Below are 144,179 nucleotides of genomic sequence, written 5' to 3'. Positions count from 1 at the left end.
AAGCGAAAGGACACCGATCCGAAGCTGGCGTCGAAGGCATCGGCCGAACCGTCCGAGGTTAGCGGCTGAGCGATAATATTTACTCCGTTATTATTACATGCGTTGAGGTTTATAACAGTTGCGTGTACCATCTGCTCGAGGAAACGACATTTCAGAAGTGAGGCTTTGGAATCAATTTGGTAGGAGTTTTATGATATTTTGTTCTTTTTTTAGGACGATGCAAAGTAAAATGGTTCGAGAGGATGACAGCCACAACATGTTTGTGCACGATGTTACGGAGCTTGACCGTTCAGGACCGGGCGAGCATCACCATCAATCAGCTGTCGCTGGTAGATTTAGCGGGCAGTGAGCGTACTAACAAGACCGGTCAACGGCTGCGCGAGGCTAGGAATTTCAATAACAGCCAGATGACGCTGAGGACTCCCTTAGAAATACTGCGTGAAAATAGATCGGAAGCTCTAAGAAGATTCCCTATCGTGATTCGAAAATCACACACCTGTTCAAGAATTATTTTGATAGCGAAGGCCAGGTACGGATGGTCGTTTGCATCAATCCGAGTGCCGTAGATTACGATGAAGCCGCGCAGGTGAAGGTTCGCGTCGGTTTGACGCCGAGACGACGCAAGGCGAACCCGCTCTATAAAAAGAACTTACGGAACTGGAAAAGCGCTGTCAAGATACCGCAGGTAAAGTAGATATTAACTTGGAATTAGTTTACAGTCTGGGTTCGAACTTCCCAGACGTGAGGATGGATGAGCCGGAATTGCAGCAACTTATCAAGGCCAAATGCGCCTTTTTTAAGCGAAAATTACTGTGCGATGAATTTGATGCGCGGCAGGACCAGTTCCGAATGAATCAGCTTAAAATGAAGCGGGAAAATGGGGAAGTAAAGGAGGAAAATAGTTTCCTCAAGGCTGCCTTGAACCACAAACAAAAAAAGCTGGAAAAGCGGATCTTCCATTACGAGGGTGTGGTCAGCGAATATAATAAGCGTAACTGTGCTTCAGAGCTGGCAGTTAGGATTGGGCAAAATTCTCGAAAGTATCGATAATTGAATATCAATATCAAATCCGCCGCTTTATCGATACCGTCGATATATCATTCGCGAAGCATCGATATTAGATTTATCGATACTATTTAAGGCGGCATTCTGGGATTAGGAAATGCTGCACAAAAACAGGGATTCATAAAAATTAATCAATAATAAAACATGTTGAACAAAGAGAGTGCCCCCAAAACACGCACGTAACACATCACTCGCTCCATGGCAGCTCTATTTCGGACACGTCGCTTTGTACGGAAAACCGCACCACCTGCCAGAGCTGTTCGCATCCGACTGAATTGTATGTTGCCTCAGAATCCACAAAAATATGATGGGTTGTACTTTCGACACATCTGGATGACCTGCCGAAGAGTAAAAATTTAATCCGTAGTAGCACGGGCCTCCATAAAGCCCACATGGTACTACCCTACGAACTTTCCTGCCACTGGGGACAGACGACGCAACAAAATCTGATGATGGCTTTGACCAGCGTTATGCTACGGTAATTACAGCAATCTATTCGATCGCCTTTTCCGTAGATAGGACAAACTACACCCTCAATCCACTCGTCCGGCAGCCCTCTCCCAAACCCCTGAAACCATCCAGTGATGTGTCGTTGCTGGCGGTTCTTGGCTATTCCTGCAGAGTTCCGCTGGGGGTTGCTTCTTTCCAGTTCTAGTTCTTCTCGATCTCTGTCCGACCTCTGCCACTTTCACTACTATTATGGCGCGTAAAAAGCTGGAAAGTCTTTGTTAATGCCGCCAACGCCCAATACTACTCTCTGTGCTCTCTGGTCAGTTCTAAATTGCTGAAAATCGCGTATCGTACACTGAAACAAGGATCATGGTAATTGTTACCATATTAGAGGGTAAAATTAAGAGGACACACCAGTGAATTTTTGCAGAAAAGAATTCTGTTTAGCTTAAGCAGTGTTCTGGTCAAAATTACTATGTGTTACCTTCGGCGTTACCCCGAACACAAAAAATAACAGAATCGTAGTCAAAATTACTAGACATTACCAGGAAATGTGGTAAAATTATCTGAGAACATGTTACTTGTACAAGAATCATGGTAAATTTCAATACTTTTTCATGGTACTTACAAAAAGCAAGCGTTTTCTGCAAAATGGTGCGAAATACCATGATTCTTGTTTCAGTGTATGCACTTACCGTTCAATAAGCGTGTAGTATCCATGCGGGCATCTATACTTTTTTAATCTGTCCCCTATGAAACTACTCCAAAAACTGAATGCTAAACGTTGGTGTGTCAATTGTCTCCTTCGAATTTTCAGCTCTCGAGTGTGCGTGAGCATTATTTGCCAATCATCAGATTCTCTCCTTTCTTTTCATCCGTTGCATGCTAGAAGCGATGTCTCAATTTTTTACATATCGTATTTTATTCTGTCCCTGCAGGGAACAACTGAAAGTTTTATTTCGCGTTTACACTGAAGTAATTAATTTCGATTTTTTTGGTTCATTTATTTTATTCCTCATCGTATCTCCTACAATCTCCCTCTCCACTATTCTTTCCAAATTAAAGTTTCATATAATAGGAGACTTATTTAACGTTAATTATTCGCTAGATATTTCCGACAGTTCAAATGAATTATGATTGCAGACAATGTGTAATCATATCTCTATTTCTAAAAGGATTTCAAATATTTCTATTCATCGCATTACGCGGTGCGTACGTCAATCTTCCATCAGTCAGATTTCAGATTTCAGCCAACTGAATCTTCTATCTAAACGCTTGAGCCTATATTGGGTATGGACATCTCAGCTATACACATAACCATTTACGAAGTGATATCGAACCGCAAAATCGTGATCATTACCAACATAATCTTACCATCAGCATGATCTTTGTCTTCATCACCATGATCATTACCTTATTCATGATCATTAGCATCATCGTGATCACGCATTAGCATCCACATGGACATCACCATTAAAATCATGATCGTAACCGTCATCATGATCATTAGCATCACCCTTATCATTGCCAAATTGAAGATTAGAATCATCATGAACGTTACTATCATGATCATTACCCTCATGATGATCATTGCCTTTATCATAATTAGTACCATATCATTACCAACATCATTATGATCGTTACCATCACAATTATCATTATCATCTTCATGATCATAAACGTCATGATAATCACCATCATCATTATCATTAGCATCAACATAATCGTTATCATCAATCGTGATCATTACCATCATCATGATTATTTATATCATGCTCTTTACCATTAAGATCACGATCATTTCCATCATCATGATGATCATTGCTATCATGATCATTACCATCATGATCATTGCCATTATGATCATTACCATCATCATTATCATTAGCATCAACACAATCGTTATCATCAAAATCGTGATCATTACCATCATCATGTTCATTTGTATCATCATTATCGTTACCATAAGATCATGAACATTACCATCATGATCATTGCTTTGCTATCATGATCATTGTTATCATCATGATTATTGCTATCATGATCATTACCATCATGATGATCATTGTCATCGCCATGATCATTGCCATATTCATAATTATTAGCATCATCGTGATCGCTATCAGTTTCATGATCATTGTCGATATTATGATCACTACCATCATGATCATTTCCAATACTATAATTAGTACCATCATAATCAATACCAACATGCTCATTATCATGATCGTTACCATCATCATGATCGTTACCATCATCATGATCACTATCAGCATGATGATCACAACCACCAACATCATTAACATCAACATGATCATTACTATCAAGATCATGATCATATCCAACAGCATCATGATCGTAACCATCATCATGATCATCGCCGTTATCATCATGATCATCCCTATTATCACCATAATTAGTACTATCAATCACAAACAGTACCAACGTGATCATTGCATCATTACCATCATCGTGATCATTGCTATCATTATTACCATCATTATCGTATTAACATCAATACAATCGTTACCATCAAGATCATGATCATTATCATCATCATGATCATTGCCATTATCATCATGATCATTTCCAATATCATAATTAGTACCAACATAATCAATTCCAACATGAGTATTATGATCGTTAGCGTCATTATCGCAACCAGCATGATGATCATTACCATCAACATCATTAACATCAACATTACCATTACCATCACCATCAAGATCATGATCATATCCAACAAGATCATGATCACAACCATCATCATTGCCGTTATCATGATCATTCTATTATCACCATAATTAGTACTATCAATCGCAAACAGTACCAACATGATCATTGCATCATTACCATCATTATCATTAACATCAATATGATCGTTACCATTAAATCAGGATCATTATCTATCATGATCATTGCCATTATCATCATGATCATTTCCAATGCCATGATCATTACCATCATGATCTTTACCATCATCACTACCATTATAATTAGTACCATCACAAATAATGGCAACATGTTAATGATCATCATGATCGTCATTATCAAACGTTATCATGATCATTAACATAATCGTGATCGCTACCAGCAACATGATCATTCGCATCATGATCATTACCATCATTATCATTGACATCAATATGATCGTTACCATCAAGATCATGAACATTGCCGTTACCATCATGATCATTCCCATTATTATCATAATTAGTACTATCAATCACAAACAGCACCAGCATGATCATTGCATCATGATTGTGACCAACACTATGATCAATACCATCATGATCATTGCAAGCTGCAAGTAATGTTGTTTTCTGTCTTCCCGTTCGAGGGATCCTATTTACAACATTCCCGCACGAATTAAGTTTTTTTTACAACCTATCTCACCCAGGAGAACGAGGTTTCTATAAACAACGTGGATTCAAAACATTCCCGCTCGAGGGAAGTTCGTTTCAACCTATCTCACCCAAGAGAACGAGGTTACGATAAACACACGCACTCGAGCGTGGCTCTAGAACATTTCCGCCCGAGGAAAGTTCATTACCTTTCTCGCCCAAGAGAACAAGGTTTCAAATAAACACACGCACACGAACGTGTTTCATATATCATCTATTAAAACATAAATCAAATACGCTTTTACTACCACTAACGTTTGGTAACATCAAACTTACTTATAGGGGAACCATTTTCGCACATCGAAATCTTTTTTTTTTTTGCGTCACTGCTGGGTGATGTAGTGGGTGCGGTTTATCGACAGCGGTTTTATCGATCGCATTTATTGCTTAAACAATCACAGCGGTCATCACAGAGATTATACCATCCGCAGGCACAGGCAACACAACAAAAAATCACCGCAAAATCCAAAACCAAGTCTCCCGCAGTCACAACCAAAGCGTCTAAAACTGTTCTTCCTCTTCCGATGTCAGCCAAACCCCGCCGTCATGGCCACGATTTTCGCAACGTACTTACTTTCAGGAGCGTGTCCCTATTTTTTTTTGCGCCATTGTAGTATCCATGCGGGCATCTATACTTTTTTAATCTGTCCTCTATGAAACTACTCCAAAAACTGAATGCTAAACGTTGGTGTGTCAATTGTCTCCTTCGAATTTTCAGCTCTCGAGTGTGCGTGAGCATTATTTGCCAATCATCAGATTCTCCCTTTCTTTTCATCCGTTGCATGCTAGAAGCGATGTCTCAATTTTTTATTGCGACATTTGCCCCTATTTAGACTACCCCGATTTACACGATTATCACAGTCGAATCTCGCACACGATTTCGCACTAGGAAAATGAAGTGAAAAAGAAGGGAAGGAAGGAAAAAGAAGTCCGACTTATAAGTTGATTAAACTAAACGCTACTCTAGTGGCAGATTAACAGTGCGAAATGCGGTATGTTTCATTAGATGATTATCACAGTAGTCTAAATAAACATAAGAAGGGCAATACATATCGTATTTTATTCTGTCCCTGCAGGGAACAACTGAAAGTTTTATTTCGCGTTTACACTGAAGTAATTAATTTCGATTTTTTTTGGTTCATTTATTTTATTCCTCATCGTATCTCCTACAAAGCGTTAAACATGTAGGTGACATTGTTCAAGGTTTTGCATAAGAGTCAATTCCAATAAAGTAAATTTGAGAATTAAGCTTAGTAGATACCTGAAAAGAAAACAGCGCGAGAAAAAATGCTTAAATTATTGCTTTCTTGAGCATTTCCTGGCCTAGTTTTAGTCTATATTTTTTCAGCATGCATATCCCGCTTTATCAAAACAGTATCGGGATTAAATTATCGATTTAGCATAATATCGACGCCGTAAGTATCGATGAAATTTATGGAAATATCGGCCTTCGAGTATCGATATCGCGGGTATCGATACGGTATCGCCCAATCCTACTCTCGGTTGGTTGGCTTGGTTGGCAGTTGGATTTTGGTAAATCTCTGCTCACCTGCCGATTTGACAAAATACTATAGCTTTCTCTTAGCACCTTCCAGAAAACTTCCAGAAAACTTTGGATTTGTTCATTGATATCCCGGAGCTGGCAATCGTTTTATTCACGGCATTTTGTCGGTCTTCTGTACACCAATGGCTCTAACTCCGAATTCGCAACCACAATCACCCTTGGCGCAGACAAACGGCTATAGAATTTACCGGTCTAAGAACCAGTTTTAAATTCGACTCATTGGCGAGAATCGTCTGCAAGCAATTTCGCTTCCTACATCTACTACACTTGTTTTCCGAAATTGCAGAAAACTGTTTCTTCACAGAAACAGTTTGTCGAATGAGTTAAATTCATTATTCAATTATTCAATCATTCGGCGATCAACAATAGTGATAAATGTTGTTTACTTTTATTTCAGGTTTGATAGATTGAGTAAACAACATGCTAGTTACTGTAGCAACGGTTAAATGCTTCATAGAAAATGTGACGAATGCTTTGATCAGCATTGACTTTCAGTGATGTGAGCGCCACACAATGGAAGCATTACCACCTACTTTCAAAATGGCGGCCGGTCTTTACACACCCGGCGATATCAAGATGAATGTCTGTTCTCTGTGTGCAAACTAACGGGGTTCGTTTTTAATTTGAACAACTAGCTGAACAACTATGCTAAAACTTGTATGAACTGGCCGCCCTGCTCTTTGTTATTGTTTTGGTGGTTTGATTTAGTCTCGTATAGTTGTTAGTTGCAAGCAGCGAATATGTTATTCTCCGATCGGATTTCTATCGTAATCGTTGGGAAACGAAATGTGACACTGATTAAACTAGGATTAAACACGCTAGATCAGCACAAACAAATCGTGTCTATGTGCATTGTCTGCGAAGGCAAATGATGCCATGTTGAGAATGACATTTGAACCATTTTTAATTTGCACATCGTGCAAACCAGCGGGGTTCAAATTAAAAAGTGTTCAGATTAAAAACGGTCAAACGAACGGGGGTCCACGGTAGTCACTCTAGTAATGATGGGAAATGCCGATCAAAATCTATAACGATTATGGATCAAGTTTTCTTATCGTTAATAATTAATAACGATAATATGACAGTATAAGCAAAAATACGTAAGAAATAGAACAAAAATGTTAAAATAATAACAAGCCAAGAAGAAGATTTCACTTTAAACCCTCCAATTTTCGATACTCTTCCGTGACGATAAAGTTTGATGGTATTATCGATATAAGATTACTAGCGATATTATCAGTAGCACACTTTTCATCACAGTTTTGAAGGTTGCACTTTATAACAAACCTTTGCACGGTGCCTAACCTCAACTCTGGTTTGACGTTTTTGTGTGTTTTGTTTTGATTCCCTTTGCAACCTAATTTTATTGCTAGGTGGTTTATTACTTGTAATTCGTACCACTTGTTTGCGGAAACCGGAAATACCCGGCTTTTCCGAAGCAGAAAAATGATAACAGTTCTGTACAACATATATTTTTGTCCTTTTTGCAGTTTTTTGGCTTCTGGGTCTTGCGAATAAGTAATCAAAACAAACCCCACAACAGTGTCAAATATGGGAGGAAAAAAACGCACTGATATCTGCGTGCAATACTTTACTGTGCAGAGTGCGAAGCACAGAGAACAGACAATTATATTCGTATAAAATATTTCGCAAAAGGTGTGTAAAGCTTTTGAACAAGACACTAGCGACATCTCTCTTAGAGTGCACCAGTTGCCCAACATCCTCGTTGCCAAATTTATTATATATGCTTGTCATAATCTACATATTCGAAACACTGGCAACTCCAATGTCAGTTACTGTAGCAACGGGAAAAATTTGTTTGTTATTTGCCGAACACGGCTAATCATTGAAAACAGAAACCAAAGCGCATTTTAAATTTTTCTTTTATTTTGGATTAGTATGGCCAAACAGGTATCGTATTTAAAGTTTTTCCACATTGAATCGTGCCATTTCATCGTTACACCAGCATGATCCCACCGCAGCGGTACTAGCTATGGACTTTTCATCTTTGAGCACCGGGAAATCCGTAGTACTACTTCACGGAATTCCACCGTAGGAGAAGCGTTTGGCTGTAATTCATTGACCTCAGAGGTGGCGACCGCTAAAATCATGGTATATTCTCGACCTATATGCCAATGACTCGTAACACCGAATTCATAATCAAAATCACCCTTATCGCCATGAAGTTCGTTTTAATTTCAATTGGCGAAAGTTATCTGCAAGCAATTCCGTTACCCCCATCTGGTACGTTCGCAATCCGGTACAGATACAAGTTTCTCCGAAGAATTAAAAACGAATTATTCAAAAATTACTACTTTTGATGAATGATGTTTACCTTTATTTTGAGTTCGGTAGTTTGGGTAAACAATACGTTAGTTGCTGTAGCAACTTTTAAAAGCTTTGGTGAAAATATGACAAAAGCTCAAATCAAATCGTTGACAGACATTAACAACCAAAGCCTATTATGTTAGTGATGTGAGCGCCACGTAACGGGAGCATTACCACTTACTTTCAAAATGGTGGCTAAGCTTTTATACACGTTACGAGCTCAAGATGAATGTCTGTTCTCTGTGTGCGAAGAGCGCAATAACAGTCAGCAATCTCAATGGTTATATTTTCGCGCATGCAAAATCCCGGATGCACATTTTTGCAGACTTCAACTAAACTGGCAGCTCTGGTCTAGAGTGACTACATACAGAGTGGCTAGAGTGACTATATACAGAGTGGCGCCAAGTCATCCCAAATGTATGCAATGCGGTTTATCCTAGGGTTTTCTTTCTCTTTTCTGCATACGCGTTGGATAGGTTGTCTGCTCGATTGGAATGACACTGACAGATAATTATCAATCCAATTTTGACATTGTCGCCACTCTGTATATAGTCACTCTAAGAGTGGCGACAAGTCATCCCAAATGTATGCAATGCGGTTTTTTCAAGGCTTTTCTTTCTCTTTCCTGCATACGCGTTGGATAGGTCGTCTGCTCGATTGGAATGACACTGACAGATAATTATCATTCCAATTTTGACATTGTCGCCACTCTGCCCCATAAAAAATCCCTCCTACTTTTCCCCCTATTTAGTAGGTTCGCGTAGGGTGAATCGCTCTATTTTGCTTCCTACACTCTTAAATGATTCTACCTGTAAATTGGTCGGATTTAGTTAAAGCTAGGTTGAAACTACTCAAAATGCCCTTAAAGTGTACAAACTCAGATTTTGAGTAGTTTTTTAACCAAAAAATTGGTAGTACAGTGGACCCCCGTTCGTTTGAACGATTCCTCATGCAAACTAACGGGGTTACTTTTTAATTTGAACAACTGGTAACCCGAAATATGCTGAAACCTGTGTGAACTGGCCGCCCTAATCTTTGTTATTGTTTTGGTGGTTTGTTTTAGTTGGCAGTTGCAAGTGCGAATATTGCATTTTCCGATCGGATTTCTCTCTTAATCGTTAGGAAAACGAAATGTGAAACCGATTAAGCACGCTAGGTCAGTACAAACGAATCGAACAAATGATGTCATGTTGAGAATGACATTTGAACCATTTTTAATTTGCACGTCGTGCAAACCAACGGGGTTCAAATTAACAAGTGTTCAGATTAAAAATGGTCAAACGAACGGGGGTCCACGGTAGTAACTTACAAGTGCGTTATTTGTCATAGAGAATAATTCAATTATCGGTAGCAAGTAGCCAAAATTGGTTGAAATTTTTACCCAAAGTTTGAGTTTGTACACTTTAAGGGCATTTTGAGTAGTTTCAACCTAGCTTTAACTAAATCTGACCTATTTACAGGTAGAATCATTTAAGAGTGTACGGATCGGCCGATTTTTGCAACATTTACCAGCCTACGCTTATTGGAGTTTTACAAGGGAATATACCGATTCTCAGGTATACAAAATCGATCGACTAGAACCGACTAAGTTGGTTGTTTAGTAGGGTGATGAATTAGAGCCGACCTACGGAACCATACGAAATCGGCTGGTTAATCGGGAGATAAAATTTATCCATACAGACGAAATACGTGGATTGATTGGTGCATGCAATTGGGCTCCCTACTACCCAGGTAACCAATAAGCATTAATATAAGCAGTAAATCAATCGTTTATTAGCATCCCTGGCGTTTTATACTGCAGGTTGCTGTTTATCAGCCTTTTGACTGCATAACTGTTGTAAATTGGCATCCACCATTCTATTTAAATTCTTCTTGTCGGTAACTAGCTGCAAATAAGCATTGTCAGCACTATAAGAGGGCTAGCAGTAAAGTAGCCGCATATTTTGCCAAAATAGCATTTAAGTAGCATTTAAGGCAACTTAAATGCTTATTGGCTTGCATTTAAATTGCATTGGAAATGCTTATTGGTTACCTGGGTAATACCGACCAAATCGGGGGAGGAATTGGAAGACGAAATAAGTAAATCAAACTAAATAGGCGAATGAATCGAGGCAGAAAGTTATGCAACCTACGGATCTAGACGAAATAGGTGGATTAATAGATGTATTCAATTGGGCTCCATACTAAAATCGATCAAATCGGAGGAGGAATCGGATGACGAAGTAAGTAAATCAAACTAAATAGGCGGATGAATTGAGGCACAATGTTATGCAACCTACGCAACCCGACGAAATAGGTGGAATAATAGGTGTATGCAATTGAGGTCCCTACCAAATCGGAGGAGGAATCGGATGACGAAATAAGTAAATCAAACTTGATAGGCGGATTAATCGATGCAAAAAATTTTGCAATCTACGGAATTAAACGAAATAGGTTGATTAATCGAGATATAAAATTGATCAACACAGACGAAATAGGCGGATTAACAGGTGCATAATATTGTGCATCCAGCACTAAATTGGACTTCCGAAAAAACGGCAAACGATTTTTCTTTCATACCGTACATTAATCCTATAGTGTATTAGGAAGTAGTGCGCTGTATAGCGCGTCTCATTTGCTATACAGCGCACTACTTCCGACATTAGGTTTAATGTGCGGTAAGGAAGAAAAATCGTTTGTCGTTTTTTCGGAAGTCCAATTTAGTGCTGATGGATACACAATATTATGCACCTATTAATCCACCTATTTCGTCTGTGTTGATCAATTTTATATCCCGATTAATCAACCCATTTCGTTCAGAACTAGTCGATCGGAAATCACACTCTCGTTGTTCTTTTATCTTTTATTTAAAAAATTATTACAGAAGTCTCTGCTCTCTCAGTCCCTGCTTTCTTGCCACTGCGATTCCGTTCAAGCCGTATCTCCTCGTGCAATGGCTTTAGCAGGTAGATTTTTCTTTATCCTGAAACTCAGATCTTTATTATTGCTTCACTGTTAAAATTTGTAATTGTAATACCTTATGGCTCCTCGGCCGCTTCAGTAGCAACAAAACTTTTACCAGTTCGGGCGCCATATGAAGAACGCCCACAGGATAATTTTCAATATCCAAATGAAAGTCATCGACTTGATTGGTTTTCACTGAAATCAATGAACTATGTTATATATAATTCTAGAATTTATTGCACATCCGAAACATACTTCCCAAAATTTCCGCTGCATCTCTGCTCACAAGAACTTCCTTTTCTAAGTAGACTGTAAGCGCAACTAGGAAAATTACCCGCTGGGTAAGAAAGTGCCAGTGATCGTTGTATCGGTAATACTGCCCTGCCGGAATCAGAGCAGCTAAACCTGGGTTAGACCCAGGTTCGGCAGCTGCTTCCTTGATAAGTTTGCAATCTGTGTTTTATCCTTTGCTATGCAATGGCCTCCGATGGCACCGTCACTGTCAACTGCAAATAAAGCACAATTCAAACCGCTCGTACCTACGAAAACACTTTGTTAAAATTGTTGACTAAATAATTACACTCGAACATTGTAAAATTACCAACTATTGATGCAAACTCCACAAACATCATCCCGTAGCGCCATTTTCTCGATACTCAGATTTGTCAACAGGTATATACAGGTATTTCTATACAGGCTCAATCGATTTTTCGACCGATTTAATAGAGACCCTACGATAACAGATTAAATTCGCCAATAAATCGGGTTACGGGTTGGGTGACGAAAACCGATCCCGTTTGATGATTGATCGGTGCACTTAATTGACAAACTAATCCTTGCAATCTAAACCGACTCTTTCACCGATTTAATCGATACCCTATGAAAACAGATTAAATTCATCAATAAATTGGGTGGCGGGTCGGGCGACGAAAACTGACCCCGTTTGATGATTGATCGATGCACTTAATTGACAAACTAATCCTTGCAAACTAAACCGACCGATTTAATTGATACCCTACGAAAACAGATTAAATTCGCCAATAAGTCGGGTGACGAAATGAACCTATCTACGAAACCCAACGATGTAGGTTGATTAGTACACTCAAAATATTCTGCACATAACTAATGGTAAATTTCCATATGAAATTCTAGATGATTATCATGTGCCGCATATAAACACAATCCGCCAAGAAATACACATAGAAATTATACGGATATGAATAGTGTGTGCAATTATACACATAAAAAATATACGCATATGAATAGTATGTGCAAAAGTTTCGCGTTCCCATAAATTATAACTGTGTGGCATATAAAGTTCATTGACTAGGCACATTGCAAAAATCTATGTGTGGGACACATAAACTATACGAAAAGTTTTCTCAGTGTAGGTTGATGTCTTAGGCACCCTATTTTGTCGGTAGACGCGTAAAATGCCATCTGTCAAACTTTTTATGGGGTAGTCACTCTACTCTGGTCTACCAAGCGAGTTGTCGTTTTTGTTTCGGGATCGAACGAACTGTCAAAGTGTCAAGCAGCAGCAACCAGCAAGACGAAAACAATAATTCCGGAAAATCTTAAATCAGTAAATACTGAAAATACAGGTAAATATATAATAAAAAACGAATAGAACTGTGGTAAATCGGTCATTATTTTTCTTAGAAAAGTGTTATCTGTATTAATTGCTTTAATATTTGGGATGGTAAGCACGAACGATGCAACAAGAACCGACTGTCTAGGATAGTTTTCGACGAGAAGCTTGCTAAACAAAATTGTCGAACAACGATGGAAGTTATGGATATGAGTACCGAGTACGATCTGGCAAAAATTTGCCGTTCCTGCCGGAAGGATAATCCAGAGATGAATTCTATATTCCATTCGTTCGGATGTGGAGGGGAAATAACGCTGCATGAAATGCTTACGAGTTGCACCCAAATTCAGGTGAGTGTTCTCTGATTTGATTTCGTCCAAGAAGGATGTTTAAGGTTTATAAACAATCATTATAGATCCACTATAACGATGGCATGCCGCACAATCTGTGTGGTGTCTGCGTGGCAGAACTTAACAGTGCTTATAATTTTCGAAAGCGCTACGAACAGAGCGATCTAATGCTCCGGGAGTACATTTCCCGACGGAAGATGGAAATCAGCGATGAAGCAGACGATAACGCCAGCGTAATCAAAGTGGAAATATTTGATATTAAGCCGGATATTACCTTCATAGATGCCGATCCGTTGATCGGCGAAAAAGGCTGTATAGCTACGATAAAAAAAGTAGTTGCAGCGGAAAGGTCGGATTTGAAAGACCAGAAGCACATTGATGATTTGATTGAAGAAATTAACGACGAAGATGATTACGGTGAATCCGATGCAATGGTTGCCGAAATCGTAGACAATAGTGACGGATGTGAGGCGGACAGCGACTACGACGAGGATAGTTTGGATGATCTGATTGAGGAACTGGAAGATCCGCATCCGGAACGAAGACAAACTCGGTCCACACCGGGCAAAGGTTACTCGCGGATTAAGGGAGCAAAATTTGCATGCGACTCCTGTGAGCGAGTGTTTACCGATAAGCGCGGTATTACGAATCATGTGAAGCAGCACGTTCCGAAAGAGCTGCGGCAGTGTACCGTTTGTGACCGTGGATTTTCGACTAGCTATCACCTGGGACGACACATGAAGAGCCACGAAAATGATGTGCAGTGTCAATTCTGCGAGCGAAAGTTTCCCTCCATCGCTTACCAGGATTATAAGGAACATATGGCGGCCGAACATCCGGGGAAGGAAATTCTTCCGCCAAAGTTAGTTTAGAAAAAGTTAAGGTAAAAAAGCGTGTGATTCATTGGTTTAATTTTTTTGTAGAAAAAGTGAAAAACTGGAGCGTGAACGTGGGCTAAAGCTGACTGTAGAAATGTTTGAGGAGAAGGAAAAAATGGAAGCCATTTGTCGGATCTGCGATATCACTTTTGATCGGATAGTGGAGTTAAGAAATCATTTGAAGATTCACGCTGACCCGAAATCATTTTCTGATGTTAACATTCAAACAAAACCGTATCTGTTTGAGGAGGGCTATGTTCTAGAGAACTACATTGACTATCTCGTGCAGCAGGTCTGCAAATGGGACGTGCTCCGATTCTACCAGATCGTTCAGCCAGATGGTGAAGAACTAGAGTTGAGTGATTCCGATTCGGAACCGGAAGAAGGCACCACTGCGACGCTTGATGGTGTTGTACGCAGAACGCACATATGTGCCCTGTGCAATCAAAGTTTTCCACGAATAAGCTCTATAATGGAACATGCCAGGGATCGGCATTCGACAGAGGAACTGCTAGCATGTCGGCATTGTACTCGTGGTTTCCCAAACACTGCGCTGTTGTTGCGTCATTTGAAGCAGCAATGCGAAAATCACCATAAAAAGTTTTTCTGCACCTTTTGCAATGAAAAATTCATGTGGCAAACCAGTCTGAACAAGCACGCTCAACGGAAGCACAAACCCACGAAACCGTTACGGGAAGTTGCGGAAGATCCAAACGACTTGGAGGGCAACAAAGACAAACAGCATGTCTGTCAAGTGTGCAACAAGGGCTTCCAGCGGCTGGAACACCTGGATCGTCACATAAAGATCCACATTCCGTCGGAGAAAAAGTTCGAATGTACTCAGTGCCATAAGAAGTTCAACCGTAAGGACAATCTGCGATCTCACATGAAAATCCACAGGAAGGATCCGCAGCTGGATAACAAGCAGAACCATCTGTGCGTGTACTGCGGCCGGGGTTTCTCCAATTCTTCGAACTTGATAGTGCACATGCGAAGGCACACCGGCGAGCGGCCGTACAAGTGTGATATTTGCGATAAGGTTAGTGTCTGCATAGTTTTCCAATGTTTCCTTAACTTTAATTACTGGTTTTCCTCAGGGTTTTCCGCGATCATCTGACTTGCAGTGCCATCGCAGGACACATACTGGAGAAAAACCTTGCCTTTGCACCATTTGCGGAAAAGGTAGGTAGTATTATCTTTCTTGTAAAAGTGGGTCTGAAATACATCTCTTCAACAGGATTCTCCCGATCTAACAAACTGGTTCGTCACATGAGAATTCACACTGGGGCAAGGTAAGCATTGAAAGTTCAAATCGCCTGCGGTTAATTTCAAACCTACCGACTCTTTCCCTAGGCCCTACATGTGCACGTACTGCGATCGTGCATTTACTCAATCGAACGATCTTACTCTGCACATCCGCCGCCACACCGGCGAAAAACCGTACGTTTGCGGTGTATGCAACGAACGTTTCATACAGGGTACCGCTCTGAAGGCTCATCAACGGGTAACCGGGCACTTCGACGACGGTAGCAACCAGCCGGAGCGCTTCGCCAGCATCAGCGTAAACAATCCCAATCGACTTGGCGTTAACGGACCGAATGCTGTGCGACAAAGTGCTTCCTCCACGACGGATGGTTCCCCAAAGCCGGTTAAGGTCGTCAAGTCACGGAAGAAGGCTAATCCCCGGTCGGCCCAAACGCAGCAAGTGGCCGCGATTTCCACGGCTGAAACTCCTCCTCCACCGGCGCCGCTGTTGGCCACTACACCGGCTGCTGGGTCAGCTTCCACGTCACCGCTCGGAGGTGACGGCAGTCGATCACATTTGCAGAATCTCGCAACCACCGCTCCACCACATAATTACGTTCCGGTGCCCTACCTTATGCAGAGCTATGACCTCGGGACGTCCGGATTGTTTTCGCACAATTTCCCTCAGCAGTAGTAGGTAAGATGCTTGACACAGGATCCCCCCCCCCCACACACACACACACACATTCAATGTTCGCGTGAAAGTTTTTTTTGTGTACTATGTAGACTCCAAGGAGTTGTGAAATTATATAGTGAATAAAAATATTTGCTACTGTAGTATAGCATTGTAGAAGTCAGTATATCTTTAATGCTTTCATTTGAACTGGTTCGTAAGGGTAGGAAACCTTATGCACCGCAGAGAGGTGCAAAAGTGGTTGCGGTTTAACAAGCGTGGTTTTGTTTAACGGAAAAATTTCTAAGCTTCTAAATACAAATATTTCTTTGTTTTCTCACAACTGCCTTTATTGTTTTTTGATGTTCACTTCTATCATAAGGTGCGTTTAGATGGAGACAACATGTGGTATGAAACTTATTCCAAACTGTTGCCCTATTACCACCCTAGACTAAGCATGCCTTGAATTATAGTCACCATCGCAAAGCAAGAAGATTTTTATTAAAATTTAGGTTCTTTCGAATAAAGACTTAAGTATAAGGTATATTTCATAATTGAAAAGAGTTACCTTCAACCGCTGATTTTCAAAGTATAAAGAACTCCTTAAGAAGGACGATCAAACAAAAGTGTGGTTTATGCTGCTCAGTCCAAGCGTTCCAGTCCACGAGAAATTACCGGTACTCCTACGCAATTCCGATCCAGGGGCGGACTGGGAGCCAAAGGGCCCACCGGACCTTTGATATTAGGGGCCCCAGTTTGCAATATTCTCATGATAGTAAATTAACACAAAAAAAAGACATCTACTCTAAAGACAAGGCGCGTTACAAGGACAGTAAATCGAATGAATATGGGCTCTATTTTGTAAGTCATGTCGTGCTACTCGACTCGACTCAGGCATTGTCGAGTGTCGAGTATCGGGAGAACGGGCAGCATAGCGGCTCGATGCTCGAAACAAAACAAACTCAGTCGTTATTAGAACCGAGTTACCAGCTTTTAGCATGTGCGTCATATTATCGGTTCACGGTACTTTAGTTTTGACGCATTTTTCTTCAACCCAATCTTCGCTGCTTTGAGTTTTAGTTTGTTCAGCCACCACCCCAGATTCTGTTCTATCGACAATATACATTTTATTGGGAAAACAGACGAACTAACTAGATTTGCTGAAGATTGTGCCTGTGTGTTGCTCCTTTGATTACATCCTGTAACGGCATGTTGAACAGCCCACATAAGGAACCATTACGTTGATAAAGTCCCCTGCGAGGTTAGAATGGCCATGATTTTACGGTCGAAGGTATCATACGCAACTTTGAAATCAATGAAATAATTGTCCGTTGAATTCTCTATTCATGGACTTTTTGGAGGATCTGCCGCAGCGTGAACATTTGATTTGATTTGCGTGATAAATGATATAATGTCAATAGTTCAATATATATGAGTAGCTTACTGCGTCTACACGTCAGAACAGAACAGTTCATAGTGCAGGCGATTCCCGTGCCGAGTTATAGCTATCCCTGGGATTCAACTCTTGGATTCTCCTATAAGAATCAAGCTTCTATAAGCAAGGTATTCTGTGCGAATCCTAGAATTTCTTCACACGATTTCAATGTGCGGAATGCCCGAGACTCTGCGCGAATCTTTTTGGTTCATCCTGGTAGAGCTGCGGAAAAAAGAACCCACCGTATAAAAACGCCAGTACGAAGAGCACGTGCTCGCCAGTCCAGAGGAGAGGTTCGTCAGCAACGACACACGGAGTTTCCACAAAACGGTCAGGTGCAAGAATTTTGCCATGCCTGTGATGTGCAATGATAGTGCTGGCAACCTGCTTACTGACCAAACGACGGTAGCAGCCAGGTGGAAGAGTATTTTCAGACGCTGTTGAATAGAGAAGTAAACACGAAGATCAGCAGCTACAGGATAAGAATTTTGAGCGAAGGCCAAGCTGTGGAACCGCCAACACAGGAGGAGGCCAAAAGAGCAATCAGTGAGCTGAAAAACGGTAAGGTTGCTGTAAAGGATGGTATCCTGGCTGAACTTCTAAAAACGGGGAGCGAGCGCCACCTCATTGTCAGGAACAGAATATGGAAGGAAAATAAATATCGGAAGAGTGGTTGATTGGCCTCATTTCCCATAATTTTAAAAACGGACAACGACATGAGAGTAAAAACTACCGAGGCATTACGTTACTCAATTTTGCCTATAAGGTGCTCTCCCTATTCTGTGTTTTAGACTGAGTCCGTTAGCTGAGTTCTTCGTTGGCGAGTATCAAGCTGGTTTTCATGAGGGTCGCTTCACGATGGATCAGATATTTACCATGCGTCTAGTAACTAACGAGTTCCGCGAGTACAACTTGCAGACTCATAATATTTTTATGGATTTCAAGGCGGCATACGATTCAGTCAAACGAAATGAGCTGTAACAGTTAACGCTAGGACATGGTTTTCCCACAGGACTAGTTACGTTGATTCGTGTGACGCTGGATAAGTAAAAATTATGAGTCAGAATAGCAGATGAGACCTCACGTGCTTTTTGATTTTGCGGATAACGTCGATATACCAAAATCAAAAGTAGATCAGCGAAAGAAGCCTTTAGGTCATTTATTGAGAAATTGGGACTTACCATTAACACCGCCAAAACGAAGTACCGTGAAAGCACCTAATTCCGATCACCTAAGGCATGATTCAACTTTAAAACCTCACCGCAAAATAAAGCTTTGACATTTATTTACATGGTATGTGTCTTTAGCAATCATTTACCGAAAGTTACAAAAAATGCATCAAAGTATGATATATCAGTGCACCTAATTCCGATCATCAATTTTAAGGGGTGGTTCTAATTCCGATCACAGATGTATCTAATTCCGATCACGACATGATGAGCTGTTAAAGTATAAAACGATTGTCAACTTATACCAAATGGGTCTGAAATGTTTTGCGTTTATAAAGTCTAACGACAATCTCCCTACCAGACATCTTCTACTTGCGTTAATGATCATTATTATCATTAGATTAATATTCATAAAATTTGTGTACTCGAGGGCGAAATATGAAACATTTCCCTTCTATCTTCGTTCAACTGTTACAATTACAGTAAAATTAGGCCACATTTGACGTTTTCATGTTTTGTTCATTAATAATAGTAAAAATCAAACCAGAAAGATTGTGTTCCAGACATGATCGCGAAGTTGGCGTAGAACTACGTTAGGCTGGTTTTCGTGAAGAAACCTCGAATATTAAAGAAAACGTTTTACACCATTTTGATATAGGTGTAGCGTAAAATTGCGTAATGTGAGATAAAACAAGCAGCATAATAGTAATATTATCACGCTTAATAAATTGTATCGTATTTTTGGTAGGTGAGTTATTTTTGATATTAAAAACGAATATTTTTACCAGTGCCAGTATTTCAGTATAGAAATTTGCCTCACGCATCCAGCTATTAACAAAGTTCTAGGAGAAAATTTAATTGAGGACTTAAGTTTTCTCCTAGAACTTTGTTAATAATATATTTTGTTATAATAAGAGAACAGGCATAATGAGATAGTCCATAACTGCATTGTTGCTATCGCTTGTTTGCAGCGTTAGAGTCTGAGTCTTTCAGTAGGCCTTCAGTGGTCTGAACCTTTCAGCTGGCTTCATGGTACGGCACTGGTCTAATAAGCTACACGTCGCATGTTCGAATCTCTACTGAAAAAGGTGGTAAGAGTCAAAGGATTTGTGGCACCAGTCCTACAATTGTCTTGTACTCTTTCAGGTGGCTGCGAAGTCTGTCGTATAAAAACAGAAGGTCAAAATTCCAAATTGGAAAGTAGCACCTACGCTTTACTGTGCTTTGAAGTAAGCATAAAAACATCCAAGTTTATTTCACTTCTCTGTCTTGAAGCAGCAGCAGCCACAGCTGTCTTGTCTGGGAAGCAGGACTATCCTTCGGAAAATATATGGAAAAATTTGAGCTATAGTTTTCGTTTCGTTTAGCTTTAGTTTTCGATAATTTTAACCATTTATCGATTGGAAAACAATCTTTTCAAGAAAGCCATACATCTTTCATTCTGTCGTGACGTTGGTTTGACTCCAAATTTTGGAGTGACACCCTGCTGTAAAACGTAGTTCTACGTCAAAAAATTTCAATAATCCTACCATGTTATCATGTTGCGAATAATCCTAAAATCCAAATAGCAGCTACGTTAGCATGCATTTTGCGAATTTATAGCTATTGTATAGTGATCGGAATTAAAAGCAGAAAAAAAAAGTTATGTTCATGATTCCGATCAATCACTTTAATGGAATAAATTCCGCATATTTTCAGCCAAATTTGATATAGAACGGTTATATATGCCTGTATCTACTTGGTATTATAGAATACCGAAGAAGGTAATACGTTTCCACACTGCTATGATCTTACCAAATTTGATCGTGCGCTTAGCACTTCGGCTAAGAAAATATATTTTGATGGTGGTTTTTGCTACTGCCTGTCGAATTTAATTTATTTTGAAGTCACCATGCCCCAAAGGCAGTCATTTTTCAACAACTGACACATAAACACATAGCACAATGACTGAGCATGCTCATTTACTGCAGATTTGTGCTCAATTTTCTAAAACTTGGCTATTTAAGTTGAGTGATCGGAATTAGGAGCTGATCGTAATTATGTGCGGTCACGGTACATGGCGTGGAAATCCAAATGGTGTTGGTGTCGAAGAGGAACTGAATACATTTTGGTATGCTCGTGATATGTGACAACAATGTAAGTCGCAAAATAAAACGACTAATTACAGTTGCGAATTGACCTTTACGCAGGCATTACATTTTGTAGCTGAAGTCCCGTAGCTTGCAAATTCGCGTAAAACAGACGCTCTAGAGAACACTAATCCTCTCGGTGGCCCTTTACGGACATGAATCATGGACGCTAAAAGAAGCTGATCGACGAATGCTTGGGGTTTTAGCGTAAAATTTGGCAAAATCCAAAATGGAGTGTATCGCAGACGCATGAACCACGAGCTATCTTAAGAATGCAAATATGCTGTTACAATGAAGATAGCACAGTGTGGCAGTCTGCGCTGGATTGGTCCCGTGTCTAGAAGGCCCGTCGAAAGAGGAGCCAAAATTATTGTAAGTAGAGAATCAAGAAGAGGCCGTAGACTTCGGAGTAGACATCGCACTTATAGATGTGTGCTATCGAGGATGATGCACGTTCAGCTGGTGTTCGAGAGGTTTGAAGAAAGGTAGGATCATAATTCATTCGGCGCAGGATCGATAACGGACCGTCGCCACTGAAGTAAACTGAGTATGGAGCTTAAGCCGACAGTTGAATATTTATAAGTAGTCAAATAACTGCGGATGAAATACTAATTCTAATTTTAAATACTCAGAATTGAAGCTGGTAATATTTTCGGAGCTTGGACCCCAACAGCTCAACTTATATGATTTCATGAATCATGGGGCCCCAGCAATCGAACATTCGTGAGTCATAGAATATTTTAATTGAAATAGAAATTTTGGCTAAACGTTCGGGCCCCAACAGTCCCATTTGAAGCTGAATTTTCAATCATCAAATCGGTTGATTTCATGAATCATGGGGCCCAGCAATCGAATATTCGTGAGTCATAGAAAAAGTTTAATTGAAAGAAAAATTTTGGTTTAAAGCTCGGGGCCCCAACAATCCTATTTGAGGCTGAATTTTCAATCATCAAATCGGTTGATTTCATAAATCATGGGGCCCCAGCAATCGAACTTTCGTGAGTCGTAGAAAAAGTTTACTTGAAATAGAAATTTTGGAAAGTTCAGGGCCCCAACAATCCTATTTGAAGCTGAATTTTCAATCATCAAATCGGTTGATTTCATAAATCATGGGGCCCCAGCAATCGAATATTCGTGAGTCATGGAAAAAGTTTAATTGAAAGAGAAATTTTGGTTTAAAGTTCGGGGCCCTAATAGTCCCATTTGAAGCTGAATTTTCAATCATCAAATCGGTTGATTTCATAAATCATGGGGCCCCAGCAATCGAACTTTCGTGAGTCATAGAAAAAGTTTAATTGAAAGAGAAATTTTGGTTTGAAGTTCGGGGCCCCAACAGTCCTATTTGAAGCTGAATTTTCAATCATCAAATCGGTTGATTTCATAAATCATGGGGCCCCAGCAATCGAATATTCGTGAGTCATGGAAAAAGTTTAATTGAAAGAGAAATTTTGGTTTAAAGTTCGGGGCCCTAATAGCCCCATTTGAAGCTGAATTTTCAATCATCAAATCGGTTGATTTCATAAATCATGGGGCCCCAGCAATCGAACTTTCGTGAGTCATAGAAAAAGTTTAATTGAAAGAGAAATTTTGGTTTAAAGCTCGGGGCCCCAACAATCCTATTTGAGGCTGAATTTTCAATCATCAAATCGGTTGATTTCATAAATCATGGGGCCCCAGCAATCGAACTTTCGTAAGTCGTAGAAAAAGTTTACTTGAAATAGAAATTTTGGAAAGTTCAGGGCCCCAACAGTCCTATTTGAAGCTGAATTTTCAATCATCAAATCGGTTGATTTCATAAATCATGGGGCCCTAGCAATCGAACTTTCGTGAGTCATAGAAAAAGTTTAATTGAAAGAGAAATTTTGGTTTAAACTTCGGGGCTCCAACAGTCCCACTTGAAGCTGAATTTTCAATCATCAAATCGGCTGATTTCATAAATCATGGGGCCCCAGCAATCGAACATTCGTGAGTCATGGAAAAAGTTTACTTGAAATAGAAATTTTGGAAAGTTCGGGGCCCCAACAGTCCCATTCGAAGCTGAATTTTTAATCTTCAATCATCAAATCGGTTGATTTCATGAATCATGGGGCCCTAACAATCGAACATTCATGAGTCATAGAAAAAGTTTAATTGAAAGCGAAATTTTGGTTTAAACTTCGGGGCTCCAACAGTTCCATTTGAAGCTGAATTTTCAATCATCAAATCGGCTGATTTCATAAATCATGGGGCCCCAGCAATCGAACATTCGTGAGTCATAGAAAAAGTTTACTTGAAATAGAAATTTTGGAAAGTTCGGGGCCCCAACAGTCCCATTCGAAGCTGAATTTTTAATCTTCAATCATCAAATCGGTTGATTTCATGAATCATGGGGCCCTAACAATCGAACATTCGTGAGTCATGGAAAAAGTTTAATTGAAAGAGAAATTTTGTTTTAAAGTTCGGGGCCCTAATAGTCCCATTTGAAGCTGAATTTTCAATCATCAAATCGGTTGATTTCATGAATCATGGGGCCCCAACAATCGAACATTCGTGAGTCGTAGAAAGAGTTTAGCTGAAATAAAAATTTTGGAAAATCTCATTTTGTGTAACAACGAAAATTTTACTGGGGCCCACCGGGCATTTGCCCGGTTGCCCGGTGGGCCAGTCCGCCCCTGTTCCGATCAAATCGTTAACAAACTCACATCGATTTTTGAACAGCATAAACCATTGTCCGGGAATCAGTTCAAACGATTGGCATTACGTGGAACTAGGCGTGGAACCGACTGCAGAGACCGAATCTGCTATTTGGGTCGCTGGACATACCAAGGCCAGAACGACTATATGCCGATCAAACCGCGGAAGAAGTCTAGAGCTCCAGGACGTGAAAAATCTCGTTGAAGCGGATCTACGACAAACGATATTCGGAAAGAGAGGACATAGCGTAGTACGTTTTCGCCATTGAAGAACTGTTCAGCAGCCTTGCGAATGCCGGACAAAAGCTGGAGTAAAATCACATGTTAGCGATGATCTTGAAGAGTCTTCCATAACTCGTTCGACATCCTTATCGGGGTTTGGAGACCCCGGCTCCAGAGTCCAGTGTCGTAATCCTGGAACTTATCAAACGAAAACTCCTGGATAAAGTGAAGCAAATCGGACTGCTGCAAGAAAGCGGTCCACACACAGAGGGATTGGCAATAAACCAAAAGTGGTATGCTTTCCGGTCAAGGTCGCACAGCTCAGAAAAACAGGACGGACTACGACGAGGCCTTCGCTCTCGTTGCCCGTCAATTTACGCGTCAAACCATCCTGACCAATGCCGGTCGGGACAACATGCTAGTGCAACACATGGTCATAAGGCTGCATATTACGCCGAATTAGAGCAGAAGATGTACATGCGGCCACCACCTGGATTCAAAGTAGAAGGCGACAATGTTTGTCGGTTTAATCGCAGCCTCTATGGGCTGAAACAATTGGCATGGCTACGTAATTATCTACTTGAACGACATGGTCGTATGCTATTGAACACAAGAAGAAGTCGAGAATATCACGAGGACGAGAACGGCTTTCCCGGAAAGCTGACAAGACTGATTAAGGCCACGATGGATGTTCGGTGCTGTGTGAGGATTTCGGGCGCGTTATGAAGTTCGTTTGAAACATGCAGGGGACTTCGACAAGGCGATGGTATTTCCTGTCTTCTGGCCAACATCGCCCAGGAAGGTGTTATGAAACGTGCGGATTTTAACATGCGGGGCACGATCTTCAACAAATCTAGCCAATTTATCTGTTTTGCTGACGACGTGGATATTGTCGGAAGGACGTTCCAGGCGGTTGCTGGGCAGTATACCAAACTGAAACGTGATACGTGCAAAACCAAGTGTCTGTAAGCAGGAGGAAACGAGCGCGATCGAGCTCGCATAGGCAATAGTGCGGTAGTCAACGAGGACGAGGACCAGAGAAATACGCAGACGTATTTTTGTCAGAAGCCGTGCTTACTGCGGACGCCACAAGACCCTTATTATTATTATTAATCAACGGGCTCGAGTTGGCCCCAATGATTGTCAGGTTAACATAAAAATAGGCAAGTCGAATTAAGTGGGTAAAATTCTATCATACGTATATAAACAGATCTTAAAATATCTGTATCTTCTTCGAGGTTTACCTCTCCCGAAAAAGTAGTTAGTGCGACGAGGTGGCAATCTCAACATTACATTGTTCCGCAACGCTCGTGATTGAACATTTATGTTAATCTGTTCCAGCAGCGCGGGGCAGTTAATTCTTCCTTGTAAGCTATCCGCGATAAACATTGCTCTGGAGCTAGCCCGACGAACACGGAGACGTGCTAGATGGGAAGACGGAACGGCGGACGGAATTTCTCCATGGCAATTTTCGCAACGCGAATCTAAGAAATCGACGCTGAACGGACTCGATTCTTTCAGTGCCGTTGTTGTAGTTAGAAATCCAAACAGATGAACAGTATTCCAGAACTGACCGCACCAGCGAACAGTATAGCGATTTAAGGCAGTATATGTAAGAAAAATTTTTCGCGATCCTAAAGATAAAGCCTAAGGACCTTGAGGCTTTAGCGACAATATACGAGATATGATGCTTGTACGTTAACTGCGAATCTAAGATAACGCCCAAGTCTTTAATATGCGAAACACGTTCAATTACTGTGCCCTCGAGCGTATAACGAAACAGGATCGGATCTTTCTTACGGGAAAATGTGATTGATGAGCACTTTTCCGGGTTCACTATCATACAGTTCACGTCGCACCAGGTGGAAAAGGCCTCGAGTTGATTTTGAAGAAAGTGACAGTCGTCAGTCGAGCGGATCCGGATGTACATTTTAAGATCATCTGCATACGAGAGTCGTGGGCCCTTAACGACCAAATTAACGTCGTTGAAATAAAGCAGAAAAATCAGAGGACCTAGATGGCTTTCTTGAGGTACCTGATGAGGCTGGATAGCTATCGGATCGGCAATCTCCAACGGCAACCACCAGCTGTCAATCGGTGAGATACGAGTGAAACCATTGCAAAAGGTTACCGCTAACACCTAGTCTTCGTAGTTTTGCAATTGTGATGGTGTGGTTTATCTTGTCAAAGGCTGCCGACAGGTCGGTGTACAAAACATTTGTTTGAGCTCGTTGTGCCATACCCTCCGTTATGTATGATGTAAGACACAGCAGATTAGTAGTGGTAGAACGCTGGAACGTGAAGCCGTTGATCAGCACTTAGATATTGCTTACAGTGGGAAAGCAGAGGTTCCATGACCACCAGCTCGAATAGTTTCGAAACTGCGCTTAACGATGTGATGCCTCGATAGTTGTCTACATCTCGTTTACTTCCTTTTTTGTGTACAGGGAACATATGTTCAAATTTTCAACATGACGGGAAAATCCCACTGGAAATGGACATTTGAAATAAACGAAACAACGGTTTCAGCAAGCAGTCTATGTGTCTCTTCAGGAATACGGAAGGTACTCCATCGGGTCCAGGATTGAAGGACAACTTGAGCATGGTCGATAGCATATATCAGGACATGAGTGAAGGTCCGCGCAGCGACTCCGACATCGTCGGGATCTAGTGTGTTTGCCTAGTCAATACTAGACAACAAATCATTGGTGCTTTGTTGAGCAGCTTTACGGAAATTATATGAGATAGCAGCTGGACATTCATCGAAGTCCTGAAGGAGTTTATCTTCTATACAGACGATCAGAGGAGGATGGTGTGGAACTCTCTTGATTAACAGATATGGAGCTGAGACCAATGGGGCCTTCCTGTGAGCTCACGAAGCAGAGGTCTAACAAACGGTTGTTCTCGTTGACGACATGATTAACTTGATGAAGCATTGCAGCACTATAGTTGTCAAGAAGAGTAATTGCACCGGCATGGATCGTAGAGTTTTCAGAATCAGGGTAGAGGAATCCGCTATGGGCAGGTTTCCACGAGATAGCTGGCAAATTGAAGTCGCCCAAAGCCAAAATAACTATCTCATCGAGCGGCGGCGTAGCGTCCCTCATAACTAAGTAAACTGACTGGCAGTGAGCGTCAATTAGATCGTTGTCCCGGACACGATCAGCTGGGATGTATAAAGCACACAAAGAGGAAGCGATCACTCAGTTTGACTGCCAGTGGATTTGCAACTGTTGTTAGGGTTACGATCACAACGGAAAACTTCGTAATCGGATCCAAAGACTTGCCTGGAAATCGTCTGAGAGTTAAGCCACGTTAAGGTTAGATCTGGTGAGCTTAACCCCCGTACCAAATGTACCATATACAAAACACTAATAAGACGGGTAGTTCTCTACGGGCACGAAACGTTAACAATGCTCGATGGGGACTTGAAAGCACTGGCCGTTTTTGAACGTCGGGTGCTTAGGACCATCTTTGGCGGTGTATGTGAGAACGGTGTATGGAGGAAAAGGATGAACCATGAGCTGGCGCAGCTCTTCGACGAACCCAGTTTTCAGAAAGTTGCTAAAGCTGGAAAGGTACAATGGGCGGGATATGTTGTGAGAATGCCGGACAATCCCGCAAAAACGGTTTTCGCTTCGAATTCGGTTGGTACGAGACGCAGATATGCGCAACGTGCTCAATGGTTAGACCAAGAATGACCTGGAAAGTGTGGGACAGTCAAGAAATTGGAGACGCACAGCCATGAACCGAGTTAGTTGGCGGAACATTATATTGCACGTCAAATTTTCAAGCCTCTGGGATAGATAGGACCGTTGCTCGGGATTCAAATCGAAAACTAAGACTGGCATTACATGTTGAATCAAGCCGAATACATCGACAAGATCGTCGTGGAGCAGTTCCGACACGAGAATGCCAAACCGTCCAAGATTCCAATCGAACCTTTCTACGTCAATCGAAAGCAGGAGGAAGAACTGACTACCAGACAGTCGTACCGAAGCTTGGTGGGTAGTTTTCTGTACGTTGGAGTCAATACCCGGCTAGATATCTGCCTTAGCACATCACTGCTGACGAAGCTATAGATTGCTTTGTGGACGCAGATTGGGCTGGAGAAACATCGACATGCGATCGGCATCCGAGAAGCTCTGGAGGGCGATCGTTGTCTTCATTGAGGATGTGTTGTGAAATTCGCGAAAGTTCCATACGACCTACTTTACATTAATTTAATGGCGACGGTCCGTTATCGATCTTGCGCCGAACGAATTATGGTCCTCCAGTACTGTCGGTCCTGGGCTGCCGTTCTCTAAACCCTTCGAACACCAGCTGAACGTGCTTCGTCTTCGACAGCGTACATCCATCGTGTGGGGGGTTTTGCCCCGAGGCCTACGGTTTCTTCCTGGTTCTCTGCTAAAAATGGTTTTGGCTACTCTTGCGTCGAACATTTTGGCCACTTGCCCAATCCAACGCAGCCTGCCATATTGTACTACCTTCACTATATCAGCTATATCCCGCTATATCGCAATATCAGCTATATTCACTATATCCCGGTTGTCCAGTGCTGCTATAGAGTTAGTAGGATTGGTACACTAGCCCCGTAACTGTCTTGAACTCTAATAACCAGCGGCGAAGTCTGTCGATATAGAAGGGTCAAGTCTTAGAGACGTTTATAATCCAAGGCTGCGTTTTTTTTTCATGTCGAGTCCCAGCCAGCTGCACATCGGAACCAACAGCATTTGGACTCCCACAGGGGCTGAGGTCTCACTCGCTATTCTGACGCATGATGCCCATCCAGCGTCGCACGAATCACCGTAATTAGTTTCGTTGAAAACCATGCAACTAGCAGTATTTGCCAAAGCTTATCTCGTTTTACTGAATCGTACGCCGCCTTAAAGTCCACAAATAGATGGTGAGTCTGTAAGTTGTACTCCTGGAACTTGTCTAGTAACTGGCGCAAGGTAAACATTTGATTCGTCGTGAAGCGACTCTCACAAAGATTAGCATGATACTCGTCGTCGAAAGACATCTACAGAATAGGATACGAGAAATAACCTGTGCTTACAGGCAGAATCACGCTTTTAGAAGTTCAACCGGGATACAATCCTTTCCAGAAGCTTTACCGTTTTTCACCGTGTTGATTGTCTTGCTAACATTCTCCTGTGTTGTCTTGTTAACCTCTTCCTGTGCTGTTGATATCCGTGTTAACCTCTATTCAACACGTGTGGATGTTCTTCTTTCCCCTTGCTGCTATCTCCTTTTGTCAGTAAGCAGTCTGTCAGCACTATCATTGCACATCACAGGGAGAGATGCTCCCATAGAAGATATCAAGTATGCCTTAGGTTCCATTGAATAAAGACATATTATATTTTTCTCGTCAGTTTATGTTAATTTCAAAGGTAACACCGATGTTCCCAAGTAAGGTGGCAACAGAAACAATATAGAGCAATATGTCAACATGTCGCATTCCACAAGTTGTTAAAAAATTGCCCAGTCTAAACGCACCTATACTGTGTGAACAGTCTACTATTTTATGAGTTTGGCATTTGTATGAAAACTATAATAGGTAAATGCCTAAAGTTTAACTATTCCATAATGAATTACCGTAGTAGCCTCAGCCTGGGAAAAATGAAGGCTGACATTATATCAAGGTATGTTCCGTATTTCCAATTTCTCAAGTCAAGTAGATTTGAAATATTTCATTTTAGAGTTTATTCAAAAGATTTTAAGGGTTATTTGCTTTTTAAGTGTTGCCTAATGACGCTTAAACCAACTCTAGATGGTACCTGCTTCACCTTCTGATCCCTTATTACGTTCCTTTCGCTTTGTACTGAGCGAGAAATAACTGTCGCTTCCCGTGATACGAATGATTGATCTACGCTAAAAATGTGTAAAATCCTATAAACATGTATTATGTAACAAAATTTAAGCAGAAACAGCAACGATTATTTTAGGTCGCCAGCGATACAGTTCCAATATCGCCCTAGCTGAACGTACAGATGATGCTGTGCTAAGTTGTGTTTTAATTGTATTATTTTGGTTTAAGATTGTAAATTGCTATTTATTATCCATTAAATGCAGATTTAGCTTGCAATTCCATTACAATATTCTGATTGTAAGTATGTGTGTGTGAGTTTGTGTCTATCTACAAATAACGTGACAATGTAACTTTCGTCTAGTGGCTAGGCCTGCTGCGTTAATCTGGTAAAGCGACGTGAATATTTAACGTTGTGTAATCTGACGATATGCTTCGGTAATATTTAAACCTGTTCATGCATTTTAAATCTTAGTTTTTATATATTATTCAGAAATGTAATTTCTTCTGTTGTTTTCCTATCAAGAAAAACCTTTTCCATCGTAAATTCATTATAGATAGTAGCATAAATTTCCGTACCAACATTGGAAGCATGATAATTCCTGTCTTGATTAGAGCAAGTAACAACTAAGGTTTCATTACTTTTTGTATCAAAAATACATTATTTTCCGAAGGATGAAACGTTATGTGTACAAAAATTTAGATTGTTAAAAAATTAAAGCTTTCCGGTTGTGATTCGTTTTTTTGCTAAAAATGTTTTTCTACTACGCAATTTTGTATTGTTTTTTTTCGTCTAAATTACTACTTCAACCTATTCCGAAATAGAAAAGTTAGAGCCTATCATGGTAGCAATAGTTTTGGCCAGGGAGCCGTACCAAAACTGATTGTCTCTAGGGTATTTTTCTGCTTTGCTCAGCACTACTAAGATTGGTCGATTGTTGAGAAAAACGTTTGGAAGAAAATACTGGGCTATTGGTACTAGGGCTAGTTTAAAGCATTTTTACAGGAAAACTAATTCCGTCAAGGCAGTTGGATTGGTTTGCCTGTTTTATGTTTTGCTTGTCACAACTTTACTCTAAACTCACAACCACCATCATCAAACAAGTTTTTAGTTTTACTCGATAAAATTTGAAATCTTTGCGTCAATCTTCATATTGTGGTTCTGTGGCCACTTAAAGCTTATGGTTGCTTAGTTCTTCTATTTCGATTAGTTCAGCAGAATGAGTATCCCAATCTGCTAGTTTAGTGTGTACTTGTGCACCTTATCCAAGTACTCGATTGTGATAAATAGCGATCGGGCGTCTTTAGGATCACGTCTACATATAAACTTACCTTTAATTACCTGTCCTTCCTCCACTGGAATTGGCTCTTCAACATAGAAGATGGTCTGCTTCCAGTGCGTTGGTTTTGTATACGGTGAGGTGGAGAATTCCACATGCTCCGGCAATTCAAAGAACGTATCAAAATAACCAACAAGCGCCGTAAGTTTGCACTTTCTTTTAACGGTCAGTTCGAAGTTATAACTAAAGTTCGGACAATCAACATCCACCTCCATCAGATCGAAATTTGCAATTATGTTAGCGTTCGTTATAACATGTTCTGGTTTGCAAACTTCTACGGTTGCCTCTCGCAGTACCTCCTTCTTCATGCAGGACATATCAAAACCATAAACGTCCTGCCAGAAACCGATAAACTCATCGTGCCGTTCGGTATCCCCATAACCAACCAGACTAATATTGCATCTGTTCGGTAGAATAATCCCTCCTTCCTTTAGATATTGCTTCCTGGCATAGATAACACTATCCATCATTCCTTCGAACAGCAGAAAATATCCCATCCATTCGGACACAATCAGATCCACCTTTTCAACCGGTAGCTCGCAATCCTCCAGTCGACCCTTAACAAACTTAATGTTATTTATTTTGTTCCGTCGAACAATATCCATCGCCTGGTAGATAATGTCGGACTGATCAACGGAGATTACTTCTTTCGCTCCTGCTTTGGCAGCAAACATCGAAAGAATGGCCGTTCCACAGCCCAAATCTAACACCGTTTTGTCCTTAAAGAGAGCATCATTGTTCAAAATTGCATCTCTATAGCTTGCAGTACGGACGTAATCCTAAAATTAGAACTCATTATTTCAGACCAGACTCAACCTATTAACCAAATACTCACGCTCAGCATATCATGATGAATCCCAAAATGAGAATAGGTATTAAAATAGCTCTGATCATCCTCGGCGGCAACCACGCTGACACAGTGCTTCAGCTCTTCCCTAATAATTGCGATTTTCTCCTCCGAACATCGCTTCTTACAGGCAGCTGTTTGCTCGTTCTGCTGTTCCAGCAAATTTCGGAAGCTTTCCTTCATCTTTTCAATGTCACTAGCGGCATGCTGCAACAGATTTTCCTTTTCCCTCAGCTGAGCAGTCAATTCATTAATGATTCCATGCAACTTCCTGTACTGATCGGTAGTCAGTGTCATTGTTTCCCCAATTTCGTTACCATTGTCCCTCGTCCCAATGCCACCATTTCCGTTCAGCATAATCTCATCCAGCTCATCCAGATCGAACATCAACCAGGTTTCGTTCTCCACCGGTTTTAGATACTTATCGTCGGACCAAAAGATACTCCCACCAGTTTTAAACACCGCCGGGTCCGGTTTCTCCAACCGAATGTAGTTGATCATTTTAATGTAGGAATACTCGTCCAGATGATACCGGCGGCGCACTTCGGCCAAATCAAACTCGTGTCTGTCGCGGGAATGCCGAATAGCCGTCGTCATAGTCGGGGAAATTTGCTCGCAAAACAAGCACCGCACCGGATCGTTCTGTTCCTCTGCGACTTCCCATTCGTCTGCTTCCTCTTCCTCGCCGTTGGAATCGCCACCCGTTTCCATCTCGCAAAGCGGGGGACAATCTAATACGAATTCCGTGTGATTTTATTTGAAGTACGAAATTGAAATACATGTGTAATTCACCACTTTACTTACCATCGTCGGACATTCTGCAGAATAAACAGACGTCGGGAACGAACTAATGCTGCAAATTCAACGTGAATGATTACAGATTACAAAGAGAAAAGGTTTGCTCTAGGAAAAGGAAAATATCCACTGGAATAGAGGAAAATCACAACACAAACGACACCGTCGAAAAACTTTTCCTGCAGAGAACAGATCGACGTCAGAGTAGGTGGTGTGGTGAGAATGAAAACGTGTAAAGCAGGAAAAACAAAACACATGCGCTGAACGGACAACCGAAGGAAGCGAGAAACAGTTTGATTTGACAGCTAAGCGATGTTTTCCATCAAAATAATGTCGAAGGCTTCAAAGTAAACGTTTTGCTATATAGGGTAAGTGCAGGTCACGGTACCGCCAAAGTGCAACATCTTGGCAACACGACACGATTTTTCTTGCTGGCATTTAAATGAATGCGCACCCTTTTTTCGCCTAAGGGTACCGCCCACGGGAATGACACTTCCAATACCAACCTGTACAAAAAAAAAACGTAGCCAACATAGAGCGGGCCCAAGCTGACAGCTTCATAGATGGGCTCAAGCTGACAACCGAGTCGGATGTATAAATTGTTAAATTTTGTTAGTTTTAGTTCGATTTTAGCCACCCCATCGGCAGGCAACCATGTTTTCGCTGCCAACATCTCGTGTGTGCGAAAATGAGATAGCATGTCAGCACTGCGTTTCACTCAACTGCCAGTAGTCTGATTTGGGCCCGCTGTCAAATTTTGAGCCCAGGACATGCTGTCGCTGACGTTCACTGCAGCTCGTTATAGAGATGTCAATGGGGTGATTTTAGCCAAGGTTTTAGTATCACATAGCCAATGTCAGGCAGACAATTGATGCGAAATGCATGAAACTGTGAAAATGGTTAGTTAAATTCGTTTTGTGAAATCGCTTTGCGTTTGCCACCTTTTTCATGTGAGCAACGAAAATGTGACGTCATATCAGCCCCCTGGTATCGCCAGAGTAAACGTGACAGCGACGCGACCCGACTTCGCTCCCATTCGTTTAAATACGCAGCACTTTTTCGCCGGAAGCAGGGCTGCGTGTTTTACAAGTTATAAATTGTAGTTTTACAAGTTATAAATTGTAAATCTTAACAATTATCGACAATTTAATATTTTTAGTGATAGCGTATTCATAAATTAACCTGGCTGGGGCCCTCGTTTATGCACGAATACGCAAAACGCGAATATGATTTTAGAAATTTGCGTTTACGAACGTAAGCTGCTGCCACCTCCAAAAGTTTACTGTAGGGGGGAAGCTGTATAGAAATTTGTTAAATAGCGCAAGAGATCGAAACATTTTGGCAGATTTTCACCCACTCTCATATACGGGTATTTCTATGAGTGTGCAAGAGATCGTTTAATGCCGTCAACGCGAATATCATCTTGTTTTGTAAAGTAGCCTTAATTTTGAACTCTGAAAATAACTTACGTTCTAGGTCGACGCCAAAGTCACGGCATACAATGCTGAATCCTCAGCTGAATCCACCCCATCGACATCTCTTTATCAAATTGCAGTAAACGTCAGCGACAGCATGTCCGGGGCTCAAAATTTGACAGCGTTTCCGATTGCTTGCAGTTGAGTGAAACGCAGTGCTGACATGCTATCTCATTTTCGCACACACGAGATGTTGGCGGCGAAAACATGGTTGTCTGCCGATGGGGTGGCTGAACCTTATCTTCTGCCGAATCTCAGCAAAATGGCTGTCACTGTGTCACCTTCGCGAAAATATTGGAGCTTGGGGGCCATCCGGTTTCCATTCGAGTTTATACCAGCAGAAAGAATATAAAATTCAGGAGCTACAACAGGCGAATGCAATAGAGGTTTTCCGTCAGATCATACCCCTCCTTTTCTTATTTTTTCTCAAAAGTACTCCCAATACGAGTGACAATGGTGCAAAAATATATTTTTTTCGTTGACTCTAGAATTTACTACGATTTTTTAAACAATGCAAATTGCAAGAATGTTGAGTTTCTTTTCACCAAATCACGAATGTTGAGTTTTAAAAAAATCGTTTCGGCTGCACTGTTTATCAAAATTTTCAGATTTTCTGGCAGCATTGCATAACAGTTTTTGACATATGTGTATCAGCGGTAGAGTGAAAAGGATAAAACGAATGAAAAGCTTACCTTCTTTTTCATTTCGTTTGTTGCTTGCCACAAGAGTAAAGAGTGGCACAAATGGTTTCGAAGTGGTGAAAATAGAGGACACTGGTACAAAAAAGCATGTAAGACATCCGAGAAGTGACCGCACTCAAAAAAATATAAACGTATATGCTATTGAGATACACTAATAAAACGGTGCAATAGATTATACCCGTTACAATTTATTATGCTACACATACAAAGTATTATTTTCTATGCATCAAATTGACATGACGTTTAACCATGATCCTTATGTGTTCCACACATAACGCAAATATGCTTTACATTTATTACGGATTACAATCCATCTCATCACCTATTACATAAATATTTACCTTTCAATGGGTATCAAAATTAAATTACGTTTCCGTGCATATAAATACAAACAGAATTTAATATTATAAATTATGAATTGCAACGTAATATTCAATGATTAAAACGATAAAATGTAAGTTGATAATTCATTTGCTGTATGTAATATTACATTGGATGTGATATTAAATTATATTAAAGAATAAAAATATAATTTAATAAAATATAATTATTAAATATTATTTTTTTCTTTATTTTTGAGATATTATCAATAAATTAATATATAATTTAATAAAATATAATTAAAAACATAATTTATAACAAGGCCACTCCAATGGTCCATATTGGTGGGCCGCAATCTTTTAATCAAAGCACTTCGATCAAGCTGGCCACTTTAGCTTTGATGTCCTGTTATCGCAGGGACCTGCTGAAGATTGTGCGGAGAACGTAGCGGGCAACTTTATACGAGATGTGCAGGATGTCTTTGGCGGAAATGATACCATTGCCTACGATTTTCCCGAAGTATCACCACATAGTTGTGAAGATGTAGCATACATTCCACCATTAAAGTTGTATTGACTGTGTGAGAAAAAAGAGATCAAAATCATATATTTTCCTTCAGGAGATAAATTTACTTACTTGATGATGAAACTTGTGATAGGATTTGCTGCTAAAGTCATTAAACGACGGTTGATTCTTAATTTGCGATGCTACCGTGTTGGATTGGTATACATTCTCCCATTTTCATCATGTACGTGTACTTTTTGGTCCTCTAGGATGTTTTTCTGTACGTTCGTCAAAGGTGCATTTTTGGTGCGCACACAATCAATTTTGCTGGCAAATATTAAATTTGTTTGGTTGGCACCTGTTAGCACAACGAATTGGTAATTCTATTATCTGCGTTAACGTTCCGGGAGTCCTCCAAATTTCCATGCCAGTATTACATTACTCATCCAGAGCACTAGCACTGAAGAATTGCCTCCAAGAAACATCACTTGAATCCAGAAAATGACAAAAGAATCAACAGCCATTATACTGAAAGCAGCAAGAACAACAAACCGGAAAGTCGCAGAGCACCACGGACCAAAAATTAATTTTGATTAGTTATTTTTAAATTATAATTACCTAAATCAACCTATCAGCCCGAATGAGGTTGCTGATTGATACAAGAGATGTTTTACGGACAATCCGAAACCGAAATATTGACGAGGATGTATTTTCTTTACAACGCGGGGAAAAACGGAAAAGCACTGACTGTACTCGCGCTGCGCGGTCTGACTTGACAATGACGTTTTCGGTAACCCTTTAAAAAATGTGGCAACCAAATTCAGTAGAAATGGTACCGAATGAATTGGATTGGATTGGCGATAATACATTCCATAGATGCCACACATAAGATCAATATGTTTTAAACCATTGCACAGATTTGTAATGATTTGCTAATAATAGTTATAAGTTTAGTCAATTAAACTATATGCCTTCATGTAAAATGCTGTTTAATACCATAGGCATTTAACTAATATGTTTTATGGCAATTATTATTTGAACAAAAGAAATAACGATTATTTGTTTACCAAATGCATATTATAAAATGAACTATTAACATGTGTTTTATAGTGAAAATATGTGAAAGTTATAGCGATGTACTTATAGGAGGCATGTTTGTTTTGTTTACGTTTAATATTCATTACTACATATAATGTAAAAACCAATGTAAATAAATCGTAATATTTTTCCGGTATGCTTTGAATGTTCCGTGCATTATTGATTTCAAGAAAAATAATAATAATTGATGTGTTATGGGAATCATGATTCAAAAGTATAAGGGGGATGCTTTAAATTTATATGTAGTAGGATTACGGATTAAGTAATTTGTCGGTATAAAACATCCCAAATCTTTCACATGAAACAGATTACACGTTGTAACATGAATAAAACGTTTCGAATTTTTTGAGTGCGGTTGAAATATACGTATTTTAGTTTTTCATTTTTACAGTAGTTAGAGGCTTTAATAAAGAAAGTTTTATATGCTACATTATACAGCAATTCAGACACGACATGAAAATTTTAACTATTGAAATAAGTTAGTAATAAATTATTTTGGAATAAAAGATTTGTTGCGGCCAATACGAAACTTTGGACGGGTACCTAATTCTATTGATTGAAACTAAACGTTAAAAATTCCGCAAAGTATATGTTGATTATTTTTGTATCTGAGGTCTTTTGTCGGAAATTCAGTTATTGTCGACCTTTTCGCGTGCGTAATGGCGGCTAGTGGGTACAACTTTCGGAAAACGTTAGCATGCCTTTGGCAACTTTATTCACGTCAGCTTGATATTTCCAACTTTGATTGTTGCTGTAGAACTTTCAAGCGTACATGAGCGGAGTTCCTAAAAGCAAATAGACATTGTCGAAAAGTGTACCTATTAGCCGCCATTACCAGCGCGAAAAGGTGGATTACGGAATGCTCGTTAAAATGATTTGACGGCTTTCGGTTAGTTTTGTTGAATCATTTAAACTTTCACTGAGATTCTCGGCAGCAAGTAATTCTGGTTTTAGTTTTTAGAAGGTCGTATAATGCATGCAAAAGGATTGATTATGCGACCTTTTGAAAACTAAAGCCAGAATTGTCTACAATTCTGCTGAAGAAAGTATTGTCAATTGCAAGGAATAAGTGCGCAATCGCTCATAAAAGTGCTATTTTAGCTTAAATCGTTTCGGTCTTTTCGGCGCACTTATTGCTGGGAAGATAACGAAAGAGTGCGCCGAAGATACCGAAACGATTTAATGCAAAATAGCACTTTTATGAGCGATATCGCACTTTGGATGGTACAATTTTCCTTGCAATTGACAATAATGTTTGAGGCCATCCAGATACCACGTGGACAGAAAAATGCCAATTTTCAAGCCCCCCGTCCCCCTCCGTGGACAAGCGTGGACATTCGCGCAACCAACACCCTCCCCCTGTTTGTCCACGTGGACATTTTTTCTTATGTCAAATTTAACAAAACAGAAATGCATTGTTCTAAATTTTGTTTTCAACTTGATTGATGCAGTATTTATCAAAATAGCTTATGTGAAAGGAAGCGTCAGTCTAAAGGCGACACAATGCATTCGGCTTTTTAGTCGTTGCGAAAATTTATGTTTTTCCATGGATTTTCCGTCAACTGTCCGCAGCGTATTAAAAGCCGTGTGCAAGGTGTTAGAACCTTAATTTTTATGATCTTGTCTACTGCAAATTATTATCGACTGCTAGAAAGCTGATAGCTTGACTTTCGCTTGACGATTCTTCTCTGCCCAGAGTATCTTTGTCTAGAGTATCTTTATCCAGAACATCTCAGATTGGCCGTCTACTTCAACGCAACACAAGACCTTTCCGACGCAATGTGATTCGCAAAATTTTCTGAAGGCAAATCCTTTTGGAAATAGGTTGTCCATTGAAGCCCTTTTTTGGCGAGCCGCATTTGAGGCAAAATGCAATCATTTGATAAATGAGTCACGTGACTGGTGAATATTTATGGATTCTTCCGTTACCTTTATCATTTCCCAAAGAAGGCAAGAGTTGTAAAAAAATAATATATTTTGTTTATTATTGCATTACATCAAATGTCAGGCTAGGCAATCAACAACTGTGCATTAACGCAGGTATAATCTTTTCAACAAGATTTATGCCAGATACGTGTTCTCGTAATTCATGTGTTCACGTGAACATATGTCTCATCAGAATATAAAACTTTATTTGAACTTAAAAATAATAGCTGATCAATGGCTAATGTTAATGTGGATAATTAATTCTATATTGCTGTTTCTAATTTCTATTGCATGAAAAAAAACTTGTCCACGTGGACATTTTCCGTACCCCCTCCTTCCCTTCCGTGGACAAGCGTGGACATTTTCATACCCCCCACCCCCCACTAAGCTGTCCACGTGGTATATGAATGGTCCCTTTTGTCTTTTGTACGACGCAAACCCCGCTCCTTGTCCTTGCGTTTGCATTTTTTCAGCGTATCGTTGCGGGACATATAGGGACAAAATCAAAAATACATCTCTGTGTGTTTTCTTAATTGAGCTAAAACAAAACTTTTCTGTAAATTACATCGTTTTATTTCTGCTGGAGAAACTAACGAATTCAGACTACAAGGAGAATATTGCTGTTGCAGTTGAAAACCGTAATAATCGACTCGCGACATTCGCTTTTATTCTTGTTCTGTGTGTCGCAACTACGTCGCACGTGGTGCGCTGTGATCGCACATTGATGCGCTATACAGCGCACCACGTGCGACGTAGTTGCGACACACAGAACAAGAATGAAACCGAATGTCGCGAGTCGATTATTACAGTTTTCAACTGCAACAGCAATAATGGGTTTGGAAGTTTTTCCTCGCTGATACGACATTCTATACGGATATTCTGAAGAAAATATGGCATCACTGCTGTCGCAGTCGACTGTTAATTTTATCATACCGTCTCGCTCTTTCTGCACCACTTTTCAGACTTTTCATCATTCGAATGTCGATTACAGTCACTAAATAGATAGCCTGGCGGATGATTGTGCAACGAAACAGCATCCTTTAAAATCCTGAATAAATTACGCAGGAATGTTCTGAAATCTCACACAGACAAAACCTTTAGAGGTTGGCACAGCGAAATCTATGCAAATACAGTTGTGCTGATTAACGACCTCAGGTTCTTGAAAATTACCAATTGCCTTGCCATGCAATGGCTTTTATTTCTCTATGACCTCAAAATTTTTACGAGTAGTCCAAAGACAAAGTTTGTTGCTGAACCTGACATCTGTAAATTTGCGTTCGCCAGACTATACAGTCTGATGGCTCCGTGGTGGTCGACAAATTCCGTCATTGTGTTCTTGGACGTTCCTTCATTCGGTTCGGTTTCGGTTTAGTCATCGGTACTCTCGCAGTTGCAAGTGCTAACGGTACACGACGGAACCTTTTTTTTTCTCTGCCTTCCCTTTGCCCTTTACTCGGTGGCCATTAGCAAGTGATTAGTGATGTGTAATTCTGCGCTGTCCTAGTTTGACGGGGCGTCGCAAATTTAGGCTATCATTTCGTGATATTTGCGTGCAAACGTCGAAACGGGTTCGGTTCGTCCGTTCCCCCGGGGCAGGACGCCACCTCGGAAAAGAGTATTCATTTTTCTAGCGCCTACTTGAGTTTCAGAAGTTGTTGTAAGTGAGCAGCGAAAAAGATTATTATTTTTGGAGGGCGGAAAATTGTTTTGACCACAGGTGACCCAACCTGTGAGTAAGGTTCCGCTGGTTGCGGGACGCTTGCTTGAATCAATACTTCGGTGACGGTGTGGAATTATCCGTATAGTGACCGTTCTCGGTCGGTGATCATAGCGGTGTTGTGTAACAATGGAGGAAATTGAATAATTTATCGCATATTTTGGAGGAGGATGTTCGCCGACGAGCCGAGAGTTGATGTGCTGTGCTGGCTGCGAAAGCAAGTGATTGTGCAAGTGTATATGTGTATGTGTACTGGGCGCTCCCCGTGCTGCTGCTGCTTTTTTTATTGTTTGTTAGCTAGCTGGCTGGCTGGCTGGTCTCCGTCTCCGTTCATTCGATCGGGGAGCGAGTTTTATTGGATGTGGCTGAGCAGGCAGAGAATGCTGGAAAAATAACACTTGATCATCCGGTTGTTGGAATTAATTGCACAAGTACAAAGACCCCTCCCCATTCGGGTAGAAAGCTTCTGATTCGGACGGGTCAATATCTACAGCGAGCAGAACCGTCAGGGTCGTCACGAATGGTGCTAGGCGCTGGAATGGAACTTGGCAAAGAGGAGAAACCAGATGTATAAATCAATTTGCAATATTTTGTGGAAAAGAGGAGTGGTAGAGATTTCTGTGCTTATTTGTTTTTAACTTCTTCACCCAACCTGAAAGTAGGTAGTTTGTGCAATACGTATATACCACGATACGTACTTGCGTGCTGGCTACTGGCTTTGCAGGAAAAGAATAAGTTTTGTGCTCTGCCGAGCCAAGTGCTTTTTTAGCTTAAAATCAGTGCAGAAAACAACATAAGCTATGCGATGTAATTATTTTATTGAGACCAGTTTATGTGAATGAGCCGTTTTATGAAGGCCACGTACTGGATTGGTTTTTGACGGAAAAATGTTTGAGATTCCTATCTTGACAGATTAAACAACACTTAATTTTTCTCGATTTCCAAAAGCGTTGTGCTTTTCAAAACTTTTTCATCTTGGAGTTATAATAAATAACATCTAACCTGGTAATAAAAATAATTGAATGACTTTTGATATTGGGTATCTGTAATAATACACAGTTCACAAAAATAGACATTCCTGCTCGTTAATTACATTTCTCGAAATGTAGGAAAAATCTCTATTTCAAATACAATTAGCTTACGGAAATCGGCGAGAGAATCCGCAGCAGCTGATAAACCGTACGCCAACGTCAGTGCCCGCAGGCGGTTTCGCCTACTGAATGCCTGCTGCTAAAAAGCTGCTGTTTGCTTAAGAAAAGAAATCAACAAGTATACCGCAGCAAGCGATAAGAGAGTTTCGTCTGTATTCCTGTACCTACTTACCATGCTCTTGCGTCTGCCAGGAGGAAGTCAACTATGTGATGCTGCATGCTTGTGCCAACAAAAACCAAGATACGGCTGCAAAATTTTAGAGGAGTGTTTTTTTCTACTGATAAAGCAGAGATTTTGAGGCTGCTGCCCAACTCTGTACCGTGATACTATTACAAAACAAGTTTAGGTTATCTTTCCAATGCTAATCTGGCTTGAGGCAAAATATGTCATGTGTAATGACATTAACTGTGTTAATTGTGTGTTTAATGGACATAAAACAGGCAAAGAAATTTAAATTGCTTAATTAGTTAGCTCTATGACATTAGCGAAGCCGTCATGGACTGTGGAAAATTTTCTTCTGCATGCTATGTGTTTTTTTCATTATTTGATATCTCATTACTAAAATAGTAGGCGCTAAGTCTCCTGTAAAATTATTGACGTAGCACTACGCCTTACGGCAAGGTTTGATATGATAGAGTGTCATTCTAAAAAATCTAAACACGAAAAGAGGTTACCCTTTTTTATCGACAGACTTTACAGCCGGCTATTAGAGTACGGGACAGTTACGGGGGTAGTGCAACAACCCTACTGACTCTAACTAGCAGCACCGCTTAGTCGAAATTCGAACATACGACGATTGGCTTGTTAGACCAGCATCGTACTTCGAAACCAACTACGCGGTTCTACGCACTGATTCGCATGGGAAAAAGATCCTATTTAGAAAATCACTATTGGAATAAGCATAAATATTATGCACTGTCAGAAATAACCAATCAGCCAATCACATGTAAGCACGCTTTTGCTTCTCAAAACCATGACAGATTTCAGAAAAAAAGTGACAAAGTCTCCCCATCTAATATACCGGAATTTATTCGTTTCGATCAAAGCTAGAACAATTTGATGTCCTGAAAGTGAACAATTTTGTTAAAGTGTGAAACCATCCCTTTTCTTTAACCGATTTTATCTGCTGAAGGGATATTCTCAGAGCGAGGAAAATCAGCGACCGTGTTTATCGGAAAATAATTTTTAGGCGTTACATTTGCTGCTTTGCATCAGTTAGTTGCTCGCAATTCTTTATATAGCTTCAATAGTATTTCTGTGCAGTATGCAAATAGCTGTAAAAAAGAGAGTCGAAAGGAACTAGTAAGATGCAGAAGACGTTAGCTGTTTGATATTTTAACTGGCCGTCCGCATGTTAGTTGAAAGACAATTATACATCAAATTATGCTATCACAATGAATAGTGCTATCAACTTGTTTCGTGAAAATTGACGAATGCGAACTAGAGTTGTAAAAGATATTACAGAATAGTTATTTAGGTTTTCGGTTTCACCGTGCTTGTAAGCAAGCTCCTTAAGTAAGCTATCTTCGTAAACTGCTTACCAGCTGTAAGCATGTTGTAACGAAATCGTCGTCTGGGGCAAGGGAAACAAAAAGTATGATTACATGTATTTGGTTGATAATGAGAACGACGACTTTTCAATTAATTTTTTATTTCCACAAAGTGCTATCTAGTATTATAGTAAATAAAGACGTAGTCCTGACGTTAAAAAGATGGAATTTTTCTTGTACTACTTGTACTCTATTACTACCAGTTTTACTCAATCCTTTTAAAACAAGATTGGTATTAATTAGGTCACATTCCACACTTTAGCTTTTATTACTTTCTTCTACCGTGCCCTCCGTCTATTAAATAGGCTACCGTATTATAAACCTTTACTTTCATTGCCCCTTTCCACCATTCTTTACCATACCATTTACGATCCTATTGACCGGAGCAGTAGCTCCCCCAATAGAGATTAGAACACACGACGACTGACTTGTTAGATCCGTATCGCACCTCCAGGCCAACTGGAAGGCTCATATGAATAATAATTTATGCATAAAACTATGCATGGGAACCGTTTCAATTGCCTGCGGAATGCTGTCGTCGTTTGTTCTGGTGTCACTGCAATCAATTTCGATTGACTTGCTGGACAGGCCGGCCGTGGTCTCTTCGTTTGAAATACTTCTCCCAAGTTTCGTTTTGCGTAGTGGTTGAGCAGGAGTGCAGTTTTTCAAATACCGATTCAATTAAAGCAGTAGTTCTTGGCTTGACCAAGTGCGTTTTGTTATTAAGCAAACAATTAATAATTAATTTTTTTTATAGCGGTAGTCTTTCCAATAGGTGGAGGGAATGGTAGAAGAAAGTAATGAAATTAATGGTATTTTATAGTACTCGGTAGTGGAATATAGCGTGAAGGGAAAACAATGGAGAATTAGGTAAGGGAGGGTCATTAAAGTAAAACGGACCAGGTTTGTAGTTTGTCACTTTTTTACCAAACTGGAAGATCCACGGACGTAGAACGTGATTATAAAATAAGTTTTTTTACTTCTATTTGTATTAAGATGGCAGAAAGCCTGGTTCTCATAGAGGTTAGCTAGAATATTTCAGTTTCTGCTCAACAATTTGCATTTTTCTGAAGAACAAAAGCATGCATCCTACCCATTAAAACGATTTGCTTTATAATCTTAGAAGGAATGCTTTAAAATCGAAAACTAACCCTTCTAAACTTGTGTGAAAATGGATAAAATTGCTGTAGAAATTTTCTTGTCGTAATATGGTCAACCTCGATTTGGTTTCTGGTCAGTGTAGAATCAAAGCAAATGTAACTGCTGATCAAATGGCGAAGAACGGGTCATCCATGCCGTTTACAGGACCCTTCTTTGAACGATCTTCCTGTGCCCTAAAAATTGAAAATGGCAGCTACTATATTACCTTGCATGTCCGGCAATCAAAACGTTTTATAAAATCAAACTAAGTTAATCAAACTATGATATCTTATTAATACGACATGTATAAAAAGAACAAACAACAATAGATCAAAGCAGTGGTCGCAGTGATACTAAGCCCCCACAACGAGAGAAAATAAATCTTGGAAGCAAACCTCGATCCTATTTCTAGATGTCTAATAATGGAGTTTTAATTAATTGCACAATTGAAGGCTAATCCACAGAGAACAAGCATCCAAGCTAAAGGTTCCCACTTGGATTAAACGTACGTCAAATTAGTTTGGAAACTATAGAGATGGTGTCGCTAAAGGTGCATAAAATTCTACAACAAGCTCGCCACAGAGTGTAACAATGGAACATACAGTTAACGAAGGACTAATCCCCTTGTTGAAATGGTAAAACGTGTGGATAAAACTATTCAGAATCACAAAAATATTATTGGTGATACCTGGAAAAATCTGCGTATATCTAAACCGATTCATTCCTCAAAATCCACAAATCTGGTAACGAAACGAGGAAAATTATTTCTGCAGCAGGATCCCCAACCGACAAAATAGCAAAGTGGCTAGTGAAAGAGTTTCAAGCTATATCATAAAAATTTCCAAGCCGATCAGTTAAGAGCATAGGAGATTTCATTGAAAATTTAAAAACTTTAGGTAACATTAGAACGGAGGAAATTATGATATCATTTGATGTAACGGCCTTGTTCCAAGTAACCGTAAGCACTGAATTAAGCTGGAAAACTGCTCTATATTTGCAAGTTGTATGCTGCCAGATATAATTCAGCTTTGTCAATGCATACCTTACCTTATTCAGCCGAGAGCCGGGGTGGCTCTTGTCCTATCAAGAATTCCTCTCCATTGTACTCGGTCCTGGGCTACTCGTCGCCAATTCGTTGCGTGTCTCGACACACGCAAGTCGGCTTCAACCTGGTCGAGCCATCGTGCACGTTGAGCCCCTCTATTCCTGGTGCCGGTGGGGTTCTTGAAGAGAACGGATTTCACTACACAGTCGTCCGGCATCCTTGCGACATGACCGGCCCACCGTAGTCTCCCAACTTTCGCCAGGTGTACGATGGGAATCTCTCCAAGCAGTGCCTGCAGCTCGTGATTCATATGTCTTCGCCACTCTCCGCTTTCCGTTTGCACTCCGCCAAAAATAGTCCGCAACACCGTTCGTTCAAAAACGGCAAGTGAACGTATGTCTTTCATAAGCAAAGTTACCGTTTCAAGTCCGTAGAGGACTACCGGTCTTATCAGCGTTTTGTACATCGTCAGCTTTGTGCGGCGGCGTATGCTTCTAGATCGAAACGTCTTGCGAACGGAAAAGTAGGCTCGATTTCCAGCTTGAATGCGTCGTTGGATCTCCTTACTCGTGTTATTGTCGGCGGTGACCAGAGATCCCAAATATACGAACTCATCAACCACTTCCAGTTCATCGCCGTCAATAGTAACTGTCCGTGGGAGGTAAACGTTACTTTCTTGGGAGCCTCTTCCTACCATATATTTGGTTTTTGACGCATTAATTTGTAGCCCTATCATCCTAGCCTCCGTTTTTAGTCTGTCTCCGCCGTCCCACGGTTTCTAGTAATGATGTCGAGATCATCTGCAAAGGCTAGGAGTTAGCTACTCTTGCTGAAGATCGTTCCTCTCGTTTCGATCCGCTCGACGGATCACACCTTCAATAGCGATATTGAATAACATACAGGACAGTCCATCCCCTTGCCGTAACCCTCTGCGTGATTCGAAAGGGTTTGAGAGTGTCCCCGAAACGCGCATGTAACACATCACTCGTTCCAGAGTAGCTTTGATCAGCCGCGTCAGTTTGTCCGGAAAACCGTACTCGTGCATTATCTGCCATAGCTGTCCGCGTTCAACGGTATCGTATGCTGCTCTGAAATCCACGAACATATGATGCGTGAGCACGTTGTACTCTCGACGGAGAGTAAAAATATGATCCGTAGTAGCACGGGCCCCCATAAAGCCCGCCTGCTACTGCCCTACGAGATCTCTTGCTATTAGGGATAGACGACGGAACGAAATCTGGGAGAGCACCTTGTAGGCGGCGTTGACCAGCGTAATGCAGCGGTAGTTATAGCAGTCTAGCCGGTCGCCCTTTTTGTAGATGGGACAAACTACGCCTTACCTCCACTCCTCCGGTAGTTTCTCTTCTTCCCAAATCCTTGGAATCAGCCAGTGAAGTGCCGTTGCTAGCGGTTCTTGGCCATTTTTATAGAGTTCAGCCGGGAGTCGGTCCTTTCCGGCGACTATTATTCTTCAGCAGACCGATTTCTCGCCGGATCTCTTCGAGATCGGGAGCCGGTACGCTGTTGTCGTTTGTAGGTACTTCGAGGTTAACTTCCATTGCGTCTCCTGCTGCTATATCGCCGTTGAGGTGCTCATCGAAGAACTGCCATTTTCAATGCATAGCTGCTTTAAAATAGCATTCTCAATGCTGAATTAAAAGTTAGTTGAAGCAGTATGAAATGCTGATTAGATACTCTAAGCTTACCGCTGTTATTAGATGCTTTTATTGTCGTTACCGGAAACAACAGAGATTTTGAATGCTGCTCACATTTGCAGGAAATCTCATTGCGAACGTACGTGTGATGATAAAAGAAAAAATGCTTCCCTCTCTTTTTATCTCAAAATCCTGCACCGTCGTTAGAACAACCATTAGCACAAATATATATGGCATATGCTTATGGATAGTATGCAACAAATATTTCTATAATATATGTTCAATATATGTATGCCATCACATAAAAACAAAATAAAAAGTAGGGAATTCCCCCAAAGTGCAACATATAGAAGAAATGTGAAAAATAGAATCTTTGCCTCCATTCCACCCTGGTAAGCAAACCAAGCATCCGAGCTTAAGGCATTTTAAGTAGGGCTATTGGCAGCTGACTCGCAACTACCGTTTACAGCTCAACTGGTAAAGGCGTTGCCCTACTCCTCCTAATTTTTATCGAAGAAGAAAAATCACAAAAAAGTAATCTTGAAACGTCAACGTAGTACGACATAAGGATAACACAGAGGGAAGATAAAAAAGGATGAATGGTTAAGGGCTATTTGAGATTGACCCAACATTGCGTAGAGGAAAATTATTTCGACCTTAGAGACAACTTTTATAAGCAAATGCAGGGATCCTCAATGGGAAATCCCGTGTCATTTTTCTTATGTGAGGGATGTATGGCAAACATAGAAAATAAATTAAAAGACAAATGTTTTACCAGGTCGCTAGTGGAGATTTGTGAACGACATTTTTTGTATTTTAAAACAAGAGGACTTTGATATTCTTTTAAAAATACTCACTAATGTCCACAGAGAACAAAACAACAGACTTCCATTCATAGAGATTGTTATAAGAAATTCCACATCAATTTTGTTTTTGAAATTTATCGGGAACTTGCCAATAGTAAACGGGTAATACCTATCACGTACAACCACTCATTTCAAAACCAAATGACCTCTTTTCACAACATGATTCATCGTGTGGACCCTCTTCTAGTGACTAAGGAAGAAAACGAGATTGAATTAAAATATTTTATAAGATGTGTACAAGAAGATCTGCTAAGAGTGGCTGTCGAGCATGATGGTGCTTCAACATATCAGCTTCATACGAAATTTAAAAAATATGGGATGGATATTGTCTACACTAGTAGCAATAACCAGCTCCAAGCACGATTAGGATCTAACCAGGAAAGGTCCTATTGATAAATTAATCAAAGCATGAGCCTACAAACAAAAAGAAGTTTTGGAATCCTATTCAAGGAGCATGTTTCAGAAGTAACAAAAGCTAGGAACACATTTTCGTAAAGGATCTCACTACTTCTGAAAACATCAACCTTCTTCGCCCGTCAATAATACTTAAAAGCTGGATGTTACCGAGTATCTTGAAATTTTAAAGAAAATTCTTATAATCTTCTAAATAATCAAGCGGCTAGTAACACCTCACCGCTGTTTTAGTTGTTAAGTGATTAAAATTGTTTTTTTGACGTAGGATTACGTCTTACGGCAAGGTTTGAGATAGGGCGTCATTCCAAAAAATCGAAAAATGCGAGCGTCACGAAAAATGAAAGATTTTGAACGCTAATAGCTTAGCGGTTTCCAGATCGATTTTCAATATTTTTACGCTAATCGATCGGAAAATCTACTACGCATCCACACCAACAATGAAACCTATTGATTTCAAAGTACGTACTATTGAAAAATTGAAAATAATGGAGCAGTTGGACATCCTCGCTTCCTGATTGGTTGGAAGACTCTTTACGATGATCTAAACCTATACCAATTTGATATCTGTGCTTGGGAAGTAAGCCAAAACAAGTGATTCTTCATCTCAACAAGATTTCTCAACACCGCGATGTCCGCGATAGTGATGTCCGTTAATCGTTCGATTAATTCAACTAATCGAATAACACAAGAAATATTCGAATAATTTTTAATCGAATACTGCCAGCACGAGCAGTTGAATCATTCGAATAGTTTAATGAGTACGAATAATCCCCGAATAATGCCCGTTAATCGTTCATAATCGTTCGAATAATCGAATTAATCAAAGAAATATTCGAATAGTTTTAATCGAACACCACTGACACGAATAGTTGAATTAATCGATTAGTGCAGACAACGCTCACCAATTAATCGGCAATCGAATAATTGAAAATTTCGGAGATCACTACCAACAAATTTCTTTCGAAAGCGATTAAACCTAGTCCAATTTGATGTCTGCGTTAGGGAAGTCTGCCAGAAAAATTACAAAAGTCCTCGGTCCCAACAGATCGCAAATTCTTTACGGCAAGACGATTAAGCCTAGGTGAATTTGGCATGCTACTATCGCTCCAAAGAGACTTGCGTGGTCCTGCGTCACCTATGCGGTCATGTCTTGTACACAACCCTTCTGAGTTTTTTTCTTTGGGACATTGCAACAATCGGTTTGCGCACCCATCAGTTTGATTTTTTCTAATGTTTGCCTATTTGGTTTAAATAGGAGACCAGGCTGCTATACCGTTAACAGTTTAGGTTGTTGATAGTGAAAAAAGTCTCACGTCGAGTTCGAAATCCGTATATATCGCTTAAAGTATAGTGACCCGTCGGTTAAACCACTCTATAATAAACTCAACTCGCTTAAAGTATAGCTATAACTTTTGTTTCCTTTTTTATCGCTAGTGTAATGTTTATTGTCAGCTTCCTAAAGCAGACCAAGCAAATCATTTAGTCTAGAAAAGAATCTTTTAGTTGGGAAATTATTGAGATGGTGATGCAAGAATATTAGGCGATTTTAATTTGACTTTTTATTCAAAAATTCTCGAAAAATTTGTTCCTGAACAGATGTATGTTCTTTGTGCCTAATCTACGCCAAACAAAAAACAGAGGCTAGAAGTATTTGGTTAAAAATCAAAGCGTTAAAAACCAAATACATGTTAGGAAGAGGAAATAACGTTCACCTCCCACGGACAGTGACTATAGACAGCGATGAAATCGAAGTGGTTGACATTTGCGATTTTTTCTTGCGACCAATCTCGCGGCATGTTACTAGTACACAAGTACCGAAATGAATGCTAGAACAACGCCACCATCTTTGTTCCTCGTGTCGTACACCCTTCGGTATGGTAGAGAACTTGTCAGCCCTTGTGAGACACTTTTTTGGTATTGTTGGAATATATGGCAAATGTATAGAAAAAGTGTCAACCGTTTCAGTCCTTGGTATAAACGGAAAGTGGAGAATGGAGTAGACGTATGAACCACGAAATGCAAGCACTACTTAAAAAGATTCCCATCATACACTTGGTGGAAGTCGGAAGGCTACCGATGGTCGCAAGGATGCCGGACGTTTACAACAGATTCAAATCAGGTGCAAACTTTGGTGAAGGCTTCGCAGCTACCTATTGTGCCTGGCGTTTTGTTCCAAATCTCTCCAAATTGTGCCTGTAATACGTCTAATAATTCTCTCCTTTAGTACTGTCAATCATACTCTTCATATAACCCCATGAAAAGAAAATTAAGATCCGGTGATACTGGCAGGCCATTCCTGTGAAGATATGAAGCAGAAAACCATAACTTTTGTCATGTTTAGAAATCTCTGAATAGCCATACAATAAGCTATACCGTTGGTTGCATTTCACTAGTTAGTTAGTTTCCCTATGACGATATAACAAACCCGTTTTTAAAAATTAGGTTTCTTCCGAATCAAATTCATAAATGAGAATACATAAACGACAAGACTAATTTTTTCTACTAAAGAATTGCGTTGCGAAAAAAATAAGTTGGATTCAATGTTCAAAACCTACCCACGTAACTAAATCTGTGGTTTCCATTGTACGACCGACCCGGTAACGCTTGAGGTTACATATATCACGCACGCTTCTGAATAAAATGTAAAAGATGAAAACAGATAGCACGATTCTTTATCACTCATCTTAGGTGAAAAATAAACCCACATGAACGTTAGTAGGGGTTGCCTCATGCACCCAAAAGTTCAACCCAGGAAATAATTTATGGTTCATGATTTTTAAATGTGTTTGTTTCCAGAATGCTCAACAACCCGTAAAGCTTTGGTTCCAATTTCCAGCACTAATTTTCGAAATCGTAGACACCCTGACGAGTAGCACATACGCTCGCCATCACAAGCCAAGTAAGCAGTCAGTAGATCACATGGATCTAAAGTCAGATACATACATTTCAATCCGGCAGCAGCTTATCGAAGCAAAATTTATTCGGTGGTGTGCCATTTTTTTATTTATGGAATAATTCCAGTTTAGGAGCTTAGCTTTGCTGTGAAACTGAGAATACACCGGTCGGAAGAATAGGACGTAGGTAGTCGACACAAAGCAGAAGCAGAAGCCTTAATCATTGAATAACCAACCAGCCCATGTGGTATAATAGGCCTAAGCGCCGGGCGGTGTTTTGGTGTTGTTCGTGAGTGTGTGGCGTGCGATGAGCAGCATGTTATTGCGGTGTTGTCGGAAAACCGAAAAATAATATAATGGATTACCGCATCACAACACAACACAACGAACGCTGCTGCTCGGTTACACAGTTGTCTTTGGAAGCGGACGCCACTGTTTGCCGGCACTCCGGCAGTGCCGCTATCGTTGTGTGCTCGGTGGCCATTAGTATTCACGGCGGACAGTGCGTCACGGGTCCATGCTCTGGCTAGCCGGTGGCGATTTGGCCAGGCAGCATCAAACCATCACCGCATCGTCGCCATGAACTGGGTGGGCAATAATTTTTTTCTTATCTCTTTCACTTAGTGTTGGTAGTGATAAAGGATGCGGTATGACAAAGGCGGGGGAGATTGAGTGAATAGTGGAAGAGCCGTTAGCTAGTGTGTCGAGTGGAAATGAGAAGAAAGTACCCACGTCAAAAGTGCATATCAGCAGAGTCATGCAGTCGAGCGCAGAAGCGAATACATCAGCAACGTCGGCCGAAAGCAGTGCATAAGCGGCCGAAAGTTTTGACCCAACTGTGATAGTGGAACGCCGGACGCCGGAACGGAAGTGATTGATAGAGTGAAACGAAGATAGCACAACAAAGTTAGGCAGTGGTGATTGACGCGGTCAAGATTGATCACACTCGAACAGAACAACATTTAGCTGCAAGGCAGACTAGACTGCCCTAGCAAGAAAGATGACGGTGGATTTTAACGATTATTTTTGGGTGAGTTGAGTGGCGCTAGAAATTTAGCCGTTCATTCGTAAGCAAGTTCAATGTATGCTTTCGCCTCTAGCTCTATCGTACTACATAGTTGGCCGCATGGTTTTGAATAGAACTTGGTAGTTGTTTGGTATTGGTGTTGCTGTTGAATCTAAGTTTAGTTTTGATTGCTTTTGTTACTGCTTTATTATTTTTATCGGGTGATCTTGTTCCATTTGTTGGATTTTTTCTTGTAAATAGAATCTTGACAATATAATATGCTTTTGTAACTTGCCATGTAATAATTTTGCTCATTGTGCTTCCGCTTACAAATAAGCCGATCGATTGTTTAGGGTTAAGGTAAAAATGAACCACTATAAACTGTACAAAATTATGGATTGGATTGTAAAGTCAGAAGAGAGGGAACAAAAAAAATATGGCTCTAGTACTTTGTTCTCTACTTGCGGCAAGAAAGATTAATATATAAAAATTCCAATATGGTTCATCCCGCACAGTTCAAAATCTTCAATAAGCTTTCTAAGAATCATTCTAAAACAACTAATAATACTCACTACAATTTATTAACACCTTGAGGTATAACTGCAGTTCGATTGTAGGGCATTTACCTGACAAACAATCCCAAGATTTTTTTCTTTATCAAAACGCAATTCGCAGAAACCGTTCCCCAGAAAATACATTTCATTGAATCTTAGCCTTCTGTCATTTCTTCATGCTTCTAACAGAAAAGGATATCTAATAATCATCTTCAAGACTAAACTTATAATTTTTCTATTGACGGATTTCACGCCAACTCGTCTATGGGGTTGGCAGTACGCTGTCAGAATCAATGTAATTGAAAATTTGTGTGTGCAAAGAGTTCATGTAAATAAACAACTTTGCATACCTACTTTATTTTAGCAGCCGAGAGCCGGGGTGGCTCTTGTCCTATCAAGAATTCCTCTCCACTGTACTTGGTCCTGGGCTACTCGTCGCCAATTTGTTGCGCGTTTCGACACATGCAAGTCGGCTTCAACCTGGTCGAAGCATCTAGCACTTGGGGTCCCCTCTATTCCTGGTGCCGGTGGGGTTCTTGAAGATAATGGATTTCACTGCACAGTCGTCCGGCATCCTTGCGAAGTGGCCGGCTCACCGTAGTCGCTAAACTTTAGCCGGGTGTACGATGGGAATATATGCAAGGGCACTATAGTTCGTGGTTCATACGCCTCCGCCACTCTCCGCCTTCGGTTTGTACTCCGCCAAAAGTAGCCCGCAGTACCTTTCGTTCAAACACTTATTTCGGTATGTTTTAATGAAAATTAAGAAATTTTTTTAAAAGTCATTCATAGATCATTTGAAAATAGTGAAATATTTTTTTTCCTGTAAGGACTTAAAAAGTTTTCGTTAGAAAAATATTTTCAGTTAAATATGCCCATTTTGCGATGTATGGAAGAATTGTAGGCCATATAATTATCTATCTTCAAAAAAAATTTCATCAGTTTCTGAGATGGCCTTCTTTGGAAAATCGATTCAAGGTTTTTAAAATGCTTTTTTTAATGGTAGAAATGGAGAGAGTTACCTGGAAGGAGCGTCAAGCATAGCTCTGGCTCTCCCAAGCTCCCACCTGGCGCCTCCACGCAGATCTAAGTCAAATGATGACGGTTGATGGCCTTACCCGGAAATGCTTCATGTACTTACAGAAGCAGCTAAGCTAGGAGGTGCGAACTAGAGCGCCTGTTCTCCAGGTGAGGGGCGGCTCACACAGCGTCTGTCTCGTAACGGGCGGCTGAATATGAAATGCTGTATCCCGCAAGCTACACCTAAGATGGCAGACCCATCAGTGGGATGTAGGTATCGCGACCCCGGTGAGGTAGTATACCGAAAACTCAATTACCACGAACAACGAACAAAGAAATTCAGGACGGAACAATCGGTATAGTACACGGCAAGGGACAAGGAAACGATTAAGGGATAACGATTGGAAACTTGGTACCTGGAATGTCCGAACTCTCCATGAACCGGCACGGGCTGGCTTGCTTGCTCGAGAGCTGCATCAACTCATGATTCATGAGTCAACTCGGAGTGGAGATCGCTGCTATTCAGGAAGTTCGGTGACCAAACTCCGGAGAAAGGGAGTTCCGTGCAGTAGACCCTATTGCAGGCACTTCTTTCAAGTACCACATCTACTACAACAGTGGCGGTAAGAAAGCAGAACATGGAGTCGGTTTCGTAGTGTTGGGAAAACAAAAGCAGCGAGTTATCCGGTGGAGGCCCGTAGATGACCGTATATGCGTGTTGAGGATTAACCCATTTCCTCCTAGCGTTGCGAAAACGCAACGCACTTTCATTCGATTCTAGATAAGGCCCGGTTTAAGATATCAACTTGGACCCTAAGAAACAAAGAAAGATTGGAAAAAAATCTAATCGACCTGTTTTTGCTCATAGGTCAGATGTTACATGTAACATAATTACAGCTGTGACAAAACAACAGGTTTTGCTATTTTTCAAACAGTAAAGGAAAAATGCTCATAAAACTCGATTTTACTTCTATTAACGTCTGACCTATCAATCAGTGTTAGTAAGAATCAGCTGCTTGTCAAAAAAAGTTTGTTTCATAATTTTGATTATTTTTGTAATTTTAAGATAGGTTTGAAGCTTTGCGTTGCGAAAACGCAACGCTAGGAAGTAACGATATTCAAAATATGCAACGGGAACGTTTGTTTTCGTTCGTTCGCTGCGGTGTTTCATTTGATGTCGTTGCATATTAGTAAACAAATGAATGTAAATCTTATTTTTCGCTTATTTAAAATATCCCGGAAACATTATAAAAGTTTACATAACATAGAATTCGCAGCTTCAAACACTTATGGCAGATGAAGAAGCCGTTGTGATAAGAGCGTAATAAAATTGTTAAAGTACCTTTGCCTCCGGAATATCTGGAAGAATTGAGTGATGGCAACGACAGTTTCATGGACCCAAATTTAATGTTACAACCTTTCCGGAACGTGTTGGTAGGCATTTGATCATCTGTGACGACATGCATTTAGCATTCAAACTGCATACTATGCGTCTAGTGCGAAGATGGTCTCCAACCCAAATGTTTCAGTATCTATCATAAAACATAACGTTTAATACTCTAAGTAGTTCATTTAATCTTTATTAATACTCAAAATCACAAAAAAAATCCCAAATTTGATTTAACGGTAAAAAAGTATGAAGCATTTATATGCATAATAATGAAGGTATGCAAAAACGGTATACCCTTAATGCCCAGCGTTGCGTTTTCGCAACGTAGCGTTGCGGGACACAGGGTCAAAATTAAAAATACATGTCAGCGACTTTCTATCCCTGCTGGGAAAAGTGTGGGGCTTAATGGGTTAAGGGCAAATTCTTCAACTATAGCCTAATCAACTTATACGCACCGACAAATGATAAATTCGATGATGTTAAAGACGAGTTTTACGACAGACTTGAGAGGACCTATGGAGAGTGCCTAAAACACGACGTGAAAATCATCATCGGAGATGCAAACGCGCAGATCGGGAGGGAGGAATTCTTCCGTCCAGTTATTGGAAGACATAGCCTGCATCTGTCGACCAATGATAACGGTCTGAGGCTCATAAATTTTGCTGCGGCCAGAGGGATGGCCATCTGTAGCACCTACTTTTCACGTTTGAATATTCGGAAACACACCTGGAGGCATCCAAATGGAGACTCTAGCTCTCAGATCGATCATGTCTTGATTGACGGTCGACACTTTTCGGATGTTATCGATGTACGGTCTTTTCGTGGACCAAATATCGAATCTGACCACTATCTCGTAGTGAGTAAGATTCGCGCAAGGCTGTCGAACACGGCGAAAGCTCGCACTGAGAGGACGCTGCGTTTCAACATCCAGTGGTTAACGGCAGACGGCGTAGCAGTGGAGTACGCCAGGAAGCTTGACCAGCGAATCGCAGAACAGCAGGTAGAAGAAGAAGATATAAATGGGCCGTGGAGGAACATCCATGGTGCCATCCAAACAGCAGCGAGAGAGGTGGTAGGCACGACGCGTGGAAGACAGCGTAACAGCTGGTTGGATGCCGAATGCCAGAGAGTGACAGATGAAAAGAACCAGGCCAGAAGTCGCATGCTCACTGCGGCAACGCGTCAAAACAGAGAGAGATACAGAGAGACTAGAGCTGCGGAAAAAAGAATCCATCGTCTAAAGAAAGTAGGGCCAGGATAGAAATTGTAAGCGATGGTCAAGCTGTGGAGCCACCAACACACGAGGAGGTTAAGAAGGCAATCAGTGAGCTGAAAAACGGTAAGGCTGCTGGGAAGGACGGTATCCCGGCTGAACTTCTAAAAGCGAGCGGCTCTACGAAGCAATCCACCGGACCATTGTCAGGATCTGGGAGGAAGAACAAATGCCGGAGGAGTGGTCGGATGGCCTCATTTGCTCAATTTTCAAAAAGGGACATCAAATGTAGTGTAAAAACTATCGAGGAATCACATTGCTCAATTCTGCCTACAAGGTGCTTTCCCGTATCCTGTTCTGTAGACTGAGACCGTTAGCGGAGTCCTTCGTCGGCGAGTACCAAGCTGGTTTTCGTGAGGGTCGCTCCACGACGGATCAGATGTTTATCCTGCGTCAGTTGCTAGACAAGTTTCGGGAGTACAACTTGCAGACACACCATCTGTTTGTGGACTTTAAAGCGGCGTACGATTCAGTTAAACGAAACGAGCTGTGGCAGATAATGCTAGAACATGGTTTTCCGACGAAACTAGTTACGGAGATTCGTGCGACGCTGGACGGATCCAAATCATGCGTTAGAATAGCGGGTGAGACCTCAGCTGCTTTCGTGACGTTGGATGGACTGAAGCAAGGGGATGCACTCTCTAACCTGCTATTTAACATTGCCTTGGAAGGTGCAGCCGCGAATCGGGCTTTCTACGGATTACGTAGCCAACTGAAGTCCCGTAGTTTGCAAATTCGCACAAAACTGATCATATGCGTAGAGGGATTTTTTTCGTCAAATATTATCCTCTATCATCCCCTGAAATACTTGTACTAAGCTGCCTAACACCCTGTATATATCCGATCATTTTGTTGGTTGTGGTGATCCTGCAGCAGGAACATTTTGTCGTCCGAATACAAAATTTCACAATCACCCTCGGGCAGCTGCCGCGCCCTCTTTCGACTTTTGCAACCTTCTGCTTTTCAGTCAAATCGTGCACCCGTTGTTTTTTGTGTGGAATCAATCAAAGATCATCTTCCAAAATACTCTTTATGGTTGATTGCGAAATTTCCAGTCTTACGTTCAGACTGATCTGGTTTCCGCCCAGTTCGCTCTCTTACTCGTTTGATGACTTTCGGTGTCCTTACAGTGCGTTTATGGCCAGGTTTGAGAAGTATTTCCCAGGTTTGAGAAATTTTTCCGATTTTCTCTGTCATGATGCTACTCGTCTCCCAAAAATCCTTCTAATGCTTGTGAGCAACTCCACGTTGGACCGCGCCTCTTCGCTGTCATCTTGGTCGGATTCAACGAATTTCTCGAAAAGCATTACGGCCATGAAATGCATACTGTTTTTGTCCATTTCCCAGTCCTGCCAGACTTCAACCGGAATTTCACTTTTTTCTATGACTATGTCTTGTCCGACTGTAGCTCTTCAAGTAAAGGCAGGGCTTCCAATAGCCGATAGCGAAGGGCTGTTCTCAGTATACCTTCATTCCCATTACTTAAAATAAATCCATATTATTTTAGTCGTTCTATTCTGATTTTGTGGTTGACAGTTCTCCCTTTTAGAAGTAATCCTATAGCAAGGGATTCAGTCTCCGACTGTTCTTGGTCATCCTGTCCATCAGGCCGGTCCACTTCAGGAACAAGGTATTCCTCCCTACGCTTGGTAGTGCTTGATAGCGATTGATTTTTGAGATTTTGCGGCGGATTCCCTTTACAAATATTGCGTACTAGCTTTTTGGTCTCAAGGGTTGTGTGTTGGCGGGTGCGACTTTGTGGTTTATAGCTTCTGTCGACTATCGCGAACAGTGGAACAGTGCCTGAATGCCAGAAAGATTGAAGACAAAATTTGTTCTATGGCTCGAGCCTTGATAACCACTGCTGGTCTGAGATTGTCTTCCATTTGGTTCATTTGTGGTTGTTTGTTTCGGAAAATCTTTGTCGAATGCGAGGTTGAGAACAACCGGGGTTGGGCGGGGTTAACGAGAGCTCCACTTCTCCACTATACTACATTTTACAATTCAAGTAGTACAAAATGTTCAGGGCAAATGTAATTTATTGACCATTTTTCCTCTTTCATCACCATATCATCATTTTCAACAATCGTCATGGTGTTAGTGTGGTCCGCAAGGACTCTCGTCCATTATCATCAACTCAATCTCTTAGTTTTCGACAGACCTGGTTTTCACTGACCTACCTTGTACTGCAAACGGAAATGGATTTCAAATTCATAACTTTTAAATACTTTTACTTGATCTCCAATTCGTGGGGTTTTAGTAACAAAAAATTTATGACACGTTTTTTATCCTAAAGTTATGGCCCGAAAATTTGATTTTTCTAAACATTTTCTTCAAAAATTCATATGTCAGGAACCACGCACCGTAGAGTAAATATTCTTTTATAGAAATTTACGTAATTTTTCTGAGCTATCCAAGAAAAATATCCGAAAAACTCAAAAACCTTTTGGCGCTTCGTTTTTTTTTCTATTCGCATTTTATTTTCATATTTTGCCACGCTTTGGTTATTGTTTTCAACAGTCTGCTCACTTTTTTGTATACTACTTTGTGACTGAAATTTTTCCCAAACCAATATATTGTGAAGAGCTTATCCGCACTGAAAAAGTCTTTTAGTTAATTCTTATCTATGAAGATTATTTCTACTTAATATTTGAACAAGGCTTTGATTTCGAAGTATTGTAAGCAATTGTAGCGATTTGTCAAAAAAAGCTATTACGTATTTCATAATTCCGAATAAATTCAATGAACTTAACATAGATTCAACAGACGACACGTTCACCAATAGATTCAATTTTTCTAACCCAGATTTAGATTTGTAACGCAGACTTTTAGAAGTGATCAACGTGTGAGTAATTAAACTGCCAATATGAGTGGAACTAGCAAAGAAATGCAGTCGGACACAACGGAAGTGATAAAAATTCTCGTAACTAACATGGAAGAACGGCTGGACGCGTTGTTCCTGAGGGACTTGTTCAGTCACTATGGGCAAGTGTTGGGAGTCGAGCAGACCCGTACGTCCGCCTTTGTGTACATGTCGCATCCGCGGGATGCGAAACGCGCCATGGGCGCCCTAAACGGTCGAGTTTTCTACGGAAAATGTCTCATGCTTAAATATGCCAAACACAAAACGGTAAACATTCCTCTGCAACCAAAGGATCCCGATGTAATCCCGCAGCGGTCGGGTTGCCCTTACGGACTTTTACAGTGGCGGTTCTTCGTGCGGAATGTTGGTCTAGAAGTGCCATTTGAGCAAATCCTCGAACTGTTCAAGCCGTACGGGAGAGTTATTAACGGTTTTCGGCATCTGCAGAGCTCGTTCGGATACGTCGAACTCGAGACAGCGCACAAAAGTCGAAATGTGGCGGAAAAAATCAGCGGAAAAATCGTTGGAGGCCACCGAATAAAGGTGACCGTTTCCAGCGAAGGTCCCTTCAACGAAGCCTACAAAGGGGAGCCTTCGAAAGCTGACGATACGGTAATTTGTTTGTGTCCTTTTGCTTGTCTTTCATTGTATGTTGTTTGTCGCTTTAGCGAAGTTCGTAAAGTATAGAGTTATTGTGTTTTAAAATTTGTGTTAGGGAAGTTAAACAAAATATAGGGGGACTGGGGGTATAATGCCCACGTTAAGAAGAATATCAATAATTTAGAAAGCTTATATGCTCAACACAAGTTTGTAAAGTAAAATAAAAGCGATTGGCACCTTAATTACAGTTTAAAAGTGAGTAATTCGTGAAATATGACTGCGGCGCATTTTGCCCCGACTGGGCATTTTACCACCAGTTACCCTAACATACTCTACCGAGTAGTCGTAGTCAGACTAGAGCAAAAAAATGAATATTTTTTTCAATTGCAATTTCTCACTTGAATCAAAAATTCACAAAACAACTTTCAATTCAAATAGTAACGCTATAAGTGAAAGATCTCTCAAAATTGTCGACGCTTTGTGCTATCTTCTTATTAAAAAACTTTTCAGCAACAACAAACACAACCAATTTCTGTTCCGACCAAAAATTTGCAGTTGGAGTTATCCAGTAAACATAGAAATAATAAACAAATTGAAAACACTCTTGGGCCAGAAAGAACTTTGAAAGAACTAAAAAACGGTGAGACTTCGCTAACGGAGCCCCCAGCTAGTAGCTGCTCCGCAGTAAAATATCGTCTTGAACGATTTTACGTTGGAAACTTGGGAAACAATGGACCCGCATTGGTACCCCTGATTATGGACAAATTTAGTCACTGGGGAAGAGTCACCGAGAGGAACTTCGTATGGGAACGAGTATTTGGTTACCTTACATTGTACACTCAATATGAAGCCGGTACCGTAATCGAAGGTATGAAAACTACATTCGTCAACGGAAGGCGGTTGAGAATTGAGAGAGCCCAGCCCGAGGTCACCCGCTGGCAAACCACCATTAAGTGCTGCTTCTCTGCCCGCTACTATGTGACCAACTTGGGTAGAAATTCCGCCGGCTTGACAGAGGCAGTTGTTGAGTTTTTCCAACAATGGGGTACTGTGCTAAAAGTGGAATTTTACGACGGAAAACACTATGGTCACTTGACGCTAGACGGATTTCATGATCCTAGCGAAATATTTACGGCGGCCGCGACGACACGGATTGGCGGAAGGCAACTACGCGTGGATTTAGCGCGGAAGCAGGTTAGATTTTTTGTTTCGAAGACTCTGATTTTTGTTTTGAACGTGTCCGTCCCCTGTTCTTGAAACGTTTTTTCCTCATCGCACCTCGCGTTCTAAAGTTGAAACACCTGCAGTATGTATGATCGCTTCAGTTCAAAACCAGTCTTGGATTGGTGGTGGAGGTTCCGTCGTCGTGTGTGTTGCGTCAACTGTGAAGTTTACTTCATGCAAACATTATGTAATTGATGCCGTTCGTCGAGGGGGAGAGAGTGTGGTCACTTGACAGACAATAACTCACTACCTGGGCTGGGATCGGCTTTACACAGGTGGGCTGAAAATAAACGGTGCGAACGAATGAGATGAGGCGAGAACAATACAGTAATTAGTTATTCGTCTACTGTTATGTGAATGACGAATGTCAGTGCGATGAATTTTAAGTGAATTAACTGAGTTCCATCGTTGAGTGGTTAGTAATATAGTATGATGTGACATAGTTAATTGTCATAAAAAATATCTTTCTGGTCTCACAATGCATCGGGTTCTGCTTTGTTTTGGCCTGAAACTATGTTTAATGATTTGAACACATGTGTGCTTTACCGGCTTTCAAAATGAGTTATGTATAAATTTCGAAACTAATTAGATTAGATTGGTAGCATTGATTGTTATTTTGTTTAATTAACTAAAAGTTAAATCTTTATTTGGTTTTCAAAAGCAATGAAGTTAGTTTGTTTTAACATAACAATTTCATGTTCAGTGATCTCATTTCTAATTTTTACTGATTGACCATCAAATTGCCTGATTTCCGTGTTTATGCATAGCTGTAATAGTTTTATTGGGGAATAGTAAAAAAAACCAAAAAATTAAATTTGCAGACTCGAATTTAAATCGGCGTTTGCATATAAATTACCTATGCTTCCGGTTAAAAAATCCATTAAACTGTTGCTTTCAAGTCGCTCATCCATGGATGCATGGTGGATAACTTTATTTTATTTAACCGAATGATTTGATGACTTTTTTTATACCCGGATGATTGAATGTACAATCAAATTTGGTCTCTATGGCAGAACCATCGTTGATCGGGTTTTCCGACTAATTTCTATTATATTTAGTTTTATGTCAATTCGCAAACTGAATCCAATCCCACGTACATTAGGAATGTTTTCACAGGTTATGCCTTTCTGTTGTCGCTCAAACGTTGACTCGCGGAAGTCTGTTTTTTATCGGTCTGGTTAATTTCCTGGTTTAATTTCATATCCTACGGTTTACGTATTTTTATTGTAATACTGATGTCGATGAGGTAGAACAGGTGCCACGTTAAACAATACATAGAGGTTTCAAGCTTCTTGTTTGGTGAAGAATCCTAATGAACTGTTTACAAGTCGAATGTATTTCTGGATTAGGTTTATAATAGTAATTTTCTTTATTAACGAGACTTTCAGCCATAGGCCATAGGTTCGTCTCAAGGATTTATAATAACAAATTATTAATGATAGTTTTATTAAGGACCTCTTTACATAAAGCCATTCGGGTCCATAATAGTAAATTATTCAAATAGCATCTTATCCAAAGTTTTTTCACCGCTACGAGATTCCATCTTTCTGTCAGCAAATGAATTGAATATCGAACAAAGGCTTCATCTTTCGAGAGCAAAGCCAAATTGATTTAAACTTTCATACTTTATCCAAACGTGAATTCAGAAGCTCACAATGGATTAGGTTCTTATGATTTAACCAAATATAAAGTTAGTTGTTTCATCGAGTTAATTCAAATGTGCACTTAATTTGAAGAATGTTTCGTAAAGCTTTTTCCAAGTTTTTTATCAGTTTTCAAATGCTGGGCTCGAAATAAATTAAAATCGGTTACCGCGGATATGGCGAAAAAAAGGATTTTCTGATAAAATCCAATATGGCGAGTCGTTTGTTTTTTGTTTCATAGCAAATTTAGCAAATTTCACATTTTAAACCCGTCATTCATTCTATTAGCCGAGAGCTGGGCTGACTCTCACCGTATCAATAACTCCTCTCCGCTGTACTCGGTCCTGGGCTACTCGTCGCCAATTCGCTGTGCGTCTCGACACACGCAAGTTGGCTTCAACTTGGTCGAGTCATCTAGCAAATTGGACCCCTCTATTCCTGGTGCCAGTGAGGTTCTTGAAGAGAACGGATTTCACTGCACAGTCGTCAGGCATCCTTGAAACGTGGTAAATGCACGTATGTCTTCCGTAAGCAAACAAATTGTCTCAGGTCCGTAGAGGACTACCGGCCTGATTAGCGTTTTGTACATCGTTAGTTTGGTGCGGCGGTGCGGTGTATGCTCCTTGATCGAAACGTCTTGCGGAGGGAAAAGTATACTCGACTTCCAGCTTGTTGAATCGACGCATTGTTGAATTTCCTTATTCATGTTATTGTCGGTGGTGACCAGAGATCCTAAAGAAACTGACTAAGGAAAAGACACTGGAGCTCAGTCACTCACGGCCTCCTGTCATCATTAAACCTGATTTGCTCAACGATGATTGTTGTGCGTGCCTCTGTTCAAAGTTGCTAGGAAAAGTTCGAACAATATTTTTTCGTGTTCAACATTTAGGCGATTTTATGAACTGTACGATACAAATTTGATTGCCTCGTGTTTTCGTTAGGCAACACGGATCGATTTCGTGATGATACGATGATATTTGTTGCCGTTTGCTTACAGTCATTATTTTCAGTCGCGTTCATCGACTGATACTCCGCAAGTTTTCGAGCAAAAGATTCAGAAGGTTTCATCGAGATTCATGCGCACTTGGTTTCGACGAATGGAATATGAGTTCCTATGTCAGTTTTTTAGTCAGTTTCTTTAAGAGATCCCAAATACACGAATTCATTAACCACTTTCAGTTCATCGCCGTCAATATAGTCACTGTACGTGGGAGGCAATCGTTGCTCGCTCTGGAGTCTCTATATGGTATGGTTTTCGATATATTGATTTGTAGCCCTATTCTCCTAGCTCCCGTAAGCTGGCGTAGATTGCCTCCGCCGTCCCAAGGTTTCTAGTAATGATGTCGAGGTCGTCTCCTAAACCTAGGAGTTGGCTACTCTTACTGGGTCGTATCACTCGTTCCAGGGTAGCTTTGAACAGCCGCGTCTGAAAAACTGTACTCGTCCATTATCTGTCATAACTGTTTACGCTCAACTGTGTCATATGCTGTCCTGAAATCTATGGAAATATGATGCGTTAGAACGTTGTACTCCCGACACTAGTTCCTTCTCCTCCCAAAACTTTGAAATTATCCAACAAAGTGCCGTTGCTAGCGGTTCTTGGCCATTTTTTTATAGTTCTGCCGGAAGTCGGTCCTTTTTGGCGACTCTGTTATTCTTCAGCTGACCGATTTCTCGTTGGATTTCTCCAAAATTGGCAGCCGGCACGCTGTTATCGTTTGTAGGTACTCCTAGATTAACTTTCGTTGCGTCTCCTTCTGTTATGTCGCCGTTAAGATACTCATCGAAGGACTGCTTCCAAATCGTTCCACTTGCGCTATTAATGAATTTAGGGTACGGGAGGGTATTCCCAGCACGCTACTAATTTCGGCATACATTACCTTTTTTGGCTACACTTTCCCAATTAAAAACTTTGCCACTATAAACAATATTGAAACGAATGTAGCACTCATCATGTCAGTCGTAAGCTTTAATGTGTTATAACTATATTCATAAAAATGTAAGTAATTTGCTAAATTTTGTTCAATAAACATCAAGACCACTGTTTTTCCACTGGCACGTAATTAGGCTGAAAACCCCAGCAGCAATCACTTACGCGTATCCGCTCTTCATGATGGTTTGGAATACACACAATTATGATCATGTTTACTTATTCTAGAAACTCAATTTTCATTTACTAGCACTTGCAGCATTTTGTTTTTAATTTTAGCATATGGTGCTGTAATTGGGCTGGTACCGAATGGCCGAAACACAAATGGCCGAATCATGAATGGCCGAATTTCAACAACAGCCACAGAAGGCAGAATCATGAAAGGCCGAATCACGAATGGCCGAATCACGAAAGGCCGAATTTTTTCGGAATGCCCAAATAACTATTCAATAAAAACATGAATTGGCAAGCGGTTAACTACTAACTTTAATCAAATAAAAAACAAAATAAGCAACACAACACTATAGGGTATAGATAATTGGAAGTTCTTTCATCCCCTAAGCGCAAATGCGAGACCTATTTACCGTGTCAGTAGCAAATGTTTCCTAGATGATTCAGGGCGAGACGGCCGCAAACCGCGAGTGTGCGCCGGTGACCCGCCTCCGGAAACCACTACTATTTAGGTACATGCATTTTCCTAGGTTTACTGACTAGTAGGAATTATCCCTTAGTTAAGTCCGAACAAGCGGCAGCGAGTAAGCGCAGCGTGTACCCAACGTTTGTGCAGGTTGAAGGCCATCAATATTTTCGGCCAAATATGAAGTTCGCCCATTCGTGTTTCAGCCTTTTGTGATTCGGCCATTAGGTATATTATGCCATTGGTTATTTCGGTCATTTGTGTTTCGACCATTCGTAGGTAATCCCTCTAGTTACACTACTACCAATGTGTGAGGCAGTTACTCCTGAAACTATTCTATCGTGTTGACATAGCTAGTATTTGAGTGACAACCACTTGCTTCTGGTGCTAATGTATAGGCACGATTCAATGATACACTAGCGCCAGCAGCCAGCTGTTGTCACTGCAAAACTAGTTATCTTCAATGAGCCGGTATCTAGGCAATACCGACATGTTATCTATCGGAATCTCTTTTGATCTGTTTTTGAAAAGCATTTAATCCCTGTGCTGGCTAGTTCGACCTGTCGGATTTAAAAAACACAGACCACTATAGAAAACGGGCCCAATTTAGTCGCAGCGACTTCATCATTTCTCGCGACTATAACTCAAATTCAATATCGTTTCATTTAGATCAAAATACACGCCGATATTCAGTAAATATTATTCTATCAACTGATATAAAAATCTTGTCTCGAATAAATATAGTTTCAACGTACTTCCTGAATATTGTTCAGGCTACCGCTTAATGGGCTGGAAATATCCTCTCGTACCGTATGTCGTTAAATAATCCAACGTTTAAAAGATACAGCGAATGGTATTTAACTAAATTGCTGCTGTTTCCCATGGTCCTCCCAAATGGGGCGTGGATTAAAATTCTAAAGGGTTCTTTCATTCGCACATTCACTCATTACGCCTTATTTTTCTTTCTTACTGCATAACAAGTAGAATGATCAAACAAAAAATTCCCCGGCCTTCCCAGCAAGGTAGGAGGATTATTTCACTACTCTATAAGTTTGTCTACAACTGGGACATACCGCAGTTAGTTCATGTCTTAATCCATCGTAGGACGCAAGTACAATCTTTTTGACGTAGGACTATGTTTTTGTTTACTATACGGGGACTGGGTAGCACTTTGTGAAAAGGAAAATAGAAGTGTAACGTTTGAATGAAAGATTTCAAATGCTAATAACCGCTAAGCTACTGTACGAAACTGAACAATTTATATGTCGTTGGATAGATAAAATGACCAGCAATTTTATGGGGGGCCAGAGACCAATTTTAAGGAGGGCGTAAGAGGGGGCGCTCCTATACAAATGAAAGACAAATTTCCTCAAAACTCGACAACTAATCAAGCAAATTGAACTAAATTTGGCATGTGGAGGTTTCAGAAGGCAGGATTTTTTCTATGGTGTACTGAGACCCTTTCCCTTTCTAAGAGGGGGGGGGGGCTCCCATACAAATAATATACAAATTTGCTCATAACTTGAGAATTAATCAAGCAAAAGGAACCAAATTTGGCATGTGAGGATTTTTGAAGATAAGATTTTTTTCTATGATGTACAGAGACCCCTTTTTCGTGTAAGAGGGGGAGCTCCCATACAAATGAAACAAATTTTCTCATAACTCGAGAACTAAGCAAAAGGAACCAAATTTAACATGTGGGGGTTCTTGGAGGTAAGATTTTTTTCTATGGTATACAGAGACCCCTTGTTATTGTAAGGGGGGGCTCCTATACGAATGAAACACAAATTTCGTCATAACTCGAGAACTGATCAAGCAAATGAAACCTAATTTGGCATGGGGGGCGTATTGCAGGTATGAAGTTATTTTATGATGGTTTGAGAATAAAGACTCACACAAATAAAACAGAATTTTTTGCATAATCATATTCAATACAATAGTGTGCGCTGATCATTCATTACCATTTCAACCTGTATGATACACACAAGTAACATTAAAGCCAAAGCACGTTCATCGCAAATATGACGTGCCATTCGAATGTCCTTCTCATTTGACATGAATGGCAACAGGCACGTAAGTTAACGGCGTCGATTCACTGTCTTTTGCTCCGAGAAGGTTTTACTAGTTTACTTTCACAGCTTCCCGATTGTTACATAGCAGAAAATATGGCACATAAGCAAAAATTTCTGTTTTGTTTGTATGAGAGTTCTTATCCTCCTACCACAGGGGTGAGGGGTCTCAAACCATCATATAATAAATTCATGCCTCCATAAACCCCTCAATGCCAAGTTTGGTTCCTTTTGATTGATTAGTTCTCGAGTTATGAGGAAATTTGTATATTATTTGTATGGGAGCCCCCCCCTCCTATGGGGAAGGGTCTCAATTCACCATAGAAAAATTCTTGCCTTCTGAAACCCCCACATGCCAAATTTGGTACCATTTGGTTGATTGGTTCTAGATTTATGAGTAAATTTGTATTTCATTTGTATGGGATAGCCCCCCCCCTCTTAGAAGGGGAAGGGGTCTTAGTACACCATAGAAAAAAATCCTACCTTCTAAAACCCCCACATGCTAAATTTGGTTTCTTTTGATTGAACTAATCACGAGTTATGAGGAAATTTGTATATTATTTGATTGGGAGCCCCCCCCCCTCCTAAAAAGGGGAAGGATCTCCATTCACCATAGAAAATATTCTTGCCTTCTGAGACATGCCAAATTTGGTTCCATTTCCTTGATTAGTTCTCGATTTATGAAGAAATTTGTATTTCATTTATATGAGAGCTCCCCTTTTAAAAGGGGAAGGGGTCTTAGTACGCCATTGGAAACAATCCTACCTTCTAAAACCCCCACTTGCCAAATTTGGTTCATTTGCTTGATTAGTTCTCGAGTTTTGAGGAAGTTTGTATTTCATTTGTATAGGAGCCCTCACTCTTACGCCGTCCATAAAATTGCTGGTCATTATATCTTTCCAACGACATATAAATTGTTCAGTTTCGTTCAGTAGTTTAGTAGTTATTAGCATTTGAAATCTTTCATTCCAACGTTACACTTAAATTTTCGCTTTCACAAAGTGCTTCCCAGTCTCAGATAGTAAACAAAGACGTAGTCCTACGTCAAAATGATAAAAACTAGGCATGTCATATTTGGCAGTTACGTTGATACTCTGCTACTTGCTATAGGTCAAAAAGCTAGAAGTTTTCACCGCATTCACTAAGTCACTTCTGCAGTATGTCTGGTGTACCCCAAGGAAGTCAACTAGGACCTCTGCTGTTCTCGCTGTTTAACAACAAATTGGCGATCCTTCTACCATTCTGGTAGCCGCATGTTTTACGCTCATAACCGTTGAACGTCAGGGCTTCGTGTGCTCATGACATCCGAAACGAAAGCTTAGTGTTTGTGTGCAACCAGAAACGCGAAAAATGTTTTAACACCAGCAAAATTAAGAATGTTGCCATCAATTATGAAAACAACATTTCACGTTCTCCAAACTTTTGTTGATTTAATTATCACTTCACTTACTGCAGCAGCGGCAGCAGCAGCAGCAGCAGCAGTAGTTAGAATAGCAAGGTCCCGGTCACAAATTCAATTAGTTTCCAAATTAAAAGCAATTTAAATTCGAACGTGAAACGTGAATTCAATGGTGAAACGATGTTGATTCTGGGACGGCACAATCACAGTTCGGCAAAAGTGAACAATTTTAGGACAGACCCATTTTGGCTCGCCCTTTTTTTCGAGAGAGAATAAACTATGTAGGGGTAGGGGCTCGACAGTAGGAGGCAAGGAGGTACCTACTAATGATTCGTATGGTCGATTAGCTTCAACCTTGTCGAGCACTCCATTCGGAGGTACCCACATCGAATGTAGAACGGTCCTAGAGCTTGATTGTCACGGTAGTCGTTTCGTGCCGTCGTGAGCTTGCCATCAGTCCAGTTCAGTTTTCAAAAAAAAAAAAAATTCATTGGTAGGAGGAACGCTACCGGTTCGGTATGTGCTCTACTAATGCTGCGCTTGTTTACCGGATCGATCGTATTTCCGCAGCGTGTTTACACTCGGTCGACATGTGCTGTTCTAAAACACGCAATAAAAAACCCAATCACGGGACCTAAATGCATCGCGCTGTGCAATATTGTTACTTTACTACTCGAATTTAAATTTTTGTTTACAACCTGTCACGTCGTTTTACCCATCAAAAATTGAGCCATGTGGTAGCGTATGTATACTAACTCCCATCGATTGGAATTTAGCGCCAATGTTGCTGACCCGTACGGTACGGTACGGTACAATACGATACGATACAATGCGATTCGATAGAGCGATACAGAAACCGCCCTTAAAGTGCCACACCGTGCATCACCCGATGCACGAGATTCCGGAGAACACGCTGGAATTGGATTGTAATTCGATTTAAATCAATTGCGCAAATGATATTCGCTGGGTGGGGTGCACTCTGCTAGCTTGGAAACTGCACAGTCGTCGGAATTGCGGCACCGATGAACGACAATTCCCTACGGGCATTGCTGCATGACTGCTGAGGAGAAGCTAAATCTTCCAACGGTTGTGTTTACGCTGAACCGAGTGCAAAACCTACATGAATAATTGTGCAGTCATTTCAATCGTTTTACTGCAAATATTCTGACCGCCATTCGTTGCCTTTCGATAAATAGAATTTCGAAGCGCCATCCGAATGCGCTAAGGAGGGGAGGGTAAAGTAAAGCTGGGCTTGTAATAAAATGAATCAAAACAACGAATAGGGTTGTAACTTATTAGGTCACAATCAGCGATTGCTTAAAAAAATATAGTAAAAAAAAAAGATAAGTTTGTTGACCGCAAGTAATAGCTTGTCAAATCAAGTCCCGATGTGACACAGTTTCAAACTAGGTCCACCCTTGCCAAATAAAACAAATGACAGCGATGAGCAGGAAAGCGAAAAAAAAACCTGTGACGCGATGACGCCGGTTGGCGACCGTCCTCATTTCGTCTGTCGATTATTTCCTGTAATTTTTTTTGCTGTCTGGTTGTGTGTGATTTCATGCTCATCGTCGTACTCCGTACTCCGTACTCCTGCGCGAAGGAGGCGCCCAAATGGAGGCGGGTGATTCTTCAAGTGGCGCCCATAGACATGGATCCACTTGCATGCATCATCGTCGTCGTCGTATCTCCAGCCAGACGTTGCGCTAGTTTTGAGCGATGCGATGACTCAAGTCACGAGTCGATGAACGTAACTTTATAAATATAGCAGCCGCAGCCGCCGTAGAACCAATTTTGGATATGTGCTACAACTTTCCTCGGGGCCGGTTTGCGTTAGTTCTTTTTTCTTTTCTTCGTGTGACTTCTTTCATTGACGTCTGCTCGCTGGCTTCAAACATGCAACGAGTTTGTTTGTGTAAATAAACCAGCTTGTAAGAGCGGTAGTTTGTGAATGAAACACCACGAAGTAAAATAAAAAAAGAAACGTTGCTCCGCTATGCTTTTGTTTCGAATTCGCTTTCCCACAGGATTTGTTTACAGGATATAGGAATGAGTTTGATGTATTCTTGTTTTAGATGTTCAACAGATTATCTAGTTTTATGTTTACTAATCGATCATTTCGTCTTTTTTCTGGTTCTATTTCACTCCACAGGGTGAGAAAAACAACGGCTATGAAGTACTGTACCAGAATATGAAATATGGCCTTTCGGCTACCAAGGAGTTGGCCGAGTATTTTCGCGAACGGTCCAACCTGGAAGAGTACAACTCAAAATTGTTGGCCAAGTTAGCGAACAAAGCGGGTTCCAGCGGAGGAGGCACATTTTCACCACTATGGATTATATTGAAATCCACAACGGAACGCCTCTCGGAACTTCATTCCGCGAAGGTACAGAAGCTGAGCGATCTGGTGAAAAATATCAACAAGTATGCCGAGGAACTGCACAAAAAGCACAAAACCGTCAAGGAGGAAGAGTCCAGCACTCAGGATGCGGTACAGGTTAGCTGTCCATGACAACACTAATGCTTCTAAATCATTGATACTCACAAATCCTTTCATTACAAACCTACAGGCCATGAAGGAGTCCACAACGGCCGTGGCGAAAGCAAAGGACGTTTACAACACCCGGCTGCAGGAGGTAGAAAAAGCCCGAAAGGACAATTCGACGAAGGAAATCGAAAAGTCCGAAGCCAAGCTGCGCAAGCAGCAAGACGACTACAAAGCCCTGGTGGAGAAGCACAACACGGTCAAGCAGGAGTTCGAGAAGAAAATGACAATAACTTGCAAGGTACGTAACTTATTTATGCCTGCCTCCTTGCTATGCTTGCTGGTAGCAAAGCTTGCGTGCCACTGCCTTGTGGGAATAATTAATGAGGTGACGATTGGATTGAAAGTTACTGTTGCGCGATTCATGTACGTTCGTTCAGCGTACAGCAGCGCTGCTTGAAATGAAGAAGACCTCCTTGCCTCCTCATGTGCTCGGGTAGTCGATTATTATTGATTTGTTAACACGTGCACGTGTCGGGAAAACCTATTAACGCTTTTGTGTATGTCTTTTTCTAAGACGTTTACGTTTTGAATACTTAAAATCAATTATTGCGGTGAAAAAGGCAATATTAACAACAAAAGAAGCTCATTTCAGTGCAATACAATATCATCGATATGAGCAGCATAATGTTCGTCTTTACAGCTAACTGCAGTAGTTACAAATGACACTGTAATGAAATTTCCACAACGATGGTGCGCATAAATAGACAGTAAAAATTCCTGCTTCGACAATCGGGCATTCATGAAGTGTTCATTCATTTTGTATTCCCGCTATGCCGCATCGTTGGTTGCTACTGCTTGCTACTAGCCGTTTCAATTGAATTCCCTGCACGTGATTTTTTCTTCGTTTCATAATAGGAGAGTTTATTCAATATCACTGCATTATTTCGTAAATGAGAGCTGATCAGTTGCTTTGCTCTTATAAAGAAATGATTCTACCGTATCAACATTCATAAATGACATGAAGTACGATTATTAAAAGTGGCTCTCAATTCCGATCGAATTGTTTCCTTTTGACATTCAAAGTGAATTGAAAGAATCCCCTCAGCTAGAAGAAACTAACAAATTAAATTCGTAATCTGAATACAAATTTTGCCACAATTTTTTTTGGCTATATTTGTCGACATGTGCTTTTTAGCGATTTTTTCCTTTGTTTCCATAGGTATTATTAAGAAATAGTGTACGGTGAAATTGAAATTGACATGAAATGAACTAAATTCAGCCGCTTGGATCGTACTGGCGGAGTGCCAAATATAAATGTAGCAAAATCTGGAAAAACTGACGCCAAAATTAAGTCAACACTGAGTTACGTACTTCTTTTTATTGGCGACAGACCGCTTATCGGTCCTCTGTTGAATGCGCAAATTGTTTTCAAACGGTTCTACTTTAAAAGTGTTCTAATCTATCACACCACTGTCGTCGTACCAACATTGGAAGAGTTCTACTTCTACTTTGTTTCGACAGGGTTTGTGGCGAGCTCAATTTTTGTAGCTTTCATTGAACGTTTTTCGCAAAGGCATACAAAACATCGCTGGTCAGATAGGTTTAATTACTGGTCTCTCATCCGGCATCCTTGCTACGTGGCCAGCCAATTGTAGCCTGTCGTGTTTTAGTTGCTTCACAATATCCGCATCTTTGTATACTTGGTATATTTCATGATTCATGCGCCTGTGCCACACTCCTTCGTCTAATATGGCGTCAAGAATTGATTGCAGGATCTTACGCTCAAAATCGCCAAGAGCTCGCCGGTCGCTTTCTTTCAACGTCCACGCTTCGTGGCCGTAGAGTACCACCAGGAGAATTAGTGTCTTATAGAGCGCGAGTTTTGTGCGGAGTTGCAGGGGGCTGGTACCGAAAGGCCGAAACACAAATGGGCGAATCACGAATGGCCGAAATCCAAATGGCCGAATTCCAACAACAGCCACTGTAAATTTCCGTCCTCGATCTTCGCGCACTGGTTCAATTGTCCTTTCTTTCTTAACCTGGACGATTTGCACAGGTTGCCACGGTTCGCGCGCGTATGGAAAATAGTGCCCTACAAATGGTAATTTTCTTTGAAAGCCCAAGAACAGGCCAGTAACTGCCAAGAAACACGTTTATTACGACAAAGAAATCTGGCCGTATATTTGCGGCTGGTTTGTTCGAGTAGGGGAACTGTGGGTAAAATGAACAGGGGAGGTAAAATGAACAGGCAGCCAAATTCCCAGTAAACCGATTAAAATCTGTTCCAGATCAATAGGTATCTTCTCCTAGAAGTATTTCAAGCTGTTTGAGACAATATGTGGTGATCATAATCTTTCCAATGTGATAAAAATGGAAAAAGTAAAAAATATTTGCAGAAATCTGTCGCCGATGTTAATTTCTACTATTAGAAAATAAGCTATTTTGGTGAAACAAATAAATTTCGACTATTGGTATCATTTAGTGTTGTTTGCTTATCACTATCCTGCGGATCTGTCGAAAATTCGAAATATTTTTATCAACTGTTTGTTTATAATAAACACTTGAAAACAATTGGTGTTTTGGGGGTAAAATGAACACTTCACTATGGGGGCAAAATGAACAGTGTGTATTATGATGTTTTACTTTCCATTTATCAGCAGCTACGAAATAATTGCAATTCAAGCAACAAAAATGATCGAGTCTCTCGAAAAATGACGGAAAATGACCGAGTGCTGGAAAATCCTGCGAGCTAAAAGTCAAGCATTGTATGAACGTGGCGAAAATACATTATGTTAACTTTGTGGAGTCCCATTTTAATTCCAACAGCCCTGTTGAATACCTACAGCTTATGTAGAACAATGATAATGTAAAATAATGTTTAATTTATCCAAACTGCATGTTAACTTTAGTTTTCTATGACATGTTCATTTTGCCCTCACTGCATGTTCATTTTACCCACATGAAAAAAATCAGGCTCGAATGTGACGCTTTCGAAAAAAAGGAATTTTTCACGACAAATAGTCCTTTTTTAAACATCTTTATATATTGCTACGTGGAATATGAATCCAGCTTTCAATTCATATAGTGCGATCAGCATTTGGTTGGTTTCTGGAGGAGAAAATGGCGAAATTGCTAAGGGTGTTCATTTTCCCCCCAGTTCCCCTACTTAAAGATAACTAAACTTCTTTACACTATCTGCTATCAGATTTAGGTATCTACTACTCTGGTTCTCCGAATGTTGGGGAGAATGACCGTATATTAATCAATTTATGAGATTACGATCTACAACCTGCGAGAGTAAGTTACATTCTCGCGATTATCAGTTAAGCTGATGATCGTTGCAGAGTGGGTTTAATGACGCTAAATGTATGGCCACAATAACATAAAAGATTTTACAGTCACTGAAGGCCGAATCACGAAAGGCCGAATCGCAAAAGGCCGAATCACGAATGGCCGAATCACGAAAGACCGAATCACTAATGCCCGTATCACTAAAGTCTTATTTTTTATTTTGGTAGATGGAGTATAGATGATTGATGGTTGTTTCTTCGCCTAAGCATGAATGATTTACGTTTATTATAGCGTGCGAGGCCTATTGATCGTGTCAGTAGCAAATGTTTTCTAGATGATTCAGGGCGAGACGGCCCCAGGACGCGAGTGTGCGCCGGTAACCCGCAGTCAGAAGTGCCGGCCCAATGATATCCATGTCGTTCGCAAATCTTAGGAGATTTCGTGATGTTGGTACCGCGTCTCTGCACACTTGCCTTTCGAATAGCACCGTCCAATGCAATGTAGAACAGCAAATTCGATAGTCCATCACCTTGCTTCTAACGTCACAATTGAGTCCGCTGTTTCACTCGTTATCCTGACGCTTTATTTTGAACCATCAAGGGTAGCACGTTATATCACGGGAAACGGCTCATATGGGTGGAGCATGGGAACGGTTAGTACACTCAGTTAAGACAATCATGGATGAAGCAATCCTAAAAAAATATTGACCCTGAGGAGCTGTAGGCATTCCTTGTGGAGGTTAAAAATATGGTCAATTCAAGTATTCAAGTAGCCAAATTGTTATTGTCTGATGTATTTTCCGTTGGAATCTGAGGAACCAGAAGCATTACCGACGAATTAACTTCTATTGCTAAATTTGGACGGAGTAAAGTAACGAAACAATAGAGGAGACGTGAGCGTCAGAACTAGACCATCGACAAATTAGCTACAAGCTGATCCAGCAGCAACTGCAAGTGTTCTAGCAACGATAGCTGGTGTAATCCGTTGACAGCTGGAATATTTCGACGAAACACGAACCCCGAAGAAGCAGGGAAACTTAGCACAAGCTTATTTCAGTCAAGTTCATTGTATCCCCGACGGATGATACCGTACAAACTGATACAGTTCACATCGACCTTAAAGCGGCTCTAGACTAGATAGCATCAATCAACAGATTCTGCTACGGAAGCTGAAACGGTTATACACAGAAAAAGTTTGGTAACATTCGGTAAATTCGGTAAAATTCGGTAAAAAATTCGGTGGTGTCAATCGACGTTTACGGATCACTAGTATTGTTTGACATCATTAAAAATTTTACTGAACATTTAGCTGCTCAGAGTTCGGTAAAATTTTACCGGTACTTTATTTTAAATGTGTTTAAAATTATTTATTCTACTGACAGACTGACATCTATTCTGTAAACATATTTAACCTATCGTAGCCACCCAGTAATAATGATCCCCAGCGAGCCGAATAATTTCTGCAACAAGTCTACAAGTGGTTCTACAGGGAAGTAATCTACGACAATTGCTTTTCCTCGTATATTTTAACGACGTTTGTTGTGTAATTCCATCCGGTTGCAGTTGCATTATGCTGATGACTTAAAAATGATCCTTGCTTGCAAGGTCCCTAAATGACTGCAAGCAGCTACTAGATTTTTTCCACTGTTTTTTTTTTTTCATTTTAGTCATTTGACTGTATCGCCTCAGTCAAATTACGTTTGAAAAGGCTGTATATGGGCCACTTTTAGGATTAAATATTATTTAAAATATTGCTGAATTCAGGATAGAGCAATTCCTGTATATTTACGGTATATTTACTTCCATTCACACCCGTAGATGCACAAAGAGCGCTCTGTAATTTGGCCATAAAATTTGGTGGAAGACCATCTCGTCCTAACTAGTTGAATCTGCGTAACCTTATTGTTAGACTTAATAAATACGGCAGGCGCACCGTGTTGTGGAAATAAATAAAGACCGGTAAGTTCTAGCAAGACATATGATTATTTGAATCGGACGTGGACCTTGTGAATGCAGCGAAGCACTTGTGTTTCCTATTCCAACTCTGGTCCTCAAACGTTGATTTTTGAATTAAGAATGCGTGCATGGCTTCGGGTAAACACGGTCTAGCACGAATATAATGTCTGCAGAGCAGCGTATATCTTTCCGCACTGTTGTTATGATATTAAGCCGTGTCATTGAAGACCGCTTTGGAATATACATTCCAAATTAGTGACTTTTTCTTCTCAGCGAATATTTTTGCCGTCCATCTTTACTGGTAACTAACAATACTTTCTTTTTATAGGGATCAATGACCTGGCCATTCTGTTAGGACCATTGCAAGATCTTTTCATGCTTTTCATTCACGCTACTGATTACACCGCGCATAGACGGAAAGCGATGATCAATGTACAGTTGAACATCATCAGCATACATTTGGATAGAGCAATACCTGAGAACCGATGGGAGGTCATTTATGTGGGAACAGAGTAACAAAGGACATAGTACTTAGCCTTGCGGTACACCAAACGTTATTTCGACCTTATTCGAAAAACAACCAGAATACCGTTATAATTTCAGCAAGTTTACCGCAGCAGAAAAGAAGTTGAATTATGCTTCCAATTTTGCCAGTAGTTTCTGATAAGGAATAGTGTTAAAAACTTTCGAAAGATCCAGTAGAATAGTCGTCAGCAGCATACAGCTGAGGTGGGTCGTGCTCACGCAGTTGTCTCCATTCAAATCGATCTTGGACCACTGGTCGCCAATTTCCCAGACATACCAGAAGTCGCAAATTACTTTAGACTTGGTCGGGCCATCTTGCACGTTAAGCTTCTTCATTCCTGGTGCCGGTGAGGTTGTTGAAGAGAACCGGTTTAGTCCCACTGTTGTCCGTTATCCTTACGATGTGTCCGGCCTGCCGTTACCTACCGACTTTCTCCAGTTGTACGATGGGAATCTCCCCAACTAGTGCTTGTAGCTCGCGATGCGCCTTTGTCACTCTCCACTTACAGTTTGTACTCCGCCAAATATCGTCCGCAGTACCTTCAGCTCTAACACAGCAAGGATGCTTATGTTCTCCATGAGTAGTGTCACAGCTTCAAATCCTTAAAGAACTACCGGTCTTACAAGGGTTTTGTACATTGTCAGCTTTGTATGGCGACATATGCTTCTTGATCGTAGCGTTTTGTGAAGAAAAAGGAGGTCCGATTTCCCGCTGGAATGTGCCGCTGGATATCCTTACTAATTTTACGAATTCATTTACCACTTCTAGTTATTCGCCATCAACGGTCACCGTCCGTGGAAGGCGCGCGTTTGTCTGCTTTTAGCCTCTTTCTTTCATGTTTTGGTCTCCAACGCATTTATTTTTAGCCCAATCCTCATAGACTCCACTTTCAGTCTGGCGTAGATTGTCTCAACCGTGGTAAAGTTCCTGGCAATGGTATCAAAGTCATCTGTGCAGCCCAGGAGCTGACTTACTTGGGCGAAAATCGCTCCTCTCGTTTCGATGCCCGCTCATCGGATTACCCCCTCAAGAGCGATGTTGAACAGCACCTTGTCTCAACCCTCGCGTCAGTCGCGTCGACTTCCTCAGAAAACCGTGTTCGTGCATTATCTGCCATCAGCTGCATTATCTAGGCTTTGCTTTGCTTTTGCATGCCAAAGCTGGTCTCAGTCGATTGTATCGTATGCTACGTTGAAGTCAATAAAGATGTGAAGCAGAATACCTAGACCAGCGCTTCCGAACCTTTTTTGTTTCGCGAACTCCCTGCCAGAATTCCCTATACTATACTATACAGGGAACTAAATTTTTGGCGAGCCCCATTTGAGAAACGCTGACCTGCACCATTTTTTATCGATTTTTACCGCTAAATCGTCATAAACCCTCAGTACGACGGTTTTAATGTTTTGGCCTGGTAGCGAAACAAGTTTGAAATTCACTTCCCAAGTTTTTTCTCTCGATATATGAAGTCATGTGCTGCTTGAGAAGCTTTATGACGTTTAGATGAGGTTTCTTTATCGGTGGCAAAATCTCTGATTGTTTCCAACGGTTCTTAAAGATGGAGAACGCGATGAGATTATGGTATAACTAAGTTTCGTGCTGAATAACCAACGCTTATCGACTACATGCGACTGACCTTTGCCGATCTGTAGATGCTTCTTTTGGTCATGCTCGATTATGGTCCCAAATAGTTGGCACTGCACAGATTCGCTCTTGCTCCTACCGATATAGTACTCGTACTCAATTTGCTAAATTTTCTTGAGTAACATACCTACTAGAGATGAGTGATTAACGGGTTGCACGAAAAGGAATATTTCTAACTATGATTATGAATGGTTCTAAGTGGCTACCTTGTTCTAAACCGATTTCATCGTGAGCCCTCCTGCGGCACATAGACACGCCAGTCATAAATAATATTTTTGTCTGCTAGTCTGAACTTTTACAAGTCTGAAGCTTCAGCTTGAAACACAATTAAGTAAAGTTTCCATAAGAAATTTATGCATCTACTGATCAAGTATATTCAAGTTTTTAATAGCCAACTGATAAAGTTTTTATTTATACCCTCCACAGCGCTTTCAGGAGATCGAGGAAGCCCACCTCAAGCAGATGAAAGAATTCCTCTCCTCATACATGGAAATAGTTCAAAACAATTTCGATCTGGTTGGACAGGTAATGTGAAAGCAAAAAAAAAAAAAACAAACCAACTTTGTTTGCACTTGTAACAAGCACTAATTAACTCTTACCTCCTCTCTTTTGCCTTCTCTTGCCCAAACAGGTCCACTCGGATTTGAAGCGCCAATTTCTCGAGCTAACGGTAGACAAACTGCTAGAGCAGTTTGTCCTCAACAAATACACTGGACTGGAGAAGCCAGGTAAGTAGCACTAGCTTTGCTGGTGGCGCTGGGCTGGATATGGATGGTCACGCGATTAGTGTGACACAAAGAGATCATTCTTTGTGTTATTATTTTGATTGGTTTTCTGTTTAACTAATTTCGTGTTTGGTTTGATTTTTTTGTTGTTTTTTTTTTTTTTGTGAAAACTGAATGATATCACGATGCTTAATGATTTGCAATATTAGATTTTTAGAGAAATACTGTATCTTCATCATTGAAATCCGAACAAATTGTAATGTTGTTTGATTTCTAGATAAGCTTTGAGTTTGTTAAATTTTTTTTTCGTAACATGCAAGCGTCTTAACTAGATGAGCGAATAAAATCGCATGCTACCTAGCGCGTGATTTGTTTGTTTTTGTTTGGTTTTTGATTTATCTCTCTTCCTATATTCATGCGACCGCAGAGTTTATTGAGCTTGATTTGGTGAACTTGTCCGGCGGTTCCCTAACAACTAACAGTCAGTTGCTAATCAACACCTCGACCCCGAATGCGTCCGGCTCGGGTGTAGGATCGACGGCAGCCGGAGGCGCTACCGGAGGATCTGTTACGGACTCACCAGCCTTGTCGACGACAAGCTCGTCCCAGCCGGTACCGATCATCAAGAAGGAGAGCAATCTCCGCAGTTGGTTCACGTCCAGTTCCAGCGCTGCAGTGCCCACCAACTCTCCGGTGAATATTCCGACCTCGCCTGCTCCATCTGCCGGTGGACGGAGCAGTCTGTTCGATAATATCGGAGGTAGTACAGATCGGCCGATGTCTCCGGTGTCTACAGCGGCTGTTTCGGTCACGGCGACGGGAGAATCATCTGCGTCCAGTTCGGCCCAAAGTACGGCTAAGACAAGTAAATCTTTTTACGCCGACTTTCTAAACAAGACTAATCATAATCAGCAACAGCCACCACAAAACAAGCAACAGCAAACGCCGCAAATGAAACAGGAACAAGAATCGCAACATCATCAACAACAACAACAAAAATCTTCCCGCCGCACTACCTCCCTCTTAAATCTCTTCATGTCTAACTCGCAGGGTAATTTGTTCACTATTGTTTTATTTTCTCTCATTCGATTATTTTTAGATGAGAAGGACTGTCAACTTTTCCACTTCATTGTTGGCCATTTATGTTTCGATTTAGTATCATTTATCGCTCTCTTTTTCCGTAATTTTCTTTTATAATTTTGGCTTCACTCTGTTGCCTTGAGCTCTTTTTTATATCGTATATTTCTATCGTTATCATTTGATCATAAAAAATGCTTCTGAACTCATCAGCTGATGAACGCACTAAACCTCAACCATTTTCGTTATACACACCCACGTACACAAACACACACACACACACTCTCCACAAACCCGAGAATATAATAACACAACACAACTCAGCACACAAGCCAAATGCTAGAGAAGATGAGTAGATAATAACAGCGCCAACAACGGTTCCGGTTCCGGTGATTGTTTCGTCGTCACATTTGTCCCAGATTGTTTTAGTTCAATGGTCCACTTTTAGCAGATCCTACTATGTAGCACTTTAACTTCATTTCAACTTTTCACACCAACATCCAGTACCATCCAGTAGGAAGCAGAAGAATTCCCCAAGCAGATTCTAACATCGCCAATACCTTTTAACGAGCAGCAAATTCCTTTTCGGGCGCATTTTAAAAGCGATTACTTACCTAACACGTGTTTTCTCACAAAATTACGCTCGCTTGTTGGTTCGACGTGTTGTGCATGACGAGACTTTTTCTTGCTTTGATGAAAGGCTTTCAGGTGCAAAGAAGAAGTACTTCCTCTATGTTTCTCGGCGCTCTATTTGATGCTATTCCGTACCTTCACACATTGCGTAGAATGTTTTTTTTTGTTTTCCAGTTTTCCCAGTTTAGCTTTAGAGCTCTATCGTGGTTTTTCTGTGGCAGTTTTGTCGCCTGTTCAGAACTTTTCCGTAGAGCAGCTGGCAGGCGAATGTTTTGTTTTTTTCTTTTTGGATTCGACAAAACTTTTATTCTCTGTTTGTTATTTTATTGCTATTTAGCAACAGGCTCGTTCTAATCGTTCTAATAGATTGCATATTCTTTACTAAAATTTAGTATATTAGCGCTGTTGACTATATTGCAAAGTTTTAAAGTAAAGTTAAGCTGCAGAATCTCTGTTATATGTTATTACTGACCATTATTGACATAGGTAACTTTAATGGTAATCTTATGGAACATTTTTTGGTTTTTTGTGTATCTTTTCGTCTAAGATCCATTTATACAATAATTGGAAAATGCCCTGATAATAACATGTGAATAATTATTTCTATTTGCCGTACGAAACAATTAGGATAGGGAAAAGTTTCCATAATTAATTCATCAAACTTTTGACTCAATCAGAAGGTAGGCATGATAATCAACAGAACTGGTGTGTCCAGCTTCATCGTAATTATTTGAATTGAATTAGGGTTCGACCATTCGAGTGGATTTTCGGATTTACACAATTTTCCCGGAAATTTTTCCAACTATCCGTGTTGAAGATGCTGATTGATTGGTTTTGCTGTGTCTGTGTGTGTTGCAATCTCGTTCGACGCCTCGTGTTTAGTTGGGTTCGTTTTTACCCATTCACACACAACTACTTTTCACTATTGTTCTTTGAATTTATTGGCACCCTTCTCTTCTATACTAACCAATTCCACCACTTCACAACAGAAGTCTCAAATCCGCGAATGTTCCTCCCCCCCAAACAAATACCGATGATTTCCAAGCAAACAATTACATTTTCGGAATGTTTTCTCTTTCACCTATTTTTTGGTTCTCACAAAATTTACTTCGAACATAAAAAAAATTAATTGGTTTTCGCTCGATACATGAAACACACGAACGCGTGCGTTCGAACAACCGAAGGAAGTCGCGAAAGTCGCGATTCGACCACCAGCGGTGGAGCCGATTCGGTGTCCACCAGTACCGCCGGCGGCGGCGGCGGGGCGGCCATTTCTGCGCCCACCAGTCCGAACGATGTGCTCAACGGTGGTGGCAGCGGAGGCAATCACAACGGCGGCGGTGGCGGCGGCGGAAGCAACGGAATAGCGAGTTCCTTCATCGGTCGGAATCCGCTGCTCAGGGGATCCAAATGTAAATGACGTTCCAAGCCGTTCTTGATTTGATTATTGATTTTTTCACTTATCACTTTCACTTGTGGATTTGGTTTGGATTTTACTTGGTTTTTAGTGTTTCTTTTTCCACGCACAGTGGTTAATTCTTTTTCGGTATGTTTATTTTCTTTCGAATGATAGGTTACCTTTTAGCCTGTCTTCTGTGGTGTGAGTGTTTTCCCTTTTCTTTCGAAACCAATTGAAAATACTACTCGAATGATTTCCAGCAAATGCCACTAGTAGGATTTACACCGGCCTGTGTACATATAGTAGCTAGTAAAAGCAAAGGTGTTTTAGTCAGCAAGCTCATCTTGTTTGCGTAGATTTACACTAAATGTAGTTTTTTTTTATACTTTAGAATTAGAGTTTGTTCCTACAGTAATTCTAGTCCAATTTGTTTGAATTAACAAATTATTTGTAGTTTCAAAGCTATTATTTATTTTCGATTTTGATTAATTTTACAATAGATTTACTGTACTGTCAAAATTCGTTAAAATTTCATTTTTTCCTCAGAAAAAACAGCAATGGTTATAACCGCCATATAGACCTTCACATTCAGAGTAATCAACGGTTTACCAAAACAAAGATCTTTTGGTTTTTGATGTCAAAAGCTTTATCAATTAGCACTAAGCCAAAACTTTGCTTCCGTCTTATACTGGTACATCACCAACTCAATCAACCAGCCAGCAGGGAGAAGCTTTTTTTTGCAACACCACCCACTCCGGGTGCACAGTGCACAACTCCGAACGGAAACCACAACTTTCTCTCCAGGGGAAAATTATGCAAAGTACAACTTCTGCTGCGGAAATCACAGTTCCACTGGCTTATCCACCCACATCTGGTGGTGCGCAATAAATAAACCAGCTGAGCGCTCCTCATTTGTGCATTTGCTTGGTTCTGAAGTTTAGCTTGCACTCTCATTCATCATGTGCGGTAGCGGCACTCTTACGAGTCCTTGCAGCCAATATGCAAATAATGCAATACCGCTATCCCGGCTGGAAACAGTAATCTTTCCTGTGGCTAAACAGTTTCCTGTACGCACGCACGGTACCGTGTACTCGTGTATTCAATGATGGATGGTCGTTTTTCTGTTTGCTTAATCCTTCGCATCCTACATCTTTTGGGTGCTGAACTAGTAGTAGGTATGGGGTGATGTATGCATAAAACTTTGTTGCTTTTTAAAAATGATTAAAGGTTCATTAAAAATTATTAATTGCAATGTTACACTAAAAATATATTTCGAAAATTAAAGATAACTTATTCCGAAACGTTCCTTAGGAACCTTGGAACAAAATTTAAATTGAAAAAACATGTTACAAAAACTTCTGAAAAAAAAATTGACCCAAGAAAGTCACTTTGAAATTTTAACGAATCACGGATTTTTGGGCCGCATTTTTTTCAAAATTAGGAATAATTAAAAAATTGCGCAGTGGTAGACAGATTTTACCTACATAACGCAAAAAACTGATTGAAAATCGTCAATTTTGACATGTTTTTACAATACGGGCCAAATTCCATTGAACAGGGGATGCTGTATGAAATCAAAAATAGACTTAATTTTTTATAACGCTAGCTTTTTACAATGGACGGAAGGAACGGTAGAAGAAAGTAATGAAAAAAAAGGCGCTGACAGTGTCTCCAGGGTGAGACAAGACGTGAAGCGGAAAGTGCGGAAAATTAGATAAGGGGTCATAGTAGCAACGCTTACTAAGTTTGTATAACATTTTTCTTTATCCAAGCTGGGGGACCCCTTCACGTCATGTTTTGGCCTGGAGACACTATCAACACCTTTGTTTCATTTTCTACCAATAGTTGCTAAAACCATAATAGAACTGTCAATAAAGCAAATTTATTGTATGTTACCACGATAAAATTAGTTGGCTGCGGTACATCTCTTATAAACTTCTTATAAGTGTGGTGGCGCAGTAATACAACATGGCGTACTTGTACAAAATTGATCTTATTGCGGTAACTTGTCAAACCGCAATATATCTGTGCTAGATGTTATACTGCTAACCCGACAAACTTCGTATTGAAAGCATGGGTAGTTTGATATACAAATTTGCAATTTTTCCTCACAGTAATGTAGAAAACAACCCCCCGTTGCTTAACCAGATAAAATAAACGGGATAACATTTAAATATTTGCCGTGATTGTATAACATTTCGCCGAAATCCAATTCTCGGTTGACTATAACGCGGAATATAGAGTTTCCCGGAATTCCGTTTCGCGAAAAATCTTAAGCGGAATGTACCATTCACAGAAAACCTTTTCGTGGAAAGTACCATTTTTCGCAGGGGTGATCCTCTGTTTACTCGCCATCGCTCGTTCGGACCCAACTGAAGGATAGTAATAGAAATCAGTAGACCTAGGAAAACAAATAAACCTAATATTAATATTTATTGAAACGGTGGTTCTACAATAGACGGTGGGACGGTAGGGGAAAGTAATGAAATTTTTTTTGGAGTTTAGGGGAAAGAGCAGAAAGGTGAGGTGGGCAGGGGGAGGGGTTATTGGTAGCTACGTTTAACAAGTAGTCGTTGTGACTCCTACTGGAGGCGCTGGACAAAAGAAGTCTGCACAACCCCCCTTATTAACCGTAGCGACATGGGTTGGGCTATTTTTAGACACAAATTGTGCCTCTTCCTCCATCAACTGTAGAAACCACCGACCGAGAAGTGCTATGCAGTCCCTTACGACTTGCACTGACGCTGTTCGTCTGTCAGCGTGTTAGCCACGATTCTAAGCTCGGGTTTTCGGAGGAAGGCTCCGTTCCTATGAAATAGACCAAACTCGTGTTTGGTCCCCTACCGTTCCTCCATCAATTGTAGAACCACCGTTTCAAAAAATATTAATATCAATGCCTGACCGCATTTTAAGACTAAAAACACGAGGTTGGTCTATTGCATGTACAAATTTCTGTTTTATTTGTATGAAAGTTCAAAGTACCACAGGTGAGAGGGGTCTCAAAACATTATAAAGTAAATTCATGATTCCAAAATCCTCCACATGCCAAATTTGTATTTCATTTTTGTGGGAGCCCCCCCTCCTATCCCCTCCTAAAGAGGGAAGGGGTCTCAAAACAAAGTAAATTCATGCTTCCAAAATCGCCCACATGCCAAATTTGGTTCCATTTGCTCAATTAGGACTTGAGTTATAGGAAAATTTGTATTTCATTTGTGTGGGAGCCCCCCCCCCCCCCTTGAAGGGGAAGGGTAATAATTCTTCAGAGAAAAAAATCCTACCTTCTAAAACCTCCACATGCCAAATTTGGTTCCATTTGCTTGATTAATTCTTGAGTTATGCAGAAATTCGTGTTTCATTTGTATGGGAGCCCTCTTAGGAGGAGGGGTCTTTAACCATCATAAGAACCTTTTTCGGCCTCCAAACCCCTGCGTACAAATTTTCACGTCGATCGGTTCAGTAGTTTTCGATTCTATAAGGAACATACAGACAGAAATTCATTTTTATATGTACAGGTATACCTCGATTGTACGTACACCTTTGCTTCGTTTAGCGTACGTATTACCGAAATGTATGTACTATCGAATCACAATTTTAGGTTTTATAGCATTGTTGTATTACGCTTAAGATTGCATGGAATGAAACAAATAAAGTGTTGCTGGAAAATGTTCGTACTATCGAGGCAAAATGTACGTATTACCGAGGATACGTACTATCAAGGCAAAATGTACGTATTATGGAGGGTACGTACTATCGAGGGTTCGTACTACCGAGGGAACGTACTATCAAGATATACCTGTATAGATTTTCTCGCAAATTAAAGATAATGGCATCGAGGTATTCAAAATCACATTGAAAACTTTACTGAGAATAATAATTTTTTTGTTAGATTATAGTCACTTTAACAGCTTAGGTCATTCGTGACTTCTACGGGGTTAGGATTTGAACCCGGGTCCTCGGCATGAGAGACATGACTGCTAACCACTACACCGACTGACCCCCAGATACCCATATTGAACATACAGATAATCCAAGTGTCTTCCCAGCAAACATTTTATTTGAACAGCAGCATAATCAACCATTATTCAACCAATAGTCAAGAAAGAGGCGTTTAACAGACAATTATACAACAAAAATGTTTGTTGGTTTATAACGTCCTCATTTTTGTAAAGTATATTGTAAGTAACAGTAGTAGTGGGTACATTTTAACCTAATTATAAAGAGTTATGAAATTGTATTCTTTCTGATGAGAATAATATTGAAATACTGCCATCTATGTTCTTTTCCGTAATTTTAAAATAAGTAACACTTTGGTTGAAATTTCTAGACAATTCGGTTTTTTACTAGCACCGCATAGACGGAAATACATTAACTTTCAAATAACTAAACATTTTTGTCCTAGTGACCACTTTGCTTTACTTGACTACCACAGACAAGTAACAATTGCAAGTTTTATTACGTTGGTATAGTGGTTTTCATGACCAATTCCATAAAACCGCTAATAAAACCATGAGCTCCTCCAGAACTTTCTGATGACCGCTATAAAACTGCTTTCTGACCAAGTGGCCCATTCCTGACAATGTTTTCCCAGATAACACAAAATCGTAATAGAAAGTTCACATTAAATCGTTTTCATGTCAATTTCACATTGGAATTGTATAATGTTTAGAGTATGTCAAATCGAAATGAACAATAAGTTGTGTTGCAGTCGTGCGTGTCTTCATATACAACTCATGACTGTGAATTATAAAGCAGGATAGACAATTGCAATATTTGATTATATCTTAATCATATATTCAGGAGTATTTAGTTGAGTGTTATAAAAACTGCGCAAAATAGAATTACAAATAGTTGTCAAAATTTTCGCACGTATATCGCCTCCACTATGGTACATATATCTTCTTATATAGCGTGAAATATAACTTTTTCGTTCAGATATGATTTCGTATACCTCAGTTGCAATCGAGATATACAAACCAAATGGTTTACTGGGCTCATAACCTCTATAAGAAGCATAAGTTCCAGTAGTCATATCACGTCTACTGAAAGCAGCCGTAAAATCGATTAAGCTTTCGTTGTCACCTCCATAATTTAATAAAGCTTTTCGCTTCTCGCTCTGGTAAAAGCTAAATCAGTTCGCCAGCTTTGTCAACTTGAAAATACATCCGTGAGCAGAAAAGTTAAAGTTTTACTGACAGATCATTCGGAACGATTGGGTTTATAGCGACCATAATAAAATATCCCATAGAATAAATAATTAATTTTGAGCAGTCTTAGTTCGTTTGCAGCATGTGTGCATTAAATCTTATCGCGCAGATTGATATGATAGGTGGATAAAATCAACGCGCCACTGAAATTTTGCAATTTTCTAAAACTGGTTGTTTTTACAAAATAAATCTCAATTTCTGGCAAAATCATTTTAGTTGCTTTCTGTAACAGGAAAACCGATAGATAATAACTTTCTTTCTGCAAAACACTTTGCTTCGATAAATTTTTGTTTGCGAACTAAAACAAAATACTAGAATACGGCAATGTGGCCTCGCATAAAATAATGATTTTGGTGTTGAACTTTAGTATTTTTCATAATAGCAGCAAAAAAACTGTTTAGTCAGGGTGTTACCGTTTTAATAGCTCTATAAAACTAACAGATTTCTTGCGGTTTGATAAGCAACCGTGATAAGATCAATTTTGATTGCTGCGCCATTTTGTATTGCTACGCCACACTTATGGTACGTTTATCTAGCTTTTTTCGAGCCATAATGGCGGACGGCGTTCGTAATAATTGGACAGCATTTTTGACATTTTCTAAATACGTTTTCTTTCCGCACATTCCTTTAGTTTTACCGTGAACGTGCAGGAAGAAAACGTGCGATGTATTTAGGAAATGTCAAAAATGCTGTTCAAATATTACGAACACAGATTAGCGGTCCGCCATTATGGCTCGTAAAAAGCTGGATAGAAGATGTGGTGCAACCAACTGATTTTATCATGCTAATATAAGAAACCACAATAAATTTGCTTTATGAACAGTTTTATTATGGTTGTATAACTAGCTATAAGTGTGTTTTGACTCGTATCTCCATGGTTAATGCGTAATTCCACTTTAAACCCAGAGGTAATAATTAATTCCGCAATGAAACCTCCATAAAATTCAAGTAAAGCCAACTAGTTTTAGAATTGCTACTTGGGTACTTTACTGAAGGCTGAACAGTTGTTTATACAACTTTGCTGAAGACATATGTAGGGGTGAAAATACGAGATGACCCAAAAAAGCGTACACTTATTTTCTCGGATATGAGCTTTAGGATGAAAATGACGCGCAGATGCTGACCTTTATCGAAAATGTATTGTTTGTTCATCGCTATATCAAGTTTCAAAATTTCATTCTTAAATGGAAAAGGCGCTGCTTATCAAACGATTAGTAATATTTTATGGATACACACTAGGAACTATTGGACGGACGTCGTCTGACATAAATAAAACTTTTGCTTGCGTCTGTCCGATGTCGTGCGACAAATTCTTGTCGGGTAATCTTGTTTCGACTGCCGAAAGCTACGACTACCTACTTGCTTATTGTTTATTATATCTTGGAATGCATTTTAATAGTTAGTAGTACACATTACTGCAGTAAGTAGACAAAAGCATGGTAAGTTGTGCGTTCTGTTATTCTAGATCCACCCCCTTCTCCTGCATCCTGGCTGGCAAAACAAAAAGCAGTAGTATGAACCAATACCTAATGGTTTGTTGTGGCTTTGCTATCAATTCGCTTCCACAGGCGATCTGTGCGCATTTCTTGTCGTTTTCTGTTTCATTTGGTTGGCATTTGTATAATGAATAATCTAGAGGACCACTTGCCCACATGATTTCACCTAACGTTTTTTTAAGTAAGTTGCTCCTGATTTGTGATGGTTTTTTTCTACTTTTAGTATTTAATTGTATTAATTTTGATTTCGATTTCACTAATTGGTAATTAACTGCTTGAGGATTTTCTTCTAATTTTCCACCTCTTTAGTTAGGCTCATCACCGATTTTTTCGAGATGGTAAATGCTTTTCCGCTCCGTTTCCAAGAAGCGAAGGGGAAAAGGGTTCGGAACAAAATTTTATCACAGCCAGTATAAATTAGATTACTAATTTCCTTCTTTCTTTCTGCGATTCAACCACGTTGTCAACAGTTTCCGGCTTTCTGCGTAGCAGACGGGAGAAGGCCAAGTCCAAAAAGACCAAAAAGAAAAAGGATTCGGTCGAAAATTCCAGTGCCAAAGATGAGAAAATCTCCGACGCGTGAGTATTCATTCTGTTTTCCATTACTCGTTGACCGTCACGGACAGACAGTAGTCGTCGTCGTCGTCGCTGTCGTCGGTTTTTAAGTTAATTAGATTATCCGCTTTCGTTGATGATATGCTAATGTCGTTCGTACTCGTATTGATTCTCTGCAGCGAGGAAAAGGATGATGCGGTGAAAGCAGCGGAAGCTGCTAGCAATTTGCAGACAACGTCTGCGGCCAGCACCGGGAATGTGGCACCGACGGCAACTCCCGAAGTCGATGAGGACGGGTACAGTATACAGCCACGGGATGCCACCTGGGACAGTGCCACGATAACGGAGAAGAGCAGTAAGTCCGGTTGCCGTTGTTAGAGTTGGTTGGGATTGTGTCCTCCGACATTGAAAACGACTTTTTTTGTTGTTGTTTTGCTTCCAGACAACTTCTACTCAAGTTCGGACAGCGACAGCGAGGACGAACGAGGTGATCGGAAGATTCACGTTGAAATTAAACCGCTGAACAATGGAGCCGCGCCCATCTCGGCCAGCGTGGACGAATTACGCGCAACCGTAGAGAATCTGTCGCTTTCGCCAATTGGAGCACTCTCGACGGTAAGTAGTGACCGCTTAGCTGCCGCGTGCGTTGTGGTATATTCAATAGCGTTTGCGCCGTAATTTGCTGGCTGAGATTGTGGTTTTGTAGCGTAGTTCATTGATAGGAGTGTGTGGATTGGAGGTATTTTTTGTTGCAACGTATTGTAATAATATTAATTATTTAAAAAAATGTTTTGAAAAAAAGAACCATTCGGTTATTCTTCACAGGAGAAACTCGGGAAGAAAAAAATTGAAATTACGTAGAAAATGTTGCTTCGAAGGAAACTTTTTGTGTTATATTTTAGCTCAATTCCCAAACGATCAACATCATATCTTTATGTTTTATGTTTTCAATTTTATTTCATGCAAACATTTTTATATTATTTTAGCAATTTTTGGGCTAGATTTCTTTGTGCTATCAGATTTTATGTTTTATACATTTTTTCAATTATTAGTATCTCTTTAATGGAGAACCGAATTGGCTCGTGGTGTGTCAATCAATGGTCACTGGTCGTGGAAAGGCAAACGTTATTTGTTTTCTCTGGAGCCTCTTTCTATCATGTAATTGGTTTTCGGCACATTGATCTTTAGCTTAATCCTCCTAGTCTCCATTTTTTAGTCTAAGGTAGGTTACCTCCGCCGTTCCAAAGTTTTTCCCAAATCCCGAAGTTATCAAATGTAGTGCTGCAAGCGGTTCCTTGCCATTTTTGTAGAATTCCGCCAGAAGCGGTTCTATTAGTTTTCATCTGCCAAATTTCTCGCCGGAACTCTTCTAGATTGGGGGCGAGGACGCTGTAGTGGATAGGAGTTAAACTATCGTTGGCGTTCCGCTTCCTTCCGTTAAGTCGCCATTGACGTGTTCATGGAAGAACTGCTACCTCGCGCTTGTTTTGATCAGTTTTTCTTCAAAGTTCTCCATCGGACAATGCTTAGATAGAATTTTTCCTAGTTCGTCTTTTCTTCTCCATCACTTGCTGGTAATTCCTGTCAAACCGTCAAATCATTTCGTGCACTTGGAATTTCTTCACTCTACAAAACGGGTCTAACAAGCCAGTCGTCGTATGTTCGAATCTCGGTTAGGTGGTGCTTGCGAGATAGAGTCTGTAGGATCATTGCACTGGCCCATAATTTTCCTGTACTCTAACAGCCGGCTGCGAAGTCTGTTGATAAAGAAGGGTAATGTCTAAAGACGGTATAAACCCAAGGCTTTGCTTTTTAGGTTGTTGGTCAAAGGTTTCTATTTTGCTTGACGCTGATGGGACTGCCATCTTAGAGCTGACTGTTCCCCCTTCCTTTTGTGCGTACGACACTCAAGGTTACATACCCCAGCCGGCACCTTGTGGAGGTAGAGATAGGAGTTAGTGAACAGAGGCGGTACATTTGCACGAAGTCACTCTTTGCCAGCCAGCGTTTGGACTGTCTAAAGAATGTATATCGAAAAAAGTGAGGCACATTGATTAATTTGTAATTGTTCACCGTGTGGCCAAAAATTGATGAAGTTTTGACTAATATTGGCTAAGATGTAAACAATGCACACATTGGCTGGCAGAATTTCACCACAATCTTTAAGTGGTTATCGAGTGTCGGAGTAAGAACAGACCGGCCAAAATATCATGTGCGTTGTCATGGAAAAATCGACTGCATCGTACAGATATTTTAGCCAATACCTAGGAATATATCGTTCGAAGTTATTCAAGAACTCAGCCGAACCAGCAGCGATCAAGTAGTGGCTGAAAACTGAAGACAGCTGACGTGGTGAAGGCCCGGAAGATGTTGGGTCTGTACACAAAGGCACAAATCTTCCACATGATTGTGAGGAACGTGCTGCTCGAGCCAAAGATGCTGATACCTGGGTCTGTTCAAGCGTCGGACAAAACTTTCGAATCACGCGGCGAAGAAGGCATATGCTTCCAAATGTTTTGTCAAAAATACGATGAAACGTTGCGGTCTCCACGTCCTCAAGGTCCGGGAGGTACCATACCGGAACGACAAACAAAACACAGTCGCCAAAATCCGCGCCAGAAAGCTGTACCAACAGTAGCTGATGAAACTGAGGTGCGCTGTGTTGTGATGGATGACGAGACTTACATCAAGGCGGAGGTAAGGAAGAAGTCGTATATTTGATTTCGATGTATACCAACACCGGGCGAATCTCCCGGGATCCGGGACGAGTGTCTTCAGAAGTGCATGGTCTCACGGGGCGGTGTGGTCTTACGGAGGAGAGACGCTGTTTTGGCCCGATTTGGGTCAATATAACGTGGGCGGCTTGCCCGCGATTTACCTCCCGTTCACCAAAGCTCTTCAGGCCGTTCAAGACGAGTGGCTTAAGCGCCACCTCTGAAAGAGGACCACTCGCTCGGTTAAGGTTGCCCGGCACGAAACCTAACCACATCAGTTATCATCACAGGCAAAGATCTTCCTATCTCTCTCACCCTCTCGCTTAGAAGTAATAGTGGGGCTGGTTCCCGACAGCCACTCGGAGAATAAAATCAAATTAAAATTATCAGACGCGAATGTGAGAATGTCTTCAGATGTGATTATCGACGGGGGAAATCAGCTAGGGTTTACAGAAACACCTAGGAAAGACGAATATACAATTTGCAAGTTGGGTTTATTCATATTCGATCTGCTTAATCGGCTTCCTAGGACTATCGTTCTATCACTTTCCCCCTAAAGTGCGGTCAAATTGGCTCGTTCTAAAAATAGCTACAGAACGGCACAAATGTCGGCTCAGCGAGTCGCCTTCGAGCGACGAAAAAAAGGTTCAAAAAGGTAATTTGTGTGTGGCTAAAAAAAATCTCAACGTGCACGGTTTACTCACTCGACCGATTTGATCGGTTAGCTGTGGATCAGCTGCGGCTACTCGCTGATGTATCGACGCGTTGATTCCACAGAGATGGCGTCGGGTTTTTATCAGCGATGGCGTCGGTTGGCGTCGCTTGACAATAGACCAAACCAAGGTGACGTCATCTGGCAGATACTGGCGCCCTTGTTTACAAACAGACCGCAGAGTCAAAAAAAGTTGAGGCTGTTTAAACGGCAAGTTTGTTGTTTAAGCCGAGTTTAAACAGCATTAGGACTAAATTTTAAAGCCATTATGCCTGTAAAATGCCAAAAAACACGCTACATTATTATTATTATTTATTTATTTGCTTCATCCGACAAACTGTCTTAATGAAGATTTGATTTGGCTGGGAAAAGCCGCCTAGAGCAACATGTTACTCGGAGCGGCATAAAAACCCAGCATCTTTTAATTAAACAGAGGCAACACATAGTACATGGCATAACTACATACATTATTCAAATTACACACAACATTCACTAAAAAGAAAATTCATTTTCCCGTCGATTATATTCCAGCGCCATCTGCCGAATAGGTTCATGAAGGCCATAGTTGGTCCGGTGCGGGTCAACACGTAGAAGCCGTTGGTTCCGTTGAGGCCGGAGAGGGCAGTATAGATGCAGTTGTGACAAAATAGCAGGGCAGTCCAGAGCGCCCGACAGAATTTTATAAGCAGTCTTGGCTACAATAACTTTTCTCCGCTGCTCAAGAGGTAATACGCCAACAAGCAGACAGAGTTCCTCGTATGGAGGCAGAGCATCAGGGTTTCTCCATGGCAGCATGCGACAAATTTTGCGTATGAAGCACTTCTGAATTCGCTCAAGACGAACAATCCAATAATCATAATGCGGATTCCAGACAACGCAGCCTGTCTCCAGAATAGAGCGAACCAAGGAGCAGTAAAGGGTACGTAAAGTACCAGGATCACTAAATTCTCCGCCGATTCGGAAAATGGTTCCCAGCTGACGATACGCCTTGTTAATAATGAAATCATAATGCTGCCTGAATGACATTTGGCTATCCAATACGATGCCAAGGTCCGTCACACTATCACTACGCTGTAGTGGTGTGCCGTCAATACAGTAATCAAAAACTATCGGGTACTTTTTACGGGTAAAGCTGATGACAGTGCATTTCTGAATACTGATTAGCATATGATTGGAACTGCACCATTTCACGAACATATCAACCAACTTTTGCAGACTCAAACAGTCAGTGGTTGTCTTAATTTGCAAATAAATTTTTAGGTCATCTGCATAGCACAACCTTGTTCCATGAGGCAATAGTCGAGTGACATCATTAACGAACAGTGAAAATAATAGTGGTCCTAAAATGCTACCTTGAGGTACTCCTGATCCATTCTGAAACCACCTCGAATGAGAAGAGCCTAGTTTAACGGCAATTTTGCGATTGCGTAAATAAGTGCTCAGCCAGGAAAGTAAACTAGATGAGACACCCAATTTGTCCAGCTTGGCTAGCAAAATATCATGGTTCACACGATCGAATGCCGCTTTCAGATCAGTGTAAATGGCATCGACCTGATTACCCTTTTCCATAGTATGTAGACATAGAGAGGTGAACTCCAGTAAGTTTGTAGTAACTGATCGGCCCGGATAAAATCCGTGTTGCGATGTGGAAATATAACTTTTCACTCGGAACAAGAGATGGTCATAGACAATTGCCTCAAAAATCTTAGAACAAGCGCATAGGGAGGTGATTCCACGGTAGTGCTTCACACTATGCTTGTTGCCTTTTTTAAATACAGGAAACATGAATGACGACCTCCAACTTTCGGGAAATTTTTGCGCTCGTAGAGAAAGGTTGAATAAGGTAGCGATTGGAGCTTTCAGGGTACCACAGCATTTTTTTAATAGGGCAGCAGGAATTCCGTCAGGTCCAGGGCAATACGATTGTTTTATTTTATGAACAGCATTAGCAACGTCTTCTGCAACAACAATAAAAGGTCCAACTGAGAATTCGGCGTCAGGAACGTAAAACAGGGCATCATCCAAGCTATCAGGCAAGACTGACTCCGTACAAAACACACTCTCGAAGTATTTAGCAAATAAAGCACATTTACTACTAGTGGAGGATGCAACATCATTATCCAAGAAAATAGTAGATGGAAGGCCGTCCTCTTTCCGTTTACTATTGACAAATCGCCAAAACTGTTTAGGGTTACTTCGCAGTTTACGTTCGGTGTAGCGTACATAGTTGCGATAAAGGCTTTTGTTCAGAGACTTATATTTTTGACTAGCTAATTTGAAATTTTGACGATTGCGTGCACTACTGGATGAGTGGTAAGCACGAAGGCAACGATTTTTCTGGCGTTTTAGACGGTTTAGTTCGCGGTTTCCCCATACTGGCTTACAGCGCGGTCGTACTCGGGGGACATGCTGCAATATAAGCTCATGAACTTTGACAATAAAGCTAGCAACTGCATCATCAACATCGGTATAGCTGGTTAAAAAGGACCAATCAGCATTGCTTAAAGCCACATTTATTGCATCGAAATCACCTCGCCGAAAATCGTACGCATTAGAGTCAAATTCATCATAAAATAGCGAACTGATAGGCTTGTCATATCTAATCATAACGGGAGGATGATGAGGATCAATATTGCAAAGCTCATCAACTGCAGTGGTCACTGAGCAGGCTGGCAGAGCATGACTGTTAACAAAAATTAGATCCAAAAGCCTGCCATTATGATTGAGCACTGGGTTGACCTGGTAGAGACCATTTAAGGCAACGCCGTCTAGAAGGCAAGAACTGCCAGAGTTAATATGAGAATGCAGAGTATTGACAATCAAATATCTGTTGATATCATGTAGCTTCCAGGTTAGACCAGCACGGTTGTAGTCGCCAAACAGTAAAAGATCATCACTGGGACCGAGAGAATCGTTTACCTTATTAATCGTTGAAATATGCCGTTGGATCACTTCAGCATCATTGCGTAAATTAGGAGGAACATAAATAACACCGATCGCTAACTTTGTAGTTCCAGTAGAAACCGTTATCCATAATTGCTCCAGTAACTCATCAATTGCATTCGTTAATAACGTGGACGACCAATTACGCCGAACTGCAATTAGCACACCACCGCCAGATGACTTGTTGCTGTTGGTCGGGCAGCGATCGGTGCGAAAAACAGTATAGTCCTCGCCAAACAGCTGATTTGAGATAATTTGAGAATCAAGCCATGTTTCAGTTAAAACAATACAATCATATGAGGAATCCGACACTGCCAAGCTGAATTCGGTTATCTTGCTGCGGAGACCCCTAGTGTTCTGATAAAACAGAAGGACAGGCTCAGGAACAGAAACTCTTAGCTGAGGCAAATCATCATGCGTTGCGGTGTCGCCGAATGAAGAGCTATGGCAGAAAGAAACAGAATAATCTTTTTGCAAATTACTAGTAGGCATTAACTTAACTGGATTGGGGGCCCGGTGGCCCCCATAGTCCAACGATGGATGACCATTCAAATTTAGGCTGGCTGACGAGGGGTAGCGGTATCCTGGGCTGGTACTGAAGGATCTGTTCGCGGAAGCTCGTTCGCACTGGGAAGCCAAAAATCCCGGGATACAGTTCCGCGTTCTTCGAAGGCACGAAAGTAAATTCCCTTAGGCCAGGTAGATGGATCCAGCGAAAGCTCCTTTAGATTTAAATCAACACCGACTTTGAATGACACAAAGGCAAACGAGTTCAAATCGGCATCTTTTTTAATCAATTTCTTAACAACGGGATGAGCGCCAGGCATACATGACTCAACAAGTGTACAAACTTCAGCTTCAGAGACGTGCGGGGCAATGCGCGAAAGATACAGCCAAAATTTTTCAGCTGGCTTAGGCACTGTTTCGATAGCAATATTAATATTATCAGCCATCCGAGTTCCACCATACAATTTTTTCGTTACTTTTGGTAGCTTCGGGGTAGCATCCGGCGAATGCACTCTCGGGCGCTTATTTGTACGATTATTTGATGAAATTGCAACGGACGGGGATGCAACGGATAGCATTTTATCAGAAACACGTTTAATGCATTCATTGGTTTGTGCAAGCTCTTTTTTGATGCCATTCATACAGCAGTTGATCACATCAGACACCGAAGAAACCACCGCTTTGGTTAAGTCAGACGAAGTATTCTTATTATTTTTTAATTTTTCTACCGATTTCAAACAACCAGTACAGAACCATAATAAATTCGGCTGATTATTGGCAAAATCGAGATTCGCGCGATCCCAACCAAAACATTTTAAATGCCCAACACTTTCGCACAGATAGCATTTAATTTGATTTAGGTTTTTAATCGGTTTCGCACATTCATAGCAGCACTTATCCATGACGCAGCTTTTGTGTTGCAGAAAGGAAAGCCAAAAGCAACTGATGGTAAGTTTTGTTCGATCGGCAAGCAACGAATGATAAACAGCTTCAATAGAAACGGATCACAACAATAGCCGAATATTTTTGATATTTGTGAATTCGATTAAATGAGCAGTTATCACGACGAATAAATCGGTTTTCCAGTAATCAAGAGTAGCGATGTAAAACTGTACACAAATCACGATTTTAGGTGCTTTGATTACACTAGAAACTCAATTTAAGACGTAGAGCAAATAGAAACGCACTGTCGACGCCATACATTTCAATGAGTATTTTCCGTTGAAACGGGGCCACTAATGATACGTTCGCTATAAACGGAAAGGAAAGTTTTCCAAAATGTAAACAAGGGCGCCAGTATCTGCCAATTGACGGTATGATGATTTGGTCTATAAGATGGTGGCGGGGCAGCGTCACAGATCGATGCTCGATGCGTAAGGGATTGTTAACCACGTCAGCGAAACGGGGTGTCCAACTGATTTCCGTTGCTCGTTTGAAAACCGGGTCGTCGGCGGAGCGTGGCCGCGTCATCAATCGATACTTGCTGCACTAGCGATGAATATGGACGACGAAGGCTGGTCGTCAGCGTTAATTGCTTCGCTGCAAATTCAAAAGCGCGTCGTTGGCTGGCGCTGTCGTCGTGAGGGTTACGTATAGTGGCTCCGCTGTCAGTACGTGTCGCTAGAATCCGGTCGCTGTTAGCAGTCGATGCCAAACATAAAGCAAAAGAACCCAAATCGCCCAAAGGCCCGATCTTGCCACAACGCGCGGCTGGTGTTCGACTGGAGCAGAGATAACAATGTTAACCCACATCTAGAGAAAAATACGTTGGGTCCTCATGAAAGCCAGACTTCGTGAAATACCTAAGGTGTTGAAGAATAACTTGGCTTTTGAGAAAAAATGGGTAGAAGTATCAAAACATGTTGATTCCACCGTTGCCCAAAACCTCTGTGTGCTGTCAAGGGTAAGGTACAGGCATTCGGTTATGTACAGGAGATACAATAAAACAATGCAGTAGAAACCTAACCATAACGTTTATTCTCTGATAATTTAAAGAAAATTCGACGACCATTTTTGTGAGTCCTACTTTTTTCACGGACAGCTTTCTATTTCCGAATTCTTAACGGAGAAGGACGAGTTTGTCGCAAGTAATTAACTGTCGAAAGTATTAAGGAACATGTACTTACTGTTACTAGTTGATGATCCGAGTCGATGTCCGCACTGCGAGGAAGACTGGCTATTGATGAAAATGTGGTCGGTTCGATTCAATGGTCGTTGGTCATCTTTAGGTGGGCTTGTGGATATCTTTGCGAGGAAAGTGATGCTTCGCTAGCCGGCATCATTTGCGTTGTTGTAATAGTCCGATCTATACATCGCTATACATCTATAGGCGAGCGCCTAATGACCTGGACGTTCATATCCCCGATGACGATCTTGATGTCCGGTGGCGAACAGTTAGCTTGTGTCGCCTCTAGCTACGCGTAGAATGCTTCTTTCTCATCGTCGGGTCTACCTTCGTGTGGACAGTGCACGTTAATGATGGTGTAGTTGAAGAAACGGGTGCAGTTGAAGAAGGGACTCGAGAATGTCTCCGAGATGCACTCGAAATACATCACTCGATCCAATGTAGCTCTGAGTAGTCGCGTCAGTTTGTCCGTAAAACCGTGTTTATGCGTTATCGGCCATAGCTAACCTCCAGCAACTGTATCGTATGCTGCTTTGAAGCCAATAAAATGGTGATGAGTGGCCACATTATACTCCCGCCATTTTTGCAAGATCTGTCGGTATATAAAAGTTTGGTTCGTAGGATTACCTCCCTCGTCCCGGTCTCTGATCTCTAACGGTAATGCTCAGCCAACTATTTAGAAGTAATTTTTTCTCTTTATCGCTCCTTGTTATTCAGCTTTGAACCTATAATTTCCTATACTCCGGGGCTCTGTACTTAGTAGCGATCTCTCCGATGGCGTATTCTGCCCCAACCGTCTTCGAGGGCAGCACCTAACTCTTCAGAAGGCAGCCCTCCGTTAATCAAATATCACTGGATTAGCTTTTCTGATGAATGTTATAATTGAGCAGTTGTTCGTGTTTAGTTTTAATCTGTATTTTTCAATTTCAGACAGTCATCCTTTGACTTATTGGTAAAAAAGATTTAACATCGCATGCGTTGATCAGAATGCTTGTTTGTTAGACAACTTCAAGCAAAAGCATGAATAACAATGGTCCCAAGTGAAACCTTGTGGTAGTCCGGAGTTTATTAGTAAACGAGCAAGATTTGTTGCCACGTATTTTCACAAATTATACTTTGTGTTCGAGATATGATTTGAACCAGTTGAACAACGAGCCTCGAATACCAAAATCTTCAACTGCCTCCAAGATGCTATTAATATTAACGGCATTAAATGCTTTGCTCATCCACTTGAAACCGCTCAATCCACTTGAAACCCTTTGCTTTGAGAATAATCCATAGCTATCGAGGTAAACTCGCAAAGGTTCATTCTCCTTTGAGAATCCGTGTTGCACTGGAGAGAACTCGAATAATCCCGGAATAGCTGATCGAATAGCAACACCCCGATTCATTTCCGGCCATCACCCTTCTTCTTCTTCTTCTTCAGCATAGAGCCGGGGTTGCTCGTGCTGTTTCAAGCACTCGTCTGCATTCAACTCGGTCTTGGGCCACTCGTTGCAAATTTCCTAGTCGTCTCAGAAGTCGCAAATCGCTTTCGACCTGGTCGAGCCATCGTGCACGTTGGGCCCACCTGTTCCTAGTGCCGGTGGGGTTGTTGACGAGGACTACTTTCATCGCACTGTCGTCCGGCATCCTTACGACATGCCCGGCCCACCGTAGCCTCCTAACTTTCGCTAGATGTACGATTGGGTTTCCCCACGCAGTGCCTGTAGCTCGTGATTCATACGCCTCCGCCACTCTCAGCTTTCAGTTTGTACTCCGCCAAATATCGTCCGCAGCACTTTCCGCTCGAACACGGCAAGGGCGCGGATGTCCTTCGTGAGCAGCGTCACGGCTTCAAGTATATTAAGAATTACCGGTCTAATAAGGGTTTTGCAGCGTTTTACGAAGGGCAAAGCAGGCCCGACTTCCTGCTTGGAGACGCCGCTGGATCTCCTTACTAGTGTTGTTGTCCGCGGTCACCAGCGATCCCAAATACACGAACTCCTCTACCACTTCTAGTTCGTCGTCGTCAATGGTTACCGTCCGTGGGAGACGCGCGTTTGTTTCCTTTCCTTTCATGTATTTGGTCAATCTGCAAAGCCTAGAAGTTGGCTACCCTTGGTAAAAATCGTGCCTCGTTTCGATACCCGCTCGTCGGATCACCCCCTCAAGAGCGATGTTGAACAGCATGCAGGATAAACCGTCACCTTGTCTCAACCCTCGTCGTGTCTCGAAGCGACTCGAGAGTTTCCCAGAGATGCGTACGAAACACATCACTCGATCCAATGTGGCTCTGATCAGTTGCGTAAGTTTGTCCGGAAAACCGTGTTCCTGCATTATCTGCCATAGCTTGTCTCGATTGACTGTATCGTATGCTGCTTTGAAATCAATAAAGATGTGATGCGTGGGCACGTTGTACTCCCGACATTTCTGCAAGATCTGTCGGATAGTAAAAATTTGGTCCGAAGTTGCGCGAGCCCCCATGAAACCCGCCTGATAATTCTCTACGAAACCTTGTGCTATCGGTGACAACCGGCGTAACAAGATCTGGGAGAGTTCCTTGTATGCGGCGTTTACCAGCGTAATACCACGATAGTTGCAGCAGTCTAGCCGATCACCCTTTTTGTAGATGAGACAAACCACTCCTTCCATCCATTCCTCCGGTAGCTTTTCCTCCTCCCAAATCCTCGAAATAACCCAGTGAAGAGCCTTTGCTAGTGTTTCTCCGCCATGTTCATAAAGCACTGCCGGTAGGCGGTCCTTCCCAGTGGCTTTATTGGTTTTCAGCAGCCCGATTTCCCGTTTGACTTCTTGGAGATCAGGTGCTAGGACATTACTATCTTCCATGGGCGCTTCCAGGTTAATTTACGTTCCGCCTCCTGCGACTTCGCCATTGAGATGTTCATCGAAGAACTGCTTCCATCTGTCGACCACCTCGCGCTCGTTTGTGATTAGATTCTTTCTCTCGTCCCTAAGCATGTCAGGTTTCGGTGTGTAGCTCTTCCGAGTTTGGTTCACCTTCTCATAAAACTTGCGCGTGTCATTAGCCCGGAATAGTTGTTCTAATTCTTACCCCTTATATCTTACACCCTTATTGATCAAACGTGGTGATGTGTGAGATCTTCCAGGGTCTTCGGAAAACCCCGGAAACAGAAGCCAGTGATGTATTTAACAAACTCGTAAGAGGAATCACAAATTTATGCTGAAACTGCTGTGCTGAAATTTTATTTACTAGCATATTAGGTCCTGCAGATTTGCCGTTTTCTACACAGGTTTTGTATAAGCAATGAGCGATTCCCTTACACTGCCGGATGTATTACTAAAACACTTTTATAAACGCCGCAAAAGGTTTTGTTAACGATTGAACATCGGTACATGTGACACCCTTATTCAAAACTAACACATGATGGAAGCCCAAAGTTCTTACTTTTGTTATTCAAAAAAATTCAGGACGATCTTGGGTTACTTTTGAAGAGCTGAGAAAGACAAACACTGTCAGTAGTTCAGTAGTCATGTCCATGGGCTGACAGATAAAAGAATACTACCAGGGGTAACACTGTATGCGCTGAATTGAATGCATTTTTCATATTCGCCTTCATGCAGAGCTTCATGCGATTTGTTGTATAAAAATATTTTTTATGGGTATCTCGTCATTATAGTTTGTGTACCATAATTTCGTAGATAGCATTAGTCAAGTACTTTTTTTCGAAATTTTGTTGGTTTTATTTGTGTAGCTTAATCTTTGCGTGACTATTCAAGAGAACTTACATGATACTAACACCTCTCGTTATTTCCATTTTCATCACTTCAACATCCATGTGCTCATCATCTCTCATTCGCGTGTCAACTAAACCCAATCGTTGAAAATTGAAACTCATTTCCACTAATGAAAATGAAAATTAAAACAATCGTAATCGGAAATCAAAACACACACCCAATAAATTACGAAAACCCCCAAACTCACAGCAGGGCCGGCGCAGTTCCGAAACGCACGATCGAATGATGCTGCGCATGAAACGGTCCCAGTCCGTATCGCAGCAGATCGGCGATAAACTAAGCCACCACCACCACCCTGATCCGTTGGTTCTTAATCAAACTGCTATCTTTCCCCACCGACAGCATCATTACCACTCGTCGTCGAACGCGTCGTCGGTTCACCCGGTGGCGACGGCCCGCAATGGCCACGGTCAGCAGCTCGGCGGTACCGGCAGCCAGTCGGCTGGGTTGTTGAACAACCACACCCATCTCACTAGTCCCAACGCGTCGAACGCTTCGACACCGACGGCGGTCCACCCGTACGCACCGCTGCAGAGCCCCACACTGTCGATGTCCACCGCTTCCAAGTATGTCTATTCCGTTATTGTAATGAACAAACATCTTTGAAAACAATCACTCCTAATTGATTTAGTAATCGATATGCCGATCTAGGAGATATTTTCTCCGAGGTGGGAGATATCAGTTCCTCGGCACCGGCATCCGCAAATCTTACCAAACTGACACAGCGACAAATTCCGACTCCTACATCAGCCGGCGGTAGCAGTATAGCCATTCCTAGGCCACCATCCCGAAGATCTGAAGCCGCTGGTATGTTATTATATAACCAGAGTTCATCGATAAAATTTCCCTAAACTGTGGTTTAATTTTCAGTGCGCGGCAGGATAAGTCCCGCTTCGCAGATTGCTCGTGCCGACAGCGTCGGAAGTTTAGAGTTCCGCAGTCCAAGCGTAGGAATTGGATCATCCAGGGGACCGTCTCCGCTCACCATCGGTATGTCGGACACGATCCCACTGGCTGTTGCCTTCCATGAGATCATCCATGCCTACTTCAGGTGAGTGTTTCAAATAACCGAAACGTCAAACATCGGATTAAATACCGGTTTCTCCACCCGTAGAGGCTCCGACGAATCCCGATGCCAGGTGAAAATGTCCGGTGAAATGATGCTGTCCTTCCCGGCCGGCATAGTTAACGTACTGGCCAACAATCCGAACCCAGCGAAGCTGGGCTTCCGAGTGAAAAACTTACAGAACATGGAAAACATACTGCCAAACAAGCAGTTCATAACAATCGACAAACTGCAGTCGACCGCTTTCAGCACCACGCTGGAATTCAACATGCCAGTATTAACGTCCATTCTGCGGCGTCAGTCGGAGCAAAATCCGACCGCACCGTACTTCAATGTTGATATTCTAAAGTATCAGATCAAATCCAAACCGGGTGCCGCGTCCTGTCCGTTTCAGCTGGTTTCCTACTGGAAGTGCGAGCAGCGGCACACGGACATCAAGATCGATTACAAGTACAACAACCACGCGATGGCCGTCGCTTCGCCGCTGCTGAATGTTTCCATATCGGTTCCAGTCGATGGGAGCGTTAAGAATGTACAATCGAAACCGCATTCCGCCTGGTGAGTTGGATCAAGGTATTGATAGAAGAGTTTTTTTTTGGGTTGACGATTGGTATACCTTTTCAGGCAGGGTGAATCGAACAGATTGGTATGGAACTTTACCGATATTTCACAACATTCGGACAACGGCGGTATAGACACGCTTCGAGCTCGTTTGGAGGTTGGCACAGGACCTTCGAATCCGGCAATCATTTCAACGCAGTTCAACTGCGAAGGCACAACACTGTCCGGTATTGAGTTCGAACTCGTTGGCACAGGGTACAGGCTGTCGCTGGTAAAACGACGGTTCGTATCAGGTTAGTTGACAATTAGTTTTTCTGTAGGCAGTGCTCTCTGATTGACAACTAATTTTTGCAGGAAAATACATTTGTGAAGGTGACGGTGTGAGAGGCTTGAAAACGCCAACTCCTCCGAATGCTGGCATTCTTTCGCCCAGTCCGTACAGTGCCAAATCGGTTGGCTCCGGTGGATCGGGATAGCAAAAGCTGTACTTCTTTGACTAGAGCTGACCGCACCAACCGGCTGAACGGAGCTGACCAGTTGCTGCGGATTCGGCGTTGTTTTTGCTACTGGAACGTAAAATGTGATTGGTATGTGTTTCGTATCTTTTTCTTTTTAGTAATGGAGAGAAAAACACATGTGACGGGAAAATCGAATCATACAATTATTTACTGGTAATGCACCTTAAACTATTACTGACTAGACTATTGCTTAGTATTGACAGGATAAGTGGGTGGGGTTAGCGAACCCCGCTGTTTGAAATGTTTTACTCTCGCGTTTCGAGAACATAGAACATGTTGCCTTTTTCAATATCGTTATAGCAGGAATTCCATGGAACCTTTATTAGAGTATAGAGCCGAAGACTATACAGAATGTATGCGGAAGCGCCATTGTTAGCTATTCTAGTAGAATACCTTTGTAAATACTCAATAGAACTGAACTAGATGGAAGAACATTTGATCTTATTCTCATAATTACTAACATTTCCATGCTTTTCCAGTAAATTAATATCTGAATTTGTATAAAAAAAGTACGTGTAAATAAGATACGAAAGCAGAAAACAAACTATTCGAATGGAAGTTCTTTTACTGTTGCAGAGTTGCCGTAGGCTAGTGCAAACGATTAAGCATAAAACACATTCGGTCACTTTTTTGAGGCAATTTCCGATTCGAACGAAAGTATTTTTCCTTATTGTTACGCTAATTGATTCATTCACTGTCCGGGCAGCGTTTCGGCTTGACCCATTTGGATGTGGAAAAGCAGCAAAAAAAAATTCAGTGAACAGAATCGAACAAATACTGGGCAAACAAATGATACTAGTTGATAATGAGTAGAAGCAAGAAAGAGAAAGAGGGAGAGGGAAAAAGGAAGAGAAGCACTCACGACTAACAAATCCATTAGAAATATATGTCAAACATATATCATATACTAGAGGAACAAAATCTCACGAAAATACTAACGATAGGCGAAAGCAAATGCGCGAATAAAATGAGAGGTGAACTTATTCGTAGTTAATAAGTTTTAGCTAAAATAACTAATCAACAGCAGTTAGATGTAATTCTGAGACCATTGAATTAAACGCGACATTAAGAGAATATATAAAGAACGGTTGCTGCGGTCTTCTATTCTGCATGGGTGACAGTTTCGAGTGAACATTTTTGTCCCGTTCAAAAACACGAATTGAGTTGCCTTCGAAATACTAAATTTAATTTTATTTTTTCAAAGTCGTGGTTGGCAAGTAGTCGCAATCATTGCATTGGTACCGTTGATGATGGTATACCTTTTGACGGCATCCAGATAGAACAGAACAGAAAGCTCGTTGATACGTAACGAAAACTAAAGAGATCAAAGATTACTTCCCTGGGGGACGTCTGGAACATTCGTAAACATTTCAAAACGAGAAGCTTCGATCTTAATGGAAAGCAATCGGTTTATCAAATCTACTTGCCCACCGTAGTCTATTGTATGAACGCAGGGTGCCGTAAATTCGGTCAAATTTGTAGCAACAGACCACTTAGGATATGGATTCTATCCGCCGAGGAGTTGAATTGTAATTTTTATATGAGGTGATGTCTCTGTAATTCCGAACGTCTCTCTTGTCTCCTTCCTTGTGGACAGGAAGCATAAATGAGGATTTCCACAACTCAGGAAATTTGCTCTCTTGCAGTGACCTGTTAAATAATTTTGTAAGCGGAATAACAAGCAACAACTCCGAAGTCCGAACACAATTGCAGAATAGACGCTGGAATGCCATCTGGACCAGCAGCATATGAAAGCTTTAACTTTTGGACAGCAGACAGGACGATGTGTTTACTAATGTGAAGTGGGGGGTACTTGGGAGCATCATTAGGACACTTGTTGATGGCAATGGCGACTTGATCAGGTGAGGCAGAGCTTTCGTTGAATGAACTCATTAAGTCTTGGGCAGAAAGATTGGACTTTTCAAATTCAGAGTTAGCAAACTTGCTTCCCTAGATGAACTAACACTGGCAGACCAGCTTTTTTACGGAGAACATATCGTTGGTACAGGAATCTGTTCAATTTCTTGTAACCGTTACTCGCCCGGGTTAACTCCTGTTTTGTAAGATGAGAACGATTCACCCAGTATCTTCGTAGAGCTGTAGCACTTAGCTGCTTTAAGGGGAAACCGAAAGTGACTCAAAGATGGCTGGATAAATGGCTACCATTCGAAGCATATATTGTTTTGCGCCTTAAAAATGCATCTGTATTGGCAGAGCACGCTTTCGCCACGTAATCAGTGCTTCCAGCGCTGTTATAATTTCCTAAAACTTGTAATTCAATTTATCGATCTGCTATGTAGGTATCAATAAACGCTCAGCAAAACATAATTGCTAATGGAAAATAAATTTAACTGAACATATCGATCATAAAAGTTGGTTCATAAAAGCGACCAATGTATAATTTGGAATTAGTTAATAGATATTTGGTGTTCGCTCAGGAATTCGGTGGTGAATCAAAAGAACAATGGACTGTATTTTCTGATATTTATTTAGATCATTTTGCGATGACGTCATTTTGCCGTCAAATGACACCACTTGGTGCTTTGTTTACATGTTTTTTGTCACATCCAGCAGTTTCGATTTAAAATTTCGTGAAGGATTACTGCATCAGTTGCTTTAAAATGCATGTAAGGTGCTTTCTCTTAAATAAAAACTATAATTTTGTATCATTATCTGCCGGACAAAGATAGAAAACTCAATTCAAACTTTAACACCATGTAAACAAACCACCAAGTGCTGTCAAAAAAGTGTGGTTAGGAGCTCCCGTGTAATGATCTATACTTCCACACTTATTAACGGTCTTCTTTCAAGTGAAGTACAGCAATCGTTTTTCACCAAGTAGCTGGCAGGCAGCCATGTTTTCGATGCCAACATGTTAGCGTTAGCGTAAACGAGAAATCATATATTCGCCACTCTTCACGCAAGTTAGCTCTTCAGCTGTCAGTGGGGCCCACGACTCCTGAGCCCGCCTGATGTTAGCTCTCGTCAACGCAAAGCAAATGAGATAAAGGTGCCAGTTAGCTGTTTTTCACACAGTAACCAAAATACACACAGCAAGAAAATAAAAGCATAAAAACAAAGTGTCAAGACACAGCATAGGGCTGTGCTGCACGTTAAACAAGTTAAACAACGATTATTAAATCTTGTACACTGTAAAATTTTCCGTCAACATTTGGTTACGCACATATTTCGTTGAACTAGCGATTTCCGAAAAAGCAGCAACACAGTATCAAACTTTCGTCACATCAATGAGCTTTTAACCCATTTTCTCCTCGCGTTGCGAAAACGCAACGCACTTTCATTCGTTTCCAGAGAAGGCCCGGTTGAAGATATCAACCAGGACCCTGAGAAACAAAGAAAGATTGGAAAAAAATCTAATCGACCTGTTTTTGCTCAAAGGTCAGATGTTACATGTAACATAATTACAGCTGTGACAAAACAACAGGTTTTGCTATTTTTCAGACAGTTAAGGAAAAATGCTCATAAAACTCGATTTTACCTCTATTAACGCCTGACCTATCAATCAGTGTTAGTAAGAATCGGTTGCTTGCCAAAAAAACTTTGTTTCATAATTTTGATTATTTTTGTAATTTTCAGATAGGTTTGAAGCTTTGCGTTGCGAAAACGCAACGCTAGGAAGTAACGATATTCAAAATTTGCAACGGGAATGTTTGTTTTCGTTCGTTCGCTGCGGTGTTTCATTTGATGTCGTTGCTTTTTAGTAAACAAATGAATGTAAATCTTATCTGTCGCTTATTTAAAACATCCCGGAAACATTATAAAAGTTTACATAACATAGAATTCGCAGCTTCAAACACTGATGGCTGATGGAGAAGCCGTTGTGATAAGAGCGTAATAAAATTGTTAAAGTACCTTTGCCTCCAGAATATCTGGAGGAATTGAGTGATGGCAACGACAGTTTCATGGACCCAAATTTAATGTTACAACCTTTCCGGAACGTGTTGGTAGGCATTTAATCATCTGCGATGACAAGCATTTAGCATTCAAACTGCATACTATGCGTCTAGTGCAAAGATGGTCTCCAACCCAAATGTTTCGATATCTATCATAAAACATAACATGTAATATTCTAAGTCGTTCATTTAATCTTTATTAATACTCAAAATCACAAAAAAAAAATCCCAAATTTGATTTAACGGGAAAAAAGTATGAAGCATTTATTTGCATAATAATAAAGGTATTCAAAAACGGTATACCCTTAATGCCCAGCGTTGCGTTTTCGCAACGTAGCGTTGTGGGACACAGGGTCAAAATTAAAAATACATGTCAGCGGTTTTTTCTTAGTTGACCTAAAAGAGAATTTTCCTGAAAGTTTCAACTTTCTATCCCTGCTGGGAGAAGTGTGGGGCTTAATGGGTTAAAGAGCTTTCAACTTTCGCCGCATCGATGAGCTTAGAGTGAAGTAAACAAACAAAACGCAAACGCAGGAGCCAAAAACGCAATATTCACTAAGGCAATATTCAAATAAACGTTTAGGTTTTTAACGAACACATGAGATGTACAGTACAGTGTTTGTCGCACTAACACAATAACGTTAGCCACTTTCGGTTCCGCCTTAATCCGCTTAGGTGATTTGTTGAAAATATTTGACAGCGTCGTCAATACATGTAGCAGAGTTTGGTGTCTGCCAGTCAATGTGAGAGATAGCGGATTCGATTCCGTCATAATCAGCTCGTCGAAAGTCCAGCGTACCATCATTATAGAAGAGATCCTCAACAATAATCGGCGCTGGGAGATTCCACAGAACGTCCAAAGCAGAATTGTCTGCGTCGAGAGTAATCAAAGGCTTAATGGCTTCCGAAACGGTGCAGACGAGTGTTGCGGCTTCGCTAGATAAGTTCAAATCAAGAAGTCGAGCGTTTTTGTTGGTTATGCCATTGTCAATCCATCTATGTCAAACCCGTTGATAAGTGTAGAACTGGCGGGAGATAAAGCCGTTTGGGAATCAACCAGATGTCGCCGAAAGCTACGCGTTATCTCTCGAAACCGCGCTGCCGGAAGGGGTGAGTTGGATGAAGCCCGTCTTGAGGACTGTTGGAATGCCGTGAAAACAGCCATTAACAGCGTAGCGGATAACGTCCTAGACCGTGTGACATCGAATCGCCCGAAACGGATAGTTTGACGAGGAATGCCAGGAGATATACTGACTGAGAAGAACGCAGCGCGGGTACAAATGCTGCGTAGAGACAGAAATAGAAGCGGAGACAACAAACCCGACTCTTCCAGGAGAATAATCGCCATCAGGAGGAGAAGGGGTGCGAAAAACTCGAGCAGCTGTACCGCTTTCACGGCACACCGAAGTTCTATCAGTGACTCAACGAATCTCGCAAAGGCTTTGTGCCGCATGTCAAAATGTGCAGAGATAAAGATGGAGGCATCTTGACTGACGATCGTGCGGTGATAGAAAGGCGGAAGCAGCACTACGATGAACACCTAAATGGCGTGCAGGCGGAAGACCATGATAGCGGAGGATGTGACCGCATTGGTGTAGCAAGCAGCGAAGATGTGCCACCCACATCGATAAAGGAAGTTAAAGAAGCCATCAAGTAGCTGGAGAACAACAAAGCAGCAGGAAAGGATGGCATTGGAGCGGTACTTATTAAAATGGGCCCTGATCTGATTGTCAAGATTTGGCATACGGAAGGACTACCGTAGGTGTTGAAAGACGGGGTTATTTGCCCAATCTACAAGAAAGGCGATAAGCTGGATTGTGAGAACTACCGAGTGTTCACTATCCTGAATGCCGCCTACAAAGTGCTGTCCCAAATCATCTTCCATCGACTATCGCCAATAGCCACAAATGGGAAGTTATCAGGCCGGTTTTATGGAGGGTCGGTCTACAACGGACCAAATTTTCACCCTACGGCAGATCCCCCAAAAGTGCCGCGAATTCCGAGTCCCCCGCATCATCTGTTCATTGATTTCAAAGACGCATATAAGGCTTGTTCGCGACGTATGTCTGTTCTTTCTGAAAATATAACACTTGTTTATATTACAGACGATTCATATTTCATATTTTGATTTCCTCCAAGCACTGTTCACAGTGGTTTAAAATCGTTCGATACTCGCTTGACAACAGCTAGGAAGAAGGGAAGGGGAACAAAAACGGATCTGAGGAACCACCACAAGGATGCGAAGGTAAACCAAATATTGACGGAGGAGACCAGATCTTTCTGTACGTACCATTGCTCGTAAAATAAAAATGTCGCGAACATTCGTGCACACTTTTAAGCAACGACAAGGCATGATGTCTTTCAAAGTGAGGACTGTACCAAACCGTAATGATAAGCAAAATACGACGGCCAAAACACGCGCTCGTAAGCTTTATCGCGAATATTGAACGAAGTTTCCATACGTTATAATGGACGATGAAACGTATGTCCTAGAAGACTTTAAACAGCTTCCTGGTATGTCTTTTTACACTGCCATGAAACGGAATGGCGTTGCAGAGCATTTTAGGACGAAGAAGAAAGCCAAGTTCCCCAAAAAATATTTAGTATAGCAGGCCATGTGCAGCTGTGGTCAAGCAAGCAAAACTTACATCACTACCGGAACGGTTAACAAGGAAATATACCGTGAAGAATGCCTGCAGAAACGATTGTTACCGTTCCTACACAGCTATGAGGTACCACCGCTGTTTTGGCCTGATTTGGCATCCTGTCACTACGCGAAAGATGTTTTGGAATGGTAATGATGCTAATGGAGTCCATATTGTACCAAAGGAGGCAAATCCACCTAATTGTCCAGAGTTACGCCCCATCAAGGGTTATTGGGCTTTAGTGAAGAGAGAGCTGTCCCAGCACAAACAACAAGCAACAACTATAGATAAATTTCGAAAATCTTAGACAATCGCAGCTAAATTGGTTGCCAACAAGTCTGCACTGACCCTCATGGCAAGGGTAAACTCCAAAGTTCGCCAATTTTTCATGCAGACCAAATAAGTAATGTTAAGTGTAAACCTACAAGAGTTATGGAAAATTCTGGACGAAAACGGCTTTCTGGGTAGCCTGACTGGACTGATCACGGCTATGATGGATGGGATCCAGTGCTAGGTTAGAATCTCGGGTGGATTGTCAGACCCATTCGGACCGATTCTCGTAGGACTTTGACAAGGAGATGGTCTTATTTCCTGCTTGCTATTCAACATTGCGCTTGAAGGTGTTATAAGCGAGCGGCGATCGAATTGCGGGGCACGATTTTCAATACATCCAGTCAATTTATCTGCTTTGCTGACGATGTGGATACTATCGGCAGAACATTTGAGGCGGTGGAAGATCAATACACTAAGCCGAAAACGCGAAGCAAAGAAGATTGGATTGAAGATAAATACGTCTAAAATGATCTTATATGCTTGGCTCGCTGGCAACAGAGGACAACAATACCAACCGTGAGATAAAAAGGTGTAGAAGTTGGGCCTACTCTAGACTTCACAAAAACTTGCGGTCAAACAGTCTGATTCCCCGTACAAAGTGCACAATAATACAAAACGCTAATTAGACCGGTTGTCCTCTACGGGTATGCAACGTAGACATTGCTAGAGGAGGACCTGCGAGCACTTGGAGTTTTCGAACGGTGGGTGCTAAAAACTATATTTGACGGCGTGTAAGAGAACGGTGTATGAAGGCGAAGAATGAACCACGAACTCGCACGTGTCTACGGCGAACCCAGTGTTTAGAAAGTGAGTAAAACTGGATGGATTCGCTAGGCAGAAAATGTTGCTAGAATGCTGGACAACTATCTTGCAAAAATGGTTTTCGCATCGAATTCGGTAGGAACTAGATGAAGGAGCACAGCTAGCGAGATGACAAGATCAGGTGGAGCGACATCTGGCGAGCACTGGATGCCTGAGGAACTGCAGATCAGCTGCCATGGACCGAATTAGATGTAGGAATAAAACAGTTTCGGAAAGGTCAGAGAACGATATGTTCGGTTTTCACCAATTTTGTTGAATGCTTCGGTGAACTGTGAAAATTAACATTTTGGTTAGATAGCTGCTTGACTCAAAATAAAATTTGGAGGCTTTTTCCTCACATGACGTTGCTAGTGAACTCTTTATCAATCGCGCTGACGAGATATTTCTCAAATGATCGGTAAAGTGAAAAGGCTATGTGTTAAAATCCGGCACCAATTTTTTCGTAACTTCGTTCCGCAATCTTCTTTTATGATTTCCTATACCCTCAGAAATCGGAGATCTCATACGCTCCTACACCATTTATTCATGGAACGCATTGGATTCATAAGAATTTGCGTTTTAAAAGCAGAAACAGCTTTTGGATGCCGAATTGTTTTCGGATAAACTGTGGGACACCTTTATGTTCTCTTCTGTTCTGTTAACACAAAATATTGTATTGAATTATTGTTCATGACAAAGCAGATTTCAAACATTAATGACAAACAGAATTAATCTTATCTGGACCCCAAGAGCGCCATACGATAGGGATGGTGTATATTGTACAACTCGCAGAAGATAATCGTTTTACGATTTCAACGAGCGCTACGAGTGCAGTAAAACATCCAGACAGGGATATTTCAAAGAGATAATCCAATCTATTATTAGTAAAACACAATATTGGGACTGAGCGATTGATGAACCAGTCGAGAAACCTATAAAACTGTGTTCATCGACATTGCCAGATTTAGTGCGCTGTTTTGCGTGACCGTGCTAAAATGAAGTTTATAATTTTCATAAGCTGCCTGGCGGCAGTAGCTCTAGCTTTAGAAGGGGATACTCCTAAATGTACGGCGTCGGTAACAACGGCAAGTGGAACGCAGGCCCGTGCTGGACCGTACTGCTCCGGAGATCTAATCTTTGAGGATAATTTCGAGTTTCTGGATTTTGAGAAGTGGGAACATGAGAACACCTTAGCCGGTGGCGGTGTAAGCAATCATACTGCACAGTGGAATATCTAATTGTAGTTAATTGAACGTCATATTTTTAACTTTGTCTACAGAATTGGGAGTTCCAGTGGTATACGAATCATCGTTCCAACTCGTATTGTGAAAATGGTATCTTTTACATACGCCCAACTCTGCTTGCTGCTGATACTGGTGATGCTTTTCTTACTAGCGGTACGCTAAATATCCACGGTGGCCAGCCAGCTGATCAGTGCACTGGACCATTCTTTTGGGGATGTGAACGTGCGGGAAACCCAGACAATATAGTTAATCCCATTAAAAGTGCGCGAGTTCGATCATCCGAGTCGTTTAGTTTCAAATACGGCCGACTAGAAGTGAGTGCAAGAATGCCTACTGGCGATTGGCTGTGGCCTGCTATATGGCTCTTACCAAAACGTCAAGTTTATGGAACTTGACCAGCTTCTGGTGAGATCGATCTTGTCGAATCACGTGGAAATCTGGACTATCGAGATGCCGGCGGTGTTCATATCGGCGTCGAACAGGTAGGATCAACTTTACATTTTGGTCCTAACCCTGATATGAACGGATTCGACACAACCGTTAGTCACTTAAACAGTGCTGCCGGTCAGGGTTTCAATGTTGGATTCCACCGGTACCAGCTGGAATGGACTCCGGATCACATCACGTTCAGTGTGGATGATCAAGTGCTTCGCCGAATCGATGCCGGAACTGGATTTTGGGCCAGAGGCGGATTTGTTACTCAGTCCCCTGCTTCGGAAAATCCTTGGATGCACGCAAGCGTCATGGCACCATTTGATCAGGAGTTTTACCTGATCATGAACCTGGCCGTAGGTGGCACTAATCACTTTTTCCCGGATGTGCCGCCGGCAACCAATGGGCCTCGAGGCAAACCATGGTCGAATACTTCCCCCACGGCAGCACGTGACTTCTGGAACGGCAGAGGCTATTGGGTACCGACGTGGCAGATGGATGTGAACAGAGGCAAGTCCTCATCGCTGCAAGTAGATTACGTTAGAATTTGGGCGCTATAAATTGAAGCGCTGGTCGTGTGAAATGATAACAACAGCAGTGGTGTAAGATGTAAGAGACGATGTTACGATTTCTTTCAAAATTTAATTTCTGTAACAAGCTGATAAGGTGATAAGGTAAATAAAACGTTTCTCACTTTTGGTGTCAAAAGTTGAATCAATATATATATAGAACATCAGTGCTTCATCGAGATTTTTGTGACAAAGAGGTTGCTGGTTCATGGCTTATAACCAACATCCCATCTAGCCCACAACAATACTTGTCTTGAATGAGAATTTGGAAGAAGACCGTCCAATAACACCATGGGCGTAGCGACGGGGGGGGGGGGGGGGGGGGGGTTTGGGTGGTTCAAAGGTACACGGGTACCAGTGAGCGACACGCCCTGGCAGGTGTTGTAGGTTCAAATCCGGTTATAATTTCTGATTACAGCTTGGTTCGACTCATGCACCTTCCAGCATTGGACAAAAGATAGGAGTCACAACGACAACTTGTTAATCATAGCTACCTATTACCCCCCCCCCCTCCTTTCCACCCTTCCCCTTCATTCCCGGAAAAAAAGTCCTTCATTACTTTCCCTTACCGTCCCTTCATCAATTGTAGAACCATCGTTTCAAAAAAATATTAATATATGACTGACCGCATTTCAAGGTCATGACTAATGTCACGAGTTTGGTCAACTATTTTAAGCTCCATTCAACTCCAGCTTGGATTACTCGTCGCCCATTTCCCAGGCGTCTCTAAAGTCGTAGTTTTTTTACTATAAAGTGTCGCATTAGACGTGGACTAAACATCTCGAACGTTGAGTCCTCCTGTGACGACGCCGGTAGGGATGTTGTATTGAAACGTTTTGATTACAGTGTCCGGATCACTGTAGTTTACCGACTTTCGACAAATGTACATTGGCAGCTACGCTACTCTTAGCTTTCAGCTTGTACTCCGCTAAATATTGTTCGCAAAGGTGCGTAAGTCCTCCGTGAGCACAGTCTATCGATCTAATTGGGGGTTTGTACATTGTCAGGTTCACTGGTTAATCGCAGCGTTTTGCGAAGGATAAAGTATCCGGACGAACCAAAAAGATTCACGCAGAGTCTCTAGGATTCCTAGCGTTGGGATCGTGTGACGGAATTCTTCAGAGGATTTGTACTAAATGTCTCGTTTATAGAACCGGAATTCTTATATGAGAATCCAAGAGTTGAATCCACGGGATACTTAGGAATCGCGTGCTATATGAAATAAGAATCCTCTGGATTCTAAAAGCATGAGCCCTGCAGTATTAGTAAGGGCAGGCTCGATGTTCTGCTTGAATATGCTGCTAGATCTCCTTATTTGTGTTGTCGTCTGCGGCTGCCAGCGATCCCACATATACGAACTCAACTTCTGGTTTGTCGCCGTCAACGATTACCGTCCGCGAAAAATGCACGTTAGTCTCATTTGAGCCTCTGTCATTCATGTATTTTGCCTTCGACACGTTTATTTTAAGCCCAATCCTAGTAGCCTCCGCTTTCAATCTAGTGCAGATGGCCTTTGTCGTGGCAAATTTTCTGGCTTTAATATCAAAGCCACCTGCGTAGCAAAGAAGTTTGCTATCTTTACTGAAAATCAAAACTCTTGTTTCGATATCTGCTCGTCGGATCACCTTAAGAGTTATGTTGTAAATTATGCAGGATATGCTACCAGTAGCACCCTCGTCGCGTCTCGAAAAGACTCTGGACTCTAACAACCTCTTACAGCCAAGATTCAAACATACAACGTACCTCAATGCCAACTGGGAGGCCAAAATTTTAACATTTGTCTTCTATTATTTCAATTTGATTTTAAGTCAGATAAAGAACACTCCATTTCAACCAAAATACCCAAGAAATTTTTCTGGCCACGCCCGTGAATAACACTAATTAAGTGGAAAAGCGGAGTTTGTTCGATCTTCACAACAGTATTCGGAACTGATGAGGTGTACTTCACCGATTTAGAAGAAATTTTGGATTGACCATTATGACAGTGGGGGGGGGGGGCTAGTACTGTGATCCTATTGACTCTTACAGCCTCTTTCAGTCTAAATTCAACTGGCTTGTTAGGTCAGTGTCTCCATTTTGAATGTAGAGGAAGGTTGCCGTTCCACGGGGTTAAAAGACTCAGGCGTTCAAAAATGTCTTATTCTTGCCTTGGCTCCAGGATTTCAGGAGAACTATTCAAACATTTAAAATTAGGATTAAACCAACTGATGCTGGTAAGATGGAACTTAGGTATGTTGTGAATAATTTAAAACTGCTGTACAATCTATAAAACTTCTCTTTTAGGATATCTCAAGGTTACTAATATTTTGGCCAGAATGATGGCCAACAACGTTACATATCCATGAGTCTACTACATGGCGCATAATAATGACCTAGGCGCTCGTAATGGTAAAAGATTGTAAAACAGTTCGCAACCAATTGGAAAAAGTCAGGTGCAGTGGACACCTGAGCTTGGGCTGCTGCAGCTGCAGCTGAATTCGTATTCGCCGGACGCCATTGCCGATCGTTGCTCGAAAAGCGTACATTTTAAAAGGAAAAAATGTAGATAATCTTCTAAAAATGTTGGACAATATAATTTGTTAATAGGATAACGGCAATTAAAAAATTAAGAGTAAATATTTTAAAAAGTATTTGAACCTCGAAAATTAGAAAAAGTTACAGAAAGTGCCCAGTTACAGATGAGAATGATTAATAAGATATTTGATTTGTGTGAATAATTTCCTAACCAAACAAAAAATGTTAGCAAAAAGTACTGCATTTTACAAGTACACACATTCTATTATTTAATAACAACTAACAGATGGCAAACTAAATCAGGTTGAAAAAACTTGCAAAAAAAAGCAAACTGCATGTTGATAAAGTACATATTCTAAACACATCAACAAAAGTAGCAAAAAAGGTAGTCGAAAAACTTCATACATCGAGAATGCTTCGCAGAATCCAACATTGGACACATTGGAATCATGTTATATGCGTATGAAAAGGGCATTTTCTTCTACGTGGCACAACACCGGTTGTGGCTTCGAAGATATTACCCTCTAAATACATAGTAAAGAACCGTGTAGCTCTCCTTCATTGTGTTGTAATTGTTTGCTGAGCATTTCCACCTTTCCGCTTTCCACCACATCAAATGTGCAGGGATCGGAATTAAAAGTCGCTGGTAATGAATATTCGTTCTATATCATTCCAGTTTTTGTGGCTCTCCCTCACAGCAAAACCTGCGCGAGAGGAGAGCTGATGATGACGACCGACGACGATGATTGGTAAACCGTACTGGTGGTTCAAGCCATTTGATTTTGTATGAAAGCAGACTACCCGATGTCCACCGTAAACGAAATAATATTTATATTCGTTACTGGAGTAGTTAGTTCTATCGATACATAAGTTCACAAACTTTAATATAATCATCCAGGTAACTTTATACACTAAACAAACAGGTAGAACCAGATTGAATGCTATTTCCGATGAGAATGCTAAAAATAAACTTCATATTAGAATCGTCGTTATCGACTGTCACTCTACATTACCTACCTATCACTAAGAGAGAATGCATGTTTTAAACATCGATAGAATCAAAGCGAAGCTTTAGCATTATAAAAGCAACTCGTCCATCAGCCGGCCGTGGGTAGTCTGCTTTCACACCTGGTCAAATGGTTCAACCCTCCAGTACGGGATCAGCACCAAAAGAAAACACACCACCAGTGAAAGGTTGTGCTTTTTCTCAAGAAGTAGTGCCAAATCCTCCAAAAAACCATAACTGGTATGACTGTTTCGTTAGTCGTTACCAGCCTTTTCAATGCCAGGCTTTTATCCTTCTTTCGGTGGGTCCCCCACGTCTTCGATCACCGAATACACTTAAAAGCCAGTGAGGTGAAGGGATCGCTCGATGCAAAATAGTTATAAACACCTGAGCTGCAGTTATCACTCCATTTCAAATAATGCTGCGAGTACGGAAAACCGACTCGTGGGGAGGGTAATAAACGCTCAGGATGTTTAAGAATCACTTTCAGCAAAAATGGCTTGAAAACAAAACAGTACCGGTGTGTTGTGAGATCAAATTCGACTACCTTTTTTGTTTTTTACTTGCTGCATCTACGGAAAACTAGTATTTTTCGAACTCTAAATGATTTACAAGTGAGACACTCCACTTTTCCAATAATTTATGTAAATATTTTTGAAACTTTATTTTCCTTTTACAAATCCACAGCAAGCAATTTCTATTTTTCTATAGTTATGCCGACCTAAAAAAACAAACAAGACTGTTGTACTGCTCTTATGTTTTCAGGCGTCAAACTGATAACATTCACTGTCCGTTCACCGGCATCAAAAAAGGTAGTCGATTGGTTTTCCATACAGATTCTATTTGTATTTACCACCGGTATTTTTTGTTTTGTTATTATGCATTCTGGAAGGTAAACACTTTGTCATTACTAGATGTTTGCACGCATTATCCAGCCCTACCCCCCGAGGGAGATTTTGATGCATGGATAAGTTGGTCCAAACTTCTATCCAGATGCTGCGTCCATTAATTACTGCTCTTCCGGGATTTCCGAGTTTGGCTGGGATAACACTTTACTACCACTGGGGCGGCGGCACTGAACTATGCTGTGTGTGTGTGATTGATGGTGTGGTGTGTGTGATCGGAGAAGCTGGTAATGACAGTGAATGAAGTATGTCATACCAGTGATGGGTGTGTGAAAAAGAGCAAAGTAATGTTTGTCCCTTCTTCGTTACGTTTTTGTCGCGCTCACAGGAATAGTCACGGTGGTTTTAGTCACAGTGCTATATTAAGAGCATGTATATTCGTACTGGGGAATGAAACCATTCGATCTTGTATGAAAGCAGACTACCCGGTTTGTTTCGCGTAAAATTTGTGTTTTTATAATGTGAGTTGAAAGAACTAGTTCTATCGATGGATATTAAAAAGATCATTTTTGTAATTTTATGGAATCAATTTTGATTCATGCGACAGAATGACAATACCGTCTCAGCAAAGCAAAATTTGAAAAAGTTAAATACATTTGCAGAACTAGTTATTATCTACAACTTTGTTGAATGATGCTAGGTTGTATGTTTTGTATTTGTAATGCTATACGGCTGCTACCTCGTTAGTAACCAAATGAACGTTTACTTAGCAGCATTGTAGCACCGAAAATATAAAAGATATAGCAAACCTGCTTTCAGCAATATTGTAGATAATAACTAATTCTACAAATGCCCCATACATAATTATTTCAAATTTTGCTAGGTTGAAACGGTACTGCCAAATGGATCGAAATTAAGTCAAAGAAGTCGAAGCATCCCTTCCTCTAATTATTTTTATAACTTCGACTGCAATAGTTGGAGCAAGAGGCACAATTTGTGTCTAAAAATAACTTGAGCTGCCAGTGTTGATGGAGTTTGGAATACGTCGAACGCTAAACCATCAGCCCAGAATTACCCCGCAAAATCAGTCAAATTTTCGACTTTGAAATGCTATTGCATCAATGCACAGAGCTCAAATACTTGATGTGATATTTCTTGTCAAACTATATCTATTTTTCTTCAAAATAGTGTTACTAAATTATGGAAATAGTGATTTGTTTTTATTTTATAGCGAGAAGCATTTGTCAGGGTATGAAATGGGGAAGGCAACTTTAGGAAGGAGCGCCCAACAAAGCTCTAGCATTGGCGGAAGTAGGGGGGGCTAAGGCCCCCAAGGAGATATTTAGCCCCACCCCCCTAGAAAAATAGAGCTGGCCGACCAAATAAAATGGTGTATAAAATGCCGGGGCTATAGCCCCGCTAGAAATCAACGCTAGTTCCGCCAATGAGCTCTAGCCATCCCAAGCCCCTACCGTGGCCATTCCTGGAAATACTCCAATTTGTATAATTGACTAGCCAAGCTAGTTGTCAGTTCCTGGTCTTAAAACTGTAGCACAGACAAACAGACGAGACATTCGCGATAATTCCATCTTCCAATCAAAAACCACTCATTTTTCAAAAAAGGATGTTTCGCAACATGGCCACACTGCGGCGCGCGAGTGTTGCTTTGAGTTTTCAGTATAATACCATTCAAATGTACCAAACCCTACAGCATAAAACCCTGCAAATGCAAGCTACTCCGCAACATGCATGATAGAGGGTGCTAGTGTGCAAGCAAAATGTGCAGGACGATGGTTTTTAAAGGATTTTCTTCTAAGTGTCATGTCAGTTCGTCTGTGACTGTAGTTTTAAGCAACCATAGAACCACGCGACCTTATTTTCAAGCATCTTTTTTCGATAGTTGGTGCCTTTAATCTATTTTCAGAGAGCGAATTAAAGCGCTATATCCTTGGCCAAATGCAGTTTGACTTCTGGTCATAGTTCCATTAGTTCATCCCCGAGGGTCTGTGGTATCACTTAACTTTTATTAGCAAAGATACTCACAACGATTTATTGTAAATAAACATATTATATAGGAAGCGTTTTGTACGGGATGTCCATGCTTTCTTCCTTCGCATTGATTTCAAGGAGTTTAGTGGAATAGGGTATTATTTCTGGTTCAACCTGACTCCTTGGAATTCTTTCTGCGGTACATGCTGCGCAGTTGGCCTCGCCGTTGACCAGCAAAATGATTGATTTAAGTAATCGTCATTTTTATGGACGCCTTCAAGAATTGGCAAACTATGAAAGTTTCTGCATCCTGACTTCCTCTGAAACATCAAACTTGTGTTGGGCAGTGAAGTACAGTAGCTTCGGAAGCTACCGGGAGTCCGCCTTGTCGTAAGTGTCATCATTCATGATGATAGAGTCGAGGATTTTCCTGATGCTCGCGCAAAATAAATTCGTGACGTTGCTTTTCAGCAAATTTTCGCGAGAAAATACCCAATGGGTAATTTTCTGTAGTGTTTCTTCCGTGGTGCAATTTGATGTGGGTCACCCTTTAATCGGCTCCCATTATTGCTCGGTTCGATCAGCGGATCCTCCAGTTCGGATAAAGAAGAACGGTATAGGGTATTGTCGTTATCGTCGGGCCACTGTTATGGTCGGGCCATCACGATTTTACAGTTTTAGTAACTCATGATATCTATGATACAACCATTGTAAAACTTCTTACTGTGATAGCTAACTTTTCACAATATTGTGAGCTTCAATCGTGTATTCAAAACACCCGTACTGAATTCAGTGACTAAATCCTACAAAAAAAAGTTTTCCAGGCGCAATGAACTTTACTTCAAGAAATGATTCATGATTCATTGTTTGGGAAGGCTAAGGTGAAATACTAGAAAAGCGCTATTTGTAAAGGTCGGGCCACTTGAGTAGTCATGATTGGGCCACCACCATTTTAAGCGCAGAAGCGCAATAATCGCTAGAGAATGTCAGTCACATAAAATGTGATGAAATAAATCAAAATTAATACGATAAAAACCTAGTTTTTTGTTGTTTTTTTCATTGGAGTTGTACACTTTGGAAAAGGCGATTGTAGCAATATGGATTTTACAAGATCGCCAAAATTTCGCAAAAATGCAATTAGAAATAGGGTATTTGTACCTATATGAGTCGTTGTTCTCGGAATTCATTCTTTTCATGTCTCTATAGAGAATTTCAATACGTATGTCTTAGATTTTCTGCGGTGGCCCAACCTGCACAACATGGCCCGACTATGACAACATTTTTTGTCTTCACGTAAATGCCTATAACTTTTTTATTTTTCAAGCCATCAGTTCGAAACTTTCTGGAAATATACCTTATTCTTAGACCTTTGCAACGATGTATTTAGATTTCCAAAATTCCTTTTGAACCGAAAGTTATGGGCGAATTCCAAAACGTGGCCCAACCACGACGACACTCGCCTACATGCTTAATAATCGTTGCTTCAATGGTCCTCCCTTGTCTCACGTCTTGTCCCACTCTGTTTGAATACTACAAACCCTTTCGTTTTATCACTTACTTCTTGTTTCGTAATAACAGTTTTAACGTTGGCTGGAAATTATATAATTAACTATTTAATTGATAATTTTCATCTTGGTAGTATCCCAGCTAATCATACATAGCTCTGAAGAAAATCCTATAAAAATATCGTCATGCACATTTTGGGTATACATTGACGTCATCTATGATCGACATTCTCAAACATGAACTTATTTCCGAAGAAAAACCAAAATAGCTAAAGGCCCAAACAGAATGCTGTGTCAACGCATCCGTCAGTGTCAATCTGACAGTGAACCCATGGGAAAATTGTCAAAATAACGCTGACGGACGCGTTGACGCAGCATTCTGTTTGGCCCTTAAGTCCGAGTTCTGGTAGAACCGATAACGGATATTCCGGAATGTCCAGATCGACTCAAAATACATCCAAATGTCCACCCAGGAGCTAGCGCAGAAAAACTGTAATTTGTTACCTCATTTGTCATACTTTCAAAGAAAACTCAAAATGGCCGATTTTGAGTTCCGGTAGAACCGATAATGGATGTTCTGGAGTGAGGGCCATGAGTACATTCATTTTTTATGTCGTCCAGGACGTAAAGCTTAAGTCACATGCGACACGATTTTGGCAAGTAGAATTTTTTTACCCTCGTAAAAATTGCCAGATTATTTGTGTCGGACTAAAATTTTTCTTTTCAGAATTGAACCAATTTTCCGTTCCGTGTATAAAGCATTGCGCATCAAAGACAAAAATTGGCAACACGTTCCGTTCAGCAAACAAAAACAAACCTAACAAACTTAACAAAGCAACAAACACAAAACTGAGTCTTGGGGTAATCAAAGCTGTCAAAATATAAATCTGCTTTTTGGTACTTTTAGACTACATCGTTTCTTTGGCAGACGGCTTTCTTCGTGTGTTTTCGTTAGTAGTTGGTTACGGTCAGTTTTAAACTGTTTTAAAAGAATCAGATTTTGCTGCGCTTTTCGAAAAAGTAATATTCTTAAATATGGCACTCCGTCTGTTTCGCTTGAGTCAAGATGTAGTCACACCGATTATTAAACGGGTGAGTCTGGTTGACCTTTTTTTAAGGTTGATATTATTGGTGGAAGTTACATAATGTTTTCCTACTGCTTCTATTCTTTTCTTACTCTATTTGCGGCAAAATTTAACCTTTATTAATACTTTTTTCCTGTGTTCCCTAGGGTTGCACTGCATCGGCTTTTGAACTGCAGCACAAGAGTCCGATTCAGAAGAGGATAGAGAAGATTCCGGTGGCGCAGTATGGCGGACGGCACACGGTAACGATGTTGCCGGGTGGTGGCATTGGCCCGGAACTGATGAACTACGTAAAGGAGGTGTTTCGCTTTGCCGGCGTTCCCGTGGACTTTGAGGTGGTGGACATCGATCCGTCCAGCGAGGGAAACGAAGATTTGGAGTACGCCATTACGTCCATTAAGCGAAACGGTGTTGCGATCAAGGGAAACATTGAAACGAAGTCGGAAATGACGGGAATCGTCTCGCGTAATGTAGCTCTACGCAATGAGCTCGATTTGTTTGTAAACGTGCTGCACTGCAAGTCGTTCAATGCCATCCCGGCGCATCACCAGAATGTTGACGTCGTAATAATCCGTCAGAACACCGAGGGTGAATATGCGATGCTGGAACATGAGAGTGTCCAGGGCGTGGTGGAAAGTATGAAGATTATCACGGCCGAGAACGCCGCTCGGGTGGCACGGTTTGCGTTTGAATTCGCTCGTACGAATAACCGCAAGAAGGTAACCACCATCCATAAGGCCAACATCATGAAGCTGGCGGATGGCATGTTTCTGAAAATGGCCCGTGAGGTGGCTAAAGATTATCCGGATATTCAGCATAACGATATGATTATTGATAACTGCTGCATGCAGCTGGTGTCTAACCCGCACCAGTTCGATGTGATGAATACGACCAACCTGTACGGAAGCATCACTTCCAACGTGCTGTGCGGACTGGTCGGCGGGGCTGGTTTGTTCTCCGGCAGGAACTATGGTGACCATGTAAGATATCCTCTGTTTTTTAAATTTTTATGGTACCTAATGCAGGCATTGTGTTTTGCAGTATGCCGTTTTCGAGCCAGGTACCCGTAATACCGGAACCGCCATTGCCGGTAAGAATGTTGCCAATCCGGTGGCTATGTTGAATGCGGCTGTCGATATGCTGTACCATTTGGGCCATCGTTTCCATGCTGACAGTATTTCCGATGCGATCCACAAGACAATCGATGCCGACGGAATTCACACGCCTGGTAAGTGATTTGCTTAAAAAAAAATAGAAGGACCTTCACGCGCCAAACTAAACAAAACGCTGACTAATGTTTTGATTTTGTAAGCAAAATACAAGTTTTATAGGTTTTAAACAATCGCAGCAATCGTTTTGTTACATTTTGAATTTCTGCGTTTCCATGTAAACCTATTTTAACTTGTTCGTGAAGGAAATTCAGTCAAATCAATAAATCCGTCAAATGTTTAAAGATTAACATGCTTTTATGGATTATTTTCTAGATTTGGGTGGACAAAACACAAGCACCGAAATTGTTCAGAACGTCTTGCAACACCTGGCCGAGAAAAGAACGTACTGGTAAGTAGACTCCGATACGTATAGAAATGGATGCCATAGGATTAGTTTTTAGAGTGGACATTTTTAGCGGTCAGGTTTGCTAGCACCAAATCTTTTTCATTTTGCAGTGGGACATTTGGTATATAGGTTCTGTCAAGCAATTGTGCGTTATTTCTGCGGAAAATTGCAAACATCTGGAATAAAAATTATGAAAATAGTGTAGATTGCTTGATAGACAAACCCATTGGTGATTGGTAATTGTGATAGTAATTGTAGTCTTTAGAATTGTGCGTTTAAAAACAGGAATGTCAGGAACTTCAACTTTGGAACTTCAACTTTGGAATTGCTTTAGGCACAAAATTCACATTAAATCCTGAAGTTCTGACATGACTGATAGTTTTGTCTGCTCGAATAGATCTGTTGTTTTTTAGCGTGAGTGTGCTCTTGGTAGTTTCGTCCATAGGAAACACATCAAAATCATCAAACTATATCCCAGTAGGATGAGTAATTATAGTGCTAAACATGTGGTGTTTTTCTCTTTTTCGGTTTTCTTTTTTTCCTGTGTATTTTCTCTAATCCCATTACATGCTAACACAATACAGGCATCATGGAATGATCAACGATATTTGAACCAAGGAATAGAAATAGGATTAATATATATGTGTGTTTGTGTTTGACTTTATTAGTAAGTCGAGGCCAAGGCATAATTTAGGATGTAACGCTCAATAATTCCCGAAAACTATGGTTTAGACTATTTGAATTTTTGGTTTGATTTGAGAAGGCTCCTTGCAGTATTTGCTTCGGTCTATAAGTCAATCCCATCGCATGTAACAAATTTGTAACCAATTAGTTGGAAAATTACAGTAATCATAATTTGGAAAAGAATGAATCAAGTGGAACCAGAATTAATACATAATTCCATGTATTCCCTTAAAATCAAGGGGAAGGAAGAAAGCGTGGACGTCCCGTACCAAACGCTTCCCATATAGATAATCATTTATTTACAGTCGTTGGGACTTCGGACTCTCGTGGATGAACAAATGGCATTTAGACTAGGATTCAGGTTGCAATTGGCCAATGATATAGCACCTTATTTCGCTTTCTGAAAATAGATTGAAGACATCAACTACCAAAATTATTAGTTTAAATGATATAACACTTGAAAATAAAGTCGCGTGGTTCAATGGTTCTCCAAAACTACAGTTGTAAGGTTACGAACTGAAAACCACACGACCCTGCATTTTCTACGACCAACCAACGACCCGATGGAGGAGCCGATAATTTCAGGGATTTACGAATTTAATTGCCGGTACTGTGTTAAGGTGAATTTAAATCAACCAGTCAAGCAGTGGAGTGGAGTGTCCCATCTATAAAAAGGGCGATTGGCTGTCACCGATAACACAAGGTTTCGAAAGGAATTACCAGGCGGGCTTCATGGGGAATCGCGCAATTTCGGAACAAATTCTTATCATCCGACAGATCTTGCAGAAATGTCAGGAGTTGCCCACGCATCACATTTTTATTGATTTTAAAGCAACATACGATAGAGTCGATCGAGACCATGGTTTTTCGGATAAACTGACGCGACTGATTAGAGCTACATTGGATCAAGTGATGTGTTTCGTGTGCATTTCGGGAACACTCGAGTCCCTTCGGGACACGGCGAGGCTTCAGACAAGGGTACGGTTTATCCAGCGTGTTGTTCAACATTGCTCTTGCTGGGGAGATCCGACGGGCAGACTTTGAACCGAGAGGTACGATTTTCAGCCAGAGTAGCCAACTCCTAGGCTTTGCAGATGAATTTGATATCGTAGCCAGGAACTTTGCGACGGTAGAGGCAATCTACGCCAGAATGTAAGCGGAATTTAGTAGGATTGGACTAAAAATAAGTGCATCGAAGACCAAATACATGAAAGGAAGAGGTTCAAAGTAAACAAACGCGTGCCTCTCACGGACGGTAACCGTTGACGGTGACGAACTAAAAGTGGTAGTTCGTTTATTTAGGATTGCCAGTGATCGCGAACAACAACACTAGTAAGGAGATCCATCGGCGCATTCAAACGGGAAATCAGGCCTACTGTGCCCTTCGCAAAACGCTACGATCAAGAAGCATACGCTGACAATGTACCAAACCCTTATAAGACCGGCAGTTCTTTATAGACTTGAATCCGTGGCGTTGCTCACGGAGGACATACGTGCCCTTGTCGTGTTCGAGAGGAAGGTGCTGTGAACGATGTTTGCCGGAATTCAAACTGAAAGCGGAGTGGTATGAATCACGAGCTACCGACAGCGCTTGGAGAGATACTAATGGTGGGCCGGACACGTCATAAGGATGCCAGACGTTAGTGCGATGAAAACATCCCTTGAACAACCTCACCGGCACCACGAACAGGGGGTTCAACGTGTAAGATGGCTCGACTAGGTCGAAAGTGATTTGCGACGCTTGAGAAGACTGGGAAACTGGTGACCCAAGACCCCAAGATCGTGGTGGCCCAGGTGATCCGTGGTGAAGTGGCCCAAGATCAAGTTGAACGGAGATGACTGCTTGCAACAGCACGAGCCACGCCGGCTCTATGCTGCTGACGACGTCAATGGGTGAAGTTAAGTGATGGGTTTATTTGCTCTATCTACAAGCGGCGACAAGCTGGATGATGATTACTAATCCTGAATGCTGCCCACAAAGTGCTTCTCAAATAATTTTCCATCGACATTAACTTTAACATTAACGTATTGCTCACAACGTATCAAACATCGTTCGCTCGACTCGAATGGCGAAAAAGCACACGGTGACATGATGAGTAAATAGCACCGGAGGAGTGCAATGACTTTGGGTTACTTAAGAAGAAGAGAGAGAGGGAAAGAAATAGCCACGGGAAAATTTGGTTGGTGCAAATGTATAGAGCGAGAGGGAGATTGATAGATTATTCAGTTGAGTTCAGTTGAGAAGGATAGACCTGAAGTTGAGTTCGGATTAAATTGGGTCACGACAGTTTAGTCTACAACAGATCCTTCAAAGCAGCAGCATTTTCTCTTGATAAACTATACTTTGTATAAAACGCTTATAAGACCTATTCTGTTCTGTGAACCTACGCGCACTCAGAGTTTTCGAACGACAGTTCGCAGGAAAACGCTGTGTGGAAACGAAATATTCCGAATGTGGCTTAAGCTTGGCGTATACGTTGGGCAGGACATGTTGTTAGAAAGATTTTTTTAGGGAATACCAGAGGGGTTTTCGAGAGGGGCGCTCCACAACGAACGAAGTGTTCACCTTGCGATCCACTAGATTCTCGACAAATTTTGGGATATGAACTTGCGGACTCACTATCTATTCATTGATTTAGATAGGCGAAATAAATTGTGGCGGAGTATGCCCAAATATTATTGTCCAGCAAAACTGATTAGGCTGATACGTATTACCCTTGATGATTCAACGTTAAGCATTTGAATAGCAAGTAACGGGTTATCGAATTTGTTGTTTTGGAATTGCATTGGAAGGTGCTATTCTGCAGTTCTGCACAGGAGTGGTACTATCATCACGAAATCTCATATGCTTCTAGGTTTCGCAGATAATATCGGTATCATTAGTGTTAACCGTAGATCTGTGGAAGAGGCGTATGTGGGAGGATGGGGCTTATAAACTCTATCTAAAAGAAATGTATAGCGGCTGGTAGAGAACGTAGTAGTCCTTCGAGTGCTGGAATTGCGGTGGTGATAGTTGGAGATCCTAACCACCTGAGTTCTCGCGGCTTGCAAGTACTTACAAAACTTGCGCTCTATAAGGTAACTCTCCCGGTGCTACTCCACGTTCAGGAAGCGTGGGCATAAAAAAGACGAGACGAGCGATGTAGAGCGATCAATCTTTGGTAGCTAATTAGGAGAAAATGAGACGCAGGCATGTAAATCACGAGATATACATCGCTATTCTATATTTCGAACGACTTGGTATTTCGAACGAAAGTTCTTTCGAACGAAATTTCTGCCAGCAAAATCAAGTGGGCAAAACGTCGCGTTCGAAACAAGTCGAACGAAATAAAGGTTCGTTCGAAATACAGAATAGGGGTGATAGCAAGTTTGTAAAGATACAGATAATGTGAATAAAATACGGTAGACTACAGTGGGGTTGCCACGTAACAAAAATGTTGGTTGAGTGTCCGGTAAAAGTAATATAAGCGAACGTTGGGGCGGTTTTTTGATAGTAGCCGATTTAATGAAGACCGATAAATATGGATTCGGCATTGAATGGATGATGAATGGATCGATTCTCCTATCTTACAGCGCGTAGTTCCGCAGAGACGTTTGGTGGGGCCTGCTGTACTCCATTCATAATGTTTGGCGTATCTCCAGGCAGTATTTTGGGGTCGTTGCTGTTTGTTCTGTTCATCAACGATCTATGGGGAAATCGAAGTATCGGAAGTCATTATAAGCTTGCTAATGTCCGCAAACTTCACCGGGTGATCACGACGACGCGACGCCGATAAACTGTTGTGTACTTCGAGTAGACAGTACATTTTATGGAATGGAGCAGTATGAATGGGATGGAAGCAACTGTCAATAAACCGTTCGTAATTGTTTTTAATCACACATTTAATTACATTACAATTTTAATTTTCACATCGACTCTGCGGATATGATCAGAAAGCTATGATTCGACGCATCGATTTGGAGCGTCTTAGTGGAATACGAAGATTGAAATTAAAGAATAATTTTTTCACGATTGATTTCAATCGCGATTATGCTCTAGTCGTTTCAGTCATTTCATCTAGTCATTTCTCATCTATCAACGACGATAAATGGCTCCTTTATGACAAGCGGTAGCGTAAGAAATCAGGCCTACCGGCACGACAAAGCAAAATTTAAACAGATTCTAGATTATGCTTTGTATTTATTGACAACAGAGTAAACTGCTAAAATTAGTTCAAATTATCGGAAGAACTGGACCAATAACAGTTGATTCGTCTGAAGCGACGACAAAAATCGACCACAATATTTGACTAGGCACAAGTTTATACTTTTCCATCATGACAATGCTAGGCGAGGAGGTTAGGAGTTGCGATATTCCCCAGACTATGTCGTCTGACTAGCATTTTTTATTCGGTGCAAATGAGAGCATTTTTCGATACGTTACACTTCTAAGCTGTATCAGAGATTGATTTATTAAGTTGAGTCCTTCTTTTTCTCGTAAAAGGAAGTTGTTTCAGATCAATAATTTGTTTACTGCTGGAAAGACTGAAGAAAAAACTAGTCATAATTCAGCATTTTCTGACCCTGGATATTTCAAGCTGTCGGTATTCACATTCGATCAAACATTATTGGACAACGACAATGGTGTTACTTTTCTTACGGGAGCTAATGCTGATTGAGGAATACTATTCGAATGGTGAAAGGCAAACTTAAATAGAAGGCGGAAACTGTGCAAGTGATGAAGAGTTTAAACGAAAAAGTAAATTGACTCCGCAAAAACCTGGAAAATAACTGAAAAACTGGGCCGTGCTCGGGGAGAAGCTCAAACCAGAGCAATTTACTCTAATAAGATTTTCGAAATTTAATGAAAACAATAAAGAAGGGAAAAGTCAAACCAATAAAAGTCTAGAAAAATCTCCGTAAAAGTCTAAAAGCCTGCCATTTTAAGTTTGAAAATTATAGGAAGCAAAAAACGAATGTCCAGAATTATTAGTATTTAATAAACTCTAAACTGATGTCGTCATATTAGACTCAACTTCTTTATTTTTAAGTTGCCTGACTCTTGGCACCAGCTGTAGTTACTCGCCGTTTCAGCAATACTCGTGTTGTGGTCGTTGGCGCTGGGGTAGTGGTCACGCGACGTTTTAGCTTCATTCGAGTAGAACCGGCTGCTGCAGGTGCCGGTTCGGTAACGATCGCGATGATGTTCTCTTCCTCCTTTGGTGTGTTCGGCGATGAGACTTCCAGTTCTGGTTCCGATTCCGCTTGCGCTTCCATAGCCTCTGAAACACCTAGTTCCTCGTAGCTGTAGTCTTCCGGCATCACTGTTGTGCTATTATCATCCGACTCTTGGTAATAATAATCATCACCAAACATTGGACCAAATAACCACGGAAATCCGTATAACTGCAAGAGGTTTGGGTGAATCGATCATTGACGAAAACATGATAAAGTGGTTGGGATGATATCTATCGTTACCGTCATTCCGAGAGTGGTTGGTTTCCTTGTAGTTGTTTGTACTAATCGAGCCAGTGTTGTGGTCTATAAATCGAGGAATTGGTTGAAATAACTATAACATTACACTAACGGTTTTAGTTGATATGTTTACCCTCACTGTAGTTGTCGCCGGTCTCAACGTGGTCGTAGGCAGACTAACTTTCTGGAAGTAATTAAGAAGGGAATGTTTTACGAATGTTATTAGGAATGTTTCTTTGTGGTCTAACCTTCGTGGTTGTAGGAGTTCTTGTGGTTCCTGCGGTGGGTTTCTGCAATGCATAGAGCAACATATTAACTTATTCGTTCACTACAGTTTGCAACGGACTCACCTTTGTAGTTGTAGTCGCAGCTTTCGTCGTGGCTTTCTAGAAATAAACGCATAGATTATTATAGCCTTCTTTTTCCTCAAAACACCTTAATAATTTAAATGACCTTTGTGGTTGCTGTTTGCTGTAACTGCCCGTTCTGTAAAATATATTTTATTATAACTTTTCTGAACAGATCTAATCGCTGGTTAAATTACTTACCTTGTTGGCAGCTTGCGTGGTCCTGGTAGTAGTTCTCTGAAATTAAAAGACGAAGTTAAACTACATGCTTTTAGCTCTTTCAGCCAGCTTACAGTTGTTGACACAGCTTTCACTGTGACTGGCTTGGTCGTTGGTAGATTTGTTTTCTGAAATAATGACCCAATTAATAATACATTACAATTTTGTAACATTCCACAATTGGTATAACCTTTGTAGTTGTTGTTTGCTTCAGCTGTGCATTCTGTAACATATGAATTTTTGTAGTTAAGCGTACGTCGAGATATTTCATCTGGTATAATTGTTTACCTTAGCCGTGGTCCTCGTTGTTGTCCTCTAAAACATAAAGATGGTATTCTAATACATATTTTTGATTTATTTTCAATTAACTTACGGTTGTTGATACCGCTTTCACCGTGGTTGGTTTGGTCGTTGCAACGCCCACTTTCTGGAGACAATTACATTGTTAAATTATAATACTCTATTTTATTTACTCATTTCAAATTTTATATGACCTTTGTGGTTGTTGCCTGTAACTGTGCGTTCTGTAAAAAAGAAATGTATGAATTTTCGAAATCTAACCTCTGTGTTTAGTACTTTGCCCACCTTGGCTACAGCTTTCGTGGTAGTTCTCTGTAATGTGAACATGATTTTGAGACAGTTTTAATTTAACTAATTTTTTATAATTGTTGGTTGCTGTTTACTCACCTGAGGAGTAGTCGTACGGCTAGTCGTTCGAGTTGTTGAAACCGCACGAGTAGTGGTCCGTGGTTTCGTAGTCGTTATTCGGGTTGTAGTTCGTTGCGTTGTTTGTTGTCCAAACACATACCAGCAATAGAAAGTAGTCAACAACAGCAGCACTAGCGGTGCTTTGTTCATTTTGATGATGTTTTTTTCTGATCAGGAAGTTGTATGTCACTTATTACACCGGTAGAACCGATTTGAACTTGATTGTCCCTTTCAAACTACTATTTATTACCTTACCATTGTGGCAATTTATTATAGATCAAATGTAATTTGTTACATGTGCAAAATTGGCGCGCACATGAAACCGAAAAATAATTAATCCGAAACATAGGACCAATTTGATCAAATTTTCTAAATACATTAAAGGGAGTGTCATACGAATTTTCTGAACGAACGAATTATGAATTTTATAATCGAAAACAGATGCAGAAAATTCTTGCAAGTAATGTAAAAAATCATATCTTATTAGTATATTATTTGCACGCCAATAAATATTCGTTTCTGAGTTCATTTATACATTAAAATGAGAACCCTATTGAATAACAGGGAAGAAAATATTCGATAAAGCTGTTGGATTTATAGCTTTGAAATGTTTAGTGAGTGGCCGGAGTGACTCTTGCCGTATCAAGAATTGCTCTTCATTGTACTCGGTCCTGGGCTACTCGACGCCAATTCGTCGAGCATCTCGACACACGCAAGTCAGATTCAACCTGGTCGAGCCATTTAGCGAGTTGGGCTCCTCTATTTATGGTGCAGGTGGTGTTCTAGTTCTCCTAGTTGGCTTCGAGGTGTGACGCTGGCCTAATAAACCAGTCGTCGTATGTTCGAATCTCAACTGGGAGAGGCTGTTAGAGTCAAGAGGATCGTAGCAATTGGCACGGCAATTGCCCTGCACTCTAACAGCTGGCTGCGAAGTCTCGTATAAAAACAGAAGGTCAAGTTTCGATAACGGAATGTAGCACCTAGGCTTTGCTTTTTTATTTTGGTGTTTTTGCATGCGATGCGATGCGGCCAGTCCAGCGTAGCCTCCCGAATTTCGCCCAGTGTTCGATGGGAAACTCTCCAAGTATCCGCTCTTCGTTTACCATTTGCAGGGCCGGCGCTTCCCTTAACCCATTAAGCCCCACACTTTTCCCAGCAGGGATAGAAAGTTGAAACTTTCAGGAAAATTCTCTTTTAGGTCAACTAAGAAAAAGCCGCTGACATGTATTTTTAATTTTGACCCTGTGTCCCGCAACACTACGTTGCGAAAACGCAACGCTGGGCGTTAAGGGTATACCGTTTTTGCATACCTTCATTATTATGCATATAAATGCTTCATACTTTTTTACCGTTAAATCAAATTTGTGATTTTTTTTTTGTGATTTTGAGTATTGATAAAGATTAAATGAACGACTTAGAGTATTACATGTTATATTTTATGATAGATATCGAAACATTTGGGTTGGAGACCAACTTTGCACTAGACGCATAGTATGCAGTTTGAATGCTAAATGCATATCATCGCAGATGATTAAATGCCAGCAACACGTTCCGGAAAGGTTGTAACATTAAATTTGGGTCCATGAAACTGTCGTTGCCATCACTCAATTCCTCCAGATATTTCGGAGGCAAAGGTACTTTAACAATTTTATTACGCTCTTATCACAACGGCTTCTCCATCTGCCATCAGTGTTTGAAGCAGCGAATTCTATGTTATGTAAACTTTTATAATGTTTCCGGAATATTTTAAATAAACGAAAGATAAAATTTACATTCATTTGTTTACTAAAAAGCAACGACATCACATGAAACACCGCAGCGAACGAACGAAAACAAACGTTCCCGTTGCAAATTTTGAATATCGTTACTTCCTAGCGTTGCGATCTCGGAAAATGGAGGCTAGTTCAATCGAGCTGAAAGTCCAACCGAACATATTCTACTGCCAATTTGACTTGAAACAGAGCTAATTGGGAAAAAGCTGTTAAGTGGTCGCCTTTACAATGTCCTGAATTCGCGTTATCGACTCCGATGTATCTCATAACGATAATAATGCTATGTCTTACATACACAAGCATGACTATTTAACGTACAGCAGGAATGAACTTCGCACTGGCGCGCGCATTTACTAATTTGTAGCCTAAAATGCCGGAAAACATGCATTCGGAAAACTTTAATATCTCCGAACATCGCAACTAGTAGCAGCTAATTTTTGGCTTATTACTAGTTAACACTCTGAATGTTTTTTTTATGGTAGTGTCAGAGCAGAAATCTGTGGAAATCTTTTTCTACACACTATTGAAAATTGACAAAAATATCAAATATTTTGTTCTAAAACACTTCGTCAGAACAAAGCCTACTAAGAAAAAATCTGTCTTAATATCACCTAAACTATTAGTTTATAATCCCTTTAATGTGAATTGTCCTTTAAAAGTATAGAATTTTAAGCAGCATGGGAGCCAGATACTAAAAGATTAAATGATATTTATTTTTTCATTTTCCAAAATATTTTTACATCGTGTTTCATCTTCCTTAATGCCTATTGAAAACCTACTTATTAAAACCATTTATGTATATTTCTTATAGATTATGTGTCTACTATACGTAGAATATTAAGTTTGATAGAATATCTCAAATAAAAATTTTGAGGTTTTGTCCGAGCTTTTTCGGGTTCTGCCCCATAGTGCGCTGGGAGGAAATGGGTTAAGCAAAACAAGCAGCTGCATGGAGCGCCACTTCGAGGGGGCTCCGTTTCGCCTACATTAAAAAAACTGTTGCATGAAATAAATAAGTGGGTAATATAAAACTTTCTTCCTTCTCCTTTAGCAGCATTAAGCGGGTATGGCAAGTGGTGTATCTAGAGTTACTCTCCGCTGTATTGGGTCCTGAGTTATTTGCCGCCAATTCGTTGAGCATCTTGGCACAAGTAAATCGGCTTCAACCTGGTCTAGCCATCTAGTAAGTTGGATCTCTCTCTATTTCTAAACGCCTCCAACTTTCATTTTTCATTTTTGAAGCTTTTTCATTCTAATAATGGGTTTCAAGAAACCGACTATTATTCAAAAGAAATGGCGGTTGACTGTGACCAGTGTTGCGAAGCCCGCACTTGTATGGGCTAATTTTCGCACACACGCGTACTCGTTCTAATTAACACGCCGGCATAAGCATTCCTTTCGGACTCCCGCTCTTGTTTATTCATGCACTGCAACGACTTTTGCAGGTGTGTATTTAGCTAACAGCCACGGTCGTCGCTCTCGCATGTCATTGCACCCTGAGCAACTGATACTGATCGTTCGTGAAGACTCGCACTCCCACCTGCGTGTAGAATCGAGGGCGTAAGATGAAGAAGAAAACGAAAAGTAATGCAAAATCCGTGCCGCTAGCCCTCACGGGCAGCTGGCTGCTCACGAGTTGTTTGCCTTGTGAGTGGTTATGCAGAAAGATGCTACGAGACTGCGCGTTTTCGAGTGTGTAGGTAGTAAAATGTCTGCATACAGCAACGCTGGTTGTTTTTCGTTTATTCTGGGGGCGCCATTTTGATAATTTGCGTGGAGCGACAAATTGACTAGCGCCGGCCTTGAGCGTTTATACCGTTTATATGCCAAACCACTTTGCATGAGTTACGAAACGTGATCGGTCGGTCGCATCGCTAGTCGCACGAGCGGTAAAGAGGTGTTGCGCTACGAGAACAGCAGCTTCGGAGCACGCGCGAGCTAAGTGCAGAGACGTGAGAAACTCTCCGCTTAGCTAACTTTGTTTACAAATTTCCGACAGTTCACACGCGAAGGAAGAAGACGAAAGAGGAACTCGGCGTGCGGAATGTAATTTTCCGGTCGGTAGAATAGGAGAAAACGATTCTCATGTAGAGAAATCGTTTAGGGACACAGAGTAAATGGCGAATCTGGCCTTTGTATTAGGCTAGGTCGTTGTAGAATAAAGATTGATGTTTTATTTTTTTTTTTGGTTTGCTGGGGATAAATTTAAATCCGGTCTTTTTATTCTTAAGTGCTAAAGGGATCGGCCCCTTCAATTGAATCTTCTTACTCGTATTACTGCGGTAGATCCTCCAAAAGAGCCGTAAGTACAGAGTTCCCACGCACCATTTGTTCGTTGATTTCAAAGCCGCATGTAATGCCATCGACCGGAAAGAGCTATGATGAATCATAGACGAGAACAGCTTCCCCAGGAAGCTTATCAAACTGATTCAATCTGGAACGATGGATGGTAGATAGTGCTGTGTTCGGATTTCGGGAGGATTGTCGAGTTCATTCGGATCACATAGAGAGCTTCATCAAGGTGATGATCTCTCATGCCTGCTGCTTAACGCAGCGCTACAAGGCGTTACAAACCGAGCGGATATCAACACACGGGCCACGATTTTCAACAAATCCAGTCAACTTGTCTACTTTACCGATGACATGGATATTGCCGGCAGAACAACCGTGGCGGTGCCTGAACAGTACACTAGACTAAAGCACGAACCAGAAAAGGTTAATACGTCTAAAATAAAGTACATGCTGGTCAGCAGAACCGACGCCGATTGGGCAGTGGAATAATGATCGACGGCGATGAGTTTGTCTACCTTGGCTCACTAGTAACGGCAGACAATGATACGGAAGCGGAAGTCGTGCTTACTATGGACTTCATAAGCAGTTGCGGTTGAACAGACAAGGCCCCCGTCCAAAGTGCACCCTGTAGAAGACTCTTATTAGACCGGTTGTTCTCTAACGGGCATGTAATATGGACAGTGCTCGAGAAGGACCTGCGAGTGCTAAGAACAATCTTTGGTGGCGTACAGAAGAACGAAGTATGGGGGCGGAGGATGAACCATGAGCACACACAGCTTAATGGCGAACATGGGTTCCAAAAGGCGGCTAAAACTGGACGGATACGATGGACAGAGCATGTTACAAGAATGCCGGACTGCTACCCTGTAAAGGAGCGCAGCGAGCAGGAATTGAAGAGTGGTAGACCACAACCGAGTTAACTGGAGAAACCTTGTTCAATACCCATGCAACAATGTGAGTTTTATTGTACTCTTATGGTGATCTTCAAGACCAATTTTGGTCTTCAATGCCATCATAAGAGTGTAATAAAACCCAATTTGTTACTTGGGTAGGCTTTGCCTTATGACGGGAAGCCACCTAAGTAAGTAAGTAAGTACTCGTGTTACTCGTCGGCGGTGACCAGCGATCCCAAAAATCTAAACTCATCAACTGTCTGTGCGAGGCTAACGTCCGGAGCCTCTTATAATATCTGGTTTTTGACACATTGAATTCTTACCCAATCCTCCTAGCCTTCTGGCGTCTGGCGTAGATTATCTCCGTCGTCCCAAAGTTTCTACTAATAGATGTTAAGATGGTCTGCGAAGGCTAAAAGTTGGATACTTTTGCCGTAGATCGTTCCTTTCGTTTCGATGCCCAATTGCCGGGTCACACCTTAAATAGAAATATCGAATAACATGCTGGACAGGGCATCTCTTTGATGCCACCCTCTGTGCGATTCGAAAGGACTCGAGAGTTTCGCCGAAACACGTAGCACATCACTCGCTCAAGCGTAGTTTTGATCAGTCACGTCAGTTTGTCCGGAAAATCGTGCTTTATCTGCCATAACTGTTCGCGCTCGACTGTACCGTATGCTGCCTTGAAACCATGCGTGAATACGTTGTTCTTCCGACATTCCTGGAGGGCTTGTCGTGGTAGTATACAAAATTTGGGAGAGCACCTTGAGGTGTCGTTAATCAACGTAAAAATAAGCAGAGGTTTGGACTTAAACGTCTGTTAGAGTTAAGGATAATGACGGTGCTAGTGCAACGATCCGGCTGATTCTATTTAGCAAGCACCGCCTGGCCAAGATTCGAACAGACGATGGCTGGTTTGTTACTCCAGCATCGTATCTCGAAGTTAATTGGGCGTGGGAGCGTTGATCGACGTAAACCCGTGGTAATTACAGTAATTGAGCCGACAGCCCTTTTTGTAGATAGTACAAACCACAGCACAGCTACGATCCAATTCTCTAGTAGAGTCTCCTCCTCCCAAATCCTGGAAATAAATCCATGAAGTGGCGTTGCTAGTGGTTGTTTGCCATTTTTGTAGGATTCTGCTGACAGTCGGGAAACTATTTGCCGTCAAGTTGAAATCGAATCATTCCCAGGCGTCATTGAACCGCATTGCCATGAACCGGGTAGGGTCGTATAATCCGTAGTTTACATTACAGTTGGGAAGGACACTAAATCATGGTACCGAACTTTAAAGTAGGATGTACCAGTGAATAGTACAATGACCGAAGACAGTACGGACGAAACTGCTTAACGATTTTGAAAATAATCATAAGTTCCTTATCAGGCCTAGAGAAAGAGTCATTATAGTGTATACAGAAGCTTAGTTTGCAATCTAGGCCGACACCATGATCACTAATAATGTACACGCCTGATAGGCTTATTTTCATGGCGGACGGAGATGGTACTGATGGTAACACGGTGTTCAAAATACCGTTAATAAAAAATAAAATAGGTCATTTAAACGGAAAATGCCAGTTGGTTTGTATTGCCATCCTACACCCCTGAACCAATTTAAAAAAATCTATCGACGAATTTTTGAGTTACGCCCTTTAGAAGTTTTAAAGGGCAGATTGCACATATAAAGTAAATAAAAATCGTCAAGGACACTTCCAAAATGAACGTAAATCACAGCCGGCATTGATTTTTTATGCAACATATGCCCATTGCCGACCATTTTAGGAGTTTTACGCTGTATTGGGACTAACCGGAAATGTTCCGGATTAAATTATCGCTGTGGGAAATAGCCAGTATCGAACATGAACAAATACTTGTCATGCGGCACCTCAAATTACACCAGAATTTAAAAACTAGATTACTGACAGTCAGATCAACTACCTAGCACCACGCTGGTTACATCTGGACAAGTTCCGGGGACTTCCGGGAACACCCAGACAAGTGGCTAATTTCGTCCATGAACCAAAAACCTATCGTGCGATACCTTAAATGGCACTAGAATTCAATAACTAGATCAATGGAAGCCAAATTTCATATCTAGGGTTAGATTTGGGCATATCTGGACATATTTTTGGGACCCCGGTAACCCCTGGGAAGTCAATAACACAATGTGGTACATTTTTGATAACAAAGACATGTTCGGAATTGGCCGCTGTGGTTCTTGGTACTCAATGTTTCGATATTGGCTGTTTCCCACAGCGAGAACCTAATCCGGAACATTTCCGGTTAGTCCCAATACAGCGTAAAACTCCTAAAATGGTCGGCAATGGGCATATGTTGCATAAAAATCAATGCCGGCTGTGATTTACGTTCATTTTGGAAGTTTCATTGAAGATTTTTATTTACTTTATATGAGCAATCTGCCCTTTAAAACTTCAAAAGGGCGTAACTAAAAAATTCGTCGATAGATTTTTTTAAAAATTGGTTCAGGGATGTAGGATGGCAATACAAACCACCTGGCATTTTCCGTTTAAATGGCCTATTTTATTTTTTATTAACGGTATTTTGAACACCGTGGGTAAGCATGTTATTTAACATCAATCTTCAAATCTGTCTATTAGGCGTTGCAGTTCAATGTGCAGTTGGTGTCCGATCTAATTACCTAAAAGGTTTTTACATGTTGGCATAAAAAGACCGACAACTAGGTCACAGGAGAGCTGACAGTTCATTCATCAAAATAGAAAAGAGCAATGGTCCAAGCTTGCTGCCTTGTGATACGCCTGAAACGTTGAAGAATGTGACGGAAAACTCAGACCCTATCTTCACTTTCACGGCCTCCGGTGGTACAGTACGCAAGCAGAACCAGATGGCTTCGATATCAAGAGAAAACAGCAAAGATTTCCGGCGCATTTGCTGCAGCTCGGTTTTGTGGAAGTCTAAAACATTCTCGAACACGACATACTGAATGTAACATCGAGAGCGAGATGATCGACATTGAGCGTGATAATAGGTTCAGTCACTTCGGTACTTGGGTAAAGTTGTGTAGCAGGATCATTACCAAGTCATCGATTTTGGTTCGCCACACGCGTTCTGGTAGTAAATTAGCAGTGGTTTGGAGGAGGGAAACAGAGATGTGCATGATTGTTGAATAAACTCTTAAAGTCGTAGCATTAGACTCAACATTTATATATGTTTTTGACTTGTCTTTCTTCGAATGTTTTTTAACGATCCCACTCTAGGCACCAGCTGCAGTTACTCGCCGTTTCAGCAACACTCGTGTTGTGGTCGTTGGTGCTGGTGTAGTAGTCACGCGACGTTTCAGCTTCATTCGAGTTGAGCCGGTTGCAGGTGCCGGTTCGGTAACGATCGCGAGGTTCTCTTCCTCTTTCGGTGTGTTCGGAGGTGAGACTTCAAGTTCCGGTTGAGCTTCCGCTTCCATAGGTTCTGAGACACCCAGTTCCCCGTAGTTGTAGTCTTCCGGCATCACGGTTGTGCTGTTATCATCCGACTCTTGGTAATAATCATCACCATACATTGGACCAAATAACCATGGAATTCCGAATAACTGAAAGAGGTTTGGTGAATTGATAACTATATTCACAACATAACAAAGTGGTTGTGATGATATCTGTCGTTACCGATATCCCGGGAGTGGTTGGTTTCTTTTTAGTTGTTTGTACTAATCGAGCCAGTGTTGTGCTCTATAAATCAAGGAATTGGTTGAAATAAATGTAACATTACACTAACGGTTTTAGTGTTTACCCTCATTGTAGTAGTTGACGGTCTCAACGTGGTCGTAGGCAGACTAACTTTCTGGAAGTAATTAAGAAGGGAATGTTTTACGAATGTTATTAGGAATGTTTCTTTGTGGTCTAACCTTCGTGGTTGTAGGAGTTCTTGTGGTTCCTGCGGTGGGTTTCTGCAATGCATAGAGCAACATATTAACTTATTCGTTCACTACAGTTTGCAACGGACTCACCTTTGTAGTTGTAGTCGCAGCTTTCGTCGTGGCTTTCTAGAAATAAACGCATAGATTATTATAGCCCTCTATTTCATTAAGATACCTTCGTAAGTTAAATGACCTTTGTGGTTGTTGTCTGCTGCAACTGCCCGTTCTACAAAATATATTTTATTATAGCTTTTTTGAACAGATCGAATCGATGGTCAAATTACCTTGTTGGCAGCTTGCGTGGTCCTGGTAGTAGTTCTCTGAAATTAAAGGATGGAGTTAAACTACATGGTTTTAGCTCTTTCAGCCAGCTTACAGTTGTTGACACAGCTTTCACTGTGGCTGGCTTGGTCGTTGGTAGATTTGCTTTCTAGAAATAATGGCGCAATTAATAATATATCATCATTTTGTAACATTCCACAAGTGGTATAACCTTTGTAGTTGTTGTTAGCTTCAGTTGTGCATTCTGTAAAATTTAAATTCTTTTAGTTAAGCGTGCGTCGAGATATTTCACATCTGGTCAAATTGTTTACCTTAGCCGTGGTCCTCGTCGTTGTTCTCTAGAACATAAAGATGATATTCTAATATACATATATTTTTGATTTATTTTCAACTAACTTACGGTTGTTGATGCCGCTTTCACCGTGGCTGGTTTGGTCGTTGCAACGCCCACTTTCTGGAGATAATCACATTGTTAAATTATAATACTCTATTCTATCTACTCATTTTAAATTTTATATGACCTTTGTGGTTACTGCCTGTAACTGTGCGTTCTGAAAAAAGAAATGTATGAATATTCGAAATTTAGTCTACGTATTTAGTACTTTGCCCACCTTGGCCACAGCTTTCGTGGTAGTTCTCTGTAATGTGATGTGTAACATTTTAAATTTCACTAATTTTTTATAGTTGTTGGTTGCCGTTTACTCACCTGGGGAGTAGTTGTACGGACAGTCGTTCGGGTAGTGCTGCGCGGTTTCGTAGTCGTCATTCGAGTTGTAGTTCGCTGCGCTGTTTGTTGTCCAAACGCATACCAGTAACAGAAAGTAGCCAACAACAGCAGCACTAGCGGTGCTCTATTCATTTTGGTAATGATATTTTTAAGTCAGGAAGTTCTATGTTACTCATTACATCGGTAGAACCGATTTGGACTTGATTGCTCTTTTCAAACTACTATTTATTACCTTACCATTGTGGCAATTTAATATAGATTAAATGTAATTTGCTTACTTACTTACTGTACCAGCCGTATCAAGAATTCCTCTTCACTGTACTCGGTCGTGGGCTACTCGCCGCCAATTCGTTGCGCGTCTCGACACACGCAAGTCAGCTTCAACCTGGTCGAGCCATCTAGCGCGTTGGGCCCTTCTATTTCTGGTGTCGGTGGGGTTCTTGAAGAGAACGGATTTCACTGCTCAGTCGTCGGGCATCCTTGCGACGTGGCCGGTCCACCGTAGGCCCCCAACTTTCGCCAGGTGTACGATGGGAATCCCCAAGCAATGCCTGTAGCTCGTGATTCATACGCCTCCGCCACTCTCCGCTTTCCACTTGTGCTCCGCCAAAAACAGTCCGCAACACCTTTTGTTCAAATACGGTAAGTGCACGTATGTCTTCCGTAAGCAAAGTTACTGTCTCAAGTTCGAAGAGGACTACCGGTCTGATTAGCGTTTTGTACATCGTCAGCTTTGTGAGGCGGCGTATGCTCCTTGATCGAAGCGTCTTGTGGAGGGAAAAGTAGGCTCGATTTCCAACTTGAATGTGTCGTTGAATCTCCTTACTCGTATTATTGTCGGCGGTGACGATAGATCCCAAATATAGGAACTCATTAACCTCTTCCAGTTCTTCGCCGTCAATAGTCAGTGTCAGTGGGAGGCAATATATTTGGTTTTCGACGCATTGATTTGTAACCCAATCCTCCTAGCCCCCGGTTTTAGTCTGGCGTAGATTGCCTCCACCGTCCCACAATGGGCAAAAACGTGCTCGTAATCCCAAGAATTAGAAACCGCTTGTTTGGAATCTTATAAGATACCTATTCCTATGATCTTATATTTATCTATCAGGGTGATACAAACTTTTGTGTTTTTAATACGATGGTTCTACAATTGATGAAGGGACGGTAGGGGAAAGAAATGAAAATTTTTGGTGAATGAGGGGAAGAGTGGAAAGCAAAGGGGAGGGGAATATTGGTAGCTACGCTTGACAAGTAGTCATTTTGACTCATACCTTTTGTCCAATGCTGGAAGGTGCATGAGTCGAACCAAGCTATAATCTGAGATTATAACCGGATGTGAACCAACAACACCCGCCAGGGCATGTGGTTCGCTGGTACTTGTACCTTTGAACCATAGAGGCGCTGGACAAAAGGAGACTGCAAAATCCACTTATCAAGAAAGCGACGCGTTTTTGGTTGGGTTATCGACACATATTGTGCCGCTTCCTACTACGCTTACTACAACTAGTTTTTACTGACAGGACGACGACACTATGCCGGCCTTTACGACTTGCAAGGTACTGCACGTGACGTTGTTCGTCTGTCAGCATGTGTTAGCCGCGTTTCTCGG

General features: G+C 41.1%; 7 protein-coding genes and 2 pseudogenes across 7 annotated transcripts; 5 read left to right on the top strand and 4 right to left on the bottom strand.

Moving 5' to 3' along the window:
• Positions 1–3,491, top strand: part of LOC128739505 (kinesin-like protein KIF23) — a 6,151-nt pseudogene extending 2,660 nt beyond the window's left edge.
• Positions 3,492–13,301: 9,810 nt separating this feature from the next.
• LOC128742304 (zinc finger protein 271-like) lies at positions 13,302–16,512 on the top strand. Its single transcript, XM_053838633.1, has 7 exons — positions 13,302–13,358; positions 13,417–13,695; positions 13,761–14,557; positions 14,619–15,612; positions 15,671–15,755; positions 15,811–15,865; positions 15,927–16,512. Exons 2-7 carry the CDS (start codon positions 13,540–13,542, stop codon positions 16,510–16,512), a joined length of 2,673 nt encoding a protein of 890 aa, XP_053694608.1. The 5' UTR covers positions 13,302–13,358; positions 13,417–13,539.
• Positions 16,513–28,881: 12,369 nt separating this feature from the next.
• Positions 28,882–33,087, bottom strand: LOC128741701 (uncharacterized). Its single transcript, XM_053837681.1, has 3 exons — positions 32,919–33,087; positions 32,103–32,845; positions 28,882–32,046 (listed from the first exon to the last, which is right to left on the bottom strand). Exons 1-3 carry the CDS (start codon positions 32,929–32,931, stop codon positions 31,165–31,167), a joined length of 1,638 nt encoding a protein of 545 aa, XP_053693656.1. The 5' UTR covers positions 32,932–33,087; the 3' UTR covers positions 28,882–31,164.
• Positions 33,088–40,282: 7,195 nt separating this feature from the next.
• On the top strand, positions 40,283–105,715 carry LOC128741340 (F-BAR domain only protein 2). The gene is made up of 16 exons (XM_053837100.1): positions 40,283–40,591; positions 51,992–52,397; positions 71,128–71,472; positions 71,546–71,761; positions 79,303–79,401; positions 79,508–79,604; positions 80,029–80,466; positions 89,881–89,989; positions 90,145–90,320; positions 90,408–90,580; positions 103,068–103,291; positions 103,357–103,532; positions 103,596–103,776; positions 103,840–104,349; positions 104,416–104,645; positions 104,707–105,715. Exons 2-16 carry the CDS (start codon positions 52,368–52,370, stop codon positions 104,826–104,828), a joined length of 3,126 nt encoding a protein of 1,041 aa, XP_053693075.1. The 5' UTR covers positions 40,283–40,591; positions 51,992–52,367; the 3' UTR covers positions 104,829–105,715.
• A 7,843-nt stretch (positions 105,716–113,558) lies between these two features.
• On the top strand, positions 113,559–114,799 carry LOC128744610 (beta-1,3-glucan-binding protein-like; annotated as a pseudogene).
• Positions 114,800–123,559: 8,760 nt separating this feature from the next.
• On the top strand, positions 123,560–125,316 carry LOC128744528 (isocitrate dehydrogenase [NAD] subunit gamma, mitochondrial). Its single transcript, XM_053841599.1, has 4 exons — positions 123,560–123,759; positions 123,899–124,732; positions 124,794–124,980; positions 125,237–125,316. Exons 1-4 carry the CDS (start codon positions 123,703–123,705, stop codon positions 125,314–125,316), a joined length of 1,158 nt encoding a protein of 385 aa, XP_053697574.1. The 5' UTR covers positions 123,560–123,702.
• A 5,641-nt stretch (positions 125,317–130,957) lies between these two features.
• Positions 130,958–132,871, bottom strand: LOC128739504 (uncharacterized). The gene is made up of 14 exons (XM_053834998.1): positions 132,701–132,871; positions 132,599–132,625; positions 132,508–132,537; positions 132,387–132,440; positions 132,302–132,328; positions 132,204–132,236; positions 132,088–132,141; positions 131,996–132,031; positions 131,901–131,933; positions 131,798–131,833; positions 131,696–131,737; positions 131,581–131,631; positions 131,451–131,513; positions 130,958–131,378 (listed from the first exon to the last, which is right to left on the bottom strand). Exons 1-14 carry the CDS (start codon positions 132,869–132,871, stop codon positions 131,019–131,021), a joined length of 1,017 nt encoding a protein of 338 aa, XP_053690973.1. The 3' UTR covers positions 130,958–131,018.
• An 8,034-nt stretch (positions 132,872–140,905) lies between these two features.
• Positions 140,906–141,717, bottom strand: LOC128744529 (uncharacterized). The gene is made up of 5 exons (XM_053841600.1): positions 141,652–141,717; positions 141,550–141,591; positions 141,435–141,485; positions 141,311–141,373; positions 140,906–141,237 (listed from the first exon to the last, which is right to left on the bottom strand). Exons 3-5 carry the CDS (start codon positions 141,438–141,440, stop codon positions 140,908–140,910), a joined length of 399 nt encoding a protein of 132 aa, XP_053697575.1. The 5' UTR covers positions 141,441–141,485; positions 141,550–141,591; positions 141,652–141,717; the 3' UTR covers positions 140,906–140,907.
• Positions 141,496–142,702, bottom strand: LOC128739503 (salivary glue protein Sgs-3-like). Its single transcript, XM_053834997.1, has 10 exons — positions 142,550–142,702; positions 142,455–142,481; positions 142,365–142,394; positions 142,244–142,297; positions 142,155–142,181; positions 142,055–142,087; positions 141,938–141,991; positions 141,846–141,881; positions 141,652–141,687; positions 141,496–141,591 (listed from the first exon to the last, which is right to left on the bottom strand). The coding sequence occupies exons 1-10, from the start codon at positions 142,700–142,702 to the stop codon at positions 141,496–141,498; spliced, it is 546 nt and encodes a 181-aa protein (XP_053690972.1).
• Positions 142,703–144,179: the final 1,477 nt, after the last annotated feature.

The sequence above is a fragment of the Sabethes cyaneus genome, chromosome 3 (genome assembly GCF_943734655.1).
Source record: "Sabethes cyaneus chromosome 3, idSabCyanKW18_F2, whole genome shotgun sequence".
Classification (NCBI taxonomy): domain Eukaryota; kingdom Metazoa; phylum Arthropoda; class Insecta; order Diptera; family Culicidae; genus Sabethes; species Sabethes cyaneus.
The sequence above is the reverse complement of the archived record's forward strand: the minus strand, read 5'-3'. Positions and strand labels throughout refer to the sequence as shown.

Excerpts from the sequence above, each read along its gene's own strand:
- LOC128742304 (XM_053838633.1), top strand. The coding sequence starts at position 13,540 with ATGGAAGTTATGGATATGAGTACCGAGTACGATCTGGCAAAAATTTGC. Across the intron at positions 15,613-15,670 it reads AGTGTGATATTTGCGATAAG|GGTTTTCCGCGATCATCTGA; the intron begins GTTAGTGTCTGC and ends GGTTTTCCTCAG. Across the intron at positions 15,756-15,810 it reads TTGCACCATTTGCGGAAAAG|GATTCTCCCGATCTAACAAA; the intron begins GTAGGTAGTATT and ends TCTCTTCAACAG.
- LOC128741701 (XM_053837681.1), bottom strand. Across the intron at positions 32,047-32,102 it reads TTCATCATGATATGCTGAGC|GATTACGTCCGTACTGCAAG; the intron begins GTGAGTATTTGG and ends TTCTAATTTTAG.
- LOC128741340 (XM_053837100.1), top strand. The coding sequence starts at position 52,368 with ATGACGGTGGATTTTAACGATTATTTTTGG. Across the intron at positions 89,990-90,144 it reads GATGAGAAAATCTCCGACGC|CGAGGAAAAGGATGATGCGG; the intron begins GTGAGTATTCAT and ends GATTCTCTGCAG. Across the intron at positions 90,581-103,067 it reads CAATTGGAGCACTCTCGACG|CATCATTACCACTCGTCGTC; the intron begins GTAAGTAGTGAC and ends CCCCACCGACAG.
- LOC128744528 (XM_053841599.1), top strand. The coding sequence starts at position 123,703 with ATGGCACTCCGTCTGTTTCGCTTGAGTCAAGATGTAGTCACACCGATT. Across the intron at positions 124,733-124,793 it reads GCAGGAACTATGGTGACCAT|TATGCCGTTTTCGAGCCAGG; the intron begins GTAAGATATCCT and ends TGTGTTTTGCAG. Across the intron at positions 124,981-125,236 it reads CGACGGAATTCACACGCCTG|ATTTGGGTGGACAAAACACA; the intron begins GTAAGTGATTTG and ends ATTATTTTCTAG.
- LOC128739504 (XM_053834998.1), bottom strand. The coding sequence starts at position 132,871 with ATGAACAAAGCACCGCTAGTGCTGCTGTTGTTGACTACTTTCTATTGC. Across the intron at positions 132,237-132,301 it reads CAACGAGGACCACGGCTAAG|AATGCACAGCTGAAGCAAAC; the intron begins GTAAACAATTAT and ends CATATGTTACAG. Across the intron at positions 131,738-131,797 it reads CTGCGACTACAACTACAAAG|AAACCCACCGCAGGAACCAC; the intron begins GTGAGTCCGTTG and ends TATGCATTGCAG.
- LOC128744529 (XM_053841600.1), bottom strand. Across the intron at positions 141,238-141,310 it reads CAACCACTCCCGGGATATCG|TTATTCGGAATTCCATGGTT; the intron begins GTAACGACAGAT and ends AACCTCTTTCAG.
- LOC128739503 (XM_053834997.1), bottom strand. The coding sequence starts at position 142,702 with ATGAATAGAGCACCGCTAGTGCTGCTGTTGTTGGCTACTTTCTGTTAC. Across the intron at positions 142,298-142,364 it reads TACAGGCAGTAACCACAAAG|AAAGTGGGCGTTGCAACGAC; the intron begins GTCATATAAAAT and ends GATTATCTCCAG. Across the intron at positions 141,688-141,845 it reads CCACGCAAGCTGCCAACAAG|AAAGCCACGACGAAAGCTGC; the intron begins GTAATTTGACCA and ends GTTTATTTCTAG.